The sequence below is a fragment of the Dufourea novaeangliae genome, unplaced genomic scaffold (genome assembly GCF_001272555.1).
Source record: "Dufourea novaeangliae isolate 0120121106 unplaced genomic scaffold, ASM127255v1 scaffold14, whole genome shotgun sequence".
Taxonomy (NCBI): domain Eukaryota; kingdom Metazoa; phylum Arthropoda; class Insecta; order Hymenoptera; family Halictidae; genus Dufourea; species Dufourea novaeangliae.
Genome location: NW_015373890.1, coordinates 2,171,888 through 2,316,066, shown reverse-complemented (window position 1 = coordinate 2,316,066; position 144,179 = coordinate 2,171,888). Strand labels below are relative to the sequence as shown.

Genomic DNA, 144,179 nt, shown 5'->3' with positions numbered 1-144,179 from the left:
TTACTATACAAGGTGGTGGAAAATTGAATTTAAAAATTCTTTGAGTGCGTATGTTTCTTAAGACGGCTGATTAATGCGTCTGTCTATCACTTACTGTTTCCACTTACATTGAATACAGAGATAGCAGAAAGTCATTATCTATTTACCACCGTCCTACTATGTCCCAATAATTAGTTCTTTTGCAAACTATTGTTAAAAATCAGTAATATTATTTAAATAATTTATTATTAACATAAACATTGACATAATTCAAATACACATTATAAAGAAGAATACTCATGTTCACGCGTATCAGTTTTTCAAACTCAATTTTCTTGGAGTTCTCATATTTCATGTATTGATAATTTCATCTTGATATTCTAATATTAGAAATTTTTGTTTCGTGAGGTTCATACATAAAAATATGTTGTGAAATTTCGAATTATTTTTGCGTATGGACCTGCCCCACATTATGTCGTGTCGATTGTTTTTTAAAAACAGCACTTGTATTCTAGGAATCAGGTATTCTTTGCAATATTTGATATCGTTTTGACTATTTTAAGTAGCAGAGCACAGTAACATTTCAAACGATTTATGTAGGTAGCAGTGAATCGTAAGATATCAAAATTTTACAAATCCCCTTTAGAAGTCTCTCTGAATTCGTTGAACGGTGGGAATACTTCAAATTACTGTAATTGTTCAAGTAACAAATCACAGAGTTATAATATAAGTAAACTGTAAGGTATCGAAATGTTGCGAATTTGTTTGTAGAATTCTCTTTACGTTCGTTAAACGTCGAGTAATAAGTGATACCATTTTAATTGTTTAAGTGACAAATTACAGTATTATTTCAAACGATTTATGGAGGTACAAGTAAATCGTAAGGTGCCGGAATTTCCTCTTTACGTTCGTTGAACGGCTCGAGTCGAATGTACAAAACGGTTTCCGGACGAATGTCGACCCCCGTCTTGTTGCTGCCGCTTTAACGGCTTGAGTAAATATTTCCTTGACGGTATTCCTTGTTCCTTTATGAACCCCCGCGTAGAAAAAGGAGACAGAGGGAGCCCGAGAAGCTATAACACTCCACTAAGTCCATACCCGTACTTTTACGATGGTGTAAAAAACAGTTTTGACACGAACTTTTTATACTTTACGATTATGAGGCGGTGGAATATTGTGCAGGGAAGTTCATTTTATTTAAGATCCCGGGGGAAACTTAAATTCGACCTTTCGACAGCCGGCCGTTCCGTGTTTAATACGGGGAGGGGCGTGGAAAGTTTGATTGATTCTTAAATCAATTAGTTCCAGAAGGGGAGAAACGAGATTTTAAATACTTCGAAAGAACGGTGATGGGAATATTCTTAATTGCATCTTTGACTCTCATTAGCCGAATGTGGAAGCGCTTCTAAAACGTATTTGAAGCACCCATTTGTGAATTTAAAATATCTCATTCAATATTTCAATACTTATACTGGGTAACAAATACAGTGATTCCTCGATAAATGTGACACTAACAACGACGATATTAACACCACTGGAGGGGAGGGGGGTGTTTTCTGTGGAACCAATCCGTACGTCGTACTTGCGACATGAAAAGTGCCAGTTAGTCCATACATGGTACAGGCACTCCGAGTTATTTGAAATGAACAATTTACTCTACGTAAGGTAGAGTCTCTTGTATAAGAGGTAGAGTTAGAATGGTACATTGTAACATAACGAATAAACACGTCAAAGATCTGGAGATGAATGCATTCTTATACAAGTTCCTTGTATTCAGCTCACGCCCTCAGTATGTTTTTGACCGTCAAGCAAGTCGAAACTGTAGTTTCATTGTTTTAGAATATTTTATTTGCTACATTTATCCAGAGAGTTGTACCTTTTATTGCCAAAGTGAATACTCCAGAGTCTAGTGTTGCAATGCGACAATTGATTTAAAATGTATCAACGAGCAATCATTAAGGATTAGTTAATTTACTGAAACAGTTGCTCGAACATTGCTCCATATCTTATCAAATCAGGTATTGCGTGCGATACACAGTATACCGTTAACGTTATGCTATATTACATGTAAATCTGCGACCATCGAAGGAAGAAGCATCGAATCTGGGGGATAATCAGATAATGGCAAAGTGGTCGGTGAACTTGAAGGGGTAGGCTCATTGCCGGTGCTTGGCCGATTCGATAAAACTCGGGGGTATAAACCACGCCCGTCGTTAGAGCTAACAAAGTGGATTAACGCGGCCGGTGGCGCTCTCGGCGCACCGTCGAGCCTCCTTCATCTCCAACGGGAGGCCGTGGTCCCATTCTAGGCCGGTAGAGTAACAGGACAAACTTCTCCTTAGCGCCATTTCCACTCCTGCTGCTGCTTTGTCTGACGAGTTTTGCTGTACGGTCGTAACTAGTGATGGGACTGATACGATGCATGTTATTGGTACTCAAACAATTCGGTACCTAAGTACTTACAAGGCAACACCGCGAACGCTGACTCACAGATTCGAATGAAACTTTATAAGTTTATAGAGTGATTCAAGTCAAGAATAACGGTATGTTTCATTCGTGCCCAATTGCCATTTAAAGAGTGTGAAAATTAACCTTGTCGTGTATAATTCTTACAACTTTAACTAGATGGAATATGCAAATATACTATTGCATGAGTAAAAGTTTTGCATTTTTCACGGAACGTCACTATCATATCCTTTTACATAAGTCTTTACCAGTTATCTTTCGGTTTTGGAAATTTTTTAAAAAACATTGATTTTTTAGCGTTTTAGTTGTCTGCTTAAAGTTTGTTGTCCTAAAAATATTCCATGTATATTTACAGCACCCCATTATATTTCATGTGAAAAAAGGCAGAAACATTCCGTGTGACCAATGAATCTTTCATCTTGCCCAACATTTTTATTATAAAATATCTGTCTACGCAAATGCTTATTTTATTTATTGCAATTCTATAAGTACAATGAGCTATATCATAGTGAAAGGTCGAAGAAATTTCATAAATTTCGTAAACATAAATTATTCTTAAAAATGCTTAAAAATCCTCCAAATTACACATTATTTGCATATGTGCAGATATATCCAGGACTTCTGAAAAAACATGTCATAATTTAACTTTTTCCTGTAACATTTATTTATAAATTCGTACAATCGAAATAATTATACAAAGTTAAGTAATGTTTAAACTCTTAAAACAATAACCTCTACGGTTTATGTGGAAGAATCAATTCTTAATGGTTATGCAAGATTTATTACATTTATATGTCGACGAAAGTAATAAAATGAAAGAACACACGGGGTTCAACCTATTTGTCCGTTTTATTCGCGAAACGACAGAAGTTCGATCGAGGCAGAACGACGCACCGGGTAGTTTTCGCGATTTATTTCAGGCAAAAATGAACATTCCTTTTTTCGGTTACATTCTTTCACGTGCCATCCAGCCGAATCCAACGACGGCCATTTAAATCGCTCGACGAACGTCGATCCTCTGTCCCGCCCATACGAGGAAATGAGTGATTACTGGGAATATATCAGCTGGAGCGCCTGTCCCCGGAACGGAACGCTTCATTCGTCAAACGGGGACAATATTCTTCTGGATCTGAGGGTCTCTAGTGCTCCCTTTTTTCGTTTCAGATTCCAATCAGGAATACGACTCGACAAAATACTGCTGTTCCCTTTTCCGCCCCCCAATTTTCTGACTTTCACAATTTACTGAATAGATTTGTTATTTTTAAAGAAATATTACCATCTGTTTTCAGAAAATTATGCGAGCCGTTTTTTGCTGAAGTAGCATAAGTTTACTTTTCTGTATTTCGAGATATTTAATGTTTTGCATTATATCATATTTAAAAATATCGTTGAAGGTTAATAAGATGGTTTTATGCTTTTAAGATATATTCAATAGACAAACTTTTGTTTACTAATTCATGACAATATTGTAGTGTATCCACTTTGTTATCGTAATATAAAAAGAAAACTAGTTTCCATTCATTTCTTTAAAAATTAGACTGTATCACTTAAAAAAAAAACGGTTCGCATGTTTATTTATGAGCGGTTCTGTATCCAGCGAATTAAATTCGATTTTCAGTAACTCACACATTCGTTCACATGCTTTCGAAATAACAATTAATGTACAATTTCTTTTTATCTGTTCTCTTTACGTTTAGTTTTTATCATACATCTGTGATAAATTTTTCATAATCTTGCATCTCTTTCCTCCTCAACCAACGAATATCCGAGTGGTGCATCTTCCCAAACTGACAACACCCACGGCTATCTCCATCGAGTCGTATCTTGCGGTATCGATGAAATTCCTCGAACATCCCCGCGAATCTTATCGGCTTCCCCTGTTGGTGGCGTAGAAACGCACCTGTTGAATTAGGACAGATCGATCGGCTCCTTACGAGCTGGCGTGGAGGCGGGGAGCAAACGCGTAGCCAAGAAAGGTGGGGAAAAGGCTTTCTCACGACGACCACTGAATAAAGCGATAAATCCAAAGGGGGGTGGGGGGGATACGAACTCCCGGACAGTTTTATCTGGGTTCCTTCGTTGTTCCCCCGGACAATGGACTTAATGGCGGCACGGTTGGTAAACGTGGGGGTGGGGAGCTTATTCGCGGGGGTTGACCGCGGATATTCCTCGCGCGTTGTTTTTCGGTACTAAAGGATAATCGAAACGCTTCGACCAGTGTGCTTCACGGTCTATTCTTGTCGGGCGAGAACTGATGGTTCTGGAAGCCTGGAGAGTTCAGATCCTTCGATGAGGTGTTTAGTGGATGGATTTTCAAACCTTCTTCGATCTGTTGTTTTATTACGGCATACGAAGTATACGGTGCCATTTCAGAGGTATTTACTATGTAGAGATCCCTATTTTACGTTTATTTATATACACGTGTAACGCAAGGGCTGTTCCTGAGTTGGCCGTTCGGGTGCAAAAACATTATCACCGCCCTTATTAATTTAATATTATTCAATCAAAAATTTGATATGCAGTGTTTACTTTCACATCTATACATATACATAATACATTTTTTACATACACATATACATTTTTTCATTTTTATTTTGATAGAATGAAACGAAGATCTTTAAAATATAAATGGTTTTACTTAAAATAAATATTTCATTCTACATATAAGTATAAAACTAACGTATAATGTTTGTAATAATGATGTTATGGTTGATGAATAGCGACCATTAATTACCTACACGAATTTAATCCAATAAATATGATTAAATATTATATGCTATTTTGGGCTGTCCATAAAGATAGTTCATTCTTGTATATGAGTAGTGTTACACAGGTTTCGTTTAAAATTAATTTGATTGAATTCTGTTTGCTAAAATTTTCATAATTATCAGAAAAGTTTTGATTATTATACTTTCTAACTAGAATATTACATATAATATACGATCTGCGGCCGCCTCTGGGTTTGGTCACCCAGGCGTGGGTGCACCTTTTGCATCCCCGCCAGGAACGGCCTTGTGTACGTTCCCGTACACGTGCGTCAGTACGTGTTATTTTAAATACACGGGTACACGTGTACGATTTCACGTGTATTTAAATGCACGTGTATACTACTTCACATATACATATTTAGATACACGTGTATTAACGTATTTGCATTTTGATTGGTCTTAATTTTTGGGATACAGTTATTAATTTGCGAAAACAAAATATGGTTATACAAAATAGATGCAAAAATAAATTTGAAAATGAAGTATTCGAGACTTGCAGAACTCGCAATGAAACATTTAAAAAATACTAGCAACATCAGTTGCCTTCGAAAGATGGTTTTTAACTGCTGGGAATATAGTTACCTCTAAAAGAAGTCAATTATTGCCAGAAAATGTAAATATATTACTTCTCTTGTCAATACAGATAATTGATTGAACAAATTTTGTTGATAAATATTACATTTTAATTTATTGTCGTAACAACAGCCTCGAAACTTTTAAAAACCATAGTCTCGATCCATAAATTAATATGAATTTTCTACAAATTACATGAATTACAATAAGAATGCATTAATGCATGGGTAACTAAATATACGTGTAAAAGTATTCAATCTGTTTTCATCAGTTCAATATGAATGATGGCAGCTGAAAGACTTGTTAAATATTTTCATAACAACTATTTCTACCGAAGTTGCATAAATATCAGTGATTGTTACTTCGGTACGCTTCCTTGTTAGTAGGGGGTGGTCTATTTACGATGGTAGAGGAAATAAAGTGAAGTTTCAAGGTCCTATTACTATAGTATGAAAGACGTCGATGGCTATAGTTTTCTATCCGACCGCCATTTGTTAGTGTGGTAATACGCATTATTATTAATGTAACTGACTATGAGAAGTACTCAGGTTATGTCATAACGTGCCAGCAATTTCTCGTATTGTTATGCAACGATTTGTTTCCACTAATGTCTTTATTTCGTCTTTATCAGCCTGAACTGATCTTCCATAACGTGGTGCATCTTTCACATCGAAATTACCAGAATGGAATTTCGAAAACCAATTTTGACACTGGCGTTCAGTCGATACATTTTCTTCATACACGACACACAATGTTGTTGTTGCTTGCACTTCATTTTTATCTTTACAATAATAAAAAAGAAAAATATGTCGAAAATTCTAACTTAATTTTCCATTTTTTATGGGACAACAAACAGAAACGACCTGACAGATTCAAAAACAATTTTTTTTAAACAGAAGCTTGATATGTCAGTTATCAAAATATATAATGATTTTATAAGTTAGAATTAAATTGTCTTTATATAATACAATTAACGACATCTAACAGAAAAAAAAAATGAAATTACTTTCCGAGCAACTCAATATAAATATAAACACACGATTATTCCACGATTTTATTATTCGAAATACACGCCACACCTCTGCAAATTACAATAACAAAAAATTGTCTCTGCAGCATGATGATAAACCACGTCGACCCTCCCCCCTGCCTACGTTCTTCGTGTGACCTTCCTTTCGGTTGTTTACATTTGTTTGCGCAGAAAATATTATGACAGGTAGAAGTTCACAGGTGCACAAGGCGAAGCGGTATCGATTGTTATTGCGGGTTCGTCTTACGCACCGGACAGACCGTTTTTAGCGACGACTACGACGACATATTTCATTGATCAACGGAATCGATACAGGCCACATGCTAGGGTCGTACAAGGTGCAAGTCGCGTCAGTGAGAATCGCGGCGACATGTTGATCGCAGATACGTCGATCCCGTCACGCGAATCAAGTGCTCGGTCCCGGTGTTACACATTGTCGAAATAATGCGTTACGGTTCCCATGTTCATATCACGGTGCTGAAGAAACGCGTCAAGAAAGTACGGAATCTCGGTGTAAGCGCGTGCGTCTCGACGAGGCGAGCTGACGGAGTGTTATGGTCTTCGTTTGGACAGTGGAAAAGTGAGTGCTTAACAGCTTTTATTGCTTCATAAACGCACAAAACAGTTGTTTGATGGAAGATATAGGAACAGTGCAAATTTGTTTATTGAGTGGTGAAATATAGTATTCAGTGTTGGAGTTTGTTAACCCACAAGGACACGGGCGGCGTATTTCGTACGTCACCGGCAGGGACAAGTCTTCTATTTTTGGTACAATGTTTTTTTCATACTAATTACCTACCATTCAAAATAGAAAATTATTAAATTAAAAGATTAACGTTCGTTAATTTAAGGTTCGTGTCCTTGAGGGTTAAGTTAAGGAAAATATGTGACGGTTAACATTTCAGTTTTTGGAATTTCTTTATCGCGTGATTGAAACGAACAATTATTTTTAGTCTGCTTTTTGTGCTGAGTTTTGATGAATAATCTCTATCTTCACAAAGAAACTCAAGTTACTTGGTCCAAATGTGAAAGAGTTGTTCTGTTTTAAAGGGTGTACGAATACTTTTTTTACCCACTGTACATATTTGAAAAACTCTGATGAAATTATTTACTAATATTAAAGTCTGAGATCTTCATTTTATATTCAAAAAAGGAAATTAAACGTAATTAGTAGAATAAAAATTATGCAGGTAGACATTTACCTTACATATGGATAGGAAGCTTTTCAACATCTTGAAAATTATTTAAACTATGACACTCCTATTTCGATGAAACAATAGTTTCTTATGTCACTGTCATAGTTTATCGGACAACGATATTTGTATATCTGGGCGATGACAGGTACACTTTGACTTTTTCATCATACTATTGATTCCGCCGTATCGAAAGCAGTTCTTCGTGAAACTTTTATTATCATTACCAACCAAACGTTCATTCCTTTCATCATTAGTTAATCGCATAACAAATGTTCATTCGTCAATACAGTTATAGCAAGATATTCCAATATTTTATTTTAATCGATAAAATTGAAACGTTCAGAGAAAAAAGAGCGCTATGTCGTGGCTCAGGTTTGTAAGTTATAGTAATTGAATCTTTCATCGCTCAGAATTGAAAGGTATACACATTGTCGATTGCAAGCAATTGACAGAAGGTGAAGAGCAAAGGTCATTGTGTAAAGAAAGGAAATTTTTGCTGCGTAATGTCTCGTAATGTCTTGTATATCAATCATCGCAAAGTAGCAAAGTACACGTTCATCGTTATGTTATTATCAGAAGCTAACATTCGCAACTTTTATTACCAAACTACGTCAGTCAGAGACATATACTATAATAGATTGCGCAGTCTTATGGTAGGGATGAAGCGGGACCGAAGGACAGAAGGAACGCTGTAGTAACTCTAAAATTAAATTTTTTAACAATAACTGTAATTGATAAGGTGTAAACAGTCAGGAGGATGTTTGATCAACACTTTTGAAATTCTGTTTATATAATAACTTTCTATCCTTCGTCATGTTGTTTACTTCGATTTTTTGCGGTTCATTTAGTTTCTTGCTTCTTTAAACATACAATAGTACTCTATAGCATGTTATGGCACAGTCTATGACCTTACTTCCATGATCTTCATATGACTATAAACATGGAGAGTCGCTAGAATAAAAATTACTAAGTAACAAAATGATTTAGCAGGGTTCAAGCATAGGAGAATATAAAATATTATTACTTAACTAACAGTAAGTATTAAAAAGCCAAGGTAGAAGATTCTACGTTTGAAGAATATAAGTTTAATGAACCCATAAAAATCCAAGGTACGAGCATCCAAGTTAGAAAAACTTATCTAAGGAGAAGCTAAATAAGAAGTACCAAATGTACGAGCAGCAAAATTAGGAGTACCAAAATTAGGATGACTAAAATTAGGAGTACGAATGTTAGGAGCACTCGATTTAGAAGAACACAAACTAGAAGAACGTAAATTAGATGACCCCAAGCTGGGAGGATCCAAGTTACAAGAACCCAAACTGTGAAAGACCTAAGTTAGAAGAACCAACATTCCAGTTGAGGTGACCCATGTTGAGGGACAAAGTTAAAATGATCTGATTTAATAATATCTCTGTTGATAGGATCTAAATTGAAATGGTATAAATTCAACAGATCGAAATTAAAAAGATTTGAATTAAAAGGCTCTAAGTTGCAAGAACCATTCAACGCTAAGTTCAAAGAATCTAAACACAAAAGTATTTTGAAAGTTCTGTTGAAGGCAAATGACTTTACAAAGACATGATCAGAGTTCTATTCTCATACAACTACATGGACTAGACAAAAGGTATCCAAACTCCTCTCAAAAGCATCTCAACGGCGCTTTCCTCTTTTCGAACGGTCCGGATGGTACACACCAGAGGCCTGGAAACACGTTCGAGCCCCTTTTGCCGAGAAGTTCTATCCTTTGCTGACCACCACTTGGCTCGCTATAATTCTGTTTGCCTCCGACCCCTATTTCCCTCCAGTATACCCGGAGCGAGTCCTCCACTCGACGGCGCAGAAAAGCGTGGAGAACGGAACGGAGGCCGAATAAAGGAGAGAAACGCGTGATTGAGAGTGGCACCGTGTCTACGCGGAATATTACGCTGGGAAATCCAACGTTCGATATCGGCAGCTTGACAAAATGGAAATACCGTAGACGACGGGACTCACTGGGGTAGGCTCCAACAATCTCAGTGCTGTATTTTGTAAGGCTCGCGTGTCTTCTGTGGCATTTATGGAATTCGAAAACTTTGTAGGTGTAGAATGTATTTGACGAATTTTTTTGAAAGCAAGGAGTAACTGACATGTTAAGTTTTGGTGGACATGTTTGACTTAAAGATGAACTTGTGAACTTTAACAACTTCAGGACTGGAGACATAAATGTATATTTTGATGGAATCAGTCTGGATATAAAAAACAAAAAAAAAATCAGTCTGGAAGAAAAGTGTTAAATAGGAAGAGAAGCTTCTTGTCTAAACACTTACATAGTATTCTTAGACTCCTAGACATCCTGACTCAGACTTCTAGTCTCTTAGACACCTGGGCTCTTAGACTTTTGGGTTTAGACATTCTCCACTTTTCGTCTAAATATGCATATTGAAATAGAAATGTTTTTACGTACTAGGTGAAAAAAGAAATATTCTATCGTTGTTGTTATAACAAGGTAGATTATTAATTGCTTACAGAAAATATTCATTTATGCACAGTAACGTTCCTCACCTGTACAAAATTTGTCTACCTTCACTCATTTGTATCGTACAAATTTCATGATAATTGATCAATTGAAAATTTGAAAAAGCCCTTTCTTAAATAGTTATATCATCTTTATTATATATAGTATTTTCTCGGGAAGCTCAGATGAATGATTTTGAAGTCGGTAATTCGATAAATCCAACAATGCTGTTCTAGGATGGTCTGAAGAAACATTTTGATAAGACTAGAAACGGCTGAGAGCTAATACTATTCTGTAAATAACTTGAGCGTCGAGTTGGTAAGCTCCTGTTTTCTCTAAAGTCAATATCAAGGTAGTCATAAGGGACGAAGCGAAACGTTTGCGTCTCGACGGGAATTACGTTCGAATTGTATAAAGCTGATTCAGACAGTTTCTTCGAAGGTAGCCAGTTTTAATCATTAATCTGTACACTTTAAACAAATTTGTTTTTTCCTTAATTAAATACATGGAAAAGGGATAAGTGTATATTTTTTGCCTGTTCTGACATTTGAACACATACGAACGTATTTTTTCTTCTTGTAGAATTCATTTTTGTATTTAGAAATGGGAATCTAAATATCAAGTTATTAACATCTCAAATATTATCAGTTCATTTCATTTATCAATCAAGTGTGAGTAGCTTCAACAGTTAGAAAAAGTTGAATAACATTTAGTTTTCAGTCTTCAATGTTTAAAGTTCCTTTCAATCAAAATACCATTTAGTGAACACTCATCCTTTTTTCCATATATTTTTCACATAATACATGTGATATATAATAGTATAATATAGTATCTGAATACGTAAATTAAAATATGAATAACGCACTATAATCAGGAGTTCTATTTTTTACATAGAACCACCCTCTAACCGGTTGTAAATTATTATTTCAATTAAACAATTTCAATTTATGTTCTTGAATAATTGCTATCAATGTATTTATATTCATCATTGTGATGTAAAGTAAGTCTTCGAGTACGATTTTATTCAACCTGGATTGTTTAAACAGTTATGTCCAATAATTTTTTACCGAATATACACAGTACTCAATATACCTATATTAAATTTTAAAACAATTTAAAAGTGTAAAGTGAATTTTTTTGTATGGAATTAGGTGTTTAATACACCCATGGAAAGTCGATAAAGTCTCAATAGACCTGAAAATCGAATTGTAAAACGTTGTAGTACACACGAACGCCGAATAGTTATCGATTCGAGCACTTGGGTGCGGTGCACCACCATCAAATTAACTGTAATTCCGTGAATTTCGGAAACTTTTACTGCTAATGCTGAACAGCATTCTGATTATTTCTTTCGTTCTGATTTAAAAAGGAAATTTCATTTATAAAGGTAACCATTTACCTTTCTAAATCAACTCTGAATGCTGTTTTATCATTTTATTTCTATTGGAATTTATTAAAAACAATATTTGTTCTTTCACCGATATTCCGGAATTTTCTCCAATTTTCACGAATTTATATTCATTTGCGTTCCCAGATAAACAAGGTCATAATAAAAATAACAGGAATACTTTCGATTTTTCGTTAAAGTATTTCTAGTGGGCGAAGAATTTTATTAAATGAAATCGTCAGGAAATACTGCTTTCTTTTAAAATACTGTTTGTTATTCAACAAAAGTAGCTTATTAAAAAATAAGATGCATTCTTTAGGTGGCTTTAGTAACACAATTTACTGGATTGTTTATAATGAAAGAATGAACAATAATACTGTATCTATGATCGAGTTATTGAAGACTCACGACAAACTTTATTTCCATAGAATCAGCGAAACTTTGATAATGAGTTAATAATAAGGAGTAATTTTAGATTTAATAAAGGTTTATTACGAATCTGTCAATTTTCATGATTTGAATTTACTTTCATTAATTTAATGAAAATTGTTCTGGCTTTTATTTCGTCAATTATCGCAAATAAAGTCCTCATTACGAGGTAGCCAATCAAATTGTCTCTCGAAATTTGTTTCGTGTCAAAGTGAAACGCGTGTATCGTTGTGCATCCGAAGTAATGAGGCTTTCGCGAAGCTTTTGGTCAACTAATGACGTTGAAGTACAATTGTGCCCACGAACTTTACGTTATTAATGGCGAAGCAGCGATTCATTGCGACGATACCATTTGATTTTGCGATTCAGATTTGCTGTCAATGGCGGAAACTATTTAGTCAAATGAACGAAACATTTTGAGTAGTATTATTCACATTTTGGACGGAAAAAGTACTATCAGGTGGAGCAAAAAATTATAATAAAAAAGCGGTTTTTGTTGAAACGAAATGTTAATATAAAAGTACATCTAAAGTATTTTGTCTACAAACTATAGAGAGTTTACAACTACGTATTGAAGTAATGGCCCACTACACACGCATAACATGTACATATTAATCAATATTAAAGGACAATTTGAAGGATACAAAAGAGAAATTACATTTCTGTCAATTTTCGTTTGTGTACGTCTTTTGTTCTTTGTGAGCGAATGTCACATAATACTGAAAAATTTGAGTAACTAATATTTTAGAAAATTGATGAATAGAATTTCCAAAATTCGATTGGAAGTTATTAAAAATTAACGTGGTCATATTGATGAGGCAAAGATTTGATAGGAATACATTTTGTTTATTACTTTTAAGTTGGTTTTGTTGTGCATAATAGATATACATATCCAGTAGCGGACAAAAAATCTAGCACTTTTTCGATTTGTTTTAGTTTTATTATTTTTGAACGTCAACTTAAAACTTCAATATGTATTATTTGATTGCAATAAAAATCAATAATTTGATTTTTTAAATTTTGTTCAATTGCTTCTAAATTTTTCAACGGTACTGCATAACAGTAAATCACAAGGGACACCATGAAATAATAATAATTTACCTCAAGATGGCGGACCAACCGCTAACGTTGGCATCCCTGTCAGCGTTCAGTTGCTCCAACTTCCAGCGACACGCGTTATCATACTCTATCGCGCGCACGTCTCGAGAATTATTCGCTGGAAGTGACTAACTGCGACCGGAACGTTCGCCAGTGTATTAGAAGTGTCGTGTAGGAGGGGACGTTTCGCGCGAACCTCGAGATTCCGTGTCGGAATACTCGAGAATTCGGACATAGCTGTGTGCACGTGGATCGAGTGTCGATATTGGCAGGGTTCAGATCCTGGACCCATGGAGGGTGGCAAAGCCGAAGAAGAGAGGCAGTTAGAAGGGGTGGCCCTGCCATTTGTCACCCTAATACCCGGGCAACGCCGCGCGAGCGTGGCACAGTGCCTGTAGCGAGGGCATTTCAATCGGATATATCCGTGTTTCCGATACACATACACTGCGGGTATTCGTTTCGCGTTAAGTTCTCACCCCGCGTACAGTTTAGGGTTTTGGCTGAGATTGCTGTACAAACCTTGGTACCTTATTTTTCTCATCTTATGGGCGTCGAGAGGTCATGTGAACATGTGCCCGGAAATGTTTCCCTTATGATGTGCAGGGTGTTCCGTAATGGCACCGAGAAACTTCTCTTATATGTTCGTCGGATTGTCCTGAGTCAGAAACGTTATATATACTGTAGGTCTATCTTGATATGAGTTTTTTTCTGGGTCAGTTAGTTTTTGCTTTTGTGGACATTAAATCGTGATAGAGTAAGATTAAGGTTTTGTGGATAGTAGGGTACAGAATGTTAGGACGAAGTCAGTAACCCAATTTCCATGGTCTTTGTATTACCATAGGCGCTGAAAGTGAGTAGAAGAAAAATTATTTGATGACAGAACCATTCAGTGGAGTTTATACGATTTAGTCAAACTGAATAGAATCTGCTTTGAAGTTTAGGAGAATTTCATTCTTCTTGATGTTAAATGATTCAAGCTAGAACACTCCAAGTTAGAAGATTCCAAGCTAAAAGACCCGATGCTAGAAGACTCTAAGCTAGAAAACCCCAAGCTAGAAGACCCCAAGTTAGAAGACCCCAAATTAAAAGACCCCGAACTCAGATGAAGAAGAACTCAGCTTTTTAAGTCTCGAACTGTTTTCAATGTTCAATTAGTAATGTAAGTTAATAATCAATTGTATAAACATACTAATTCTGAAGAATAAGATCCTTGTTGCACCGTCATCTTCGATAATATCAGAACATTTAGGAGAAGTGATTTTAATTGAAAGGGTTCATCTGTCATTTTCTTTTTTCTCTCATCTGTTTTTGGTACACCCAGTACATGTTCGCTACTACTCTGATAGAACAGTGGTTGTGGTTTTTCTCGATGAAGTCCATGAAATCTCATATCTAACGTAACTGACCGAGATGTCCCTTCTGTGAATAAAAATTGAATGTCGTGTTACGACCCTGGCGTTTTTGGGGGATAATATTACGTCGTTTCATATGCCTGTGTTTTTGTACGAATAAGTTTTATTGGAGAAAGACCTATACCCATTTTACCGTATATATTATTAGTCTTACTTCGAAGGACGTCCATAGCTTTTGTTATTATTTTTATGAAGCTACTAAATACTCAAGTTTAGGTAATATATTTTTCTTATTTCTACTAGTAGAACATAGGCACGAAATCTGACCGGAAAGTCATAGAATATTGTGTACAGACACTATTTTGCTTCAATAATGTTAAAATATTTTAATTAAAAATAGGAAAAGGATGTGGTTTTGAGAAAAACACGTTTAAAGTTTCAAATCAGGTTTACAACCAAATCAATGCAAATTTTTTATATATATTTATTCTTAGTATTACAGCTTTATATATCTTTGTCTATTTACTAACACAACCATAAATTGCATTGGGGCACAGTATTCATGACTCACGCACCCCTAGAAATTGATTCTACCACTTTATATCTGCTCCGAAACTTCCAAGGCCGTATACTTTAAACGGGCGTAACTCCGCCAATTATCGTCGGATCAACTTCAAACTTTCACACACAATATTTCTAAAATGATGTACTGTATGAAAATATTAAAACCCAAAAATCGATTTTTTGAAAATTTATAGGTAGGCATAACCCCTCAATTCGATTGAAGAATAGAGTAACAAAGATGATCTCTTGTTGTCATACTATGGCTTGATACGTTGGCACATGGAAAAAGTAAAATCACCTCTGCAGCCAACGTGTTAAATAAACTGAGTCTCGCTGTTCAAGTAGTGTTGTTCACTAACACGAAACATTCACCACGAATCTATTCAAAGCATCCCTCTAAAAATCGACCCCTATTCACGAGGGAATAGTCGAAATATGGAACAACTGCGTCTCGTAAACCGGACTCTCGTCAGCGATGATTAATACGTCCAATAAAAAAAAACGAAATGTATATTCCCAAATCCGTATTGGCGGAAGTTAGAGATGCGTATCGCCCGCATGAAATATCCCGATTTTGATTGCGTTAAATTCGCGATATCTGCAAACCGCCCGGAAGTATTTCACCTGCGCCGCCTCCCTCTCTCCCCCTCTCTTCGGATGATTGAAATGTTATTTCAAGCATCGGCTTGTATTTCTGCAATAACCGCATTTCGCTCACGACAGGGGAACGGGGAGGTTGGTCGAGGGTTGTGGAGGGGTGGTGCAACCGTAAACGGAAAATTGCTGTCTGGTTGAATAAACCGGAAAAAGATTTCGTAGCCGGCGTTCGGGGTATGTTTCCTGTCTCGGAAGGAATTGTGAGAAATATTTAGACGACCGTGTGTAGACGCTCGCGGTAAATCTTTCGGTGTTGTAAGAACGCGGATTCGTGGAAGATATTGTCTTCCGAATAATGATTTTCTTTTGCTCTCTTAACCGTGGGAGTACGCAGTGAGATCTCGAGAACTCGGTGCATCAGTTGAATGGTGGAATGTATGTTGTTTGAAGGATTTTGCTTTGTTTGTATCTTATGTGAATGAAATGAAAACGTTGGTTTTGTTTTTATATTGTCCTTCGTTCTATTACTGGGTACCATAGTGGAAATATGGAACGTTAATATTTACCGTTGCTAACGAAAATATAAATTTGGGATGAATGTACAGAGTGTTTGAAAATTATATGTCACGGCTACCATAGCGTTATTCTACACCTCTGTCACCGGAAAATTGACCTTGACCTTGAAATTCAAGGTCAAAGCTTTTTGTTATTGCATCGTATTCTAATCTACTATCTCTACTTCTACTATATTACTGTATGTATAAAGGTGGATGGAGCATTTAATGAAACTTATCAGAAGTCAATCAATATGAATTATGTATTAAAGTATCTGCTAAAATATTTTTTCATTCATAACATACACTAAAAACCATTGTTCAATTTAGTTTGATTTTTCGTGGAATCGTAAATTGCTCAGCAGTGTAGTGTGTGTGTAATTTTTAATTGTAATTACAAATTTGAATAAATCGTTGAAAATGTTGTAATTCTCATAAAGAAAACTGTATATTTCTGTACAATTCTTTCATGAAAAATTTAACAAAGCAGACCACATTTAATATTTCCTAAAAGTAATTTCTTCGTATTGAATTTTTCACGTACTGTTTTTCGAGCTTAAAAACTATAAAAATTAGATACAATCAAATACGTACGTTTAAGCTCTGAATACTTTACGTTGGTATTGCCAGCCAGTTTTTACTTAGCTTGTCGCATAAAAAGTGGGTTTCACGTGGCGTTAAGTTAGGCGGAAAGAGGGAAGTTAAGCCGCGCTTAAAAATTTACATTACAAATTTAACCAGCGGTGCGCATGAAATTTTACGTAAACTCAATTTGCCTAAGACCGTGTTGAAACTATGCATAGGTTTAAAAAAAAAAGAGGAGGTATATAAGAAAGCATGCTTCGACATCGAGGAATTATTATTAAATAGATTGGTATGAAAGGTTTGTCGTTTTCGTATGTAGCTGCACTTTAAACGAAAAGAGTTTGTATCGTGCACTATACAATAAAGTATCCCCTGGAATAAAACGTTAGTATTCTTTAGTATTTCATTCTTGTTTCGTTTAATCCGAATTTAACGTTAAAATTCGTATTTCAGTTTCCATTTAATTAAGAATGGAAATCCCTGTGCAATCAATTCACATTCGATAGTGAAATTCTTGTTCCAATACTTTTTTATGAAAAAGCGAATGCAAAAAAAGGCATCTGTAGCAAGTGTAACTGTACAGTTTATGAATTCTCCAAATGCAAGTTTTTTTTTTAATTCGTTATAATTCCGTTTTATGTATTTCCTGTAATTTAGAATCTTCGTTAACAAAAAGGGGTAAGATATCCGTCGATATTTAATTCTTCAATAACGAAACGGTGAGATACGCGTGAAACGCCCCGCGGTATTTTTATCAACTTCTAGAAGGGGACTGGTGTGTTTGCTTCGATGTAATGATTCGCTGAGTCACAGTCAATGACATTACGTCGTAACCTGATATTTTACGTGAGCGAGAAATTGATTAGTACGTTCTGAATAAATTTCGAAAATCAGGAGATCTGGCTCGACTTTTATAACTGTTTCGTTAAAAGCATTTTGATATAAATCTATCCACTATCGGAGTAACGAGGAACTTTAATTTCGGTGAATTTCATGGTGAAATGTCGGGTCTAGTTTTGAACGATACTGTACATAGAGAAATGGAAGTAAATTAATTAGAGTACTGTGTAACTTTTTGCTGTTTTCCGGTTAGCAGTATACATATTTATAGTCAAATTTATCATTTTTCCATAAAATATTATTGCTTCACGAAAAAATAATCCACTAAAATCGCACCTGACGACGATTGATCGCAGCTATGTACCGTGTAATACGCAATTTTCATACATCATCTAGTGGATAACAAGGCCCAGAAAAATATTCGAGGTCAATTATTTTCCACTTGCCAGCTGGACTGTTTTGCCTTGGTTTTTTCTTGGAGGGATCGAGGGGGATGATGAATAGGGAAATCATACAATACGAAACGGCAAGCTGACTATTATCGAACGAATTATTCGCAACAATTTGAGGGTGCTACCCCGATTGCGACTACGACAACCCTCGTCCACGAGTATAATTTGTTTTCGTTGAATATTAATAATTAAAGCCGAAGCTCAGTAATTATCGGCCGATAAATATTACCTTGTATTAAAGACGATTCACTGTGAATTGCAAACGATATTCTGTACTGGTGAAGATCAATTATAAATGAATACCATTGTAATTGCAGAACAGGGCGAATCACATTGTATTTTTATTCTCTTTTGTTATTTTTTCTTAATATCTACATTACTTACCAGGTCTCGCAATTACTAAAGGAAGATATTACAAAGGTTTAATGAAAGACTTCATAAAGTTAAAGTAACAAAATTAAGTACACATATTTCCTGTGCACTGGGTGGTTATGTAAGTATAAAAGAGGAAGTATTTAATGAAACCAAGTGTAAATTAACAAAGTACATTTTGCAATGATAGTCAATTTATAACCAGTAGCAGAAACCTTTCTGAAAGCGACGAAGTATAGTGGCAGAAAAGTTCTGTTTTCCTGTTTCCAGTATAACACTAAGTTGAAAATTCTTTCCACTATAATTTACATTAATAAAAAACTAAATTACTGCAACATAGTTTGCAGTAAATAATTTTTCACCTAGTATTATGTTCGAAATTGCATTTTCAAGTGATTATAAGATTTACTGATGTACGATTACTTTTTTCTCCCACTGTATGTACTTTACTTATAACAATAGAAATGAACATAGAAAGTTACTTTAAAAAAGATGGATTTAAATACAGTTCCTAATTACTGTACTCTGTGCATTTACTATTATAGCATGTAGTGTTTCAGACTTGCTATTGACATGTTGAATTTTTCCAGGAAGATTAGCTTATGAAAATAATTTTATAATTTAATATAATACACTTAATGCGTTTATGTAAAAATCTGAATTATCATTTTCTTTTGACCAGCACTGTTTTTATTAATAACACCCGTTTTATTACATCTTCACATAGTGTTATACTTCTCTATTAATTATGAATCCTGGTCTCATATTTTTAGCCGGTAGTATACGTCAACGATTAATGCACTCTTTTCTTAAGACGTCAATAAATTTTTCTGTATTTTTGCTTGATCAGAAGAACCTAGAATGTTAGAAAATTTTGTTTATCTTCTTGGGAACAAAAATTATATTTGGAAAATATAATATTATTATTATTATTTATATTAACAGCTAAACGGAGCTTTGTGTTCACATTACTATTTATTTTATACCAATTTCCAAAAGAGAAACTGTAATTATTAATAGACTGTAGTAATTGATTGAAATTAACTAATATTCCAGGTGTCACTCGAGTGTATTTAATTTACAGGTTTATATACGAATGAGGAACATGCAAAATTAAAAAGTGATAACAAAGTTTCTGTTACAGTTATATTGCATTTTTTATACGCTGATTCGATCACGAACGCCGAATAAATTTCCAATAATACAATAATTTAAAGTTATTAATTGAATGTGCGATTTATACACTGTTTTATTTCTTCTGTCATGCACGATTACTGCCGTGATATATCGAAATGAAACTTTTATCAACGACTTCATTATTGAATGTCCACTGATACTGTATTTGACTGTACTTCATGCGTAATTTACGCAGCATTAATTGAAAGCTATCGTTACCGTGTAACAATTGAATGATTTTTTTAGCATACCGATAGGTAGATTTATAATCGATAATAGTCTGTGAACGATGCAGCTCCGGAAACGTTTTATCAGATGTCGAAAAGAATTGATGATACAAAAGTTTAGGCTCATAAATGAAAAAAAAAACCGCAAATAATGCCGGAAAAAGCATTTATAATGTGAAAAATAATTTCTTAGGAGTAAAAATAAAACTCTAACTATCGTTTCGAGTTCCTTACGACTACATTTACTGTGCGTAAGGTGTAGATAATCAAGTATTTCAAATTTCATACATTTTTGTCTAACATTAAGATTGTACCTCGGACACAAAAATTTCCTCTATGATTCCTTTCTAACTTCATTCGAAACAGAGTTATAGCCCGACCTAGTTACTAAAAACACTCTGTACACTGAAAATACTCTTACGCAAAATTATTTTATTTATATTATCCCGTAAATTCTATTTTCCGAAGCACTGCCGCTCCCCCCGGTTTATGAATCACCCGCGGTGCAATAAACATCGCGTCCGGTAAGAATTCAATCGGGTCGCGCGCGGCCGTGTACGGAAACGCGCGGGAAATAAATTCAAAGGATAAACGGAATAACGGGGTCGGGGGCCATTATCGTTCGCAAATATAGGCATCGATGTATCGGAGAGCCTGAGCTGCTGCTCTCGGCATTGGCGCGGCGGATCAATGATTTATCACTGACCCTGCTTGAAGTTTATAATCGTGGCCGGCAGTTGCGAACGATGTGTTGCAGTTTAATTCAAACACGTTATCAGGTGCAACATCAGCGGCCGCGGATGACGGCAGTCGTGATTCGATGTTTTGAATATACTAGCTTCAGCTCGTCTGGTAATATCGGAATTACATTTTGAGGCTGTTCGTGGATCGTCGGGACAAAAAGTACACGCCTGTCCATAAGTCACCCAGACAGTTGATTATTTCGAGAAAAAAATGGGAATTGAAACGGAAAAAGGAATTTCAGTGATTTATTCTTCTTTTCTGGTATGGATAATGATAGCGAAATGAAATTAGTGGCTTAAGATGATGATCTTGAAGATACTATTAACAGTGTGAATTAACTTTGAGGGATTCTTCGGCTAGAAAACGTATTTATTTAAAGAAAATTGTTACAATTACATTAATCAAAATATCTACATCCGTTTTCTATAAATTTTTTTTTATTTCTTTAGCAAGAGATGAATACCCTGACGATAGAACGATTGGTCTTTGGAACCAATTCATTCGTTACTGAATTTTTGTACTTCGCCGAAATTGGAGAAGTATGTGCCTTCAAGTCCGAGTTGTATTTATTAATTTGTAAACATTTTGAACAAACCGTGCAACGTGTGACTATCACATCAAACAATGTACATACATATAGCTGCTTAACGTTATTGGGCGGTTTCCCGTAATTATTCCTTTATTAACAATTACGCTCGCCGACATTTTTGCGTTCACACCGATCAACAATTTTTACGTGAGCAAATTCAATTATTCCGAAGCGATCGTCGAGCACGCGTGGTATAAAAGGCGTAAAATAATTATACGCCTCCTGAGTATGTTTTTAATAATTTCGACGTAATTTTAATGAGAAGGATTTAAAACAGACGTACGGATGAATATGATAACGTGAAACGATATCGGTGGAAATATGATAACCAATGAGATTAAAATTCAGGTAAAAAGTGATATTTCGCGGATTATAGAATTGAGATCCAGCAGAAAATGTTCGGTTTATTATTGTACGGTGTATTTTTTTCTGTGCGGTGCACGCAAACGAGAGATTATAGAAAATCTTTACTGTCTCAGGCCAGTATAATATTCCTTTTCTTTTAAACTTTTTAATGTCGCATCAACTGTGTGGGATGAATATAGTGTGAGAAATTAGGTTTTGTTATGAAACATTGAGTCTTTTACGACTTTTGATCTTTGCTCATAATGACTGAGATTTTCCTTCAGAGTCTCTTCCATTTGGAATTTAGATTGTGTGATTGATCAGTGGTGACTTTTTGTATGAACACTAGAGCAGTCAGAAGAAAGTGATTTAAGGTATGTAGGATTTACAACTACCAGCCCTAATATATTGTAAAAACGAATAAAAGTGGGGTTCAACCCTTTCGAGGCTGACGGGACAATACGTCCTCAGGTAACTTTTCTAATGTCTGCTGGGATATATGCTCTCATATTCACTTATTTATAGGAATACAATTTATGAAGAGACTGATGTATTATATAATTTAATATCTAATACATTTGTCTCTTTATTAATGTACCTACTACATAGGAAAGTTGGAAATCTAAGGTTAATTTTACTGTCCTTTCTTATTACTATTAATATATTTTGTATACTAGTTATACATTAAAAACTGTTATTCTAGCACTTCCACTGCTTTTTTGACCAAGAATCATTCTTTTTTCGTTATACTATCATTAATAATGGAGTAACCTGTATAACCGCCTCCTTGTTGGTCGTACTATGATTTACTGGGTTCCATGTATTCGAGTGTATGTAATAAATCGAAAAAAAGAAGGGGTTTCTTCTTCGGGGAAACTTTGCCCGTCGAAACGCAAAACTGTTGCTGGCACGTTTCGTCGGGCAATTACTCATTTCGGACCTATCTTCCTCGGGACGTAAATCTCAATGAAGGTGCGTGGGAAGATTATCCGAAAATTAAAATTAATGGTGCCTATTTGCATTTTCGTAACGGTGGGAAAGTTTAACCGAGTCGGTAGCGCGAAGAAGCTTTCAAAGATTTATCAAGTTCTTTTTTTTTTTGGTGTGTCCAAGATCCAATTTATAACAGCTTCGTTCGTGGGCTTGGTTGCCCGCCTGGCGCATCATGACAGGGGTTCGGATTATCATAAATTTGTAATGACCGAATAAATTAAAAGTCAATATGAACTTCGATCCATAGACGTATTAAGGAAAATCTTAAATGAACTTATTCATGGGTCTAAAATTATTCATTGTAGTAGAATGTGATACGATGTTTTGGTTGTCTGGCTTTATTAACAATTGGTGATTGAAATGTAATAATTTTCTTACATGAAATGTTCGAGGCTGTAATTGTTTAAGAAAGGTTTGAGCATAATGTCGTTTGGAGATAAATGATTTAAAATAATTTTTCACGGACATTACAAACATCTCCTTTTAGTAATTACAATTTCACGAATTTATTGGGAAACTCGAAGCAGCACGATTCCGTTGGAATATCAAACGAACAAATTTTCCCGAGCGCCTACGAAACGGGGACGTAGTTCCTGCGCGAAGGGAATGATGATTTGTCCACGTCAGAGATTTCGTACGATCTCGGCTTCGCTCGCAAGTAGTCTCCGTCAGTGTCAATTAGCCGTCATTATCGTGGTTTCAGCGTAACTAGCAGGAAGGAGAGAACTCGAGACACGCATCGGCGAAGGAAGGAATGGGATAACGTCGAGGCGAGTCTAACAGAGATTCTCCTTGTCGCGAATACTTCTCTTCCCTGTAACCAGAAGGTTATCGTTTGAAACTGTCGTGATTGTTACTTTAAATAGAGAATAATTTACTATCAGTAACGAGACAGTTACTACGTTCGCCAGTGAACGGTTTGTCTAGTTCCTCGTTTAACACTGGAACCGCCAAACCCATAAAAATAACGGATTTCCAATTTCTTATTTTACAATTAGTGAAATTATGAATACATATTTGTAAATTGTAAATAACTGATCCTGAGAAAAGTTAGTTCCTTAGAAAAGTTTGACACATTTTTTAAGTAAAGTGAATCTGATTTCAGCAAATTTATAAAAAACACTTTTATTTCAAGTACTTTGCGTCATTCATATTTTCTGCTATTTCATTTTCCCACGCAATATGACCTTATTTCACGTTTTTAACCTCAAAATATTTCAATTAACGTTCCACGAAGTTAGAAAGGATGTATGATGCCTTCTACGGTGCAACTATCGCGGTACTGAAATCATGGAATAATCGACCTGCAGATAGTTTGCGCTTCGTACAATGTAATTGAAAGACACCCGTCGATAATGTGTGGTTTTATGCTATTCAATACACCGTATTTGAGAAACTGTTATGTGATGTCGAATCTATAGTTTTAAATTAATTGTTAGTTGCGGGCAACAGGAAGATAATAATACCTTGTCAGTTCTTACTCAAACTACTATAGACTTTTTTATGATGTATCTAATTCTTAAAATATACTGTTTTTGTCATGATAATAAAAAGGATTGAACAGTCGAATTCTTTTATGAATTTCGTAAATGTCATTATTCATATATTTATTGGGTTGTTCGATAAATTCGTAACGTTTTTAAGGGCTTTTTTTACAATGGTTTTATATTTTTCAATTAACTCCATTGTCCCAGTAATATACATCTTCGATTGTTTTAACTGAAAATAGATTCTTCAAAGTGCTTCTAAATAGATGGACTTTGTTTTCGAAGTTTTTTCCGATACAGAATATTTTAGCGATCTACTGGAATAATCATCCGATGGGATCAAGTCTAATGAATTGTGTAGATCCTATAAAAGTTTCCAGTCGAAGTACTGTAATTTTTTTACAAGTTTGATAGAACGTAATAAAAATAGCCTTTGTGCTTGTTCATACGTTTCGTCGGCATCGGAGAACAAACAAGAAATAGCAACTAACTTGTACACTAAACACACACCTGGACCATCGTATCCGTTCACGAGATCAAACAATTTTTCCTTCGTCCAGTAAAAAAACAACGAAGACACTGTGCTCGAAACCTCACGAACTTTACGATCAATACACACCATGTACTCTCACACGATTTTTCTAGATTTTTCGATCTATGAAAACGAAGTTTATATAAACCCACGATAGACGGATTCAAACTTTCATGGAATGCGAAGAACCGCAATATATGTATACAGCCGCGAAGCATGCTTCGCGATCCTTAAAGTGTTCAAAGTAACTACACACTTCTCCACTGGTGAAAAGAAAAAAAAAGTGAACCTGCGGTAGGAGAGAAGTATGCACGAGGTTCTCGCCTCGCATAATTTCCCGCTGAAGGGGTTTATAAACGCGATTCCCATTTAACGAAGAATTCGCTAATTGCGCCACGGGTCTCCTCAGTTTCTGTACGGGATTAAGTGGATGCATATTTAGAAGAATTTATAATTTTACGGAATTTACTGTCCAATCGTGAAATTATTTACTACTCACTTAAAAAAAGATTAGAAAATAACCTCTTTGAATACAGTCACTCGCTAAAGTGTTAAGAATCAAAATAATTCTGATGAACATCAAAGTATAACTTACAATTTATAAGCACGTATTATAGAAAGGGCTGTTCGGATAAAAGGGTTGATATCTCCCTTAAAGTGACAAACGGGCACGAACGAATTACAGCTATCTTCTTAGATAGGTCTAATAAATATTTATGCAAAGTTTCATCAAAATCTGAGTGTATCAATTCCAGATGTTCCCTTATTAGCTCGCGTGTCTGTTCATTGCAGTCCGTTTCTACTTATTACCATGACGAATACACGCGTTTTAGATTAATTTTCAAAGTCGATTTCCTCGAAAACCAACTCTGAAAGGAAACAATTTTATTCTATACTTTCGATTTATTTTTTCACATAGAATTTCCCTCTAGGCGGTTACACCTGAAACTACAATTTCTCCGGAATCTTTTGCCAGCCACTATACAGGAATATTGTTTTGTTTTTGTCACGTTAAACGTGTCCACGAATTTATTTCTCTTTTCACAAACTTTCCATTGATAGAATAAAATAAAATTCACGTGCGCTCGATCTAACGTTACAAAAGAGTCGGTTCCCGTATAAAAATCGGTGTTCACGCGCGCCGGTTTTTGTTGCCTGCCCGAAAACACACGCTCGAAATGTTTTTCGAAACGGCTACGATACTTTTTTCACGCGGGGGAATCGAGAGAGTGTCGGCACAATCGCGAGCGAAGTGGTTTCACGTGCGCAAATAGAATGAGAATGTTGAATAATATTTTTTCTGCGGGACCCGGGTTTCGTTTTCGGGGAAATTGATTTTCAAGATCATTCGCCGGATACATGCACGGCGCGCGATTTGAGTGACAAGGGATCGATTTTGCATCTCGCGAAATCGTCGAGTCCGTTGTACTTTTTCGAGCTTTATTTGCGAGTGTTGATAAAACGAGATTAAAGTGGGATTGTCAGCAAACGTTGGAACGCAATAAATAATTTCAGGATAAATTTGTGCGTCTCGTACCGAAGTAAAAGTCGATAGATCTTGTGGACAGATTCGGTGAGGATAATGATCCGATTTTAACTTATTTTTTTATGTTCTCACTGTCTAACAGCATTATATCTCTTGCTAAATTGATGGTTTTATGTGAAGTATTAAACGGATATAGTGCAAGTCCGAATATTATCGAATTATTTGAATGTAATACAGAATGTTAATAATAATACATAAATGGCATTCAATTTTATTAAAGTCATTATTTTACTATACTTAGGAGACGGATTAAATGCATAAATATCCACAATCTACTTGTAATAGACTATTGTGAAATAGTTTTACGTGCTTGAATTCTTATATCCAGGAAAAATAACAAGCAAGTGGAAGGTAAAGCACAATATTTTACTCTGAATTTGCAATCTATACGGAATCGGATTGCGTACGTCTAACGATTGCGACGGAAATGCAATGGAATCCAGATAGGAATGTAATTTCACTAGAAAGAAAAAAACTAAAATTAGATGTTCCACTAGAAAATTCTCCTTTTTCGCTGTCGTGTACGATTTTCTGTTGGAAAAACCACCATCGGATAGAAGAAACTTCTTCTTGAACGTGAACACTTCCCCAAATTGATCCGTTGATTAAATTCGTTGTTAAATTACATTTCTGTGCTAAATGTAATTATACATACGTATAGAATTATAGTCAAATTACAGCACCCCTTTATACGATATTAGTAACACTACTAAATAAATTGCCCATTTCCAAGTAATTTCAAAATTTACAATTAATCTTACTTTATTTGTAATTTAAACAACAAACTACACAGTTTCAAGTAATTTCGAAGATTACAATTAATATTACTTTATTTTATAATTGAAATAACAAACTACACAGTTTCAAGTAATTTCGAAGATTACAATTAATATTACTTTATTTTATAATTGAAATAACAACTAGACACTTTTATGTAATTTAAAAATTTACATTAATTAGTATCACTTTATTTATTGTATGATTTGTATTGTTTGGAACATAAAAGTGATGACACATCATATTCGCACTGATTAGAGCACGAGAAATTACTGTGAAACAACAAATGTCTGCGCGCGTGACCACTCGTGACTTGTCGTTAGTTTACTCTTCAGAATTACATGTCCAAACTTTAGAGGCTTCTAACGCAATCTAAGGCACGTTGCAGAGCCTGGCCATCAATCGCATATCCCGAATAGTTTTTGTAATTCTCATGACTTTTCGAATGCCTGTTAATTTCCTTCGCAAAGCTGTGAAAAGTTTTCATGCGCAAACGATGTGACGTCTTGACGAAGAACTAGTGGATGTAACATCATTTAGAATAAATGTGTCGGATAATAATGTTGGAAACCTATTACTGATTAGTGCGCACTAAATAAGGATTGCTTTTGAATAATAATTCTGGGTATATAATAATATCGATATTCATATTACTGTGTGTCATAACAATTATTATTAGTACAAATTAAAGTAATACAAAAGTATTATTGGTAACCCTTGAACTTAATACGTGTTTATTCTAAACAGTATGACAATCTCATTTAGAGCCAAATAAAATGTATTCTATGAAAGAGTTCGTGATCAGATCTATACAAGGTGTTCCTGTTAAAACAGGCCACCTAAATATCTTTTCTATCCTGTCATCGTACAAGAAATATTTTTGACATAATTTAAATGGTTTCGAGAGGCGAATCAGGTGGTGGAAGAAATTAATATAAGTGATTTAAAAATATTTAGAGTAAATTGTATGAGTAAATTTTTAACTTCTAGAGTTCCCACACACCCCCGCTCACAGGTACTAGAACACTTACTAAACGTTTAATAATTCCGAAATTGCTGAAAGTCTGAAGTTTGCTGTTTAAAGGATGTGAAACAATAAAAGTGGCCTAAAATATATTATTCTCACCAAATGTCATATTTTCTTTACACAGACCAAGTGTTCTAATTACACCTATGAGCGGTAGTGTTCAGATGTCCTATCGTTATTAAAATTATCGCTCAAAATTTTCACGCAAGTATTCTTCAGTTTTATCCGAGATTTTGCAAAGGTTATTAATCAACGGCCAATGAAAGAGATGTCTAGGAAGCAGAGATCGTCCCTGGAACGACGGAAACGAGACTCCCTAGCTCGATAATATTTCTTCATATGTATAACGGGGCCACTTGTTCCTTGCTTGTTTTTCTCTCTCTCTCTCTCTCTCTTTTCCCATTTGCCCGGCACTCGAGGCTCTCTCCACGGCAAACAGATCGCTCGCATATTTTTTCGTCGCATTATCACGCGGAAAAATATAGGTTATTACCAGGGCAAGCCTGCCGCGGTGGCGGTCGGTCTCTCTGTGTTGCTGCGTTCGGATACGCCCGAGTGAAAAACAGTTCTCGTCGGGGCAATTTTCGTAGCCGCGATAATGAGAGCTAATAACTGGTGGTAGTCGTTAGCGGATGTCTGCGACAGAACGATCGCGAGGAGGAATAATTCTCTGTCGTGATTATCGGTGGACCGCCGCGGAGGTACGGCGGTGTAACAATTTCGCTCGTTAAATCGCTGGTTTTCATTGCGGGGTACGTCGAACACGAGATTAACGGCGATGATAAACGACTGAACGTTTCGTTTTCTACGATTTTTCCGTTCGTTTCTCGCCAGGGGTTCCAAGTATGTATTTCGGTGACGAACTGGAGCTGGTGAGAATTCTACGAAGTGATCGCGAATTTTTCGTATGGCTTTCTGTTTTATCAAAATTGAAACGATATATTCATTCGGTTAAATACTTCGATGGAGTGACGGTAGAACGAAGTGTTCATTAATCTTTGCTTGAGGTTTGTCTTCCAGTGTGTCTTTCGTGTTCGTGTTTGATGTGAATGATATTATTAGAATTAATGTAATAGACACGGAGGCTACTTGAATTAACAAGTTTCCATTTAGTTGTTGTTAAACCTTTAACATTCACTTATACTATCAGGCGAAAGTCTGGTTCTTGGACAGACTACGATTATTCACCTCCTATGACAGTTTCTAATTTTTTTCGAGGGGTTGAAAGGGTAAAAATTTGGTAAAATTCACAACATTTGGAAAATTGTTGTAAAAATTGAAATCAGTCGAAAAACAGGTGTCACTTGTTAACTTTTAGTAAAATTGTATTTTACAGAAAATTCTTTTACAGAAATTAATTTTATTATTGTTTGCAGAGAAATTTTTGGTATAAGAAAACTGTAACACAGAGTAGAAAATCAGTCAGGACTGTACTGACACAGAAATGCTGAACTACATATTTTAAGATATGAACACCTTTTTTTTAGGTTATACTGTTTAACATATACTGTAATTAACTAGCAATAACTGTGATGTTAAAAAAACGGATGCCCAAACGGAGTACATAAAATCTCGAGATTCACTCAACTGAGATCAAAGAACTAAAGAAAAATTTTTCCTAAAACTTAGAGGGATGATTATCGTATCGAGCAGCTTTATTTAATTACATTACGTGTCAAATTTTTAATTACAATACGTGTCAAATTTTTTGTAAAAATTACAATCTCACAGAGTTGCATAAAAATCCTGTGTGTCCTGTGTACCATATAAACATTGAAAGTTCTTTTTAACACCCTGTATAGATAAATGCTCAGTAAGTTAATGATTCCGAATGATATCCTATGGTCGAAAAGGTCAAAAAAAAAAACCACCGGGAGATGTACAATATCTACAATCATTTCGTCGTGTTGACGCGTATGAAATCCTCAAGACGGTGGAAAAACCGATAAATCCTATCGCCCAAGCCATAAATCCCGAAACACAGTATGTATTTGTTGCGCTTATCCGCCGAACAACCCGAAGATTTATCGGTGCACGGGTCTCGGTCGCGGCCGCGTTTATGAATAACGCGGTGCAAATTGCGTTCACCGGTAGGTACGCGAGCGCGTAACACGAACGACGCAGCAGAGGGAGTGTGAATTTCCTCGGGGAGGGGTGGGTGGATCCGTAAGTTATCGCGGGACTGGAGGATATTAAAGATTACTTTATCGAGAACACTTCGAGTGAACCCCGTGATTCGAGCAGACGAAGCCCCGTCGAAAAGTTCCATCCCGATAAATAATAACTTCTCTAATAACGAAGAAATTTACGAGCGGAACGGCGGATCTGACGAACGTTCGCCACTGACCTCCCACCTACCAGTTTTCCAACCCATATTTACCCTTTTTCGACCCCCTTTCACCCCCTTGCATCGCTTCCGTTCCTTTTCCATCCCCTTCAACCTCTTTATACTCTCTCGCATCCCTTCCGTCCCTTTTCCATCCCCTTCAATCTCTTTTTACCCCCTTGCATCCCTTCCGTCCCTTTTTCACTCACTGTCGAAGTGGTAACAACGAAAAATGCCTGACTGTTGGAATTCGAAAATCGTAAAGTACGGTGTACCAGCAGCGGAGAAGTTGGTTCCCGTGGAGAGTTTCGTAAAAATTTCTCTCTCTTCCGCTCTCTTTAGAGCAGGCACGCGAACCTCCAGGTGGAAATACAATGCGAGAGATCGTAGCTTTTCCTTCCTCGAACAGCGAAACGACACGGTTACGTGGAGCTCGCGTAGAGGTAAAAATAAATTCACCTGCTTAAGGTAAGAAAGACGTTAAAGAAGTTCCCCTTGGGAGATTCTCGAGCGTATTCTGTTCCGTGGTCGAAAACGGGAGCGGATGTACATTTTCTGGTTTCTGTTCATGGTACTTGGAACCTTTAATAATAGCGGTGGTAATTGGTAAATGTACCGCTGAGAAATTTTCGATTACTTAATGCAGTGAAATTTGTAACAATTTCACTTCTGCGCCAGATAAATATGGTTTTCGTTAATATCTCGGTAACGAAGCCTCAGATTAGATTGTTGCTAAGGAAAAGCTTGTTCCAATTCACCCCCCGAGTGCTCCATTTCCGGGTCGGACAACATTTTTGTTACACCCTGTATAAACACTAAAAGTGACGAACCTTCAAGGTATGCAATGAATATAAGTCGAATTTCTACTGTACTAAAATATTGCAATGAAGGTCCTAATATTCTTTTTAACACTTCCGTTAAGTTCTATTTCAAACGGGTTCGCAAGGCGATGTAAATTCCAGTTTAATTCCGATCCCCGCGAATTCCTTCGGTAAAAATGTAAATTCGCAGTTCAACGGCCACTAATTACAACCGGAATGCACGTCTTGTTTTCCAATTTGCGATGGAATTAAACCGAATGGAACCAGGAAGCCCGTGTGTTCACTCTCTAATACTCTCATCTAATCCACCGAATAAACGTGAAACGCAACAGCTGCCGTGCGCGGAAATATCTAAACGGTAACCATGCGACCCTGTTGCAAACTTGTAAAATTACAATACGCGGAATCATCGTCTGGAGGCTATTTAAACGACCCAGCTTACGGGAATAATATAAAATAATTTGAACGTCTTAACGCGACCGGGTGTTCCCGGGCAACAACGATAAACAACCGAAAACGCAAACATACTGGCCCCACGAGGGCGGGTTATATTTTCAAAGAGTTAGCTGCAGTGGAGGGGAAGGAACGTATGAAATTTTAAGAGGAAATTTAATTATCGCGCGCCGCTGTGCGCGGAAGATGAGCCGCTTAACGTTGAACCTTTTATCTCTTAAATTTCTGGCAAACGACCGTGAAACGGTTCTCCGTGTCCACGGCGAATGTTCTGTAAAGAAAAAAATTTTTTTCCGTCTCAGCACCGTGGAGCAATTGAGAAATAAGTCCCCGTAAAATTGGTACCTACCGTTTTCGTTGGGGACAGTCTATACCCGTTACAGTTCTTTAACTTTTAGTGTTTCTGTAACTTTTATACAAGGTGGTCTGTTTGTCGTAGTTTAAGTATCTAGAGGTAAAATGTTTTGTGTGGAATTATTCAAATCAGTAGCGGGAGATATAAAAATACTGTTTTTTTTTTTTCAAATTTAGTAGTTTACGAATAGAATGAATTTCATGCATTTGTGGAGCATTTAAGTATGTAAAGTACAATGAAGGACGAAATTTTCATTAGGTTCGGTAAACTTTTTCTTTTCTTTTCAACCCATTAAAATCTTTACTTCATACTTTAGTATAATTCTGGCTCTCTACTTCTCCAAACTGTAGAATATCATGATTGTTCTGTCCTAGTTACACTCACTCCCACTTGAGATCTTAGAACTTGTTATTACTCCTTGCAGTTTTTCAAACTACTTTTTGGTTTTCCAACTGGATGATATTTGAGAATCGGATTATTTCCCCCTGGAGATCTTAACCAAAATTCCTAACATTAACTACATAAAGTATAGCAATATAATCACGTTTAAACATACCAACTGACAACAACATGCCGATAAATTAGAGGCAATCCGGACAACTTTTACAACCGCTGAACCAAACAACCTAAGTTAGGCAGCTCTGTTCTAAACGAAACGTCTATAGGCGCCAGAAGCAACGAAAAGGTTCATAACGAGAACACAAACTTCCTGGATTCCAATTTCCGTAAAGTGGTGCATGGAAATCCACATTTGCATAAATATCCTCAGTTTAGTTATAAACGTCAGGAATGTAGCATACAGTGGATACGTCAATCTTTAGCTCTCAGCTGAGAAGATCTTAACGTTCTTGGCTGTAAATCGCTGAATCTACGGATGATCCGACAATATTTCCCCCCAGGGCATAGTGTGTCCATCTCTCGCGATCCAACCGAATGATCACGGCGCGCAGCAGCTGTGCTGTATGACACATATCCGAAGGTTGTCGCCGAAACCACTATACTTTCCGGCAGCGGCGTCTAGCAGCCCTTTATCTTCGAGTGATGTACGAGGTCGGGCTGTGCTTTCCGGCTGCGCGCGTTACACCGCTCGTTGCCCCCGGGCTTTTAAGCTAATTCGAGGCGAGCCAGCTGCAACTGCACTAGAGGGAGGTGGCGCACAGCCTTCCTCGTCACCTTGCACCCGCACCTTTTTGTCCTTACCCTCGTGTCCCTTGGATCCAGGGTTGCTCCTGGCTGAGATCGACGTCGTTTCCAGGCAGCGCAGTCTGGGACAGTCAGGTCTCGATTGATCCAGCGGAAACGGATTCTCTATTGTTATGGGGTAAGATTGTTCTTCATGGAAACGTGGATATTGTTTCTGGAAATTTAGTTATTCAGGCGGGAGATAGGGTGAAAGGGTTTTATTAGGTCGCTGCACGTGAACTGAGCGAATTTACTGATAGATATATGTACATGTGACGTTGCTTTGGCGAATGGAAATTATTAACGTGGCTGTTCTGTTTAGTGGAAAATTACACAGTGTATTTTAATCGTTTCAGGGAACTGTCTAGCATAACAATAAAATGAATTGTGTTAGACAGTGATGTTAATTAAGGTAGGGAATCAGTTTTAGGTAAATTCGAACATTTTTTTGCGTGTGCATTAAAAGATCGACATTTGAGTCATATGGAATATCGCTAGGGGGAATTGCAGCGAAGGGTTATGTAACAAAACTAGAGTTACTACAATAAAAAATATTGAGACCAGCAGTCAACGCACCGTACTTGCTATACCTACTAACTATTTCTACACTGGCCGAAATTTCTATAAAGTCACCATGTTTTTTGATGAATTCTTATAATAATTCCATACCAATGAAAAATTTGTAGCATTTTCGGATTAATTAAAGAGAATTCTATTTATTTTTTATTCATATGTTTTAAGTTAAAATATTTAATATAGTTCTTATTCTAAGGATCTTCGTGTAGTTCTCAAGAAACTCAATTCATTTTTTCTAACGTTTGATCATAAATGTATACACCAGGCTTCGTATCACAAAGTCCTCATGTAAATCAACCGCGGTTTTACAATACCGCCGCGTTCTACAAAACACGACGATCTATCAGGATATATTTCTCCAAAGATGGTCCGCATACAGTCTACACGTAACTTTTGAATATATGATTCGAGGAAGTCCGATGAATTATTTCAATTTAACTGGCTTCTGCTCCTAAGTCTTCATACGTGACGAGACTTCGTTGATCTTGCACCGGGGAGGAACTCGTTCGATCTTCTTTGGGAAAGACGACAAGCGACTTGGACAAGTCGGAAGTTATTTTTATATGTAGGTGCGTTCTGGCGGAGCGAAATTCATAATGCTAGAACTACCAACGTTGAATGTATGCTAAACTAAGTTGTATAATATATAATACAATATAACGGAATATAGTACAATGGAAAATGAATAATATAATGAATTGAAATAAATGTATAAGAAGTAAAATTGAGAAACTTTAAATCCGTCACTTTGACGGCTTTGGTTGTCGAATGTCAAAGTGACAAAACATTTTTTAAATTTTCAGTTGAGTAGGTACTTCCTACTTTATAGGTACATGACATGTTTCACGGACTCGATTAACGTTAAAGTTGGAATTAATAACTATAATTCATATTGGAATTTATGTACCTTGATTAATATACTGTAAAAATTGTACACAGATTTATTTAAAAAAGTTTTTTTATTTGTGAAACTGATAGGAAGACGCTCACAATAAGTGCCACTGAAAAATTAGTTCAATCCATGTATAACAGACATTTAGTATTTCTTTTTTTCTACTTAAGATTTGGATTATTGAACTCAGAAAATTATAGTCAATTATTACTTTATTTGTTGAGATGGTAGAGATACACGCCCACTGAATCTTACAGAACACTAGATTAATCTATACGTAATAGACTATAACTTAAATTGCAAAGATATCTGACAAGTTTGTAATTTATTTTCAATAGGTTTGTGTAAAATAAATATTGATTTGAAATTATAATATGTGTATAATTTCTCCGTGGAACGTATCAAAGTGTAATGTATATTAGTCGAGGTTAATTAGGATAGTTAACGTTTCCAGTTTTAACGCTGATTAAATATGTAAAACATGTTGTATGTATAGAGTGGGTGGATACTTGTGTGAGTAACTGCGTTCAGAATGCTGCAAGATGTTTCTATGTGTAGAAACAAATTAAGAATGTAGAATAATATTTTTTTCCTACATTGCTTCGTTTTCGAGAGAATTGACTTTGTAAATTCCCTGAATGTGTTACAAATATATGTGTAAATTGAACAGGATTTGTCTAATTTGTCTGTTCATTACTTACTGATTCTACTTACTATTATTCTTGATCGTGTGTATCAGATGAATTCTCAAAGTTGATTTTTCCGAAAACGAAGGTCCATATGAAAGAATTTTATTCTACATTTTTTACTTATTTTTCACGTAGGAACAATATTGTTTCGAATAAATCGCAAATTTTTAGGTATTCTATATTCTCTTAGTGTTTAAATAAATGTCACCTGCTAGAACTACCAAACCCGTCAAACTGACGGATTACAGATTTACTATTTTACCATTACTGAAATTATAATGGTACTTTTGACGGAATATATGTTGGTTTTTAATTTGCTACAGATTTTATTTTATGGTATATTATGCTAGATTGTTTTATAGATTCTGTATATTATTGTATTATACAATTTAATTTAGTAAACATTCAATGCTGATAGGTTTACTGTAGAAAGATTTTATGGGCACAACTGAAAAAGTGGTTCTCTCAAATTTCACAATACAGTTTCATGATTATCGTATCTCTCGAACACATGATCAAGCTTATCCTGTTAAATCACTGACGCGTGAACACACACTGTGTTTTTCCACATGACTAAACACGTAGATAGCCAACGCAATTTAACCCTCGGCAGGTTGAAACACTTGTTACATAACAGGCAAGGTAGGGCCAGTTTGACCCCAATCAAAAAAGCAGATGGTCCGAACACGTCTTCTTTTATAATTGGAGTATACAGAGTATGGTAAAAATCAGGTCTCACGTTTACAAAAAGAAGATTCAATATTGTTTTCTAGCAGTTTAATTTACGAAGAAATAGATTACAAATTAAGTGAGTGATACACTGAGAGATTTGTGTATTTTGTAATTGATTTATTTATTTACGAGAAGAATTAGACCAAAAGTCCTATCGATTAGAGACATAAACTATTTCATGTGAAAAGATTCTGATTTTATTTGCATTCAATCTGCATTAAATCTAAGTTACTCTAATATTCCAGATTTAATAGTGTCACCCCATGTCGAAAAGCAGCAGTATCTAGGATCGTCATCCTGACTTTTAAACAGTTCATGAGATTAAATAATTGTTTGCCAAGTGTCTACTCATTCAAGAAAAAATATTATTTTACGAAAGAAATTGGAATTACCACGTTCAATCAAGTAAAAATGACGAAATATTTTTTTCATCTTTTATTCGTTATTCGAAACTTTTTCTCTACATAATGAATTTGCCTATCTCTGCTTATGGACAGTAGGGCATCTGATTCATTTGGATGCGTCTGCGTTCGTGTGTGCGCGCGCGCGCGCGCGCACGGGTCAGCACGAGCTCGCGACCGGACGATAGGCAGAAAGACAGAGCGGAGAGACCAAGAGAAACGTGGGAGAGGGATATTTGCAATTCCAATCCCATCTTCGACCTCGTCCGTCTCTCTCTTTCTCTCTCTCCGTCCACCTTCTCCCTCTGTCAGCCTCCATATTCATTCGCTTCACCGCGTGTACGACGAACGCGAACGAATCTCGCGTGACTGCGGCGGCGGTGGCGGCGGCTGCGGAATGCCCGATGAAGGACGGAAATTCGCGTGCCCGCGATCCGAACCGTAACGCGGAAGATCACGCGGGGGCTCGATCTCTTGCGAAGCCGCCATTCCACCGTGGACTCCCCGAATTTCGAACTTTCCTGCTCACGTCTCCAGGCGACCCGGGGGAGACGTTTGCGATGTGGACTAGGTTGGTTTCGTCGCTGAACATGGATCAGGTCGCAACGGTCTATTCGGGAGATCTAACTGGACGAAACAAAACGAACAGGAGAATCGAGTTTCTCAGACACTTGTGAATGGACGTTTATGCAAATATGGATGTCCATAGAGTAACGTTTAACAAGTGAAATAGTATGGGAAAGGTGTCTAAAACGGTACCTTTAAGGCGTAATTTATATAAAAAATACAAATGCTCATTATTTAAACAAAAGTTAAGTAGTTTTTGTAAGTTAGTCTATCTATCTTATATTTTTCAATTATATTGATCAATTATATTTTTTATTCGCATTTCTTTGAAGGCATAGTTAAGGATCATTTTGTAATGTATGTGATAAAACGAACCCCGGGGATCATTTTATACCTACTGATAGCAAATACGACGAACATTTAAAAGCATTTTATTTATTACATTTTATTTAAATAAAAACAGCTTTTATGCGTTGTTTTTCTTTCATACTGACGAGGCATTATTATAACTAAAACAGGAAACAATAATATAGCATATGGGTAAAATGATTCCTGGAATCATGTTATCCTACTAGAGAAGGTTCATATGACCCGAAACACCCAAATCATATTCAGTGGTTGAACATAACATCAACTTAATACATGCGGTAACGAAACATTAATTAACTTATTATTGAATTGTAGTTAAATCCGCGCAAGAAGCAGCTGTCACATTAAACCATTTATGACAAAAGTTACGCAACATTGAAAAAAACCTTATCTTAGATAAATTGCAGTAATTTGAAATTTTTCTTTTGGACAAGACACAGAGTGATTGTTTGATGATGTCTCCTTCATTTCATGGGATTCAGGTGATGAGCATTGTTACAGATCGAATAGAAACTCACAAAACCCTTATATTTATTGGTAATTCTTAAATAATGTGGGAATGAAAGGGTTAACACTAGAACTACCAAATCCGTCAAAATTACGGATTGCAGATTTCTTATTTTACGATTATATTATTGAAATTCTAATAGTGCTTTTGGCAGTATTTATGTTAACATTTAATTTACTATACATTTTATGTTATACTATATTATTCTAAATTGTACTATATATTATGTATATTATTGTATTATACAATTTAATTTAGTATATATTCAATGCTTGATAGTTATAGTGTTAAAGACACACAAAACGTTTAAAATAATGTCAATACACTGCTCCTCGTCTCGTGAAACGCTCTTTAAATGTCGAATTAATAAGCAACGAGCGTTTAACCAGTTCAGATTAATGAAAAATCGTTACGCCCGTGCGGTAGGAACGAGGGTGGCGGCAGCAAATTTGGCTCGATGGCGTTCGACAGCCACAGGTCGCCGTAAATATTTCATCGTCGGTTTCAGCTCGCGAGAAATTTCGTTGTACCGCCTCTGGTAAATAGTCGCGCACGAAATACCTGAAATACTCGATCGTCGTAAAATACGCCTCTGCGATCGCGATCTCGCGAGCGTAAGAATTCACGGCTAATGAGGGAATGAAAATTCGCGACTTCCGCGAGGCTCGAGTCGCGAGGCGGCATGCGAAATCACGATTAGAACTAACCGTGTCGCCCGATGAAAAACGTTCTCTCATAACTGGACTGCAAAATAACGTTTTGTAAAGTAATTCGCGAAGACGAGAACAGAAATAGGAATTTGTTTCTTCCCTTAAGGTGGCTCCTGAAAATTTTTAATAATTATAAATTTAGTTGAAAATTTAACAGAACATTTTTAGAAGCTTCAACTTTCGATTGCTACCAAAAAATCGCATGGTCGACGATAAAATTATTGGGAAAAAAAAAACAAAAATTTCTATTTAACACAATCCTTATAAAACTATAACTGATAGTGGGAAGTTAATCACTTCTTATTTAGCTACAAAAAATGACGTTATCATAAAATATTAGCGGTGTTATAGATTTTTTTACGGAGATTATGATGGCACGGAGAAAAGATATGTTAAGGATAAAATAAAACTGAAAATTAAGGTAAAAGTATACAAACTTAGATTTCAGTGCATTTGGTAGTACGTGCGATCGAGTAATGACCAAAAACGTTCGGTGCTGTTACAATGTTTGTAACTCGAATTTCCCATTTACTTTAGTCCTTTAACATGTTTGCATCAACGGTATAAATGGCAAAATGTTTTTTTATACAATTCACCCGTTTGTTCTGTTGGATTTGGAACACGACGGAACCGAGTTTTAAACAAAACTAAAGGTGTAGGTGATCAGAAATGATAGTCAGTTTTTGGGAATACGCTGTATACAGATTAATGTGTTTCAAATGATTTGAAAAAATTGCAAACCTACTTTAGATCTAGAATTTATTTTTATAGTTATCTCCAATGACGTTCTTATTGACATTAAAATTGTATTCATAAACATATTTTTTTCACGTTTCATACTGTTACATAGTCTGCAAATATTTATATAAAATGCAGTCACATAAGGGTTTCAATAATAAAGGGTACAGGAAATATATTTGTCTAATTTACTTTGTCATAAATAAATATTGAAAACTATGACTTTACATAAATATTCAAAGTTTAGTAATCATAATATATTAAATATATTCAAAAGTGAAATTGAGAAGAAAGGGAGAAAGAAAATTCTACTCTAGAATACAAGTTTCATTAAAAAGAAATTACTGAAAATATTGTATTGTAAATTCTAACTTTTATAAATAGCGAATGAATTTGTGACAGAATGTCTGGGAAATCACTTACTTGTCTGATTTCTTTTTATCGTAATAGGATTAATTCTCGTAAATAAACAATATTTATTTTATGATCGATGATTGACATAATCGATTTATATAAACCAAGATCTGCACGAAACAATGGAATTGTGAACTTTATGTGCAAGTTTCTTTTTAAGCAATTTCACAACTCGACGGTGAGTTTACATATTACGAAGCCGGTCACATGCTTTTCATTATCAGATCCAATCATCGTCGTTCGGTTACTTGATTCATTGAGACAGGAAACACTTGACTAAATTTGTACATCGACAACGATCTACATCTACAGGACGAAAACACCACTCAACAGATCACGGGACATACAATTATATATCTTCAGAAACGATAAATAAATGATTACTGCAGTCATATGACTCGATTTATCTTATTGTGATAGTATATCGTCGTAACATGTGACCGTCGCAACGTAATTCAGAAAGCCAAACGACACGTAAATATGTATAGCTGGAATAGTGGCTCTCGTTTCACGCGAATTAAACAGTTTCTGACGTTCGAATAATTTTTTCTATTACGTGGCAAGAACGTAAAACACTTTATTAGTTCTATAAAAAAAAAAACGGGTTGTATGATATCGTTGGGAAATTCGGTTCTCCGGCTGAATTTCCTGGAAAATTTCCTCCTCGGAGGCAACATTTGTTCCACTTTAATGTCGGACGGTAGCTCAGGAAAATGTAAACGTCTTTTACCGCGGCGGAGAATAAAATTGTCAAGAATAATACACTCGGGAGTTTCGAGACTTTCAAGAGCCTGCAAATTTCTGGAATGTCCATCCTGTTTCGTCCCTCCACGAAATGGAGTAAAACGTTTCGAAAATTCTAAACTATATATAACTTAGCTTTGGCGGTGTCACAGTGTGAGATTTAAATTGTATATAACTTAGTTTTTTCGATATCACAGTTGTGAACAAGTTGCTAAAAAAAGACGCTAAAGTGATTGTTAAACCAATTTACTTACGTAAGGTGCATAGTTTGTTTAATTTCGAACACTTTCGTATGATTTCATACGAGAAATCGATTTGTTAGTCATTGCAATGTTTACATAAATATTATATATCTTTTAAGTAACAATAAACAGACATGAAAATTCCACCTATCAGGTAACACATAACGTTACATTTCATGTTTAAAAGTTTAATTATATTATCCAATAATCAAGGTTCCACGTCGTATAAGAATTTCTTTTAATTCTTCTCTATTTCAAAGTTACAGACTCGAAAAGCAAAATTGTTACGTTCGTCCCTATTCTCCCCTATCCAAGACATCCCCCAGATATCCCCACTATAACACACGATCGAAGAATAATCGAAACGATCTTCCTCAACGAAACACCCGGTTGGAGCGTACGATAAACCTGCTCGTTTCGATTCAGTCGCGCCCTTGCACAGCACCAAAACCAGATGGAAGGGGTGGCTGGCTTGGCGGGCATAAAGTTTTAATTGCTAGCGTTCGCGGCCACTTTCGCGACCGGTTGTAGACACACGCGCGAGAGCGGCCAGGCAGACGAGTAATTAATTCTCAACGGTGACCGTAATACCATGCAATCGAGCCGCGAACATGCGTCGCGTTCCAGCGTGGCAGGAAGATGAATCGCGTCACCGGATTAGATCCGACGATCGCCCACGACCACTTTCAGCGGTTCCCTTCCCCTCCCACTACCCTCCAACTGCGTCAGTACTTCGTCTAGACCCGTGTCGTTTCGCGTCGAGGCGGCGGCGAGCGCGAAGCGGTATCGACTAGAAGCAATTAGACCCGGAATTTGGCTGGCGACGGTTACTACCTGGCGTTAATCGCGCACAGGGGGTTTCACTTTCGAGTGGACGCGTCTGACGGTCGCCCTCAAGAGCCACCGAATCGAAGATGGGTGTGGGTAAACGTTTCGACTGGGAATTCCCGTTAGAAAATTAACCGAACTGGCTAGGTAAATTGTATCAAACGCGATGAATTTGTTAAGCTGCGTACTCACCAAGCGAGCGAGTAAGAGCGAACAGGAGCGAACGAGACGTTTGACGGCTGCCTATGGTCACCTTTAAGGTACAAGAAGCGCTCAGTGGTGGGTGACTATAGTCACCTTGAGTACACAGTGAGCACTGGACGTTGGGTGACTATAGTCACCGTTAATAATGAAAGGGTTAGTGTACCTAAAACATGTTTGCCTTATGATACATAGTTAAAATAAGCTTCTTTAGTTCTTGACTCGTAGGTTCACACTGTTCCGGTTAGGGTGAAGTACGTAACATAATCATGTATTTTCAGCTACATCATACCGTATTTAAACCTTAACCTGTAATTGGATCACCTCCTCTACTAATGTTAGTTTGATGTATAAATAACACTGTCAATCCGTTTTTACACTTTGATGGCTATTTACAAGTACAGTAGAGCCTCCTGTGTCTGATCTACTACTGAAATACAATTAGGAAAGATGGTCTAAATATGGGCTAGCACTTTTACTTCAGAACTTATTGTCAAACTTGTTGAAGATTTTGAAGATGTAACACTTCAGTGTATCTAAAACAATGCTGCTTTATGATATGGAGTTAAAAGAAGCTTGTTTCCGTTAGGATGAAGTATCTAACATTACCCTATACTTTCAGCTAGCCTGTATTTGCACCATCTGCTCTAGTATTCCTTATCATTGGATTCGATTAGAATAGTTGAATTTAATTGTATTTCGAAATATCTCCTATTTTTAGCAGTATTTCATGTTTCACAACTAGATCAGCATTTAGTTTCTTAACTAAGTATGTACTTTTTAATTTGTAATTATTCATCAATCAATCTGAGTATCGTGCCTAATTCACAGACGGCGGCACGACGAAGATTTCACGGCTCAATAATTATCTCCTTGCAATCAGTGCAATTAATCTGCTCGACATAGATGATGTTGATCTATCGTTGACTTGTCACGATGGATGTCTGTAAATCGAAGCTTCTAATCACCGTTTCGATCGAAATTATGGTGAACGCCAGACAAAGTCTAGATTGTAAGTTTGATACACTTCGTTTATAAGTATTAGGATACTTATTGAATACGAACTCAATCTAATAACGTTAAAAATAAAAATGGTTGAAGGTCTGAAATAAATATTGTTTTGGGGATAGTAAAGCTTGATAAACAATACTAATGGTAATATGAAGTAATAAAAGTGCTCTAAAATATATAATAATTTTTTTGAAGCGTTAATTTTTTTTTATATTAAGTGTCCTAAAAATTATAAACGACAGTGTACGTACGTGAAGGAATCTCCAGTTTGTCATAGTTTCTGCTAGAAATCATACGATTGATTAAGTGATTGTAAACTGATAAATACCGATTTCAATCAATTGTTATCATAAATATTAGTGTTTAGACATATAAAAATGTTTCATAAGGCTAAAAGTTATTTTATTTCCATAAATTTGATTTATGTCAAATGTGTTCAGGTACTTATTGTTTGTATAACTGTTATATACCTTCCACGTGACTGGGTATTAAATACTAATTCCACAGAGATCTAAATAATTTAATTAATTTCTACTCTCGTTACGCACTGGTAATTAATAGAAACAATTGTTATGTAATTGTCGCGTAAGTGAATATCATTTGCGGACATAACGTAGCGATTTATTTTCAGTTATATTGTAGCAAATTGAGGATACAGTTTAATTATAATGGTGAGTTATAAAGATTACAGTATGCAAATGACATTACCGATCAATACATTTGAATTTACAAATTATTATAACATAGAGATCAGGTAATGGAGTACAATAATACATTTAATAGCAATAACTGTAATAAAAAAATGAAGTCTACAATATAATTTTAATTTAATTTCCTGGGAAAGTAAAATTCTGAATAAATGTAATGAAGGAACGTAATTATTTAGAAACTGTTTAGAGTACAGAAAGTTAACAACTTCTACGATGGTCGCTGATAACCGGCGCCATTAAATTCTATGAAATAACATTTAACTTTTACACAGTAACATTTATAATGTAAGTACTTTCCCTTTTTTATCATATATTTTTTGTATGTCTTATGTATATTACTTATTACACTTATTTTATTTATTATTATTACTATAATAATTAAATTTTATTTAACTCTCCGTGGGTAATGTGAGTCGTTGACGACTCAAGCGAAATTTCAGTTTTTCCGGACTTTCCTCCGACTTTATATTTTTATTGAAGAAAGTTTCGAACATTCGACTCAACGAACGATTTCAGAATGCAGTAAAGACTTCGATAATTATAGCAATAGTTTTTTTTTAAATTTATGAAACCCTGAAGCACTACAAATTAAACTTGAACATTAACGACGACCTCGTTTGCCTACGGAGTCTGAAAAAATATGTTTGCCTACGGGCATTGAATTATTATACTCTTGTAAATATAATTACTACATAGTATAGTAACAGTCAAAATAATACATATACAAGCCAGTATGTAAAAATTGATATTCTCAATAACGAAACCATAAACCATTTCATCGTGATATTGCTTCAAATAGTGAACAATTTTTTATCAACGCATTAGAGTACATATGTATACCGTAGATAGCGTCTATTATCGATGTCACAGATATTTTTGGTATTGAATGAATGTAAGAGATACGAGGTGTTCGCACTTATTCGTACAAATCACCCATTACAACAGGTACCTTAATCATGCTCATCAGATGAATCAGAGTCGAACACGACGTAAACATACATATCGTACGAACGACACCGCTGTTCACAATGAATTCGGGTTATGGCGTCGGACAATCGCGTATTGACACTGGGTTTGTAACTACGCGCGCGTGAACATGCCATAGAAAAGATCAAATTGCCATTACGCGACGCGTAACTACAATTAATTGCGTCGCGAGGATCTGCACAACGTTCGTGCCCCATTTTAGAGTCACGTCTGTTCGGTGTCGCCATTACATATTGAACCCCAACCACAAACAGAAACGTGTATTTTATTAATTTTAAAATTTTATTTTGTGACATGATAAACTTCTTTTTATTCAGATTGATTGATTCAGCTGTTCAGAGGTCAAAGTGACTAACTTCATTTATTGAATTTTTTTTTTCAAATTTTAACGCCAAACCACCTGATTGGTGCTTAACTTTTTATATTTAAAATGAAATTTGAATTACAAATAAATTTTCTTGTATATTTTCGACCTATCTTTAAAATCACCTCTTACCCAGTTGTAACATCAGTTATATAACATCCTGTATATTAAATCAATCAGTCAGTTTAATATGCAGTACTTAACGATTACTTTAACTATTGTGTCAATAAAAATGAGATAAAACAACATATTCAATTAAACATTTATTTTTGTTTCTGAAAGTCCAGGAAAGTCAAAGAAAGTCCAGGGTTACTGAATACTTAATATTTCCTTAAATATTGTTCGAAATAATTGAGAACACAGAACATGTAAAGATGGAAGTTAATTTTCGTATGTCTCTTTAGTTACAATATTTCAAATTTCTCCTTTTAGTAATTACATCTCTCGGAAAAGAAAATTAATCAAAACTGTAAACAATTGGCCAAACGTTATTAAAATTCACGTTCTGAAATCGATTTCGATCGCCAGAACACGTTTAGTTTAATGTGACATAAAGTGTTAACAAGTAATCTACTACTTGATGTAGAAGAATCCAATAATTTGATTAGAGAGGAAATGTGTGTAACCTGACAGGTTGGGGACGGAATGTTTGTATTTCAAGCAGCGAATGTGAACTACCTACTACGTCTCGATAATATTGATGCAAGGTTTGATTGGCGATAACAGTTATTTTGTCGAGTATCTTTTAGAAGTATGTACAAGAACAGAAAAAGCGATATGGTATCGTTGCTTGCTGCTACTTGGTCCAGTGATATCGAAACTCTTTGCAGTTTTTTTTAATGTTGCTATTATGTAACTTTATATTACATAATTGTTAATTGATATTAATAATATAAATCGATAGAAGTGTGTAGGATATATGATTGTTTATAATTCAGTATAGTCCAATACCAACATAGGAATATGTTGGAACCATTGTTTATTGAAATAATGGAACCATTAATTAGATAAACAAATTTGTGATTAATTCAGTCTCGATAAATTAATTCATAAACTGTATTTATGTAAATGTTTGTTTTTGTAATCACCAAGAATCACCATTGATTCATCGAGCAGTCCGAAACGTCAGAAAAATCCCCAACTTGTGGGAAATTGGACAATCCATCTTGTCTCGTATTCCGAGGACGCGCGCCGCCTTGGTGGTTCTCCGGCATTGCACGCGGATCTTGCTAAATCCCCACGGGTTGACCTACAGCATACCGAGACGATCCAGGGGCACGTCAGGTCGGTGGGTTAGACCCCGAATAGACTGTCAATGAGGTGTCCAGCTGTGCCCATCCTGTGCAACATAGAACGGCAACAATAATTACACACGATCGTAACAGTCCCTCCTGAACTCCCGGCACGTTTTTACCAGCCCCACCATTCGCATAAACAGCCCGCGTAGAGCGTATGGCCGCGGTTTGCAGCGTTTAGTCGCTAGTTAACCGTGCTCGTTTGATAGACAGCAGTCCGTTTCCCGGTCGGTACTGCTCGTACGCGTCGTCGTCGTCGTGACCGTTCGCGCGACACCGGAAGGAATATTCAATCTTCAACCACGCCGCTACTTCCGGTTCCGTAGGGTTCACCACGAATGTCGAAAGAACACACAGCCAGATGAAGCTGGTAGACCAGCCTTTCTTGATCATAGTCGAATCCCAGGCGGATAAGATGATCCGAACTCAGTGATCCGTGATGAAAATCCGCCATTGTCGTGCTTTCATCAGTTCTGGCGTTTACTGGTTTCACGAGTCGCCAGTGGCCAGCGACGCGTGATCGATCCACCGACCACGTGATCCAAAGTGACACCCAACATTGTTTCGCCTGGAGATCAAAGACAGAGTACCAAGAGGGCAGGATCTCCTCTTGGGGAAGGAAAGACGGTCGTTACTGCATACTAACAAAGGGAAGAGTGAGTTAGAACCGGCACGGACGACCTTGAATCCCGACGCTAACGAGGTGAACAAAGCTCTCTCGTGTGCGTCGGTGGAAGAGGATCTACGGCGCGGTAGAAGCGGGTCAAGGTGTCAAAGACGTCAGTTCGAGACAGAGAGAGAGAGAGAGAGAACCCGTCAAGATATCGGCACAAGGTGTTAGCGACACGGGGCACTACCCCGATTCCCCTGGGAAAACAAACCGTCACGCGACACACTGTTAACAACGGCCCCGGCTGTCCCCCCCTCCCCACCACCGTATCAACCGCGTGATCGTTCGATCAACCGATCGGGGGGATCATCGTGTTTGGACTTTCACGGAATCATTGTCACGCGACGACTCTCCGCTGTCAACGATCGACAGGGAGACCCGCTGGCGGATACGCAATCGTGACTCCGCGCGACCGGACGCACACCATCGGCAGTCAATCGCGAGTTGACCGTTACGACGATCGGTCCGTCAAAGATACGATCTACCGTGTCTACGTTTGTTCCTTTGTTTTCGACGTTCTTCGATCTCGAGCGTGAATCTGTATACTTTATCGGAATAGCAAATTGTCGAATTGAACTGGTGAATCGGTGAAGATTATTGACAGTATTATCATCGAGAGATTCTAGACTCTACTCCCGTTGGTGATCGAAGAAGGTTTTGAAATTTAAGAGATCATCCTCTTCCAGAGAGTCCAGTGAAAAGCTGAAAACGTTTCAGTGGTACTTGACTGTCCTTAGTTCGAATTTAAAGGATCTTACTATCGATCGATATATAAATCTCAAGTTAATCCCAACTTGAGCCCAGTGGAAGTAATTGAATCGCCCTAAAGCTTCTGTATATCTCCATTCACGGTAATAATTGTCAATTTTCACCTGTGTTCGCGCATGACATCTGGGCCCTATAAGGTGATTAACAAGTCCAGCCTCTCGTGCCACCGTGGACGAGCCATTGTACGCGATCTCGGGGCTGTGTTATCACAGCAAACGTCGTTCCCGTGACACGAGGCCGCTCGATATGGATATCGACATGAGGACAAACAAATCGACAGAGGAATTAGCGAAAAGACGGGTCTCCATTAGCGATCAGATCCTCGGCGGGGTGGATAATCCCACGTTTGATCATCATCGGCGCATAAGCGCCAGCTCCGAGCATAATTCCGATCAGGGTCGGGGGAAATCGATACTGGCTCACGGGACGGGTAACTACGGTAGCGCGGAGAATCTGCCACAGCACAAGTTCGATCTCGAGAACGGCAGGATCAATGGGAACAGGAAGAAATCCGCGTACAGCCTGACCAGCTCCATCAGGGATAAGATTGAATACTCGGAGGAGCTCGAACGGTGAGACGCTTTAGACCGATCATTAAGACTTTTAGATTTTGTGCATCCCGTGGTTGTGAGTGCAGTGATGGTGAAAGGAACGTTTGAAAGTCATATTTTTATATGTATTTATTAACCCTGACATTACTGGCGTTCTTTTGACACTAGAACTATCGACGATAAACGGATATTTGCTTCGATCGGTGGATAAACGTGAAAAACTTCTGAAAATTTAGAAATTTAGAAATTGACTAATTTCTTCACTTTCATTTCGTAATAAAAGGTGCAAAAAATCAGAGAAATTGTCATGACATTTTAATCGTCGTTGTAAGTGTGTATTGACAAGTCATTTTTACTTGCTTGGTAGTTCTAGTGTTAAAGAAGTTTCTTTCTGCCGATCGTAATGAAATGTTCCAAGTATTGTCACTAAAGTAATAACGTAGGCATCCACTGCAGTAGAGCAATGCAGTTAGCTGGTTAAAAGGACATAGCAGAATACATTACGCTGAGTGAATTACGAAGAAAGTGTTGTTGCAAGTTACTTTCAACACGAGAATTTTGATATAAATCTATTTTAACAGTTTAAGGACTGTTTAATTTTTTGTTATGTTAAATTTTTGTCCATAGTACACGGATGTCGCTTCGCGATGAGCGACTATAATCGTTCACATTATGGAAAGAGTTAATAACTCTGAAACGAAGCCACGAACGCAATTTCGTTATTCTTGATTTTCGTCATAGTTTGGCGTGTAAAATCCATCATGCGGATGTGTCCCACATGTTTATTAACACCCTGTTTTAAAGTCAATTGTATAAATTTTGTTATACTTTAATTAGTTTGGGGTGTCAAATACATCCTGTCAAAGTGTCCCTAATTTCTTCAACACCCTGTACTAAATTGTATTGTATAATATAATAATATACAATATAATGAACACAATTTCTGGCAGAAGTACCATCATGATTTCTATAATTATTGTGAAGCAAAAAATTTGTAATCCGTCATTTTCATGGGGTCGATAAGTCTACCGTCAAAGGGATCAACGAATAACATGGGGCAAACACCTGTGCATTTTTTCTCGAACTATTTCCACGAACATTATAATAAAATGGGAAGCAATGTCCTTGCTCATCGAGTCAAAGAGAAAATTCGTGAAAACTATTCGAGGTAGGCGACTCTAATGAAATTGATTGTAACGGATCTAGGAAGCGTCGCGGGGATTGTGATGTAACGGTCGCAGTTACAAAGCCTGTCATTTCCAATCGCCTTGATAAGATCATAAAGTCTAATGAGATTAAATCAACCGCGGTGCTGAGTTTCCTATAGATTTCACTGTCTCTCCGCGTTTCTGAAAGTATGCGCGTACGCGCCACACTTTTGGATTCTTCTCCGTCGTTTTTCTCCCATTCGTGGTTCGTTTCCAAGTGTCCTGTCCGCGTATGAAAAATTCATCTATTGAATATTACGTAGATCACGTATCCAGTAGAATCGAACGATATGGAGCACACACGACGAAGTCGTGGAAAACCCGAAGGACGTGTGTATTACCTGGTTTATTTCTAAGTTTATCTTTTTGTCTCCTCGATCAATTGATAATCTGTTTCTATAAAACCTTTGGTTTAACCTTCTGCAGGCTGACGTGTAGATAGTTTTCTATTGGTCCGTATCAATATCTGTTTACTTGTTTATTTTTCAAGTATGTATAGTCACCATGTGTATGAAGCAAAATTGTATGTAATTTTACTTCTTGTGTTAAGGGTTATTATTGACGTATTTAACTTGATTGCATTAAGAATAACAAACATAAAGTATGAAACTTTATCAAAATCTTTATTTTACTACGTTTTACAACTTAGAAGACGATATATGTAAATGCATAAACATCTGCAGTCTATTGATCACAATCGGAGAATATTTTAAATTCAACTGTTTCAGTTTTTTTTAATACGACTGCAGTGTCCCATAGTTCAATACAGTATATCCACATAGGGTTCATAGCATTATGGATTAAAAGTTTATTTTTAGGCTTTTCTTTGAAGTGTCTACCTGTGACCCAGTATATATTTTTTCTCTCTGTTGTATACAATATTAGGCGCATGCAGAAGTCACGACCGCTTTTTTATCGAAAATTTTTTATGTACATTGAACAATTTCCCGATTTCCATAAATGTCTTTTTGGCAAAAGTGGAATTCCGTATTCATAAAATAAAATAAAAATAAAGAATACTAAATTAAAGTATAGTAAATTGAAGTAAAATAAAATTTCAGAATAATTTTCCATATCAATTTGCAACACATGAAGGTGACTCAGCAACGATTTATATTTTACTTTTATATTTATTATAACATTATTTCCTTTGAATAAAATTTCTATAACTTAGAAATATTTCAATTCGTTCCATTGTTCTCTCAGGAGATAAGCAATCAATCATGTAACGAGTGCAGCCACTTACAAATACTGCAGTGTAAAAAACTTTCTTTGGTATCTACCGAATAATGCGGATAGATAAGCAAGCGCCGATGTTTGCAGTGACAGGCATAGAAAATAATATCACAAGAGAGTAGTAGTAACTATAATTACCAGGAAATCAAATCGAAAAATTTTTTAAAATAGACTCTAATAAGAGTACATAAAATTAAATGAAAATATGCAGCATCTTCTGTAGTAAAGTGGTACAATGTGTTCACTCATGTCAAACATTATATCAAATTATTGTTTCTGCGTAAGTGGTTTGCAGTATAGTCAACTAATTCATGTTGTTTCTTTAGTAAATTGAAATAAATTTCTTCAATATCTCAATTTTGCGTCAATATTACTTTACTTGTATTGTACAAAATTGTAGAGTTTATGAAACTACAGAATTTTTACGTGCAATATTGACAGTGATATTAAACAAAATTCGAATACAAGTACGATTCACCGAAAAGTTTCGTTCTCAAACTGTTCGCCTGACTCGTTTCACCGGGTATATTGACTTTGCTTCTTCTTTTTCCTTCCCGTCTGCTTCTGCTCCGTGACTTACGTCGAACTTTTAAATCAGCACTCTGCACTTCACACAATCTATTTGTATTTCGTATTTCCGACTTCCCCGCGCACACCTCCGATTTCGTGTTCTCTGATCTCGCGATACCTTGTGCCTGGAGTGTCTGAAATATCGAGCTTAAATATGCATCGAAGAACAGATCTGTGTCTCCCGATATTGTTATTCGAGTGGTTTCTAACACGTTTCCAATATATAGCCAGTGAATGTTTAAGAAAATTTACAGTTTTATTGATTTCTTTATGAAAACAGAATCAACACAATGTATAAATTTGTAATATTTATTTTCTTAAAAAAAACTTTTTCAAAATCATTTTTTTTGAGAATTTCTTCCCACTGATGTATAGACAAACAAAACCGATATAAAACCTATCTAAACTTTTTGTTCTGATATCCATTGTAGTTTATGACTTACAAGCAAACAAGTAAAATGGCCATTACGGATAACAATGATGGTTCCTCCTTTAAACTCTAAAACTAGCACCAACCAAGTACGACAAAATTCTTAGATTTATCCTATAAACAATTCACCAAAGTTACCGAGTAATCGATGTGTATCACTTCACGGAATTCAAAATTGTAATATTTATTTTCAAAATTGTTCTACGTCACGGGGTGTATACGAACAAGTGTGGACGTAAAGCCTCCAAGCTTTTATCTTCTTGATGCTCGTTTTCAGGTCGTGGCTGTACCTATTCTGCGCGCGATGCCACGGTCGCGACGACACACCGTCATGGGAGCCGCCCGGTTGGAGAAAAGCCTGTCCCCAGCCATTTTGTCCAAGCTACAGAAAATTCGCCCGGATACTGTGTCTCTTCCTGTTAGGGCTGCTACTATGGGGCATGGTCTACTGCATCCTGGGCGAAGACGCCGCCCCCGGTGGTCCGTTGTTTGGTCTCGCCGCTCTTTGTTTGGCCGCACATTTCGGCGGATGGTTGTTCTCCTTGACCACCCTTCCCGCCTTGATCGGCATGCTGATCACCGGTATCATACTTCAGAACGTCGGCCTGGTCCACATTGAGGGCAGCTACTCCGGGTGCATTTCCAATCTTCGGTGAGTTTACCATTTTTGTCTATTACAGTAATTCCTCGATGAATGCAACGCGAGCAACAATTTTATTCCCACCACTGGGGATTCCTTTTTGGAATCAGTCGAAACAGAGTAATCGGAAGCTAAGCAGAGGCTCGGCTTCGTGCAAAAAAAAAAACAAATTTATGAGGGGCTGAAAACCTTTCTGCCCTGCCACGAATGCTCTGAAACGGACCCGAGTCCGTCGCACTCATCGAGACATCGCTGTATTTCTGTTAATTTTGTTGTGTCCTGGTGTTAGTTTCAGATTCATTTTATTTACAGTTAGTACAGAACTATACAGAGTGATACAAAAAAGACATTAGCTCTGTTTAGGAGTAGGATTAGTAAATTATGTGCAGGGTGAAAGGAAAAAAAGGATTCACAACTTCTAGGGTAGATAGTACTCGTCGAATGATGAAAAAATAAGCTAGTAGACATGGGTCGGAAGATTAATACTTCCAAAGTTATAAACAATTTTTTGTTTCGGATAAAGGGAGTGACTTTCTCGTTTTGGGAGCTATTGTACCGTATGGAAATAATGAAGAAAATTGTAAAAGTATTAAAAAAAATGGTGAACGCCTGTAAGTTTACCATTTCTCTGTTATTTCCTGCTTATGTGATTTCTTCGGGAGAAGAAGAAAGTCGGTAATATTTGATATAACAATAATGAAAAGTTAGGTAGTGGAAGAAGTTTAAACGAATTGGATGTAGCTTTAATACCATTTATGTGTTATTATTAACTAGTACGAAATTTAAAATTCTGCTAGATTTTAATTTTCACATGTTACTATCTGAAATTGTAAATTTACATAAGCATCCGCAAACTGCTCATTAAAGACCGATGTAAATATCAGTTTAAACATCGACCATGAATTGATGGGAGGATCTAACATTGACAATAGGGGGCTGTAATTTACAAGTGTGATACATTCAGGCGCGGATCCTACTGTGTGCATGGTTGAACGACACTGTTGACTCACAGCGGCTAAGGGGTTAATTATTATGCTGTTGCGCGTGACTACAGTTAGACTTAACTGGACACGTGATTAAAATCATGTGCCGTTACTTAGACATTATTTCTTCGGATGAATTTGTAAATGGAACATCATCGTTTCGTAATTGAAATTTATTCCCCCGTCGTCTGCCGGCGATACGCACATATTTGTTTCGCATCGTCACGTGTGTTTTAATCGGAATCAATCATTTAACTTGATTTCTGCTTTGGAAACGTTCCGGTATCGTATTACGGTATTATCGTATTTGACCGTTGGCGGTTGTTTGTTAAATTACGACGAACATTCTTAATTGAATACATACAACATGAAATAAATAAACAAATAAAATAAAAATGTGGATGATATGCAAACGAAAGTTCATTAACAAAAATAGACAAGTAGACGATTACGAGAATTTTTTTTGAACAAGAAGAGTTTTATTTTGTAAAACTTTATTTCACATGGGACTTGGCTGTGTGACTACGAAATTATTTTCTCTTAATTATGAGCATAAATTGTATGGTAACTGAGAAAATATCGTTTTGTGACACTAATGAATTACGATTCAAAAAGTATGTACAAGGAGAGAAAAGCTGAGTAAACGAATAATATTGAAACTACAAGAAATTGAGTATACAAAATGTAAATGAATAAACACTTTCGATTTAGCTACTGCAAAGAATTATTTATATGAATAATAAAATGTTTAATTTTAATAAAACATAATATGTTAGACAAGAAAATTTAACTGAAAATACATTACGTTATTTTTAATGTAAAAAATTCTTTGATCGATGAGACACACTTTACGTTGATCCTTATTTCTATGAAAATAAGTATAATATCTTTGACAATAGAAAAATGATTAGTATAATTTAACATAATTTTACGAAACTAGTACTGTTTGTCATTCTACTCTATAATATTTCATTCTATTTATCTTAAAACAGAACAACATTTTGTTGTCTAGTACCATCTCGTACGAATCTAGAACGATAATGTGAAATTCCATTCCGAAATCGAAAATTAACATCACATCATCCAATGGATGAAAAACGACAAATAAACGGATAAAAATACGAACAAAACTGGATAAGGAAACAGTTGTTTCAAATCACCCCGAGAATCGTCCCATTTAAGGACTTACAACTATTTTTGGACATTTTGTCATAAACTCCAAATACTTTACACCAATAAATAAGTAAATAATTGACAAACTACATAATGAATTGAAATAGAATTTAGATAGATTGAAATAAGAAGACTACATTCCACGTGTACCAGTTTAATAGTGAACGTTTGGACGATCGATTCGATGAAATCTCGCCGATGAGAAAAACTGAACCACATTATGACATTTCCGTTGACGATTGCGTAGCGAACGATCGTCGTTTCCACTCACGCATCGGCTACATGGAAAGGCGCGGGTGACGCGCGCGGATAGACGTCTCCTAGAAAGTCCTCGACGTAACGATCGACTCATCGCGATCGCAAGACGACCGTTTTTTAAAGTCGAGGCCGGACAATAACGATTCGTCGTGGGCACATACGACAATACACGAGCGGCATAGTAATTGCGGTTTCAGAAACGAAGAATTCATAGTGCATCCTAACTGGCAATCGACTGTAATTAGCCATTTATCAAAAAGTTCCACTTCTGCGAAAGGTCGAGCTGTTGGCACGGTCGGTTCTTTAGCTTTTTATGGATGTGACCCGTAACTACTGAAGGTTAAAAACAGGCTGAAAAAAAATCTCTCGAATGTCCCTCGTGCATCTTGACACGCAGAAAGTTGGCATTTCGAATATTTAACGGATGATCCTAAGCTTGCGAAACAACCGTTGTAGACGGTATTGTAAAGTTAACTCGTATTGTAAAGTTAACGATTCTCAAAAATCGATAAATTCACTCTTTTTGTAGAGATACTAGAATGTAGATTTTTTTTGGCGAAATGACATATTCTAAAGTGGTTTATAAAGACAAAAGCAAAGTGGGATTTTTTGTCTCTTCTTGTGTATCTTATTGGGTTCGGAATAAAACAGAAATCTCTTATATCTGATGACAGTTTTATTTTTTTATTGGATTTGACTGAGCCCAATAGGCTGCAGATGCATAACATCCACAGTCTGATTATCACATTGTAATGAATCAACCCTCAAGGACATGGACCGTGAATACGTCATTCCTGTTTTCGTAATTTTAAAAAGTAGCAGCACACTTTTTGTTTATCTTTTAACTTAATAATTTTCTTTTTTAATAAGAGATAATGAGGCTGAAAAAAGAGATTTCTCGAGTAAAATAATTTAGAGAAATAGAAGACCTTTCCGTATCGGTGGCGTACTTTTGGAGCAAAGGACATGCTCGATTAAATATTATATTTACTTTATCACTGTCAATGATGACGATGTCGATCGTATATTAAACTATATTCTATTCAAAAACTACCATGGTCACGGCAGTTTCTTTATTTAGATTAGAATGACGCTATAATAAAAAATTGCAAGTTATAAGTTTGTAGTGAACCCGTTTGTTGAAGACATACATACAGTTGGTAAAATGGCGATATAAACGGAAAGAAGGGGGTTTCTTATTATAGCAAAAATAAATCAAGATTATACGATACATTTTTTCCCTTAAGACTTGATTTTGGGAAAAACCGATTTTGAGTATTTGTTGCATAGAGATAATTTGAAGAATGAGTTTCTCTAATTAGTTCTCTGGAAGTTTCATTATAAATAGGAAATTCCGTTTATATTCGACATGGTGTCGTTGTTTCGGCGGCATTTTCAAAAGAGACACATTCCTCATTAACAGTCGCCGAGCATCACGTCATTGACCAAACTGTCGCTTCGATTCGTCGAACTTGCACAGTTCTCTGAAACTCGTGTGTTAGCCTCGATTTAATAACCCTGTGTCATTACTGGTCGTCATTAAAACTGCTTTAATAATACGTGGATGTTTAGTGTAACGTGTTTATATTTAGACTGTCTTTCAAATACGTTGAAATATGTACAATGACATTAGATACATAGCATATAAACGAAAATGTATTTGAAAATCGTCAATTTCACCGAGAATCGTCAATGTAACCGAGAGGTGAGCACATGCTTGATTTTGGTATGGGTCGTAAAAATGGTTTTAATGTTTCCTCTGTATTTTGCTTATACGGTCGATAGTGCCTTGTATATGTATATGGCAGGAAGGTGGTGTTCTGTTTGTCGTTATTATTGGAGGTGGATATTAAAATTATTACAAAATTTGCGTTAGCCACCTTAACCATTTAATGTTTGACGAGTATACTCACGAGGGAATGATGACTTTTTAAATAATAACGAGTATACTTGTCACGTGAAGAAATAAAGTACCATTTGCTATAAAAATTAAAATTTTACTAAAAATTGAAAAATATGTTTCTTTTATTTAGAATAAAAGAAACAAATTGTTACACACTTTCGGAACAAAATTCCACAGTTACAGGGTTAATCCATTCAATCCTGTGTATTGTCTCCGCAAGTATAGTTTCAGTAACAATCGGGAACGCCACGTGAGTTTCTATTACGCGTGTTTATGCGCCGGTATCCGTTCCGAAAACTCGCACGCGAAGCGACTGGAATGCTCCTCTTATTATATTCCGTCGCTGTGGCGTCACTCGACGCTGTAATATCTTACTGCGGTCTGGGTTACTAAGAAAGCTTTTGTTTCGCGGCACGGGGAGGACGCGCATTGGACACCCGGCTTTATGTGCCGGAACGTAATCTCGCGTAAGGAGCGCTCCACCACGCGTGACATACAAGGCGAAACGCTCCCGTAGATTTTTCGAAGTTTCTTACGAAGCGAATTCTCTGTTCCTAATGTCCTCGGCTGCTCGTATTCCGAACCGTGGAAAGCTCAAGAGCTCGTTTCTTATTCAGAGCAGAGGATTTCACGAGCACGATATCTCGAAGCTATGCTGTTGCTTATTGTTTCGGGCATTGAAGCAATTTATTTATGTATTCCACATTCACAGCCTCCGACTATCACGTCACTGAGCAAATTGTCCTTTTGGTCAGTCACTTGGCTAATGCGTCTGTTTATAGCTCATGGTTTCTACTTATCGTAAATACGAATACATCCTTATAATCTTAATTTTCAAACTTCTTCAACTATGGAAATTTTTAGATTCAAAGATTTTATTTTATATTTTTTACATATTCTTGTATCAAGAATCACCTGTTTGCTGTATCATTTGATGAACCATAACTGTCAGTTATCGTTCTCAATTAAAACGAGCAGAGGGAAATTTAAGGTAGTATATATTATGGTTAACAAATGAAGAAATATGGAAAGATAGATAGAGACTCCTCTCGAGAGAGGAGCCTGTAATTTTTAGTACACTACATTAATTAACATTTCCTGTGATACCATACATACTTATCATTTCTAAAAGGTTTCGTAGATATTTAGGTACCAAAAGCTATCTGAAATACTAGAATACTATTAACAAATATACTGCAGTCCCCAGTTTAATGCCCAATGCTTAGATCAACACTAATACCAGGACTAATACTAGGGCTTGCTTAATGAAGACACGAAATAATTACTCGTTCATGCGAGTTAGTCGACCAATAATTTTTTATTTATCACACACGAGGCGAAATGCACGGGCCACCGGGTGAGACGGAATGGGACAGGAAATGTTGATACTTCGCACATTTTAATGCGCAAATATGAGGATGCTCTCGTTCCGCGATTCGTGATATATTAGCCGTCAAGAACGGAGAATTTATGTCTTTGACGCATGGTATTCGTATATCACCTCGCGTTGGTGTATCACTGGGCTGATCCTCGGCGGGGAAGTGTTGCATTACGCGTTCCCCGGTTATACAGGGTGTTAATAAAAATACGTGACATTCTCACAGGACGGATTCTAACCACGAAACAACGACAAATGTTTATATTCGCATACAGTCACAAAAGTATTCCATCACCTTAGGCATTAAGCGACTTTTACATGGAATTGTAAGTATATTTGCAAATAAAAAATTAGATCACAATTTATTTTTAATGAATGTTTATTAGTTTATTTGACAATAAATGTTTATTAAAAATTTGTTTTATAAATATTTTAATTGTATTTAGGTTTGTAAGTAAAAAGCTATATTAAAGTATAGTTTATATTTTTTTATATATTTTAATGTGGTTGTTTATTTGTAAACCTACTTACAATTCCAGGCAAAATTTATTTAAATCTCGCGTAAGGTGGCGTAATACTTTGTGACCAACTCTATGTGCGTTCGATCTCACTTAATTTTTTAATTGTACGCGATCTTTATACTTTCCAATATGCTTGGCTGAAACACCTGTAGGAAGGCAAGTTTTATTAGATATGCAGTCATAACTGTTACAATCATAATATTGTGTATACTTTTCAAATCGATTTATTGGCAGGAAATGAAAGAAATAGTCATTTTCGCGAAATTTCACGTATTTATACATATTTTCCATGCATTTTATACCACACATTCGCTGGGTGGTTGAGTATTAATTTGACGTTTGCAGTCCACCCTGTGGAAATGTACTCGATTATTTGTTAGCACCCTGTATACGGCTACGGTGGAGGTATATCGGACTCCCCAGCAATGATACTCCCATCGATATTCAACTATTCTCGAGCACCATCGAAAGTTACGAGTGGTTGGAAACGCAACAAGAATCCTGAACACCGATAATGGAAACGGGTGTGGCCTGAAAGGAAAATTCGAAGTGGTTCATATTGTCAGGCCAGATAGAATTACGGGGAACGATTTGAACAATTCGAATGGAATTCACCGAAATGTTTCTATTCCACCGTGGGCCAATAAAACGCGATTGGTTCAGACTAACTATTTGTGCATAAGGAAGTTGAAAATGTAAAATAATTATATTGTTTCTGCATTCTATTTAAAAAAAAAAGAAACAGATGTCGAGGATGTAAAATTATTTTATTAGTCGAGATTTAAACAAGTAAATTACGGTGATTTTTCCTTTACAAGTTAAAAGAACAACGTGTAGCTAATAAGGCCACCCAACAAACTAAAAAGTCGTATAGATTGTCAAATGAAGTTCACCTGCAGACCCCAAATGACTGTTCCTAGTTAATTAATGTGATGAATATTTAGATTATCAATTTCAATGATCAAGTATGGCCAAACTAAATCATGATACATTAAACTCTTTCCTTCAGAAGTTCGAAAAACACTTTCCAATTCTGACGAATGAAATTTTCATTCGTTTCTTTTAAAAGTCCCCTTATTTTACTGTTTGGAATTTAGTGGGTTAAGGAACGACTTGCCTGCCAAACTTTGACGTGCCTTTTGCCGGCATCGATGTCTCCCTATTGTCTGAACAGAAACGGCAGGTGTGATTAATGCTTTTATCGGCGCAAAGCCGCGCCGTTAGTTGATCGAAAGCAGTCATATACAAACAAGGAACGAAGATGAATGACGGGTGATCAAACAGCCTAATCAATTATTCGTGTCACGCGAGATAAGACGTTCCTCGTAATTCTATCAGCACTTGCAACTAGATTAACTACCGATACCTGTCCGTAAGTACAAGGTCTGGTCAAAAAGTTCAGGGTCATTGTGTGGAAATCAATTGTTATTAATTATAACAGTAATTGCATACTATACCTTCAACGAAATCTTTTTCTGCGGCTATACACCTTTGAAATCATCTTTTCCCAGTTTTCGGAAAAGTGAGCAGACGACAGATCCAAGGTTGCCTTTCAAACTCTACCCAGCTTTAAATTTGCTTCCATGCTTTCTTCTGTCTTTGCAAAACAATAGAACGATTAGGCTACATCATGTGGTTCCTTTGAGACTTTTTTTCCCTCTGATAAGTTGAATACGAAGGAACAACAAAAACATTTGACCTTGAATGTCGAGGTCAAAGTGAATTTTGTGAGTTTTAAAGTTTTAAAACTTTTTTTTTGTTTACCCGAAAGTGTAGAATTCATCTGTGATCGCCACGAAAGAAACCTTTTTTTACAGCCTGTACTCAGTACTCACACATTTGCCCTAATCACGCGCATAATTTCTAGACAGCACGTCGCCGTGCTACATTTTGTCTCGAACGTTGAACACAGGATGAACAATGGCCGATCAGGTTTTTTTCTGTATGCGATTCACGGCTCTTAATTTTTCCTGGCGGAATATGAGATAAGCTCGTTAAATCCCGAGTCAAAGCCCGGGGATGTAAGGAGAGATCGACCTAAAAACTTGGGATCCACCGGCGTTCGCTTTAACGGTCGCCGTACATAAAAATGTTCTTGCGACGTGCAACGGAGCTGGCAGTTTGGCACGCTGTTTTATATTCGCAATCCTACATCGCTTATGTCGTTCCGGGGCGACGTAAAGCAAAATTTCTTGCGAGATACGCCCCTTGGTAGTTTCATTAATCCGTAAAATAACGCCAATTTTCCTCCGAGGCGGCGCAAATGCGGCACGAAATTCCCTTCTTTCGCGAATTGAAGACTTACATATCTTCAAATTCACAGTGGGAAACTGGATGTTTAAAAACTTGAAACGAGACCTGCAATTTTTTCTCAGAAATTTTTCACGAAATTACTAAATATTAGGATGGCTATTTTGTAGATATTAGAATGTTTAAAAAGCAATTGCTACATATTGGAACATCTAATGAATTGCTGGATGTTGGAATGTTCAATATTTCCAGGGAAAAGATTCTTTGGCAAGTTACATTGAAAGTTATGTGTTTGTTGTTGTCACTTCTTTATTCACCATGAGAAACGTATAGAGAATAAAACATGTGTATGTTGAAATTTGGTATATAATCTATCTAGAATTGAAAATAGTGTACTGGTTGGTTATTTATTTATTACAGTCAAGTAAAATATACTACGTATATGCACACGTAACAAAATCCCTTCGTTAAAGGAATACAGATGACTATTAAACGCAAAAGGAAGCTGAAATAAATTTTTAATTTATAATTCCATTACGCATTTAGGTTACAGATAAGCGTGTCGAACGCAATGAAATAAAACTGCTTTACAAAAAGTAATCAAATCCCTTATACATATATTTTTCACTTAACCCTTTTCTTGGAGAAATTAATTTTCCAATGATTCTGCTTTGCATAAAATGACTTATTAAAATTTGCGCAAATGTTTGCATAACAAATACATTTACATGACAAACATATTTACATGAAAAGTATTTTTCAATAAAGTTTTACATAAACAATATTTGGCAATGAATATTTTCCTAACAAATATATCTACATAAACAATATTTGACAATGAATATTTTTCTAACGAATATATTTGCATAAACAGTATTCCTCAATAAATATTTGCATAACCAATATTTGGCAATGAATATTTGCCTAACAAATGTATGTGGCCATAAGTAGTCGCATAATGAATATATTTTTAATAAATGTTTGCATAACAAGTATATTTATGTAAACATCCCTAATGTAACGGTTACTACCGTGATCGTCGCTGTCTTCTAAAAAACATTTAGACGGGTTTCGTCTTGGGTCCATATGTTTTCGACGAACAGGTGTACAGAAAAATATATTACTTCAAGGAACACGTTCCGTCATCCCAAAGCAATCTGACGACGATATTTTAAATTCACGTCGTATTCGGTGTCCTTGCAGGGCATTCTATAAGAAAATTCCCTGTGGGTCTAGCGCTTCCTAACAATTTCTCGAAAGAGGCGCGACGCCCGCGCGCGGCTTCCTTTTTCGATGCAACCGTGTATTCCGGAAGTTCGTGGTATATACAGAAAAATACATTGAAATTGCTTGCTGAGAGTTCCCTTGTAAGATTAATATTGGCATACGTGCAACAGGCCAGGAAAAATTCTCTTTTTCCGTCAGACAAGTACACTGTTGGTTAAAGGAATGTTTAAAATTTATATTTGATATATACAGTGACTAAAGAATTTGTTGAAGGGAAAATTGTCACATATATTTGACCAAACAACAAATTTTATCACAAAATTAAGAGACATTTGTCCCGAAAATGTGATGAATAGATTGTAGATGTTTATGTAAACACAGGTTTTTATAATGTAATTTATAGACAATGAAATGAAATAGAATCATAGATCTTATTAAGGATTCTGTCAGGTTACAAGTAATGTGATTACTTAATTACAATTTATTGAACTTTTTAATGCACTGAGTATTAAACGATTGTTTATGCGAAAGATGCTAAAAATACGCAGTCTAATGGTGAAAGTAAAAATATTGAAAATACCTACATGAATAGGAATTGTATGAAAATTTGTACACTTATGTGTTAATTTTTATATGCATGCGGAAATAATGGACTTCCTTACGTGGAGAATCTTAACGAAGCAGCGTTAAACGGTGGTACGACTCGAAATTTACAAAGGGTTGAGTGTTGACCGTCCACGCTTACTGCTCAAATGTGATTATCTCGAGTTTCGCGCAGTTAACGCGACTTTACTGTATTTGCCAACAGTGGGTTAATATGCAAGATATAAACGAGCCATCCTGTACATTCTGTGGCTGGAGAAAATCAGTCAAATTCATTCCCTTGTTATCGTTATTTAATAATTTTGTCACGTTACCTAACGTCTGCTTTCCAGTCGGCCCCAAAGGAAGGGAATTCGGAATGCGGTTTCACGGGGTCACGACACACAAAAGTCGCCCCGAGGGTAGGTAACAGACCGAGTCGAATACGACATCCGGGAACAGTCTATAAAATTCCGTGAGGAACGCACCCGTGAGAGGCCCATCCCCGTCGTTCTATCGCGAACTTTACGCGACGACGAGGTCTACAGCGACGAAGACAGAACTGGCGAACTACGGTTTCCGTTCTGGCTTCTCGCGATTTTACTCCCACGGATACGAGCCACTCTTCGCTGCGCATTATTGGAACGTTCACGCGAAGTCACGAATAACCCCTTGACTCCATTATTTTCTTCTACTTTTTCGTGGCTGCTTGCCTTCTTGGCTGTTTGCTTGGAATTGGGTTGATATCATGGTTCTTGCGTTTAGCTGAATCTCGCGGATTACACACTTTTATCGTTATCGTTCTCACTTTTTTGTTTCTATTATTTATGGCCGCGTCAATCACTTGTTTGGGTTATTAGCGATAGTAATTAAATTTAATACAGGTTCAGGTGAATTCACAACTGACTGTATAATTTACAAACCTGGACAAGAAAAATTCAGTTGGAAGGAATTCTGAGACGGGATTCTAAAAACCTCAGAATTGACATTTTTTTAAACTGTACAGTAAATTGACAATACATTCTTCTTCTACGATGACTACACAAATACTGAATCATAATGGGCAGTTATTAGTTACTGATCACCAGAAGTCCTTGCATGAATGGTTATTTCATGGGGTTCCTCAGATCCCACCGCACAAGTTAACACGTTGTGTGTTAATGTAACATCCATAAAAAGTCCACGAAGTGAAAGTAATTCTTTTAACGGTACAGCTATTGGTAAATCAAAATTTGTCAAAATAATAATTTTTTAACCTTATTGAATTTCACACGCCTTCACAGAACTTGTTTTATTCAACATCTTGCCACAAAAATTAATTTTGAATTAGAATCGAAAAATGATCTCATCTAAGATGTGAGTGACGTGGCGGTGTAAGTATTAAGAGATAAGGTCTTCTGTGTCAAAATATTTCTTTTCAAAAAACAATTTGGAATTATTTCTGAAATCAAAATTTCAACTCGTCACAATAATCGAGACGTTCCGTGCATGGCGGAAGTTATCGTTAAGAGTTTGGAAGTAATTAACGCTCATGTTTCAACGATCGTTTCGCTGAAAACGAGCTTCAAAGGTGATAAATCATTGTACCGTACGCTGTTTTTCAGTTCAAAACGAACGAGTGTTTCTTGCTCGATCGGACGAGAGAGTGATCGTAAAATATTGAATGTCTTTAAAAACTGCTACAAATGAAATTCGTAACCGGAAACCATTTAGTTCGATTTAGTGACGTTCAGAGATATGTTTTCTTTTTTCTGAAAATTGTATTTCTAACTTATATGGAATCTTTCTTGTTTATCAGCAAAGTGATTTTTCGAGTACTTTTGCGTTCGTTACTCGGAACGCAATTTCGTGTGTCCTGAATTTACCACTGAAATGAAGCTTTTAATTCGTATTAGCTTCATTATAGAGGAAGTTTGTTTCCCATTCTTAAGTAAATAAATTATCCTTTGATAACAATCTTTCTTCAGTTCAAACGTTTGGACAGAGTATTCGTAATTGGTATAACTCGTCTCCGTGTTTGGCGTTTGACCAATATTAAATATCCGAGCAAACGAGTCCTCAAACCCGATTCAACAACGTCGTTAGACGTAATCTCGATGCACTGACTAAATTAGGTGTTTGCGTAGCTAGCGGACAGGAAAACAGTATTGGCTTCGTTTCACAGTGCTTCGAATTCTAGAATAATATTCCAGTGTCCATTGTGCGTGTAAGATTGAAAGCAATGGTCCTTTGTGGCTTTCAAAGGTAAATTTACACCTTTTAATCGATGAACATTTGTTTCAAAAATTTACTACAGAATCAGTTTTAAACAATTTAGAGCCAATTTTGATAAAATTCTAATAAAATTGCAATCAATTTGGAATATAAACAATACAAAGAACAGCAATAAAATCGCCATATGTACTACAAATTGAGATCGTCACAGTAATTATTGCCAAATTCGTTAACGTTTCACTTTTCCTTATAAATTCAGTCTTTCATAGGAATGTTCATAGGAAAATTCATAAAACTGCAAACAGCCACTCACATATTTGTTTGCATAATTCTGAAATAACAATTAAATATAAAAATTTATATACAATTTCAGTTTACATATGCCCACCATTTTTACTGTTATTATATTTTACTTATAACTTTCTCTGATTTTTTAAATGAAATCCATAGATTAGTACGTAATTATGTCATCTAAAGATAACAGCCTTTCGTGAACATATCTGTGAGTCATTAAATTTAAGTCCATTTATTTGACGAAAAAATGCCTGCATTTCTTCGAACAATATCAAAACTTCCATCGAGCACCGTAAACGAATCAATCATCTGAGTTCTCGTATAACTCTTCGAACTGACATCTATTTTATCGAACTTATCATCTTCCAACCGAACAATCGAGAATCCACCCACGAACAGCTGGTCGCTCGAACCGAAGCTCCTCGACACGCAGCCTGGCCTAGATCCCAAGACTCGATTCGGACCGCATCCGTTTCCTGTTCGACCAATGAAGAATCAAGCCCCGATACACAGTTCCATATCCGTTAATGCTCGCGGCTGAACGGTTCGGTCAATAAGTGTTCGGTCACGGTTCGAGTCACTTTGTTAGATTTGCTGGGCAGGTGTTTACGGAGCCATACACCACGGGGGGCTTGGTCTATCTAAGCAAGCGTGTTGGGCAGAACGCTTACGACGGGCGCAGTGTTCTCCGTGTTTGGTCATGTTCGGCTACGTATCTATCCTCTATCCGACGTAAACATCCGGTTAGAGCCACGTATAATGCTTAAAGAAGAGCCCCGAAAGCTCCCCGGTCTTCTGGCTACGGCCTATTTCCCTTCCGCCTATGTACCACCCTGATCCAATGAATCCGTCCGCATAGGTCCTAGAATCGATATACATAGTATGTATAGTGGTTGCAAATTGGAGCCTTAACGCTAGGTTTACGGGACGCGATTTCACACGGAAAATTACAGAAACCGTTTACATTTCTCTCCTACCACTTATGCTGACTTTTATCAATTTAACGAGACAAATATATATACAAGATCATTGTCTTCTAAGCCTTGTAATCTCGGAGTATACATATCTCTACGGGTACGCGACAATTTGGCGTGATCGTAAATTGGGTATTATCGTAAATCGTGAAAGCATTACTTCAGTAACAAATATAAATGTAATAAAAAAGTTCGTAGAAAATAACCGTCAAAAGTAAACACAAACACTGTAGTGGAGATACAGTGGATTTATTTACAGTATGTACAGAAAGAGCCTGATGCTCTTAAATAAACACAAGGAACATAACTGTTCACTTAGAGCTCCAACCTAATTGTTGGAGCGTTCTAAAATTTGTCTGTTGGTGCGACTGTACTGGATGACTGTTTGCTTGTGAATGTCTCTGACTGACTGTGTCAAAAAACTGTCTGGAAAAATGGTTGCTGGGCCCGTGCAACCCCTCCATGCGCTCTTGGCGGTATACTTTAAAGGAGGGGTTGTCGCAACCCTTTGACGATGGGGGTGAACGACAGTTCCGCAGCATCGTGGACTTTCCCGTCGGTTCCACTTTCCTCAAGCGGTTCCGAGAAACCGTTAAGTCCTCATGCATAGGTACCGTCCCGAAATCTGGAGTTTATGACACGTCGATGGTCATGCGGACTCTTCCAAGGTGGGTCTCCTGCACATTTGGTTGCCAAATGTCAGGAACACGTTTCCTCCCGATGTTTTTCAATCAATTTTAAAAATCCCTGACCATAAACCTGTGTTAGCGACGAGCGCTGACAAATGTAATTTGCTACTGTGATTGAACCGTTCAATAATAGTTCCTTGGCTGATGAACGTTGGATCTACTAAACCTATTAAATATCAACCAGTGGATAATGTGTTAACAATTGCCGCATTAGTAAAAGTTAACCAACAGTCTTTAAAGATTAGGACGCATCACATTTTTATTGTACGGCTCTGAACGAGATTCCAACTTCTTATCTCCCTCTAATTGCTGTTTCGGTGCTCGAAACACGTGAACTTTGACTCCGACCGGTTTTACGACCTCACTGTATCGGTGCCAGGACCTATACCAACACGAACACACACGGGAAGACGACCCTTCTTGGGTGTGTTCCAACCGTTCGACAGACTGATAACGTGCCGACATGATCGTAACTTTGCCGGAGGAATGGTAATTGACAAGGTGCTAAGGAACCTGTTAAGAGACTCAACTGTCGTGACTGGTCCAAAAATACCGCCGTTTTCGGAATCTAAATGGTCAACTACGCTAGTCTGTGATAGAAGTTCTTGTGGATTTGAATGCGATATATCTGAATCTAGTAGCTGATTTGCTGTAATACGGGATGTAAAAGTTCAAAGTTTAAACAAATGATTTTAGGGGAAATCATGCCATTGAATTTTTAAAATTAGAAAATCTTATTTCGATGGGAGGAGGGTAGATTTTTTTACGATTTTCAGGGGATAGGTAGGATAATTTTCGTGACTATTTGTGCTCTTGAGTGTATTAATGTTATTTAAATATAAGTAATTCAGTAGAAAAATTTTAAAAACAGAGAAAAGCCTTAAATGTTTACGCCAGTATTTATACAGGAGACGTTTTCCTACCCAAAATATAAATTTTCGCCGATACTTAATGCAGGTCAGGTAGTAACTCGAGGCCCCCTACTTGTCTACGAAATTACAAAAAACTCGTGTTGTGTCACCACTCTAACCCTCCCCCTTTGAGTCGAACATGTGATTATGTACCTTTCCTTTGATACAATCCTAACATCTGCAGGTCAGTTACGGACGTTGGTGATCCTGTCGAAGAGCCGGTACTGTATCCATCCGTTGTTTACAAAATTTTTTTACCTTTCTGTCCTTTGGGTGAGATTTGAGCAACTTTTCCTTAGTTCGATACCAATCGTCAACGCGAACACATCTAGTCGGCATGAAATAGCCATTCGATTTTCTTATAACATTAATTTATTTCATTTATTACAGTGAGTTTTAGATTAGTTTAGTGTATTTAACATTTAGACTGTGTATGTGTACTGTGGTTTCCTTTGTGGATTTGAACGAGTAACCAGTTTTAACGTTGTGCAACTATTCGTGTGTGCGTTTTTATAAAGTGTCGCAAGAAGATAGTCCAGGGTGCAGGTGTTACACGTCACTTTTTTGGCTGAAAACTTCTCTTTTTTGGCAGTTTTTTTGAGGTAAAGTGTATCTTTTTACGCGACGCTAGTGTACGTGCCAACGCTGTCGTGCCCCACGTCCACCATTTATACGCAGATTACCTAGTTTCTGGCGTGTCTGGTTTGAATTTTTATCTGTTAATAACTTGAACACGGATCCTCTAACACAATTTCGTCATTATTGATTTTCGTTTTATTTTGAAATGTAGAATTTCCTGTTAAAGTCTCTGGTACCAGTAGTCACTCTGTGTAGGTAATAAATTTTAGGGTCAAAACGGACCCAGCTACGTTGTTCATCCTACTTGATGTCACTGCCTCGTTAATATACATACAGAGATGGGCATTGTTTAAATAAAAAATTATTTAAATAACGAATCAAATTAAAGATACTTTATTTTTATTCGTTATTCGAGGCTCGAATAATTCTGGTTATCTTTATTTGACGCATGACAAATAATTTTTTTATCTTTTATTCGTTACTTGAAATTTTTATTTAAATAAAAATTTGCCCATCTCTGTATACACAAGTAACAGGGTCAAGCAGCTGCTACATCATTGTCGTATTTCACGTATCAAAGCTCCGTCTATCTACTCGACCGGATAGACACGTGTACGCGGTCCGGTCGATGTGTCGCGGAATACTTGTCCTCATTAACAGCCGCGTATTAATCCATTTTAAAGTTCAAGCACACAATCTAGCACGCCGTAAACATACCGGGCGCTATAATGTATACCCACTCCCGACGACGCACGAACGCTCGAGGGTCCTCTTTATCTCCTGGGGCGGGCCTCCGACGCGAGTTACTTTCGCGAAGTGCATTCCGAAAAGCATGGGAGGGGGGGGGGAGTGGCCATGTTTGTGGCAACAATGGGAGCCCGATAGAATGCACCGGCGTTTAAAATCAATTTTAAGGATGCAGTCGAGCGCGTCGTCGAGTGTCTGAAGATAAGGAATGTCTTGGGGACTCGAGGCACGGTGGATAATTTTACCTGTAGAAATTTATCGAACGTTGGTGTCGATCTTTTTGGTGTCGACTTTTTAGTGTGTAGTTTTGCTTTTTTTTTTTTACGAAATTTATATAAGAACAGGAAGGACAGATGCACTTTAACCCTTTGACTGTGCCTTTAGGCGTTCTTCATTCGTTGTAACGATTCAGAAATAACCATTTTTTAAATTGGCCTTCATAGGTACTCAGGTGAATCTTTAAGGTTGTGTTTCTTACACCCTAAAAAACCAAGAAGTAGCAAATCAAAAAAATGACTACGTTTCTATTAAAATCCTCCACAGCTATTTCATAAACGTATTTTCCATGGTACTTCAATATAGAACAATAGAAGAAACAAATCTTTTCTTTATTTTGCAATGATTGTATCACCCATATTTGAGTGACGTGGCAGTCCAAGGTGTTACAAATAAAAATTTCCGTGAACATAATTTTTCATTTTTATGTAATAAACAGTTTTACATAGAACAGTATTTAAAAAAAATCGTTCCTTCTATTAAGGATTCCATGAAATTAGAAGTAAAAAATAACAACATTATCAACACTTTTGTGTGAGTTAATCCGTGAATCTGTGAACATAATTCTTATTTTCTTGGAATTAACAGCTCGTAGATCACGTCAATTCTGCAATAGATGCTTAACACGTCCTTAGCACTCTCAAAATCTTGCCCCAAGCCTCGAGCTTGTTTCGGTCAGCTAACCGCTTTCAGTAACGCGGCTTGCCTCGTCGCAACACATTTAAACACCCTGAACTCGGGGTATCCTGTATCATAGAAGCTATAGAATCAATCAACCGTTTAAGCCTGGATCTAGGTTAGACGAGAATTTCGAGGCACTTGCTACGCAAGCAAGTAAATTGAGCTGCCATTTTCTCAGTATTCAAATCGAGGAAAGACGCTTAGCTAGCGAAGACCTCTACGATCTAGATTCAGCTTAGCTACTTAAATCATTCTCGAATCACTGGTATTTTTCAATTATTTCGAGAAATACAGAGTTACTCATCTATTGGTAGTAGATTTTAATATAAATATGTAAATATCATTATATTGTACTATAGTAGGAAGTTGGTTGTTTGAACTAATAAGGAAACGATTTTTCGGACGATCGGTTTGGGAGAATTAAAATTTAAAAATATTATGTTCATTCTCTAGTGGGTTGATAAAACCCTAATTTGAGCAAGGATTGTGATATAAAAGCGTGCACAAATTAATAAGTTCTTAACAATATTAATTAATTAACTCTTAATAATATTCTGAATTATGTCTCTACACATATGTATACATATGTCTATAGACTTTATTTCTCAAACTCTTCGACGACCTACCTGAAAAACAATTCCACGGCGCCATCCTTCTGTTGTTTCAAGCAATATTGCGTGCAAAATAAATGTTTGATCAAAGTGTTTCGCTGTTATTAATGTAAATTACTGCAACGCGCACATTTATAAGAAGATTTAACATGAGACCAAACAATCGCCATTGAACAATAATTCCCTGTCACCGATAACAATACACAATCGTCGTAAAATGATTTACCACAATTCCCTATTGTTATCGCGTGCATGTACTGTGTAGCTGCAACGCTTCTATCGGATGAAGCATAACACAATTGAAACATCAGTCTAATGGCTACATATTTATATTTGTCAATTATTATGAGTAGGTACTCTGAGAGTTTTACAAGTTTCGAATACACAAGACTTAAGTAAAAGTAAAGGTATTTTATTAACCTTCAAAAAGACACGTTTATTTACATTATACCTGAGAGTATTCCATCATTTTTTATATACGAGATGTTTCCGAAATGATGGTACAAACCACGAAAAATGTGATTCTACATGCAAAAATGACTCGAACATGTAGAATAACATTTTTTCGTACGATTCTTTGTTTTTGTCTGTTCATTACACACTGTTTCTACTTATGGCCAGCATGGCGACACGCGTTTTTAATGATTGTTCAAACCCAATTTTCACGAAAACAAAACGTCAAACGAAAAAAATGTATTCTTTTTTTTTCGACACATAAACGAGGGGCGAAAGGGCTCACCTAGGTGTCGAACGATTTCTATGCGAGCAATTAGAGAAATGTAGTTGAATGAAACGCTCTCAATATCACTATCAATCCCATTTAAATGGCCGTCGAGGTCAGCCAGTTTAGGACCCTCGAATCAATAAATGTATCGTACACTGGTGTTCGAAAGGAGCGGTGATTTTCGGTTTGTCATCGATAAATACGCGATAAACGCGCTTCCACACGGTGAATATAGCAGAGGGGACTGGTCTCTATCTCTCGGAGAATAGGGCTCGTGGAATGCACGACCGGTCGTGACGGTATTCGATATTGCGTTCGAAGTATCCGCGCCGCGTCCGGCTGGGGCCATTACGCCCACGCAAATGCTCCCACGGCGCAAATTTACCGGAGAATACGCGGCTACGAAATTGTACGCCCAGAGCCTCCCCGCGAGATATCACCGTTCATTAGTGGACCGCACGTATGAGACTCGAATTTTCAGAGAAACGATCGCTGATTTTCCCTCGTCTTGGTAAGAATGAGAATATTGCTTCAAAACAACTGATCATCGACGTATTGTCTGGGGATACTGATGAGCTGTTATGGCCAGTGTTGGGTCAGTGAACAAACAACTCCAAACATGTTTGGTCTTTGATCAAAATGGGAAGTTTGAACACCTCGAGTTGAGTTTGATCTTGAAGGAAGCGTTTAAACTAACGGTCACGTTCTAACTTTTTCAACAGTTTGATGAAACGTAGTCCTGGGTCCGCGAACAAAAGTTCCAAACATGTTTGGTCTTTCATGGACACGAAGAATTTGAACAGTCCGACAAGAGTTTGATCCTGAACATACGTTCAAATTAAAGGTCGCGTCGAAAGTCTTTAAAGAATTTGATGAAACGTAGTGGTGGATCCACGAACAAACAGTTTCAAACTTGTTTAGTCTTTGATGAACAGGGGAGGTTTGAACAGTCCAAGACAAGTTTGACCCTGACGAGACGTTCAAACTGAAGGTCACGTTCTAACTCTTTAAACAGTTTAATGAAACGTAGTAGTTCGCGAACAAACAGTTCCAAACATATTTGGTCTTTGATGGACACGAAGAGTTTGAACAGTCTAACAAGAGTTTGATCCTGAACATACGTTCAAATTGAAGGTCGCGTTAAAACTTTTTAAAGAATTTCATGAAACGTAGTGGTGAATCCACGAACATACAGTTCCAAACTTGTTTAGTCTTTGATGAACAGGGCAAGTTTGAACAGTCCAAGAGGAGTTTGATCTTGATAAAACATTCAAACCAAAGTTCGCGTTCAAACTTTGGAATTTAATGAGACGATTCAAACTTCAAACTCGAGCCGCTGTAAATCTTGTAAACAGTTTGATGAAACGTTTGAAACTTGAATCTCCAACCACTGTAAACTGTTCAAACACTTTAACGAAATGCGTTTAAAACAGTTTAATAAGTGATGCTTCAAGCCGGAATAGTGTCGATAAGTAACTGACTTTAAAGATTCGCGGGTCTCCGTTGATCCAGCTTCCAGCAGACACACGGCTTAATACGCGTTCCCTAAACCAAGCTGTATCTTGCTAAAGAAGCTTTCGAGAGTCTCGTTTATAATAACCGTTTCCGTACACACTCCAGCTCTGATTCTGTGGTATCGTTGCATTTGTCTACGAGAGCGTTCTTTGAAGTCGACGGAATTTACGTTTTCAGGCTGGTCCACGCGATGAAAAAATTCTCCCGAGATTTGCATACTTGTGTATGACGTCCACTATGGCGTGTCTTTTGAGTGGGCATCGCGCGGAATCCTTTTGATCCCGACGGTCGTTCCGGTTACGCCCATTTCTTTTTTCACGTCTATTCCCGCGAATAATTAGTTTTAATTGCTCCCGAGGTTTTCATGTCGTCACGAAACACGAGAAACGGTGGAATATTTGGTGGCCGTTTATGAACCTCTACGACGGCACTGTTAATTTTCCCGGTTCCCTTTGTGCCGTAATATTGTTTGCTTTCGCTAGACGCGGTTTATCCGCGCTCTCCTCTGAAAACGAGAACCGTTCATCGTCACCGTGTTCAATGCGATAGGTGTGTCTGGCGCGATCCATTCTTTCTCTTCGACGTTTATGGACCGTTGAGGAATTTTTCTGATCGACAATTGGTGATTGATGCTGGGAGATATGCTGTGAGGAGATGTTATCAAAGAGGTATAAAGAACTCATGAATGATCATCTCGTACTCAACTGTATAGTATTTAGGATGTTTGGATTTGATTTGGACACCATTATTAACCAATTTACTGTATCTTTTTAGAGTCGTGTACAAAAATTTTTTTTCAGCAAATTAAGAACCAATAGTTATTTTAAAACTATTTAGAACATTTTTTAAAATATATTTTGGTAAAACTCCCTTTACATTCAATACCTAAGTGACTTTTATCATAATTGCTCAATTTTCTCACGGAACTTTTCGTTAAGAATAATACAAGAAATACCAAACAAAGGAAAAACAGTTCTCTAAAAGTAACTCCTTCGCCTAACTTCCCAAGCTCTCACTTGAATTTAATATATTTAGCTTCATCAGAAGTATTTTTTACAATATATCAATGATATTTATCATAATTGCTCAATTTCTTTATATCGAACACTTTCTGTTAGAGATAATACAAAAGAATTAAAAAAACAAGAATTCTCTAAAAATAAGTCCTTTGCCCAGCGTTCCAAGCGTCCGCTTCAATTTTATATCTTCAGCGCCATCCAGAAGAGAATCTATCCTATGGAACAAAGCACCTAACTCCGAATGAACCTCTTTCTATGCGAGTACGCAGCACGTGATCGAAATACAGACCGTTTATGGGGACAATAAGTGAAAAATAGAAGCCCGCGCCGCCATCGTTCGAGGATAGTTCCATTTCGTGGAACTCCTTCGATCATTCAGGAGAACGTTCCGGTATGCATCCAGGCTCTCTTTAAGTCCACGCTGACGAGCTCGCCCCAGGGTCATGCATTTTTCTGTCCGTACCATTTAAATGCAAAACCCCCCGTGTGGAGCATCCCGGCCGTCTCAGTCTGAACGAGTTTTTCGCGGAATATCGTTGCTACGGTTACACCGTGAAAAATGACCGTCCGATGAATACATATTTCTCTTGGCGAGCTCCATGAGAGCTTGGCGCTTGTTACTTGTGTGTCGCGTCTGCTCGCGATCTTCCTACTTGATAGAAATATCAGAAACTCTTTCCTGTACACTGTCGCGGGTGGGAGAAGGGAGTGGAGGGGGTAACGAATGATTTATTTATTCGTATGAAAACAAGGTCTGCGTTACGCTTTTCGCGAAGGCATAATTCCGCCATTAACTGAGATAGCACATGATGCCCTGACGACGCCCATTTTACGGCTATTTTAGGTCTAAGGCGAATTTAAACCGTCTTTAAGGCGTCATTGGGTACATGTGCTATCTGGGAAGTAGACTGCGGATTTTTATGCAGAATAACATTTTATAAAGGAATTTATGAAGACAAGAGGAAATGTAGGAATTTTTCGCTTCTCTTAAATATATAATTGAGTTCGCAATGGAAAACGTTGTATCTGATGAAAGTTTTGCCTTTTTTTGTTTGGACTTTCCAAAGCACTGTAGACCATAAATGCATAAAATCCGCTGTCCAGTAATTAGTTTTATATGAGTCCTTGAAAGTTGCATTTGTGAAATATGGAAACTACACTAAATCCTGGATGAGTATTCAAAGGCTTGTCGGCACTGAACATTAAATGTTTCATGAACTAATGGCTATATGCGTCTGAAACAAATATAATTGGCTTCAGAATTTCGAGCTCTATCACTGCGTTGAACCTCATTAAAAAGTCAGCGTTACAGCTGTAGATTTCTCCTTCCGAGGAGCTTTCGAACATTCGAGGATTTACTATACGTCCCAGACACCTGTTTAATGTTTGTAGAAATGATTTCGGAAGTCCACAGAATTTTTCTGTCGGAACATTCAATATCATTTATTGAGAATATTGGAAATGTTTTAAAATATTTGATCTCTTGGACGCTTTAGTGGTGCAAGTCAATGTTTTTTGAACTTCAGTGAACATCGTAGGAAGCTTCCCCTAATTTTATTCTATCTTGTGCATAATTGGTGTATGTCTAGCTTCAATAAATTCACACAACGGAATGTGTTGAGTATATCATTTCAGTATGCGTTGACATTGATCTGTATCAATATACTCGAATATAAACAGCATACTCAGTAGAATACTGACAGTGAACATCCGAACAGGCAATTTAGAAATGAAAGTCTACATGAAGTCAGGCCTGGGTTAGGTAGTTAAAAGAACATAGTTGAAAAGTATTTAACAACGAAACATTTACATATATAGAAATATGTAATAATAATCATTACACTGCGGATTTTATACATTTATAGAATATCTAATTGTCCAAAATTCAATATACCTATCTGGTAAAAAGTTTCAAACAATCCATAATATTCTATATTTGCATATATATCCGCCGTTGAATAATTATGTACAGTTATCATTATAAGAATTTCTTCGTATATGAATGTCTAGAAAATACCATCCCTTCAAAATAATTTGAATAATTTTTCATCAATTCAACAAAAATTGAATCACGCAGTGTCTCGGCAATATTATTATTCGTATTATATGTCCAATATTTGCGCTAAGGTTAAGAAAGGTTGAATATTCTGCCTGTATGTAAGCAGAGAGGACTAAAATGGGAGCAGGTTTCAAGAACGTGAATTACGAAACCCTAGAAGGTGTCCTTCTAAGTTTCGCTACGACAGAATTCCTTTGATCCTCCGACACTGATCGGAGCATAGATGATGTCCGTTAAACGAACTCCTCGTTCCTTTCCTGATAAACGATTCCTCCAGTAGAGACATCGTAAATCAATCGCTATCGACGCTGAATCAAAAGATTATATTTTACCTTCGATGCAAATAGGAATCAAAATTCTGAACCTTCGCATCAAAGTAAGCTTTACGAATGTTTAAGAATCTTATCAGGTTGAAGAATATAATGTCCATTTGTCAATATACATATTCTGTCATTTGTCAAGTCATGAGCACTAAAGGTGTTTTGTCTCTATGGAAATTCACATTTCGTGTTGTCTAACTTGTAGCAAACTGTTTGTTATTATTAATAAGTTATTAATAACTTACAATATTTTGTTATTGATAACTTATTAATAACGAAAGCTGTTCGAATAAGCTAACGAATTGTGTTTTCTTTATAATTGCAACTTCTTGTATCACTCCATTTGGTATAATAAGCAAAATGGGGAAGTGTTCCTGTCGTCAAATACGATCTGTCATTCGTTGCTGTTTGTAGATAGGAGACGAAAGGTGTCATCGGTCGTTACACAAGCAATAATGCGCTTCCAATGTTACGTAATAAATTATGTCTGACTTTGCAGTGACATGCGTGCATAAATATACAACCGGTGGTCATAATTCATGATCACTGATTGGAATATTAATGTTATTGGATTTCCACTGATCACGTCTATACACTCCAATGTATCTGTACTGAATATCCTTCTTTAATGTGCTTTAACACTTTCCTATTTCGATCGTTCTGTCTTTACCTATTTCTTAAATAATTATAGCAGTGTATAATTATTGAATTATAATCATAATATTTTCAAATAAATTATTAAATTTAATAATATTGTAGGACACATTTAAAGATAGAAATTTAAATTTACTTATAAATTGGAACTTACTTGAATATAATATTGTACAAAATAGCAAATTGTGTCGACAATATATTGAGTATTCATTGTAAAAATTTTACCACATAGTTATAAATTACATGATAAAAACTACCAACCAAGAGATGCCAGAAATAATACAAATTTCATTTTTCACCATTTTATGATACAGTACTCTTGAATTGAACCCCTCAATTTCTGATATGTTTTTTATAAAATCAAAACCTATCATTAATATCTTCCAACAAAGAATGTCAATTTATCAAACCTATAGCACTTATTTCGCTCCTTCGCTTGATTGATGCAACAGGAAACAACCTTCGGTAAGGATACCCTAATTCTTATGAACAGTGTATTAAGCAACAGCATCAACGCATTCTCAAATAACCACCAAGAATACAGCAACACTCACAACGTGTCAAAACGACCCTGCACTTGCTCCAGGAGGGGCTGAAAATTATCCCCGATATCCGTATTTCTTCTCCAATCACCCATTAGGGAACCTTCATCAACAGCTTAGCCACCTAAACGCCGTAGAAGCGGAAGTCTCTTGCGCAAGCTTTAAAGAAGTCAGGAAGACTTGGGGCTAGGGGCGTAGCGTAAAAACCAGGCTCGAGCCTAGTACCATACAACTGTCGGATTAATTCTTATCGTGATTCACGGCCACCCTGTACATGCACGTCCGCGATTAAGTGCCCTGGCCGTAGGATAAGTCTCCCGGGGGCCGCGGATAAGCGAGCGCCTGGACGGGCAACGGGTACACGCGCGCGCAGGCTCGCGATGAGAGAAGTTGTGTGTGCCACGGCACAGACGCGCGCCTCTTGCGCGGATCGAGATTATCGAGGGACGCGGAGGCATGCCAGGAATCCCAGTATTTCTGGGTTAGAGGCGTTAAGGGCGAATCGTACGGATGCACGTATAAGGAGCGTCGTCCCGTTCCACCTCCGATCGATAAACGCCCCTCGTAGGTGTATGTCCTGCCATGGACTTTATTCAGGACGAATTTATAGTCTGTCTGGTAAGAGCATGACCAGTGAAATTTTTACCTGGATGCAGTTGTCATAATAATTCTGCTGAATTCAGGTAGCCTGATCGTTCCTCTAAGACGCTTTTATAGCAATATGTTGTCCAATCTCCATTGTTGTTTATAATTGTCTGGCATCTTTTGGAGATATTGATAAAGATAATGATACAGCCATATTGATCGAATTTAGCGAATTAGTTGCTTGAGATTATATGAATTTTTTCTGGAAACATTAACTTCAAAAATCCCCACACATTTTCAATGGGGTTCACGTCATGTGATTGTGGAAGCCAGTATAATATGTGGATACCATTTGCGGTTCTCCAGTCTGTCTAGCGACAGCTCCGATGTTTAGGATCGTTATCCTCTTGTAGTATCGAATTTTCCTTCCAAACCATTTTTCAGCTGACTTTTATAAACCTCTTTGAGCAAGTTTTCTCATTTTGGTTGCGTTCGAGTTATTCGTAAATAGCGATAGAATCCCAAATCCCTGTTTGGAAAAACACCGCCCAATAACAAACACCATTGCAGAATGTTACGTGGTCTATTGAAGTAGTCGGTTGGATGAAGGTGACTAAACAGGATTAATAGAACTGCACACCTAAAAGGTTCATCGGAAAAAATTATATCTTCCCAATTCCAATCAACATTTTCGTATACCCCAACGTTTTTTTTAACCCTCAGTGACCCGCCTGGGTTTTTTATGGCACAAGCAAAATTTCGTGCTCAACTTTTTACGAAACGGAGAGATTGTTATTACAAAAACCTTTAAACATTAAACTTTAAAAACTATTGGGTCATGTAATAGAGACCCTAGGAAGTATCCCTGAATTTCTTCAAATTTTTATAAAGCCTATAAGATAAAAGAAAATAGGTCTGGACATGAAAGACCCAGGGGATGGCGGAAACAGTAAAAATAATGAGGACCACGAAGGGTTAAAAATACTGCTTCGAAACGTGTGTGAAAACACAATTTTTTGAAATCTCAATACAATTTGATGATACAAAACCAATTGCAAAAACATGTTACTGTTAAAACAGTATCCTAAAAGCAGCTCACCACTGAAAAGAGGGTAACAAGTTCGAATAAGTCGATTACTGTGATGACTCATTTGAATGTCTAACAAGGTACAGTCACACAAGTCCACATATCAGACGTATAAATTGAGATACACAGGAATTCTCATAATGTGAATATGCCCGTCATTCCTACTGTGTATTGACTTTGGTCATGACGCATCTATAACCATTTAAGGGGTTAAGAAGTTTAATTGCTCGGTTACGGCCTTTGAAATATATCAAACCGTATCAAAATATTGGCTATCTAAATAATTTTTTATTTTCGGGAATAAAGAAATGTCGCAGGAATTGAGATCATGTGAGTAACGTGGTTGTGGTATAATTGTAAATTTTTTTGCAACTAAAAATTGATACAGCAACCAAATGTCCAAAGTGCCCAAATTCTCAGTTAAAATCTGATTATTGTTTGAACTTATATTTAATTCGTCTTCTATCATTATCATTGTTAATCAGCGATCAGACTGGTTTAAAAACTCTAGCTTTGCCACATTTTCATCTGTTCATACTGTGAAGATCATCCAAGACATGGTTCATCGTTAACAGTTTCTTGTTCTTTCAAAAAAAACTTTCGTGCCATCGAGAAACTTTTGCACGCGACAATATTTGCTCTCCATAATCCTTCTAGAACTTCACATAAGTTTTGGAAACATTTTCACCAAGTATCGTAGAAAAGTTAAATATCGTGTCGTTGCTCAATACTTTTCCATTTCATTTTCGTAATGCTAATAGTTAGTTTGGGCCAACTAAACTGACTTAAGTTACACGTAAGGAAAACGTTTTAATAAAGTTCACAAGAACTTTTGTTAATTTATTTGTTTTTTTTTTACAAGGTTTAGCAACGTACACTCCTGCTCATAAGTATTAGAACACTTGTCGAATATGCAGTAAATGACACACAGCATTACGAAATTGCAGAAAGTCTGAAAAAAATATTATTCAGGAGATATTAAAGTTCAGTGGACAACAATTACGCTACTATGACGGGATAAACGTGGCCTAAAAATCATTTTTGTTCATTTTATTTTCAGCCCGCTAATATCGTTAAAAGGAGAACGAATTTTCCATTTTTACTTCTGGCTGTACAAATTAATTAACAAAATTCCGTTTTGCATAAAAATCTGCAGTCTACTCATTACTTTTGGAACAGACGACGTATTCTGTACTGGCCTGTCGACCTGATTATCGGTACAGATCGACTGGTCAGCTGCATAATTTCGCTGATTGAGGCCGTAATTCGGTGAGATATAGAGCTCGACGGCGGCGGAGAGTGCAACTGTCATGGCGACTTCCGGTTTCTCTGGCTGGTGGACGCACCTAACAGAGATGTAGTTACTCTGATTGCTAGATTTTCAATATTTAATTGATATTAAGGTGAAAATTAACAATTATAATTTACATTGGTACGAACTGTGATTAATACATATAATAACTTTACCTCAGGATGCTTCCAATTGAGAAATTATACGCAGTTTACTATGAAAACTATTTTTATATCTGAAAGTTACAGAAAACGCATATACTGAATTGCAAAGAAAGTAGTTCAAACTAGGTGTAACAAATAAAAATTTTCATTAAGATCAAGGTACTGACTGTGAATTTACTATAAATTTATTTCTTGAAAATAAATATGGTTTTTATAATTATAATATAATTTTTTAAGTAAACTATTTGTAATTTCTCAATTGAGTGCATCTTAATCTAGAGAAAATTTACCATACATATTAAAATTAGTGTTTTGAATTTCATCATCGATTAAATATCTTGCGATTTCCTCCAAAAAATATCGTGAAATACACCCTTATACCATTTTAATTACCTTCACAAGACATTACGAATCCAGCATTTTGACTGTTTTGGTACATTTCGTGTTAATTAATCCTTCCTCTTAGCATTACATGCATGGACGGACGTTCTTAAAATATTCCGTTCACTCGCAATCAACGATTCATGCAGGCAGGCAATATTCTCGCATTAAAATCGACGGGAAATAGCTGTCGATGAAGCGACGAAAGGGAAAAAGACTGGTGCCGAAATGGAGAACAGATTTGTAATTCTCGGGGGTACCAGGAAACGGGGTCGGGGCTAACTGCGATCGAAGGTCGAACGATTAAATTCATTCGCGTGTAAACTTCACGCCGTGCTGGTGCTGTTGTTTTCCGCGCATTACGGCGAACCATTGATTCAAATTAAAGTGCATGTTGCCGGTTTGATCGCGGCCCGGGCCGGAGATGTGGGTCAAGTTTCTTTCCGATGACACGTTTTGGCCGAGAAACCGCGAGCTCGTCGGCCAAAAACTAATAATCACTCTGGAATCAGTTACTCCTTAACAGATTAAAGGGTGTAAACAGCTAAAAATGAACAAATTTTTGGGAATTTATCGCGAAGAAAATCTTAAACCAATCTTGTAACTTTGTGAGTATTTTATTGTACAGTTAAACTGAATACAAAAATTTTTATTTTCATGACAAATCTATAAACGTGTGCCGCGTTTGGATAGGTAAAATTGTAACAGGACTAAATAATTAATCGATAAATGGTGTTGTAAATTGACAATATTATCCTTGCATATGCGTCCAAGGCGCTGAGGCACGTACCTTTGGAAAATCGATCCCAAAGGGAATAGAATTTGAAATATTTAAATAATCGCGTGGCCGGAAGCCGGAATGGACATTTTCGAGCGGTGCGGCTTTTAAATAACTTATTTCCACGGTGCGGTGGAGGCTCGATACGCTTTTTACATTTACAACCGCGGACTGTCCTGGCCGGAGGGAAAACCGACTCGGAAAATAAATCAGCGAAACCGGTTTATTGCATCATTCCCACTCCCGTTGAATTGATTTCCCTTCGTCCATATTTAAGGGTAAATTCTCGTGGACCGATTTTAAAAAAAATTTGATCGAAGATGTTAACAATGTGTAATTATTTGTAACGCTAAGAATTTCTGGTATTTATTACACTAATACGACATAGATATTTTTATTTTATAGTCACATTTAGGCTTCTTGTTTTACGTTAACAAGTGGTGGCTGCCAAATTGGACGAAAAGCCTGGAATTTCCAAATTCTTGCATTTCGAATTTTGTAAATATAATTACTACTAAAGCAAATGAGCAAAGACTAATTTAGGCAGTTAGTGTGTTAACATTATAAAATCAGTATTAAACATGTTAAGATATTTCTCAATTTTATTGTATACATATTGTGACAAAGGAATAAGAAGCTATGTTTTCACAGGATCATCCATTTTTTTTGATAATTCTATAGTACGATTAATCAAATTAATATATTAATTTAACTTATTATGACCTTTATACGTATAATTACAGTATTTGTAACATGACGAAAAATGAAAAAAAAAAAAAAAAGTACAAGGTGTTTCTCAAAACGTGTTACAAAATTGAGCGGAATATTCTATAGCAGAGAACTAATGGAAAATTTCTCATTTATTAAATTGAGAAGAGATCGTATTGTGAAGACTATATTCCGCAAGTATCGTGTTAAAAGATTAGATCCTGTAATCCCAGAGATCGAACAAGTCAATATTAAGATTACAAATTCTTTCCACTTGTATTTAATTCCTATCTCTACAGAAACAAAACAGAAAAGTACAAGAACGATAAGTGTATCAATTGAAACAGTGGTTGTTCTATTGTTAATGGATTATTATATTAACTGTAAGGTGAATTCTTTAGGTGAATTATCCTGAATAAAATCTTTTAGTACTTTGACTTCTAGGTTTTAATAATATTTTTTGATTAGACATAGACGATCCCATATTTTTCAATCACATGATAAGGAATTGCAAAACGCGATTGCATAACTTCATATTACTCATAGTGAACGTAGATGATTCTATAGATTGCGTGTAAATATATTGATCTTTTTTGTATCTTTACTAATACGACAATTTAATACGATTCTTCATTTTTAAGGATTTTTGAAAGTTTAAAAACCAAGTGCTTTAGAAAATTGTTTAAAATTATTGCGGGATCGGGACCTCCATATCCAACTATTATCTGCACTTTTCATTGTATATAACGTTAGAATACTGTCACAAATTATTTCTAAATTTCGTATAAAGTCATATCATTGATAATAAAAAATGGTAATTAATTTTTTTCTTATTTTCGATGAAAGTTTTGCGTCAAATAAATTACTTGAACCACAATCCAAAATTATCATCTTAAAATATTTAGTATAAAATTGAACAAATTGTAAACGAATCAAGAAAGCATCCATTGAAATGATCAACTGTAAATATCTATAAAATATCATTTTTTTCAACGCTACTTCAAAATTGCAACGTATCGATCTTCACTTATAACTTCAATTATAAATCATAAACGAGATACTTTAACGGGACAACTCTCTTGGAGGAGTATCGGCGGAAGAAACTCGTTACTTTCCAGCGAAATTCATGGGATCGAAGTGCACACATAACATTTAATTTCAACTTCCGCCTGAAACGAGCAAGTTTAACGATCCTCCAGCGAGTATTTGCAAGCACTTCAACTTCGTGGAAAACGTTCTTCCGTCGCGGTGTGTGTTCGATGGACAAATTGGAAATCCCTGTCTTTGTTCATCGTTTCAATCGTTACGGTTCTATCACATAGACTGGCTGAAATTTCAACCGAAATTTGAGCTTCTTCGATGTCTGACCGCCCCCCGACGCTGATTGAAGAATAATATCGTTTCCGGGACGAAGTCACCGGAAATACAGTTAGCACGAAACTTCGATGCTTGCGTATAATTCGATAACTGGGAACTCTGTTATTACGAAAAACAGAAGTTGAATGGAAGAGTCCGTGTTCTTTCATTTCGAAGTCCGTATGAAACGGACCAGAACGGTTCTGAACAGTTCTTTTATACCACAGATTGTAGTAACTTAGACTCAGTCTAGCGTAACTTTGTCCCAAAGGCAGAAAATGGTCATTATCAGAGCACCGTTTCCCATAAAAATTATTAACAATTTGCAAACCTGCAATATCGGAAATGATCATTTTCTGCCTTAGGACAAAGTTACCCTAACCGAGGCAAAGTTACCGCAACTTACGATTATACAGAATACGATAATGGCTCTTATACACTCTTAAATCATTTGACCCTTTTCTAGATCACCCCGCGCGCACAACGACAAAAATCTTCCCCCTTGACGATCACGACCAGAAATTACGTTCCCATGAATCAGCGAACGGATTCAGTCGGAACAAGTACCAATCAGTGTTCCCCGTAGAAACGCGACGCTCCTCCCGCGGCAATGTAAATGAAAATCGGCGCCGGCAGTGATGGTCTCTCGAACACGAGTCCTCCGGTCCCGGAAAACGTGGAACGTGCTCGATGAAAACTCGGCTGGTGTGCCCGTGGATCGTTAAAGGCGGCCGAACTTTGCGAGGAGACCGACTCCGCGGAGGCTGTCCGAAACTTATCCTATTACGAGTTTCTCGGGAAGAGAGGGCACGGGTCCTCGGTCTGGGTAACCGAGCGCTCTCTCCAGCAAGACATCGACAATCTTGGAGAGACAGAGAGCGAAAAAGAGAGAGAGAGAGAGAGAGAGAGAGAGAGAGACAGAGAGAACACGTCGAATTTACATCGAGAGACGCAAACTCGAGCGATAACCCCCCGAGCTTCCACACCGAGACAGAACACGAAGGACGCGTCCTCAAAGCTAGACCCATGGCACAAGTGACCCCCTTCGCCTCTTCTCTTGCCGAAGACTGATCCGCTTGCCGAGAGATCGCTCGACAGGAATTTTCATCCGCGGTGAACTTGAGCATTTCGTACGAAGTTTCGACGCGGTGCTGATTACGAAGAACGTTAATGATCGTGAAAAATTGAAAAGGTTTGGTACGACCACGATTCTTTTGCATGCAAGATCGAAGAACATAGACTGTTCATGTTTTACAAGTTTCAAGAACATGGATTATTCATGTAGGAATCTGATGAGTTTTTTTTGTATATTCCGCACTTGAGCTGTTCATACGAAGTTTCGACGATGCACTGCTGATTAAGAGCATTAATGGTTGATGGAAGTTGAAAAGGGTCGAGGCGACCACGATTCTTTGTGACCTTGTTTTGATCTTGAACATTTCATACGTAGTTTTGTGTGAATGTGGCTCGTTCACGTCACATTCACATAGGCCACATAGGGGCATAGGACTTGAAAGATGTTGCGTACATTTTATTATAGGTACTTGTATTTATTTATTTACGTATATATTCCTTCCTTTCAAATACATATATCACACAAAATTAAATGTTTAGATTATGTTGTAATCGAATATTATGTACATACTTCTGCCTCTTGTTTTTCATTTTTTCCATAAAGTATTATTACTTCACCTTAGCATGCACTGCTAAACTAATTTACAACCAACAACTAGATATTTCATGTACAGTTATTTAAGATTTATTGTGTTAATTACCTTCGAAAATTGAAAAGCAATGGTACAACATAGATTCTTTGTTCTTGCTTTAAGTATTGATTGTATATTTTTTTTTTTTCATATTGTTTGTAGTATTTGTGACAACAATTTATATCACAATAAGCTATGTTTTGTGAAATTTGTTCTAACCGTATCTCTGCTCCCGAAAGATCGCTGATCCTCCTGTTTCTCGTTGCAGAAAAATCGCTCTAGTTATTATCCTCACCAGAGCCGGCTTGGATTTGGACCCGAACGCTCTGAAGAGGCTGAAAGTCACCGTACCGAAACTCGGTCTAATTCCATGGCTCGTCGAGGCGGTTGTGGTAGCTACGCTGACAAAATATCTGCTCGGTTTGCCCTGGATATGGGGTTTTCTGCTCGGAAGTGTAATAGCCGCCGTTTCGCCAGCTGTCGTGGTGCCGTGTCTCTTCAGGTTGCGCGGCAAGGGTTACGGGGTTGCCAAGGTAAGATTAAACGATTGTTTCAGACATTTCCGCGGCCTTTCCACTTTTTTACACGACCGACCCGTCGAGTTGACGCTTTAGCTTTCGCTCACGAAATTTCGAAAATGTGAACTACACTCTAATCACCTATGCAGTGTCGATGTTTCACATGATTTCGAAACTTTACCGAATTTTCTGTCGCGTCATCCAATATTACTATTGAAAATATTCGAAACGTTTTAAAATATTTGAGCTTTTTGAAGCATTAATCGTGTAAATCTTTTTCATGAATTCTCGATAAATTTTTGATGAATTTTAGTTAACATCATAGAGTCCGAATGATTAACTAGATAGTTGAATGACTAACGTCGTTCTATCGTGTACATAAATTGTGTATGTCTAGCTTCACTAAGTCCATTAATCATTGGATTGCGGGTTGTATGCACTTATCGCAAATATATACGAGCAAAGTACAAATTTTCGTAGAGATTAACATACACTTTACTCTATGTTGAGCGACTTTACTATATGCAAATTTACATTTTTTTGATTATTTAATGAATTGAACCATCAAAAAGAAAGTGAATAACTATTACTATAAAAGCACAACACAGCTCCAAATTTGAAAATTTGCAATTTTCTTAAAGATTAATTTTTTCGAAAATTGGACGTGCTAGACAGAAACGGTTTGCGGATTCGTATTCAGCTCATAAAGATCTCTCAGAAATGCCTATTGAAAATGGCCAAATTTTTTAGGCGTTGAACAGTATCTGTTCCAAGTGAATCGCAGAGCAACGCCCTATTCGAAATTTCACAATCGAGCCCACAAAGAAACGGTTCAGCTCGCTTAAACTCCATCGTGAATTTTTTCCCGGTGGGGTTGTTGTTCCTCTACCGGCAATTGAGCCTCGAAACGAACGCAAAATTACAGGGACAAGAGTAAACCGTCGACAGTTGCCAAAAGAAATTTAATTAGTGTCGCGCACGCGCGCCGCATTCCGAAACTTCGCCGTCCCCGCGTGTCACTCCCGCCACGAGCAGATGCAACTTCGGCTGCATTACTTACAAATGCGTTTCCCCGAAGGAGGGAAAGGATCGTGTTTTCGCGGGACCCTAATTCGACACGTGAAATTCAACGTCGGCCGAGTTCAGCCCTGTGTCAAACAGTCAACCCCCTCCCGTTCCACGAATACGGCCCGAATAGTTCGAAATAACTCGAACATCGTGTCGGGTGAATCTTTCAACGAGGACAAATCAATGGAAGCTCCTCCGAGGACAAGGTGAATACTCGGAATAGATGTTTCTGCGATTTTATGAGCTGATAGATCATCCACTATATTCAGTGAAAGTAGAATTTGAGTAAAATTTTGTAAATATTAATTTTTTAAGAAATTAACAGAATAGATTTTCTTGGGATTTTATTAGGTGTGCTAAGAAATAATTTATTTTAGTTCACAGACATTGGGATTCAGTTATCAGAAAATCTAATGAATAGATCTTTTTGGGATTTATAAATAATTTACTTTAGTTTGTGAAAGTTGATATTCATTTCTCAGGAAGTCGAAAGAATAGATGTTTCTGGCACTTTGTTAAGCGATCCAATAATTAATCCACTATATCTTGCGAATTCTGATATTCATTTTTTAAGAAATCGAAAGAATAGATTTTTCTAATTACACAAGGCGGTCATCCTTAATTCAAACCATTAAAAATTTCAATCACCAATGGATTACAATTTTCACCTTCAAAAAACCAAAGGATCTTCGATCGAGAAACGGCACTCGACAAAATTATTTCCAATACGTCTCAAGGCGATCGTGATCTGTATTCCTTGGACATGGTCTGCCGCGTCTCGATAACCAACGCGGAAAACGAACGCATTCGAAGAACGGTGGAAGGTTCGGCATTATTCCACCTCGACGGACGAAATAAGAGCTAGTTCAAACGCAAAAAAACCGCGAATCAGGGGGTGGGCTCTGGCCCCTCCGTTGAAACCGAACGGAACGGAACGGAATGGAACCGATGACGATAAATTCAGACGAAAGAGGCAGGTTACCGAATTAGATAGGATCATGGTTTAAACATTGCGTTGTAATTGCGGCGAGTTACAGCAGTCGCTGAATCCGGGGAAATCTCTGTGGACCTGGGGTAGGGGTGTGTTCAATTTCCCTCAAATTGGGAAAGGGAAGAACTGATTGTAAGAATAAGATTGCCGTGTTGCAGCAACCTTCGGTGGTTTCATTCACGGGTTTCTTTAGAAGCGTTGCTTGGATTCCTGTCTCAACGACTGGATACAAGAATACTATTTACTATCAGCTTTACCTATGTGAGATAACCTTACCTTAAGACCGACGTCTTAAAGGAACAGGGTCAAAAATTCTGGTAATTATAATTTAATATCAATACAGGGTGTCCCAAAATAGTTATCAGTCGTTGAAGAAGGTAATTTGAAACAACTTTTTCCTTGGCGAAAAAGTTCTCCGAGGCTTTGTTAACGAAATATTAACGAAAAATCCCGACCAATCAGCGCGTGAGTCTGTCGGCTGTGCTCCCGCGCCAACGCATAGCCAAAATTAAAATACTTTGTACTTTCAAATTAAAACTATTCTCGGCGTAGAAGAAATTCGAAGTCAATAATTTTACGAACGAACGTGTAAATAAACAGTTTTCAGGGGTATTGGTGAAATTACAGAAAATAGTGTAAAATATATATTTTTTTATAATAGTGTGAGTATATTTCTTAAGTTTTGAAAATATTGTCCATTAATATTAAAATTATCCAAATAACGAATTGAACAAGTACTTTGTTTATTAGTATTTAGACGACAAAGAACCTCTTTATGATTGAATAAAGAATTATAACGTATAAGACGTTTTCCATCGTACTTTCTACTTTATAATATCTTACGTTGGAACATTTTCGTATAAGTGAAAATATAAATAATGTATCTCCTACGCAGTAAAGTACTGTTAACGGAGGAACGCAGCACCGGTTTATCTTAGATAATTTAATAGGAACAGCGTTATAAACTCTGAAGATAAGATAACTTCCTTCCAAACTTTACTTCACGTCTGTAAGCAAAACCCAACATTTTTCAATTTCAGCGTGTACTATAATATTTTCCAATATTTTGATTAATAAGTAAGATTAATATGAGAATATTATGTTTGAATCGATTTACGAGCTTTAAAAGTGGATTCTAAATAGAGAAGTATTAACTAAATTTAATATGAAATTTAAACTGACTCATATTTTAAAATCGATGACTTTTCAGAAAATTGTAGATTCTTATCAGTTCGTTTAATTGGATAGGGTCGACGATGTGATTGCATTTCCACGCAGTTTTAAGTCCGGCGGGCTGAAATTCAAAGGATCCGTGTCCATTCTCCTCGAATTAGATAGGATTAAAGTCCGAACAACGTTTCGTAATTGCGGAAGATTACACCAGTGGCTGGATTTAACTAGATCCTTATCGATGAAGTTTACCCACCAACGTTGTATTCGGTAATTAGAACCCGGCAGTTAAGTGTATGCTCTCGCAACAACTGCTTTCTTAGCGAAACATGAGATTATGAGATGGAATCTGTACGATTTCAGGAAGGATTTTCTAGAACAAATGAAAATTATTTTTTTTTTTTGTTATTCATGGACGCATCAACCACTTGTGTACATTATTAACAACATTAATAATAATAATTGACTCTATAATTTGATATGCTTTAGGTAGTTTACTAGTCTTCGAATTATTTTAGTGTCCTTTAACACGTTGACTGTCACAGTGAAAAAGGCACTACGTAGCCAGACACGCTTTATTTCACTGTTTCAGTTATAAATCGTCGAAAACATATGCACTTAGTTAATACAGCCTGTTGGTCTTGTTTTAAATTATACTGTGATTTTTTTGTTAACTTACATTATTAGGTTGCGAGTCGATTAAAAATTATATTAATTTTGGCATACATTTGATCCAATATCCATTACAAACTATTACACGGTACGGTTCGCATTTGGATTTAATTAACAATATTATCAATAGGTATATAATCGAAACAAAATACTGACTCTGAAACGGAACAATTTGTTAATAGTAATGAAACATCATATTATAACTAGACTGCGAATGTTTATGAAATTATAGTATCATCTAACTTGTGAAACCTGGAAAAATAAACGCGTTATTGATGTTCGATAGTATTTACGTGTGATTCTTAACATATATAGTAAATAAATCCTATTTTTAATTAAATATTATTCAAATATATTAGAAGTATTTCTATAAATACTACGTGATATTTGTTTTTGATCCATACATATAAAATATATCCTTCATGGTACATAAAATTCGTTCTCATGGTACATTAAGTTTTATTTAAATAGATTTATATTATTTAGAAAATGAATTCTTGTTTTATGTAACATTGGTAGAGTTTCTTGTTGATCGTGACTTCTTCAAAATGAAACCGTAATTATCGATTAGACGGGTTGGAAGGAAGTTGTGCTCTCCTCTGTTCTCTGTTTGGAAACGAGCTCCTTGATCCTGGTACGGAGTAATTCTTATTCTTTGAAGTTTGAACATCTTTAGCTTGAGCTTTTTACAGTTGAGGGACGAGAAGATGCAAGAAATAATGAAACGAAATTATCAAAGGAGTCTGTAACTTTTCTCTTAAAGTAGCAATTTCTAAGCATGGGCCCGGAAAAATTGTGGCAAATTCCGATACTCCTGCGAAATTTTCACAAAATAATTTTAAAATTCAGGTAGTATTTAAACTGTTATTTTAATAAGTACAGTTCAAAAAAACATAGCTTTTAAACACACCGTGCAAGAGTAGTGGACAAGTTTTTAATAAAAAATTGGAATTATTGGTCCAAAGAGCAGAAAATTTCGCAAAATGTAATTGCAACAATTAAGAAGTACAGTCTTATTAATAAAAACTTTATGATGAAAACTTTTACATTGAGGTTATTCGACGAGGAAATTCGACTCATTGTCATCGAATTTTTCAAGCAGCCGGAGGAGCCTCGATTCGTTTCGACTTCGGCATGGTATGAAAAAGCACTTTGATCCCGGTAGTAATACGAATTACCCGACACACTTTCGGCGGGAGCGTTCAATTTCTTCGCGAGGTGAGAGTCTGCTTCGCGACTGGCCGAGAAATAAACAAAAAGCCTCGTCTCGATCTTTCATCTCATGAATATCACATTCCTAGGAATGGCCTTTGCACTCTTCAAACAGCTTCCACTCCATTTTCTAAACTGAATTATTTAACTTCTCCGCTTTCTCCGCCACCCTTCTCGCCTACTCTCGCTACTATTTCTGTCATTATCATTTTAAGCGGGACTGCATCGCTCTGCACCGACAAATATTCAAAATACCCGCGCGCTCATTACGGAAAGTCTAACGAAAGTATTTCTAGCACCCACGTGGATTATTAATTTTTAAACTATTGGTCGATAAAAATTGTTAATTTGTTTGTTCTATATTTATATTAGGTTCGTACGAATGAACTGGAAGTTGAAACTTCATATCTTCTATTTTGTATTAATTACTAAATAGTTATTTATTAACACCGATTAATACAGTTTAATTAGAAATTATCCATTCTGCTCAAATTTATTTGAGGATTAACGAAACCTTCTAGCTAAGTAACATTTTCCTTTTTTTTAGCCGTTTTTATCGCTAATTTAAAGCTGTCAGTATTAAAGGGTGACTGAGGTAGAACTAAATAAGTGATACGTTTCAGTCGATAAATCGTTTCACTATTGTTTTACGCACACACGTAAGGATACACCGTTCCAAACGACACATTCAACCCTGCTTCAGTCATCCACAAACGCTGTTAAAGTACAAATGTCATTATTACGATACTTCAAAATTGTACAAAATCTTTGATTATGAATGAAACAATAGTGAAGATCTAGTGTTACCTTAATATAGTAAATGAAGATTGTATAAATAATTGGATATGTCTTTGTCGACAAGCTGTGGTAACATAATCTCCAAATCACTTTGACTACAAAGGATTTTTGTTCACACTGACGAAAACGCTACCCTTCAAATCGTAGAAATCAACGGAACTCTGTGTTTTAACGCGATTGTTCCAGGCGTTTAAGAGATTCTAAAAGCACGAATTGTTAGTTAAGCCCGATAGAGAGATTCTAACCTGGACAGTTTCTCTTCGTAGAAACCATCTAGTTCGGAAATTCGTTGCAGGTTGTACAGAGGAGTGCGCTTTGATTTTTCGAAGATTGACTGGTCTATTCTACGCCGGTGCACCAGATGGTGTGACCCCATCGGAAAATGGGTTTTCCGTGAGGTAAAGAGTCTATTTGCTGTGTCACGTGAACTTGAGGATGCAGTCAGTGCATTTACCCCTTCAGCCAATAGCCTTCGAAAGAAGTTTACGGGAAGTGATAAATTGCGAAGTCGAAAGATTGCGCCATGAGAGAACGGGTATTACGTAAACTCTGTGTAACCAAAGTAGCGAGGAAATCATATTATAATGTACAGGGTGTTCCAAAATTATAATACGGTCGAAAACGTGGTGATTTTGTAAACAATACTGAGCCGTGAATGTATTAAGTCTGTTTGATTATACACATTCAAGTACTCCGTCTTGCACAAATTGCAAAATAACTTTCAATATAATAGCTTTTCTAGTAGTGCAAAAATTAAAATTCCAATTTCTCGGTCTTTCATATTTGGTACATAGTGTCTACATAAAAATGTACAAGGAAATAGAATATCATTTAACCCGAGAAATTAACAAAGGGTACTATTTTTTAAATGTATTACTTAAACAAATACATTCTACGGAAATCCAATAATATGGCTGGATTCCTTATCAAAAAACAAATAATACTGTCATTTAGACTGTTTTTCTACCTCTAACAGTTTCCGAGATATTCGATGAAATACATATATTACACACCCCTAATTTCGAGGGCTATTTTCACCCCTTCAACATGGATCATGGTAATTAAAGAGTCAACCTGTCAAACTTTTTTATGAGAACTGTTTCCAACATAGTTGTATAAAATCTAATCCTAAAAAGTTTTAGCAAGTTTATTCAGATTTTCTTTTTATTGCAAATCTACTAGAATCTTTACCAGGCGAAATAAATTGTTCCTTGTGTTCAATTACAAGAAATAAATCCATAAAATTCTATATTTGTATAAACATCCGTATTTTATTCATTGGCAAAATCGAGGACGTTTCCGAGGAATTCGTTACTCCTTATTATAGAATACTAATGAATGAGAAGTGTAATGTAGTTGAACTAATTGTTAAAGTATTCTTATTCGGACAGATTGCATGCTTGCATACAGAAATTGTTGGTTCTTCAGGACTTGTTTAAGCATGAGTATGTAACTGATGAGGTACAGTAATTAAGCTTTCGAGCTTGATGTAGATTTCTTGCAATTAGTTTGTGACATAATACGTCTTCATTACTTTATAGCCATGATGTATTTAGTAGTTGCAATGCAATTGGATGGAAGCTTACTCGGTACGGTAATTTCACTAGTTTATTTCCCACCAGAGATTCCACGCCATTCTTGCATTCAAGATGAAATCTTCTGTGTGTCTTTACTGATAAATTTACTAACAGTTCTAGGATGAAATGTCGAATTTCATGACTTGGAAAAGTCATTGAATTCTTATTCTTATTGACATATTAGAACTCCTGGTATAGGAAAAAAATGTTTTCAATGTTTTTATTCATATGTCACTTTCCAAAACTGTAAATATGCATAAACATCCGTAGTCTAGTCAATAGTAAAATTTGTATACCTTGAAAAATCATTCTGCAATGAACACTTGTATGTACTAATAATATTAGTGATTTAACTTTATACTAGAAAATTGTAAAACCTGTATGTTGCAACAGAATTTTACAAGTTGCAGGATATAATTTCTAAATTCACTAATATTATTCGCTGATAAACCGTGAAGGAAGTTCTACATTACACACAGAGCCTAAAATACCAGACAAAATTATAACAACTTGAGCGTAATAAGTAGAGAGATTAATTTCTTTAGCATTTTCTGTATTAATTAATGGATATTCTTAACACTTTGACTGCCACGTCATCCAAATATGAGAGACACATACAATGCAAAGAGGCTGGATTATTTAACAATTTTACAAAATTTTTGCGTAAAATTAATATCGCAGTATAATTTAAAACAAAAGAGACTTATAATATAAGTCTTTTAAAACGAAATAAAGTGTGTCTAACTATGCACGGCCTTTTGTACTGTGGCAGGCAACGTGTTTAGCGTTAGTTCCTTTAGTATTAATAATGTTAATAAAATCCGTAATCTACGTTACTTAACACAGAAAATGCTAAAGCAATTGATTTTCGAAGAATTTTTATGGTTCAGTGGTTCTACTTTTGTCCACTACTGTATGGCTGTATCTGCGGTAAGTAGTCGCAGACTGTTATGGTCAGACGCCGTTATTGAATCAGCCATTCACGGAAATTTCTTTGGCCGACGCGAACAATTTTGTGAATACGTCGATTTGTCAATAAGAACTGTTACTGGCAGGCCATCCAGAGGCTGAGGGTACGCCTTGCGAATAAAGGGGTGCCATCTGAATATCTATTAAGTCCGTGCCGACAGCAGATATCTTCGACAGGCTTTATATAAGAGCGTTTAAAGATTGCAGGACCGGCGTCAGGAATTGACGTTCGTGACTATTCGAGCGTGTCACTTTGACTTCTTTCTTCCTTTATACAGGATCGATCATAATACATAGTGCAACCGGGAACAGAGCAATTTTTACTATGAAATTTGAAACGAAGAAACACGAAAGAAAATGTTTTCGTAGGAAGATTTATATTCAAAAAAATTAATTTCGATAATTCATCAGACATAGATGTGACTAAACTTAATTTATTGATATTATTGGGTATAACTTATGTTGTAGAATGTATCTGAAATTCCACATAATAAAATGTTTAGTAAAATTTAACGAGGGTATCATCGAATTTGACTTAAGTACAAAAAACTCTAGTCTAAATGCACAGTTTGACAATGACATAATCTTGAAACGACGAAAACTTTCCTGATTACCTGATATAACAGTTTATTATCTAAAATCTATGTGTTAATTTTTATCGCAGCAGTCCAAGAACTTTATTGTCAGACAATCTATTGTTATGAAAAATTCCGGGTACTATACTTGAGATTTCGATTTAATAAATATTTCCAGTATTATATTTCTGCCTATCATGACACTTTTCGAGAAACGCAAACGCATTCGAGAAAAGGTTTCCGCGATCCGCCCGATAGAATGGACGATCGTCGATACAGGGCGCTAAACAGCGTCCCAGGAATCGCTGACCAGCTCGAAACGTTTGCCGAAGGGAGCTCTATCTCGAGCGTGTACCTGCCGTTTGATTCGACTGGTCGAGAATCACGATAGTCCGCAGACTTAAATCCCGCACGAGCTATCGTGGCTTGATAGCTTTTCGGTGTGCACACCAAGGAATCGGTGTTCCCGTCCCTGTCGTCGGTCAGTCTCGTTTTAGATCTAGCCCCACCCCCTTATCCCCCTCCACTCCCTCGATAATTCTCCTTTCCTCCGATTCCACCGGATGGCCTCCATCCGACAGATTATTTTCACTGGCCTCGAAACGTTCCGGGTGAAGGTTCCCTTGATGATTCCGAAGTAGCCCCCGAGAAAACTGATTGCGCTCGATAATGAGGTTTCCGCGAATCGTTGACGTTACCGTGGACCGCTCGAAAATAAGGAAAGTTGCGAGTGGAAGTGTGGTGGAGGAAGGAATCGTCGATTCGCGGGCGGAAAAAATTTCAGGAACAATCGAATCTAAGAAGAGGGATCCCTTTAGTTTAGTAGTTAATTCTTTACTTCTGTGGTAATTTTTTACTGGCTGGCAGACTGCAGAAACTAGGGTACATTTAGGCGGTTATATTTAGGGGATGTGAAATTCCGGCAGAATTTTGTTTTCGATGTTAGTGAAATGTTCAAAGTAATTGGAGGATCGTATGAGCCTACGAATGCATTTTAATGCAAGTTAATAAATATGCTTTTGAGATATAATATTTGTAAGTTTAGAACAAAGATTTCTTTTTTATTTTTTTTTTAAGATCTATGTAAGCTGTAAAATCATAAAGATCCAGAATCTCTATAATTATTTATACATTTTGATATTTATGGAAAGTCTGTATTTCCTTTATACATTCTGATAGCTTTCTTTAACGAGGCTCTGTAATAATTTGTGGCATTATTTCTAAACACCGTTATGTTGTTTTATGAACACAGAATCAACATGTTTTATTGATTTTCGTCTTAAAACATTAATTACAGTTTTCAATAATAGTTTTTTAAAAGTACTTCTAATTACCAGTCGGAAGGAGAGAAATCTGTATTCGCGAAATTTAAATATGACGCCTTATTCACAGAATTGCATAAAACTATAGCTAGTTATGTATCTTAACGAGATATGAGAACTACAACATGCGTTAAAATCGACCTACTTTCATTCGCAAACGATTAACGAAATAAATTAGGGAATTCAATTAAGAGAATAATTATTCGATTTGCAAATTTCTCATCTTTAATATTTGATTCTAAAATGGTTTTGCTGGGAGTATGAAATCATATTTCGAACTATCCAGTGTTGCGAACATGATGTTGCGTTAATATATTTTTTCTATTGCATTATAAATTACAATTATTATTTGATGGAATATTGAAGGAACTATTCAAACAGTAACATTATACCCGCCTATCATATCGGTTCATTGTATCAACAACATAACGTTATATGACAATGATATTACGTAGCATATGATATCACCCTCCAACTTATTTAACATTTATTTGTTCTTAAACATTTAATTCTGATACGATATAGTCACTCGACATTTAATGTTTGTCGTTTAGAAATGTCCATTCAATACTCGATTATCATTATACTGGTTATCAGTTAAATATTGTCATTCAAAATATGTACATGTAGTTGCCATGTTAAAATTTAATCGAGTTATTTATTTAATCGTGTCTGATGTGTTTACAGGGAATTCCGACCTTGATCATTGCTGTTTCTGGAATCGATGATGCGGCGTCGGTCGCGATCCATGGAATCGTGAAGAGTATCATGTTCTCCCATGACGCCCTATGGTATCAAATCCTGCAGGGTCCAATTGCTATCATCGGAGGTCTTGGATTCGGTGTCCTATGGGGCTGGCTGGCTAAATACGTTCCTGAAAAAGGAGACGTAAGTACCTTTGTTTTTAACAAATTTTTCATTCAACAGGAATAAACGTAAACTAGTACGAACAAACATGACTAAAGATAAACAAGCACGAATTAAGATGAACCAATACGAACAAACTCAAATGACCATAAACGAGCACGAATAGGCACAGATGGATATAAATGGTGGGCACGAGTAAGCGCGATGAAACATAAAAGGGCACAACAAACCGCGAGTAAACATACAAACACTCAAACTATCCGTCAATTGGGCAATGTGATACTGTTATTTTGTTATAGTTATTGTAGACGAGTGTGTCTTTGAATTGTACATCGTGATTCTATAAAGTTTTGACGAAAATCAACATTTTAGTTTCTGAAAAGGGTACTACATTTCTATATAGACGTAAGGCTTACTATCACTCTGTTGTTTGAGATGTTTACACCGTTTATAAATGTTTAGTAATTACATTTTTTTTGTTTACCACAAATGCGGTAAAACTACCACGTCACTCAAATATAAGTGACACGTACAATGGAAAGAAGCTGGATTATTTAAATACCGTTAGAAATTTTTGCATAAAATTAATATCGCAGTATAATTTACAACAAGACCAACAGCCACTATTAACCGAACGTATATATTTTCGACTATTTATGACTTAAAAACGAAATAAAGTGTGTCTGGCTACGTACGTCCTGTTTCACTGTGGCAGTCAATGTGTTAATAAAACAATTTTTGCAATACAAATGATTGCTACAAATCAATTTAATGAAAGAATATAACTTTTATTGAAGTGGTTCATGTTGTCCATAATATCTATTAAGGGAGAGATGGACCCCAACCCAAAATTTAATTTACTTACTTCCGTAGCTATTTATAAAGAAATTGTGTTTTCCGCAACTACATATTCTAGAAAATATAATTCACTATACAAAGTGGCAAGTATAGTATTCAGTACTTTTAAAATAATTTACGTTTCACACGTTTTTAAAAACGTGATCCATCTCAACCAGCATTATACTATAGGAAACACTTTATTCACTCCTACGAGACACTGCTAACTCGTTAACTGGGTCATATCGACCAGACATCGACACCGAAGTCCGATTATGGTTAAAGGAGGCTCGCTGCCAAATACTGCAAAAATCTCTCGTCGCTCCAGCTTGATCTAATAGTTCTTTTAATGTCGCTGGCGTCGTTCGTTGCGGTGTTAAACGTGCTTGACGGGCCGTGTAATTCTTCTCGCGTCAGATTTATCGACATCAAAGAAACTTCCCCTTTTATTCATTTTATTTCTAAAAATTGATTTCTTCGTAAAATTTATTTGCGATATTAGTAGTACTCTTCTATACACGTGTTTCTTTCATAAAATTTCTACGGGAAACTGATGTGAGAGAGTTTACTTTGGGAACTTGTTTAATTCAAAGTTATAATAGTTCGGGAGTGCCACTTTAATAATTCGAATAGTTCAAAGTTCGGAGTCCTGGAGTTTAGAAGCTTAAAGTTGACCTGGTACAACGTTTCTGCTCTGATTTCTCTGTACAACAAGTATATATTTGCACGCGTCGAAAATGAAACTTCTTTCCTGATCTTCTCCGAAATAAACAAAGGGAAACTGAATTCATAAATTTAATTCGAAGTAGAAATATTTAGTAAATCAATTATAATTAAGTGACGAATGGAAATTCTACGGAACAAAAAAAGGTTTAAACTCGGAAACGAAACTTTTTATATTAAAGGACAAATTGTGGAATATTTCATTAAAATGAATACCATACTGGATACGTAAACTTTCATATTTTGTGATACCACTTGCACAATTTGCAATTTTTACATTTCAGTGAATTTTGCGTTATTCTCCATTTAGCTAAAATGCAAGAACGCTTATTACCCGCTAATAGTTTCTTTAAATATCGTCAACCCCTCTCTTTTAAATATTAAATTTGATAGAATATAGTGAGTTACCTATTGATACACCTATTGAGGTTCTCTTTAATCTGTAGTTCCATGAATTAACTCATACAACGCTAAATTTGCATAAGCATTTTCAATCTACTCATCTAAAAGTCCTTGTACTGTTTATCAAACTGGATACAAGTTACTGGTACTATTACTTGTGGCATTCCTAATTCATAATTACTAGTGATATAACACAATTACAGTTATACAATCGCAATTTGTGTCACATTACTCCCACGACTTCCTCAAACTTCACCACCTCTTAACCCCTTCGCATCGGAGGACGAGATATCTCGCCACGTGATTTCGTTCATAATATGCTTTGGACGAGATATCTTGCAACGCAATGTCTTTCATGCGATGCTATGTACGAAATATCTCACGACACAAAATCGTTCATGCGACGCTGTGTACTATGACAACAAAATTCTAGTCGAAAACTTTATTTTAAAAAAGACATAGAAACAATCTAATGCCACCACCTACATAGAAGGACCTTCAAAACAGTACTCACCTGTGTTAAAAGAATTCTGATCGACACATGAACAACGAAACCAACACACGTGGTCAGGTAAAATTTATGTTACCTGTTAATAAAAGTTACTGAGTTCATATAAACTTATGTCCAAAAATGCTTTATTGAAAGTTTCTACGTGTCCAAAGATTTATATCTATTACTATGGCGATGATACAAGTTTATAAAAACTCTTTGAATATAAATAAAACCAAATCTCCAGGAGCATGACACCCGTGGTCTACCATAAACCTCAGACATCGTACCAATAACGATCAAACTTTGTCCAATTGGATCGTCCATTCCGCGGTGGTGGCGAATCCCTGGCGAACGATCGGCGGGACGCTCGATCGGGAGAGTTCCGATCGCATTTTCGAGTTTGAAAATTCACTGGTAACTCAGATAACGAGCCCCCATTATTGTGCCCTTTCCATTCGTCATTTACCGAATGCACCCCACGCCCCTGTTCCTGTGATTCACGGCGCCATAACGCTCGACCCGATCCCCGAGCGCAATAAAAGACAACGCTCTTGGCACGCGGCAACCCCCCTCGCGATTCCGCTGTTTAACGCCCCCCTGGCCACCGCCCTCAAACGGTTCCGATACAATACGAGCGGGCAATTGCCCGTTACAAGCCGGTTACAGCCGAAACGCGGCCACCCTTGTTTCTTCTTTTCTACGCGGGCCGCTGCAGGAACAGTCTTTGGGATGGCACCCGCGCGAAAATTGCCCGACGCCCGTTGCTTTATCGTGCCACTTCCGAGGTAGCTACCCTCAGTTTCCGTTGGGAATCGGAGAACCGGCTGGCGCGACCAGCGAGAAATGGTAATTGGAACCATCGGAGTTGTCTTATGGTTTGTAGTGGACAAGGTTTTTGTTTGCTCTAAACAGGGAATATTAAACCCTTCATTAGAAAATTATTAAAAAACTAGTGGAAGAAGTATTTATTTTTGTATTTTTGTTCATGACAATTTCAATGAAATTACCCGTGAGAAATGGTAACTGGAACCATTGAAATTGTCTTATGGTTTGTAGTGAACTAGATTTTTACTTGTACTAAACAGAGAATATTAATTCTTTTATTGGAAAATTATTTAAGAACTAGTGAAAGAAATATTTCTTTTTGTAATTTTGTCTATGTTATATGACATGTAACAAATGGCCCGTGAAAAACGGTAATTGGAACCATCAAAACTACGATAAGCACGTTTGTGTTAAATAAAAGATAGAAACCCTTTCATTGCGAAATTCTTTAACAATTATGAATAGAATATTTTTTGTATTTCTGTCAATATTGGGTGGTATAAATAATTCACGAGATCATTGTATCATTTTAAAAGCGTTTACTGACATCTTTCATTCGTTGCCGTTTGGCTACCTTTTTACTTTTACCATAATTATGTACACTAATTTACATTATAAAGTTCTTGTACATGATATAACTCATTTTTTTATTGCCTTTCACTATTGCCTGTCACTTTGACTTTTATCACCCATCCGTGATTAATTGTTCTTAATTTTGTTTTATTTGCACCTTATAGTTTTCAGTTAAGTGTATTGTCTCTAAATCTAAGAGATTGACGAAAAGTTTATTTTTTTTTTTATTGAACGTAGACTATCATTGTGTAAACTCGGTTGTATTTTTCTTCCTTTCTCTCGGGAGTATGATTTAGCGCCAGAGGTCAGAATCCTTGTTTTAGTCCAGAAAGTTTTTATTATCCCTGAAGAGGAGATGTCTGGGGGGACGTTTAACGTTGATGAAAATTTTAGTAAAAAGCGCGGGGCTTGTTTTGAGCAGGACAGATTTAAGATTTTTCAAAGTTCTGTGTCTTAGAGTTTGTTATTTCCGACAGTGGATATATCCTCTACAATCTCGATGGAACTTAAGAGCTATTATGAGGGTACATCCTCCATGACAGCACAGAACTCTAAAGTAGACAAATAATCTTTCTTTAAACGAATAATGGAACAATTTCACAAAAGATATTATTTAGAACATAATTATCGCTGTACAGGCATATTCCAAAAAATATTGCAATTGATTACATTTTCAACATAATGTTACTGTATTTTTCAATATAATATTATTTGTGTTTAATGTTTCAAACAGCAGATTGTCGATTATTATTTTTCTGATCTTCTAATATTAAAGATCACTATTTTCAGTTTCGTGTCTAGTACAAAAAAGAAAGCATTTATCAACAGAAGAAATTATATCGTTCCCCTGCATTGATAGTCGATACATGTATACAGAGTTATGAAATAATTTCAGAACATAAGGTCCTTATACATATGTATATTATCTATACACCTGTTCCTCCCAGGGAACCATTAACTGCACCCCTAGTTTCCCGAAACTTCCCACGTTATACTCTCAAACTTTCCCATCAACGCACTCACTCACTCTTTCGAATGTTCGAATTCACACGCGCAAACTCGGCGGTCGCCCGAAACGCATCCCTGAAGTTTAATCAATCTCGAGCACACCGATACGTCGCCGCGGAGCTCGCGCCATTTAAAAACGATCACTCGAGTCTTTCACACTTTCCGCGAACACGTTCGTGATTGTATGTACAGTAGTGGACAAAAGTTTAAGATGACTACGATTTTGAGTTTTTGGCCCTGAGGAAGAATTTAGAATGGGGGTGGCATCTGTTTTTTTTTGTTCGTTAACTATAAATTACTAGCTATCAATCAACGCAAAAATTGAATGAATCAGTGTTTAAACAAAATCACAATCTGACTTTAAGAAGTGAGAATTTGGTAATTTTGTTTATTTTTCTGTTATAAAAATACGCCGGAGTAGGTGTGTCCTGAGTGATTAATTTTTTATTAGATAGAATTGTTTCAGCTTTTCGGATCTAATGGAATTGACAGGCGACCTGAGATAAAATACGATAAGTGTAAAGTCATTTTATGAACAATTGACTAGTTCTGATTTTTGTCCAAATTTTTGGTCTTCGAATGTAAGAATTGGTAATTTTTGTATTAGAAGGCAAGAATAAAGTTGAGGAATTCATTATTCGAGAATTCAATCTGAAAAAACCAGTTTATGTTGTACAATTTATAACTTATTTATCTTTCAAATTACACGGTTTTCGATTTCATGTTCATAATACTCAGAGTCTAAAATATGAAAAAAGAAGTGAATCCAAATTCTCGGCAATTCCTGACCCAACTCGAAGCGAAAGAGTTAAGGGGCTACGTATGATTAGGGTGGGTCAAAAATCGACTTTTAAGAAATATGTTATTCGATAGTACTATCTTTAGACTATTTTTCTTGAAAATGTGTTATAAAAACGGAATACTTTTTTTAGTGTGATGTAGAATTTTACTTAAGTATTAAAAGGTGTAATAGAGAAATGTTATAAATCTTCTAAGTGTTGATTTTATTGGTCAATGCCAGGGAATACATAGCCAAGAATTAAGTTCGTAAATTAAACTCCATAATCGTCAATTCGATGCTGTGATTGGGAGTGATCACGCAATCTCGTGGGTAGTCGTAGTTCTGGTAATACCACAGTCCATTATATGTATACAATAATTCCTTGATGAAAGGTTGACAAAAAAATAAGAAGTATAAAACACACTTGAGTTTTAAATTATCATGTGTACCAACCACTAACGCATTATTATCATAATAACATCGTAATACAATTTCAGTTTAGTATATATTCTCGATCATGTTCCTGATAAAAATATGGCGTAGGATCCTGATAATAGTAACGAAAATGTAACAAATATTAATTTTTTTTTTATTCATCGTGAATTTCTTCTGACAGAAAGAAATACAGTAAACCAGAAATGAAAATGAGTTGTAGATCATCTCATTACTACAAAACTTTGAATGGAATGTACGAGCTCAAACATTCTTAAAAAAAAAGCTAGCAGCTTCTGTAGTTCAATATATTCATATTTTCTATTACTGCTTTGAAATAATTTAATTGTGAATCGTGTCTTTCAAATTAAAAAGCCGTTTTTCGAAGTTTACAAAATTATCAAAAAAATTCTTTTTCAAAACCGACAAACCCTATACAACACGGAACGAAATCTCCGTGTTATAGGAGGGTTGAGTGTACCAACCGCCTCTAGACACATTTTCATCGATTACTTCAGAAGTGCAAAACAGACAAAGGCACTTGAGCGAAAAAAAAAAAAAGAAAAGAATAACCTGCCCTTAATCGAATCTCGTCACGATAAAAACGTATCACAACGCGGCCCGCCCAAGGGGCTGCAACCGAGAAACTTACCTGGATCGCGGTCGCTGAGAGGGTTGAAATCGCTGACGTGCATTATCGCGGCGGCAGATCGATCGGTGGCGGATCTAGAGAGATCCTCCGTTTACCCCCGTCACCACGAAAAACCGGTTGCAACCGGTTCCTAGCGCGAGGCTCGATAGGACCGTTTTTCATCGGAACGCGGAGCATCCCCCATCTTGGCAGTTCCCTGCAGGTCGGGCCAAGGCAAAATACTGGCCGAGCCCACCAGCCCATCGCTGACAGAATTTATTATTCGCGTCGTGTTTCACCGTAATTTACACCCGCGTCTGTTCTCACCCCCCATGGGTCGACGCAAATTGTACGGTATCCGTCTTAGCCCCTGTTCGCCGCTGGTGAATTATCAATTTCGAAACGCTTCGGAGGCTGGAGAGACTTTGCACTTCGTCTGTTGGGTTTCGTCACCTGGAATTTGTAGTAATGAGATGAAAAGAATAATATCGTTCATTTGCTGTAACAATGACACAGACCTGGGCACTTCACAAATGGTATTGTTTGAAATATTATTTGAAATAACATGTTATTTTATTTCATACTTATTTTTATGCTTGTGATCACGTCTGAAATAACATTATTTTAAATATTATTTCGAATAACATGTTATGTTATCTTCTGAACATTTGAAATAATTGTTAGAAATAATTGGAAAATTGTTCTTCGAAATTGTATCAGGTGACTAGGTCTGAATTTGATTTATAAACATATTTCTGGAGAATAACACCTCTCTTTCGTCTTCCACATTAGTGGAACGATCTTTTTTTTCGCGACAATATTAGATGAACCCAAGCTAATATCTGATTAATAAGTATATGCAAAAAATGAAAATAACAGCAATTACATAAATTTCCACCATTTTTCTAATATAAGGGGGTGAAACTTGCTGCTCAGTGGTACTCAAGGCAAAAAAAGGTTGGGAACCGCTGTAATAGAGGTTTAGTTGAGTCCCAGATTAAATTTAGATACCTAATTACTTAAATATTGCTCGCGAAAAAATCTTCCATACCAGCAACAAATAAGATCAGTCTCCTCCAAAACCATTCTACAATGGTGAAAGCTTGTTATTCCGAGTTCACACTAGCACCCCAAACCCTCTAAAAATAATGAATTATTCATCATTGCATCAAATAAAAAAAAGAAACGAATTCCCCCGAAACTTAATAAATCAACGTCAAGAAAAGGAGGCTTCATCCACTCCTCTCCGTGTCACTTTCCGCCACATTTATCAAACCCAGAAAGAGATGCTCGGATAGTTCTCGAGATGATGGGCGATTCGAAAAACGTTCGAGACATTAATGGTCGAACAGATTGAGAGGACTCCACTCTCCAGGCGGTCGGACAAACCGCGACAAACTTCGCCGCGTGGCGACAAGCCGAATGGGTTAAAATTGTCGGGGAAGGGGCAGGGAAATCGATTCCCCCAACAATCGTTGAAATTCCCTTCCGGTTCCGGCGAAGTGTCTCGTCCGTCGCGGCTACCGCGGAGAGGAGCGAGGAGGCTGGAAAAACGGAGGAAGCCCGGGGAAAAAGGAAACGTAAAAAGCGGGCTAGTGGGTCGTTCGGGAAGACCGAGTCGAGAATTCCAGCCGAGGTGATCGTGCCTCCCCTCAGACAGGGATGTAACTGTGACGTGCGTCGATCTATTCGTCTCTGTTGAAACGTGGAACCTCCGAAACGAACCCTTTCAGACGGTTCACGGGAATAATTTGATAGCTGAGTTGCATTAAAGTTTTTCTGACAAGGGAACATACGCGCATGTGAAATTGATTTTGAAAAAATAGTAATTGGAAATTACCCAAATAGGACAAAAACGTCATATGTTCGGTACATTCGGAGGATGTCTCGAAAAGGTCTCCACGTGTCACCCCTGTGTCCTCGTTAAGGTCTTTAAACGTTGTAGGAAGAGGTCCTATTTACAAAGTGGATTGGGAGGAACTCTGGGAATGCCTTCTCATTTTGAAAGTTGAAAAATAAGTCAATGGAATATGGTCTACTGAATGAAATTGAACATACGTGGACTAACACAACCATTTTTTCTTTATTTGAATCGACAGCTGTACGAATAATATTACGAAAGTCGGTCGTTAATTGTAAGTGTACTTCCAGAAATAAAAGTTTCATAGCTGCTGAAAGTAAACACTGTACTGCCTACTTTTAAGGTATAAGTATATTAAAATTTTGTAATGAAAATTTTCGATTAAAAAAGTTTCTCGTTAACTGATAATTAATTACCTATAAACACGCTTAGAACGACATAACAATTTTCTTCTTGCTAACGAAGCTTACGATTATAAATCTTTCTATCCTACTTACTCACGCCTAAAATATTCTATAGAGGTTTCAACAGTATTCCAAGATTTTTTAATTATCGGCGGAACGATGTAATGCAGTTCAGAGTCATACCTAAATATCTAGTCAATGATATTTCGATAATATAAATTGATCTCCTCCGTTAATTAAATAGTTTGCTACGACCGTTTAATATGAAATTAAAACCAGATATATTCATATTCGATATTAATTGAATTCTGCCAATTAATACTCGCATGAATTAAATGTAATATTAACTCCAGAAAGTTTACGTTGAAAATTTCCAAATATTTTTGCAGATCAATGTCCACCACACATTCAGAATATTGCCGCGTTTTTTTCTTGTTGTTCCGGTTTCGACGACGTTGACTTTTCACAGAATCGAATTGGAAAAAGTTTCCCGGTACCCGCAACTTTTACAGAATCGATGGCCGGGTCGAGAAGTGGTTTCAATCAGTTGTAAATCAACGGAGAACACAACGGTTTCTGCGTCGTAGACGGAAAAAAAAAAATATATCCAGGATATACGTAAACCTTACTCGAACCATGGGAATTGTTCAGTATATTTCAAATTGTGACAAAAACTGTGCAATCTGTGCAGATTCCATTCAATACACTCTCGGTCGTTTTAAAAACGATTTCAATGCTTGTTTATGTAATTAGCTGTGTAGAAAGCGAATAATAAACTCGTTTCATTGGAGAAATATGGAGTGAAACGAAAGTCACATTGTTACGAATGATATAATACAGCAGGATTCGATTAACCGGCTTGAATCGAGAGACAAGTAGCCTGGATAAATCGAGGCCCAGCGGATAATCGAGATCTGGGCAGGAATTACTGAATACGTTTTTCATAGACAAAATGAGCTCTTTATATAGCAGAAGGTGAATTCCATTTTATGGAGGGGTTAATGATCGTTATAAAAATATACTGACAAGTCATTCTGACTTCTTTGGAGTCACACCAAAAGTCACTATAGCTCAGACAGGCACTTATACGCGTGTACATCGACCACCCTGGAGGGGTTAATCATCGTTATAAGTATATACTGACAAACCATTTCGACATATTTGATAGTTCTAATATTAAAGTTCCATCGATCCCAAATCAAATACTCCCTAGCCACGAATATCATCAATACGCACGAATCTCGGATAATCACACGTTCCTCGAGCTCCCAAATAATCGACCGTTCTCCCCGCAATCGTCCTGCGTCGGTTAACTGGTGGGGTTCGTTCGTTGTGGGCAAACAGTTTTACAGCGTTCGTGAAAATCGCGAGACAGGGTCGGTAGGTGGGCAGGAGAAGGGAAGGAGGGGGTACCTCGTGGAAAAAGCCAGCATGCGGGGTAGCGGGTCAACCGCGGAGGGGTCGTTCATCCCTGCGCGCGACGGATTGCGCGTCCGTTGCATTTACGAATGCACCCCTAGCCGGAAGAGGTGGATGGGCTAGGGTGGGAGGACCAAATAAATCCACTTTCCCGAGATAAATCTACCTTTATAGCGGAACGGTTCCACACGGTATAGAAGTGAGAGAGTGGACAGATATAGAGGGAATGATGGTACAGATAGAGAGAGGGGACAGTTAGAGAGGGATAGGAAGATGATCACGCGAGTCGACCGTAAATTGCACGTAGCGGAGGGCTCGCAACCCTCGGACGTGCGAATATCAAAATGTATTTCCGGTCTAGATGGTTAGGTGTCTGGAAGTTCGGCGGGACTGCAATGGAGGCGGACGATCCTCGCGTCTTAGCGATTCATCGAAAGGGCTACGTGACGAACATACCCGGATAATGATACCCGGGACGGACGTGGAATTTAGCGGACGGTAAATTGCACGTGTCGCGAATCCTGGATGACGACAATCCACGGCCGACGGGGGAAAGTTCGAACGGGAATACCCGGCGACGGGGGAGGATTTTTCAGGCTGCTCGTTTGGCTGCTCCGTTCCTCAGACGAGAGAGATCCCTTTGAGGCTTCCTGATTGGAACTTCGGGACTCGTTTATGGAAGGGGGGAGAGTTTTGATCGGAGTTTCCACGGTTCGTTCAAACGATAGCGCTGGGTGGTGCTTGACGAGAGTTGAGTTGTCTCAGGTTACGAATTGTTTCCTTTTTGGATGTTCTGATAACGAGTTTCTTTGTGTTACACGATGAGCCGTTTTTGACGGTTTTTGTGGATATCTTTTGTTTTTAGGGATTTCAGTGACATGGTTATTGTTAGTTAGACGATGGGTCTCTTTGTGATTTTTGTCTGTCTGTTTCCGTTACCAACAAGGGAACTTGGGAAACTCGAAAATTCTGATTTTTTTGATACTTTGTAGATTTTTAGGGGGCCCTGGTAGAAGTTTTAGGCAATTTTATTCTTTTGCAAGTTTTTAGTTCTGCAAGGTGAAACTACCTCTAAAACATTAATGTGGATTTTCTTACTTGTCTGTAGGTATATCTTAAAAATTATAGTAGACATAAAAAAATTGTTGGAATAAAAATATAATAACTTATTAAAATTATTGAACCTACTTATTTATCTAAACAACACATTTTTAACCATTTCAATGATCAGTTTTATAGAGCATAAAATCAATTAAATTTCATTGTTACAATATTAAATTCGTATTTACTATAGTTTTCAAGATATACCGGAAAATATGAAAACATATTAATTTTAAAGAATGTTTTCACCTTGAATAATCAAAACACAGCAGTAGGAAAAATTACTTGATATTTCTATTACGATTCCCTTAAAATTAGCAAAGTGTACAAATAAAATCGAAATTTTCAGGGTGTAAGTGTATCGTCAGAAAAACGGAAGACATGTAAGACAAATAGCAACCGATTCGCGCTTAAAACAGAATACACGGGCGACACCATAAATCATTATAAGTCCAAGACAGATTACATGATTCGTAGCTACGCAAACCGTACGAAATGCACCGTTCCCAAAGCCTTGAAACTTGCGAATCCGCGGGCAAAACGATGAACCCGGACGGTGAGTCGCGGATCGGGTCGTCGCGCGCCGATAAATTTCCTCGAACGGACTGCGTGGATTGTCTGGCAAGAAACGCGATTTCCATCTGTGGTTCGAGCCAACGCGAGAAAAACGCAACGCGTAAGAGCGACGGAAACGGGTCAGTAGGTCGATCAACGAGGGTTTGTTCGTGCGTGATTATACGGGATTGTTAGTGAAAACCTGGTTATATACAGTGCCAGACAAAATTACAGTGTGTCCAAAAAATATGCGTACACCCTTTAAAACAGAACAACTCTTTCAAAATTTGAATTTGAATTTGAATTTTTTATGAAGTTAGAAGGATTAGTGTACTAAATGATGTGTTAACAAAATGTTGAAAAAGTTGCAATTTTGCAGATTTCATGCATTTATAGAATATTCGTCTGTCTAAAATTCAGTATAGTAAAACCTTTTAGAAAGTTTATTCACGTTCGCTTTTTATTTCGAACGCACTAGAACCCTTAACAGTGTAAATAAATTTTTCCTTGCATTCAGTTTCGAATAAATTAATCCATAAAATTTTATATTTGCATAAACATCCACAAAGATAAGTCTTACCACTTCATCATTTTTATGTAGACTGATATTACTATCGTAACTTCATATAATATGTATCTTTGCGATAAATTCACTACCTCTGCAAAATCTACTTATTTTCCTTTAAATTATAGCTGGTTTTATTAGAACGTTCATCTTTTAAACTTTCTTACAGCCGCCACTTTATGTGCATGTGAACTTTTCTCATTATTTTGACGTCTAAAATCCACTCTGTGCAAAACGTCCCCCGTTTTCCTTAACACCATACACAGAGTATTAATAAAAATGTGGGACACTATCATAGCAGTTCACATTAAAAGTTAAAAGCCACAAAATTCCGTTCAAAGTTGCGTTTTTGAGTTATTATTTGTTGAAAATATAATCATAGCATTATGTGGGTGCATAAAGAATTCGTTATCTGCGGTTCTTAAAAAAAACCTCCCCCTTGAAGAATTTTTTTTTCTCACATTCTTGGAACATCATTATAACTATAATACGACATTACAGCTGCTATCATTCCATCGCAATATAATCACAATGACATTCAAAATTTGTCAAATTTTTCAAATTCCTGAAGGGGGGTGGTTTCTTTAAAAACCCGAAGATAACACATTTTTATTATGCCCCCTTATAATTCTACGTTAAAAACTGAGTGAATGTCATCTCAAACATTCTCCGATACAACGTTCAGTTTACACGTAATCGTCCTTATAATACTTCCCGAAAACTTGAGAGACTGTTTCACCCCATCAAATCGTTCTTTAGCAAGAACAAAAAAATACGTGTTCATTACTTTCACAAGAACAAAAAAATACGTGTTCATTACTTTCACATTCTCTACAAATTCATGCCAGTTTGAACGAAAACAAAAAACTGTCCGCTCTGTGGATGTTCCTTTGTTAGTTTGCCATGTCGAATCCACCCTGGAAAAGTGTCCTGCATATTTATTAATACCCTGTATATCCAAGTGCGTTTTCACAGCACGGCGTCACGGCGCTATGCTGAATTCATCGAGCCGCGACGAGGGAAAGGGTACCACTGCCACGGAACGAGGCAAGATTCGTCCTGGGTACGTGTTCAGTGTACGTCTGTGCACACGTGTGCCGGCGTCGCGTCGAATTTAAAGCAGCCCGCGTAAATCTTCCGCGGCAGGGGGAGGGAGGGGCGACGCGATCTCGCGGAAATGACGAGCGAGTGGATCGGACGGTATCGGGATATACTGTGCGGGAAACAGCGAAATATGGTGGCATTGTTAGTCGACGTTAACGTGGCGACGGTCGGGCGAGTCGAAAGTGCGGTTGAGGGGTTTCTGTTCTTGTACGCTGACATGAAGCATCGTGTATTTGATAATGTACAATTTCGTTTAAATTTGAGCGGCAGTGACAATGGTAAAATATCGAATGGTATTAGACATGTAGTTTTTTTTCTTAGTTGATAGTTACAATGATAATTGAAAGAATGTTTAAAAGAGAAATGTGGTAAGATTTATAAGTAGGGTAAAATACCCACTTACTGCCACCGAATTACTGTCATCCTAGACTGTTTTTGGTCCTTCAAACATAAAGGAACTTGAAATTTCTCGATGAAGATAATCAGGGAAAATCGGAATTATTCTAAAATATACGTATTATTTAGCAAGCGTTAAATGGTGTTAAACGTTATTAAGGTATTAACCTTAAGCGTTAGCTTACGATTTAATAACTCTGATTTTATAGAGAAGCCAGCTTCCATAGAATCCACGTAGCTGGACTTGGACCATTATAGCTGTAAGCCCTGAATTTTCATTCTTGTCCACGATCGTGAAAAGTCATTATGCTGTTTCGCTTGGAACAAAGCTCACGAATTTCTGACTTCTAACCTGTGCCCTGCATAACTAAAAATTGCATAACTTTCATGGATGTATAAATGAAAAATGTTGCGAAATTAATTTTCAAGTCTGTCGATTCTTCTAACACAAACAGCAAATAATTATTATATCAAATTTACCATTTCAAACGTATTCATCTTATTTCTTGTAAATTCTCCAAAGTATAAACGTAGTTATAAAAACGTCATAAATAAATAATTCCATGCCAGTTTTATACAAAAACTATGAGGAGTTACAGTTATAAATCTTGTTCATTGTCATTCTTTTACTCAAAGTTGATGAATAATACATGTAACAGTTTTTCCTTCGACATTTTAGAAATGTTACATATATATAAATTTAGTACTTTAGAATTAGAAATTGTCCTACCAAGCACTGTTGTGTACTTATAAATTTTTTTAGATCTCGTTATTACAAAGTGAAAACATATGGTACTTAAATTTTCTTTTATTTATTTCACTTTTACTTATTTGTATCACTATATTTATTTTTACTTACAGTTGGGCATAGTATGATAAATACATTTAAACATTGTCCTTTGTTAAAAAATCAAACCCAGAAATTCAGGTGATTAAATTTAATTAATCGATAGTTCATTATAATTTAATCATGGTATTCATTATTTTCGTAATTACGATATTGGGTTTCACTGATTCGACAAAGGTGAAACTAACGACTGGAATTACAGTACAGCAAACACATAAACGATTAATTTTAGAATAATTTGCTATTTTTGCACTTATTAAGAGAAGATTAAACAGGAACAGTACAGTGTTCGAAATCCGTTGTCCAATAGAACAGCACTTCAGGAAAAGTTTTGCAACGTTAATGGAAATTGACACAGCGAGGAACGTCCATATTATGCGAGAGACCGTGGCCGTATTAAACTAACATTTGTCGTTAAATCTGGCGTCAATAATCCCGGTGACAAAGTTTCCGAAAACCTGCGTCAGCAGCACCTGTCACCGACAGGTTACGAGATTGGAATCTGTCGAAGTAAATTCTCAGGCCCTGTACCTTGAAGAGGAATTAAAGACTGATACGCCGCGAAGATGAATGCAATTTTAATACGATCAGAGTTGAAATTATCGTGATAAAATTCAGCGTTAATCTTCGCAGAAAAAGGAAGCATAATATGCACATAATCAAAAATTATCGGTAGACTGCAGTTCTTTATGCAAATTCAGATTTTTCGTAGGCTACATCAGATTTCCCATCTTTTGTAGAATATAGACCATCTTTTTCATTAGTCACTGAAAAATGAAATAAATTTGAAGTTGTACATTCTGAAGACACATTCATTTTGAAGCGACGCAAAATTATCTAAATTAAGGAAAACGACGCAAAATACCTGTTTGCATTTTTCAAATCCCAAACCATTCGTGTATCGTAACTGTTCGTATGAATGTCGAACAGTTTACGTAAGCGGTCAGTTATGCAATTCATGCTTCATATACGCGGAGGATGTAGCTTAGATCCTTAAGAGGCTACCCCTCGCAAAGCTATCCAGGACGATCCAGTGGAACGTGCTTAAACCTGAGCAAACTTTGATCCTTGATTAAATTTGTACGTATACCCTCGTCCGCGTGGCTCTGAGGCTTAACCAAACATTTGCCAGGATATGTAATTATATTTGCTTCTGCACGGCGCTGCGATTAACATTTCACTGGTAAAAAGCCCATTACACACTTGTCTCCAACTGGTTCAGGAATGGTAATCAATCTGTGACGTTGTATGAAACGATCATGAAAGTCAAACTTTTGAAAAAATACACAACAACACACAAGATATATTTAATACAAAATTTTGGATTTGTAAAATTTTAAAAAAAGGTCTTCTCACTTTATATAAAGCAGGCTTGGGTACTTTTAATTTGAAATGAAAACTACAAATAAAATGAGCCAATATTTCTTCCAAATAAAATAACAGATAAGTTTATTTGAAAATAAGGATGTATGCAAATAAATTTCAAAATCTTATTTCAGAAATAAATTATTTTTAAATGATTTATTTGTGAAATATTTGGTTAGTTTTAATAATAATGCAAAATAACAAATAATAGATTTTCCTATATAATGAATATATTTGTCATTGTAAACTAAAAAATATATTGTTTGTTTAAATTTATGGAACAATACATAGTTTTTTGTACGCGAACACAAATTCCGATAAATTCGACCCCGAACCTGCACAAGCTCGGTGAAATTGGTATGGAACATTTCGGAGTTTTATTTTTATTTTATTACTAATAATTCTATGATATATGTATACTCCACATATTTGTAGCATCCTGAAAACGGGTATTAACGACCATTCCATGTTGAAACGCACAGAACTGCGATCTTAATGACCAATTTTTTTCGTTCGTATTCCAATCAAAAAATTTACAGAATAAGAAAAAGGAATCTAAAGTAATTTTCAGTAGTTCCATACATCTTTATCTCGAATAATATTCTAAAACATTCAAAGTACTAGACATTTTTACACTTTGAATCTCATATCGATTTCTAAAATAATCCTAGTTCGATGTAATATAGAACGTGGTTTTATGAGATAGATTCGAAGTTCGCAGCCATTAGCTCGATATTGTCATCAGTTTACAGTGCTTTACCGATGATAATACAGATTGCCCAGGCCTCACCACGAGGAGGTTGCTGCGAGTGGAGGCCCAAGGCAAGTAGATGGAATCACAAGTTCCACATCCACCCACCTTTCACAATAAACCTTATAAATAACTTAAATCTTAACTATCTAATACTATCGCTACTAAAATCCCTCGGCGGATGACTTCTTTCTTGAGCCTAAACCTATAAAAAACCAAGTTCCCTCGTCGGTTGTCTTCGTTCTTCACCTTAGAACTAATATTATCGTAATATTCTAATTAATACGAATTAACGCTATTAATACAAAATAACTTAAACTAAACGCAACGTAGTCGCTAATACTCAAACGAAAGAGATAGACGGAATGGAAAAAGTTCCATCGATCATTTCGTTTACGCACCTAATATTCTATATACCAAGCAGTTATTAAGTCTACGATGAACTACGCGTTAAACTACAGTATGAACAAGTATCGCGATGAAAGTGTTGTCGCCAGAACCTGGTTTAAGAAAATAGGAAAGACGGGCGACACCTCGCTAACCCGGATCCATCTTTTACTGTCATGGAGCTTTGGGCTGGTCACCTGCGTACCAGACCCGAACCAAAAGAGTACACAAGCATGGTAGTGCAAGCGAGATTCTCTGTTAAACAGAGTCCGTTTACGGAGCAGCCTCCCGACTACTCCGTACCCTGGCACGCACGAGCCTTTCTCCAAATCCTACTTACCAGGCAAAGACTAAACACGTCCGATATCTGGCTTCTCAATAGAAACCAGAGGGATCGGCAAACAGTCTTAGTGTACAGACCCACTGCCCGTACCCCAAGTCTGTGTAGAGAATCAACGAGCAAAATGAATTAATAATAACTTGGTATGCACAATGGATGGTCACAATTTAAGTCTATTAATAGATAGACTAAAATTAATAATAAACGATGTGATGATGAATATGAATATAACAATGAATATCGAATTATGATTTAAGTTTAACTTACAGTAACTTAACGCAGTGGTAGACGCACGCTTTGAAGATGTAGACGTTGATCGATGTCTTCTTTCGATGGAATAACTGTTTGGAAAAATATTTTTCATTATACAATACACATAGAATACATAATATGCACATAAGAAAATAAATATCAAAGTCAATGGTTCTCGAACATCCGTAACATACAAAGGATTAGTAACAAGAGAGGGGACAAAACAATATGCACAATAAATAAATTAATAATATGCACAGTAAATAAATCACAGTATAGAAATCACAGTAAATAAATCACAGTAAATGAATCACAGTACATAAGAAGATAAATATCGAAGCCAATGGTTCTCGAACATCTGTAACATACAAGGGATTAGTAACAAGAGAGGGGACACAACAATTATGTACAGTAAATAAATTGATGGTTGTCGAATGCCTGCAACAAACAATGGGTTAGTAACAAGAGAAAGGACGAGTATGAGACGCGCGCCCACCCTCCGCGACGGCTCACGAAAAAGTGAGGAATCTAACGCTGTTATGTATTGGGCGTACGCAGGTTTGTTCCTGTTGAATTGTTTTTGCCGGCTTGAACGACCCAAACACCAGATGGTACGGCCAGGTACGGCTATGGTACACGGCGTACACGGCTAGGTCAATAAACTGTGTGACGCAATGTCACTAGCGCGTTGGACCGACGAAGAGCACCGATACCGCGGCACGCTCTACCGTACTCTCTCGCTCGCACACCGCCCCCCATAGACCCCCGAAATTCCTCGGCACGCGTCAACACCGACGGAGAGCACCGATACCGCGGCTCGCTCTCTCCCGTCGCCCGCTCCGACCATTTTCGGCATCGTTCGGTACGCGTCGACACCGACGAAGAGCACCGATACCGCGGCTCGCTCTACCACTCTCATTTATTTATGATGTTCGTATTCCCTAAATAAATATCATTTTTAACTAATTTGTTTAAGCGACATGTTCCTTTTAAAGATTTAGCTCTCCAGTATAAATTCCTAAGTGTTATTTATTATTCATTTTATATCGTTAAATACGATTTTTCTCACAGGATACCGATTTCTATTACAGTATCACAAAATAATTGCAAATATGAAACTTCTTTACCTCTTCTTGAACATTCTAATTTCATAGCCCTAAACTGGGTACCTGAAAGTATTTCATTGAATTTGTGTAAAAGATTTTACTACTTCCTAAAAGACTTCGTGTGATATTTGATAGCCTAAAAAACAATTTGCCGATACAGTGTTTCTGTCTACTGTCCAAGGCATATTGTTAAAGTAAGGTCCGTTCGATAGTAAGAAAAAACCGTATAAGATATAAATAATTTATTTTAGCCAGAAAATATCTACATACTTGTGTTATTTTTCCACGTAGTCGCCATGGACTTCGATACATTTTTGATATCGTATCACTAGCTTTTCTATTCCATTGTCAAAGAAGTCCGCCGCCAGAGTCTTACACCACGCATTAACGCCATTCTAGTTCAGGAAATAGAAAAAGATATTATGTAATTGCTAAACTGCAGATCTTTATGCAAAATAATATTTTCTAAAGTAATTTATGAAGACAAGAGTAAATGCAGATATTTATTCTTCTTCTCAAGTATCTTATTGCGTTAAGAAAATAAAATGAAAAACTCGTTGGATCCGATGAAAGTTTTGTCTTTTATTGTATTTCACAGAGTCCTCCAGGCTATAAATGCATAACATCCGCAGTCTAGTAATTGCGATTCCGCCTCCTCACTTCCAGTGGCGGTAATTTTAAATCCGACCTTACATACAAAATACGTCTTGTAAAAAAATCCATGTATTACCGTATCCATTTTAGACGCACATGGGCGTCTTCGATTATTGAAAGTGTTTAAGCCTTCACTGAATCGTGATTTAGTGGAACAAAGGGGCAAAGGGCGATGGGGCTACTCCGAAAAGGCCGTGGCGGATGGGACTGGAAAGAGCACCGAGAGAGGCAATGCAGGTGCCGATGCGGCAACCAAGTATACTGGCCGGCTTTCCACCCGGATCCGTACACAAACATTTAATTCGCGCAAATCGATAGGTGCAGCTCGCAGCGGGCCGATGGCTGGCCCTCCGGGCCGGACCCACTTCAATTGAATTTCAAATCTTTCGCAATCAATATATATCCCGTCAGGATCGTTCCTGGGCGTCCAAACTCAGGGGCGGCGGCAGATCGTTTATTATATGTTAAACTTAGACAAAGTATATTTTAAAATAATACAGCAATTTTAAAACCGTCGGGGTAAATTTACCCCACATGATTCACGGAAGGTTAAGACACAGTAATCAAGTAAAATTAAAACAGTCCAATTTGGGAGCTCAGAACATCGAAAATAAAAAGAAACTAAGATCGCAGAATATAATAACAGTTTAAAATATGAAATTAAACAAACTTGAAATTTGAAGGTTATGTAGGTATAAGGTAACACAAGTATAAAGAAAAAAGGAAGAAACAAATAGGAAAAAATCTATTTAAGAATCAATAATAATCTAGAAAACTTGTGCTATAGAAAATGAAATTCATATTGATCTTTACTTTCGAAATATTGTTTTGTCGTAAAATGACAGACGAAAATATTCCTCAGTTTCGTCTGGATACAGAGTCGCGTACCGATTGTATTCGCGAAAAATGCGCTTCCAGGGCGCGCAGTATCGACGAAAGAATTCGATTTCGCCTAGCTGAATGATCGCAAACGAAATTTTACTCTATTTTCGAAGACGTTTATTACATTTGTTCGAAGATACTCGTCTTGCAAACGATTTCTCCCTCCGTGCCTCCCTCCGTCCCTTCGGTTTCCTATCTGCAGGATATCGAAAGCTTTCGATAGATTTCGGGCGAGGAGAAATAAAACGCGAGCGCGTCGGCGGCATCAGCTCGCTTTCTGTCTTTTCTCGAGGATCTCGAACGGCAAAGGTACAGGCAGGAAACGAAATATCGTTTCATCGGCAATCCCGATGCGTTTCTGCCGCCCTTTCAATGGAGGCGACGTAGTCTCTAGCGTTCCCGTTTGATGTACAGGAAACTGTAAATGAAATGCATGAAATTGATTCTATGTCGATACCTTCTGACGAACAGATTAATTCGTATAGACTCATTTTGATTTATTTATTTAATTATTTATTTATTTATTTACCGATGTCTCGTCCACCTTTCAGTTATTGGTAGACTGCGGATTTTATGTATTTATAGCCCACGGAGCCCTGTGAAATACAATAAAAGACAAAACTTTCATCGAATCCAATGATTTTTCTATTTTAGTCTGAACCCAGTAAGATACTTAAGGGGAAGAATAAATTTCTACATTTGCTCCTATATTTATAAATTACTTTAGAAAATGTTATTTTGCATAAAAATCCACAGTCTAGTTATTGGTGATCACGACGGTGTACATTACAATAAACTTGCATAATTACGAAGTTTTGATACATACTTGTGTTTAGTACGTTTGAATAGACATAGCGTTAGATTGTCATAACATTAGATTAACGTATACACGGGAAAAGGGAAATAACTGTTGAATGAACTGCTTCACCATTTCCCCCAAACAATTGCCAAAATATAGCTTTTAGTTTTGGGCTCCAAAGTTGTCTAACCCCTCAAGATTAATCATAGTATGAATGTACATACATATAGTCCACGGTGTTTCTAAATAGTGCAGCCTGTACGAACAATGAATTTAATTGTCTACTTCCATTATTCATACTTGATTTTAATTGTGAATTGTGCAGTCGACAATTATTTTAGGAAATTAGGGTTAGCCTCATTGCAAAGAACATACTTCTGTTTATAAAGAACACCTGGAAGAGTCCAAATCGATATTTTCGCACCTTAACCCCTATTTACCAGATCACGTTACATAGTAGTTGATCTCAATTTATTCCCGATTGAACAGACATTCCAGTGGTTGCATCGATTCCGGGCACGCGTCTCCGCTTCTTCCGTTCTACGTATCTTCCTTTCAAGAAGCCGAACCCAAAGGTCCCACGACGACAATAAAAAAAAAAATAGAAAAACTCAGCACCGGTCCATTCGTTGATCCGCAGCCGGGAAACGTTGAAGCGAGTTACCGGTGCGAAATATAGTTTTCTTCGTAGCTACCGCGGAGTTCCGTGGCACCGAGTTTCCACGTAATTCCCGCCATCTGTAGACCAACCGACAACGGCGGAGGATTAACGAGAAACGGACGTCCGGCGCTGGCATGAGGAAATACCGTGTGGGGTATTTTTACTCGCGTTTCCGTCGCGTGTACGTACCTCAAGTGTGTTTTGATTTCTTTGCGATTCAGGAATGGATTAGTTAAGTTCCGTGTCGAATCAGGTGTTCTTCGGTGACTTTCATTCAAGATCGACTTGTTGAGCATATACTAACAAGAGAACTTCGGATACATGAAAATTACAATTTTGTTGATACTTTGCATGTTTCTAGGGGATCTCAGTAGTATCAGACAATTTCCTTATATTGCTAGTTTTTGGTTCTTCAGAACACCCCGAAGAATAGTGACCACCTGTCTTCACAGATACTCCTTCACCCTTCCATTCCCAAATTATTATAAAGTTACCAAAGAAAGATTTTGTTATATTTTCGTGTATATTACATGACATATATATGATTCGCAAAAACATTTTAGCATTCTGACGCCATATAATGCTATTTCTTTTTTTTCTACTTTACAACTTCTTTACTTTTAACAAAATGATTCCCATAATAATGTTGTTATACATAATAAAACCCAATTTTTCTTACTTTTGATCGATAAAGCCCATTAAAATATTTAAAAGAATTTTCAGTTTTGCAAGCTTCTATTGTGTTCGTTAAAATACAAAATAATATGTGTCTGGTTAAGTACGGCCTTCTTCACTGTGGTAGTCATGTGTTAAGGGTGTAATATTGAAGAACCAAAAAATAGCACAAAAAGGATATTGCCTGATAGTGCTATTAGAGTCCCTTAGAAACCTGCAAAAATTAAAAAAAAAAGCCGAACAATCAGGTTACCCAAATTCCCTTGTGAATTTATAACATAAACGGAATTTGTCCCTACTTGAATATGCACCTTCCAGGTTAATTTGTTATCTAGGTGACGAGCAAGATACTTGACAGAGTTAGTTTGAGGGTTTTCTGTGTTATGAAATGGATTTTCGAAAATGATTTTTTATTAAGTGTAAAAGTGATGTGTGAGCATATGATTGAGTTAATTGTAATTTTGGTATCTTCTATCCAGACTTCGATTCGTTTTAAATGGTTTTGTGAAATTTAATAGAAAATCAACTTCTCGAAATTGTAATAATGACTATATAAGCAATCTAAAATTACGGTACGAACATTATTTGTTGTATCTGTTTCTCGTCCATTTTCTCATATTCCGTAGAATATCGACAATTTATCGTGACCTGGGAATATTTTTAAATGAAATGGCAGTAGCGATGGCGTTAATGTAAGCTTCCAGCAAGCAGAGCGAGCAAATCCGGGGACTTTTTACGCTCATGAAACGCTGATAGCGCAGTAAAAACAAAGAAGAATCGTATGCATAGAGGATCGCTGCACTGAGGGGAAAAACCTAAGCGATAGATATTGGAATCGAATCCTCCTGACTGCCTTTCTTACCCGGGGATCGATTACGAATCAGGAAAGAGAGGAAAAACGAAGGTAACCCCGTATCGTAAAACTCATCCACGTGGTAGTGATAGAGATAAGACCATTCGAGTTCCAACCGAACAACGAGATACCGGCTGAATGGTATTTTCTTGCGGAAGTTTCGAACTCGCGAAAATTTTTGATAGCCTTTAAAAGTTCCGAACGCTTTTACATAAATATTGTATTTTAAACTTTGAATGCTTCACTTATTGTTAGATGTCCGTAGATCTCTCTCGATGGTTTCTCAATAGTTTCTCAAACTGGAGAGAAGAAAAGAATTGTTGAATTATACATCAGAAGTTCATAAATGAAAATACTACTCCTTCTTTTCTGTGCTTCGCAATTTCTGTTGCTTAATTTTTCACCCGGTTAAAATTAACGTATACCAGGGGGACATTGAGAGGATTTGAGAAACTATTTCGAAAAATATTATGCACAAACACTACATAGTTCAAATACAGGAGGCTCTACTGTGTTTTCATTAATACAAGTTCCATTTCACTTGTATCAAAATGTATCCTACTGTTTTTATTTATTACTATTTGCAGTTGTATTAGTGTCGAAGTCTAAGAAGTTACCCAGTTAGAAGTTAATGTTACAAAAATAAAGTTAGAAGTTAAATATAACTCGTTCATTATAGTGTCGAAGGAATTGAAACAGCTGTTTCATTTTTCTTTTTCTGTACGACCCCATACTTTTTCTTATTGAACTCGAACCTTAAAAATTTAACCTCGAGTGCATCCTAGGAGGGCACTTTATTCTACACAACCCAATAACATTATATACGAGCTAATATTTTTTTTTAGTGAACTCTAATCTTAAAATTCAACCTCGAGTGTATCCCAGGGGACACTTTATTTTACACAACCCAATAACATTCTATACAAGCTAATACATTTTTTTATTGAACTCTAGTCACAAAATTCAACCTCGAGCACGTCTCAGGAGGCACGTCTTGCGGATGTCATACGGCCATTGAAAGCCTCCCCAGGACTCGTTCGCTTATTCGCGCGAGTACACACATACACGCGACGGTCCGTCACGGGGACGCAATATTCAACGACTTATAGCAATATCGCGACGCATTTTGGAGTGGCCGCAGGATCACGTGTAACCACGTCGACTGATCACCGAGGAACACGTGCGGGTTACGTGCGCGCGTCCCCGTGATTTGTGCGCCCACGAAAATTTCATAACAGCGTCCGCGTCGGGACAGGGGTTGTAACCAGGGGTGAAAGATAGTGAATTCGTGGCCCCCACTAACAAGATACATTCAATTTAGTCAGTGGTCTCGACATCACGAACCCCTGTTTTGATCGGAATATATCTTCATGGTTCGGTTAGGACGAAATGAACCCATTAGCATTTGCCACGCATTTTCGGTGCTCTTCTTTATCTTGCTTATTACATTTGAAGGGTAGGGAAGAAACGGGAAATGACCATTTTTAGTGATTTTACGGTGTATAACACCATTTTGTCGGTGACAACTGGAACTATAGAACTGTTAAATCAGATAAGGGGTTGTAGAAATGTCCAAAGAATCAAGAAGATATATATCGAGTATGCCAATAAGTAATCCACTATTTCGAAAGTCAAGGATCTACACAACATCATTTATATCTGTAACGATTTTCCAGCAACGATATATTTTCTGTCTAAAATATATCGTTTTGTGGTTCAAAAACATTGTACACAACTTGTTGGTACACCGAATATTAAAACGCAGTGAAACATACCCCCAACACTGTACACAAACTCGAGTGTCCTAAACCAACCATTTAAGACAGTGTCATCCCCCACGGGCAAGTATGAGCACAGACCTCCAGATGCTTCCGGAGGATCAACAAACCCCAAAGTTTCCTACGATCCGAATAGCAAATGGACCAGGAGAGACAAGTCTACACCGTTATTGAATTAAACCCGAAGACGGACTAAGGAACCGTTCTCGCGAGGGGGTTTCTTCGATCCCGTCTCGGAGGAAACGAAAATAAAAGAAAAGAGGAGGGAGGGATGAAGGGCAACGTCTGCATTCCGTGCAGTTTCACAAAGTGTGGCTTACCCTTAACGACTCGCTCGTTAGACGCGAGTGGATTTAGCGTGGTTACCGACGGAATTGCCCCGGAGATGGAGCAAGGAACAAGACCAGGACGAAAAGAATTCAAAGGGTGAAAGGATTGGAGACTTCGTACCCCGACGTCAAGACGGAAGCACTTTGAAGGAGGTCAAGGTGAATAATCTAATTGTCGGCGCAGACGGAATCGCGGCTGAAACTTCTCTGTCTCTCCCTCTCTCTTCACCTCCTTTAAACAAGATTAATCGAGCCTCGACTCGGCTAGAACCGATCCGATATCCTGTTGAGGTTACTGGCGCGATTAAGTAAACGGGATTCGTCGCTTTGAACACTTAAAACGGTAGAAATTCTGAGCAATTCACCCTCTACGTGGCACACGATTTCAATGAACTATCGATTTTCGGGATGGTTGATGAGTCTAAATTACCGATTATAGTTACGCGGATTCAGGGACGAATGTTTTATGACAGATTTAGTGGAAAACATACCATCCATTACTTGTAAAAAATTACTAAAGAAATGTTTAAAAATCAGTAAATACAGTAATGTATCTATGAATGCGACGTACTTGGGGCCGCTTCGGAGCATTCATGACAAGGCGAAAAGGTTTTCAGCCCCTCATTTTGTTCTTGGCCCCCAACCAATGCTTAGCTTCTGTTTACTCTGTTTTAATTGGTTCCAAAGTGGGACTCTACCCACGGGTGGGAATAACGCCGTTTCTCGTGTCGCATTCATCGAGGAATCACTGTAGCATCAACTAAAAAATTACGAAACAATACTTGAATAGTAGGAATAATAAAAATGGGTAAACTGAGTGTCAATTATTATATTTAATATACTACATGGCGTAATTATAAAACCACCCTAAACATTTAATTCTTTATGTATTCTGGTGAAAATCAGATCTGAATATTCGCCGAGTGCGTTTGCTATTAAATACAATATGGCGGACATGTTTTGTCCATTTCTTACTGTTTCTGCTCACCATAAACACTAATGACTGCACTGCGGATTTTATGCACTCATCGTACGCTTTATCCATTAAAGACAGTAAACTAATAACCTCGATGAAGCTCAATAAGTCAATTTAATGCAAATCAATGTTCAATCAGCTGCTACTTAAAAACTATTTGTTAAATTAAGTCGCAAAAAATTCTGAGATGACGTATTGAATATTGCAGATCACATTTTCATGTTTAAATATTACCACTTCAAATTTCATCATTTTTAAACAAAATTCCGAAAAAAAAATTTCTGAGCTTCCCTGAAATTACTACAACATGACGCCAATAGTACCATTTTTAATGATGCCTCAAAGATATTCTCCCTCAAAATCAAATTCTGAGTCAATTTGACCCAGTGTGATAACGGAGGGTTAAACTTTCTTTCGACCAACACCATATCTCCACACCCCAATTTTTAATTTAAAAAAAGACACTTTTCAATTCTCATAAAACCCCGTCTAAGACAGAAAGTTCATTCAGAAGTTTACAATTCACTTTTTTTTATAAAAAGATGTCTGTTTTCTTACAACGTTGCGTACGCATACATTCGGGGAAGTCATACGTAGAAAAGCATGAGTGTAGTATTTTCGATCTTGTTCGAAAAATCAATAGCGCACAAGGAATTTCAATATTGATAACGTAAGATAGGGGGAAAGGAAACCTGCGAGAAAATCCAGCACGCTTCTCTCTATATTCATGTTTCATCGTGGACGAGGGACAGAATGGCATTGCGCTCGTTCCTCCTGTGTACATACGTGCCCTCGAACTTTTCTCTGTTCATCATCGATTCGAAACGATCCGAACGTGTGCAGTTACCCGCGAGTCTGTGTACAACGCGAAGTACACTTCGGATGGAGTTTGCGATTCGTTTCCTTTTACACGGGCCCAGGCTACTGAACGATCGCCATCTTGCAAGAACTTATTACTACATCCGATCGTCCCGTGTACCACGGAGATTTATTTTCGATTTCGTAGCAATCGTCTCGCTACCGATTGCATTCGATTCCTCAAACACTTTTAGTTTTCTCGTTTCTTGATTTCTACAAGCGAGGTGAGAAAAGCTTTGACAAACTCGATCCTCTTCGCGATGACTTACTCTTCTTGGAACCCGAGAACGCAACGGAGCAGCGAGAAGAGGGGCTGTCGAAAAGAATTAAACTGCTCAATGTATCTTTTTGGTGTCTTGTATGAAAATGTTTGTTTTCATAAATCAAGAATATTAACAACGAACTAGTCATTTTAAGACTATATTCAACATTTTCTAAAATCTTTTGTTTATGAACAATATGTTTGCTTGTGATAAATAACGAACTTAGTAGTCAGAGTAGCACAGTTTCTATAATATTTGGATGTCATTTAAAGAAGTTTTGTACTGACAATGGTTGGAAAAAGTATTTCGCATATCCTTTAAAACAGAACAACTTTTTCAAACTAATCCTAACTTCACAAAAAAAACTCAAGTCATTTGTTCTAATTTTAAAAAAGTAGGTTTGTTTTAAAGAGTGTGCGGATATTTCTTTACCCACTGCATATGTATGTCTAACTTATGTCACTAGTATAACACGAAACGTATCCCAGTTAGCACATGACGCCTTGAAGACGGCTTAAAGACGCCTCAGACTTAAAATAGCCGTAAAATGGACGTCTTCAAGGCGTCATGCGCTATCTCGGTATACTCCATATAACAGGGGGATCTATTTCATTTATTTAACAATTTACACCGATTTCGGATTCAAGAAGCGGAACGACATTTTACGTCCGACGATTCATAGCGACACCGTGCGGGTAAACAACGTAATTAACAGGTCCTATCTAACACACCACTTAAGGGGCTACCGTTATTCAATCCGAAAATTCAATAATGGTTCAACCACGGTGAAGGAGCGATCCCCGATGACTGGTCTAATCGTTCTTTCGATCTGTTACGTTTCAGCCGTTCATGGTGCCCATGAGAGTGCTGATGCTGTTAGGCGGCGGATTGCTGGCGGTGTTTGGAAGCGAGGCGATCGAGCTGGGCGGCGCCGGCCCGTTGGCGGTGGTTGCGGCCGCCTTCGTCAGCTGTTACTTCTGGCAGAAACAGGGCTGGGACGTCGACGACGTGAGTAGTACACTTTGCCCATTTCACAGTGATGCATTTGACCAGTGAACTCTTTAACCTTCGTATATACAGGGTTTCCCAAAATAGCTTCGACTCCCAGATATAAGGAGTTCTTGAGATAATTTGAAACAACTTTTTCCTTAGTGAAAATGTTATTCGAGGCTTTGGTAATGAGATATTAACGAAAAATCTCGACCAATCAAAGCGCGAGTCTGCCACCCGAGTGTCCGTGATAACGTTGGCTACGCGCTGCGATTGGTAGTCAAAATATGACCTTGAGAAAAATGTTTGCAAACAATATTTGCTCCTTCTAACCCAATAATACTTTTCCCTCGCAGTTTCTTGTATCTTCAAAAACAAGTGGAATATTGGAGGTGCTCTCGTTAGGTGGAACACCCTGTACCCGTTCGTGTGACAGTCTGCATTGCAAACGCTTGTACGCTTTAACGCTTGAACAAGCGACGTATCTTATGATCTCGCTCGTTGCTCGAATTTCAGCACCATAAAACTATCAAAGGAACCAGAACTGGCGTTACGTTCTCGAACGCGAGTATGAGCAATATTTGGGATCGTTGTAACGATTAGAACGGAAGCCAAAAGCCTCTTGTTGCCTGTTTTACTTATGCTGCGAAGCTTTAGTCTTCCGGGCTGCAATACCCACTCGTAAACACGCAGAGGAGCGAGACGTCTAACTTGGCCCCAGTGTACCGTTAAATTGCGTCTAAGTCAGCGTTTTGCGACTTGCAACTTGTTTCGGAAGTTACAAGCCAACGCGAAAATGTAGTATACGCCGTTGGATAATCTCGTACACCGGGACTATCTTACGGTATTCACAATTCTGTGAATAGACGTTGTTCTTTTGAGGAATGTACGGGAAGGCTTCTGAATTATACGTGAAAACTTGACTAATAAATCGTCTTTTACTATCTTCAATTTTTGAATCTGTAACTTAGTAGATGAGAAATTATTTCTTTGTTAGATCTTTTGTACTCATTTCGAAAGGAAACGGAACCTTTCCACGAGTAAAATAAATCGATTTAAAAAGAAAATATAAAGAAAAATGATAGAAGATGAATCATCTCATACATAATTAAGAATAATTAATAAAATAGTTTGCTTCCTCACGTATTTACATTGTCAGTAATATTCAAATACTAGATAGGACTACAAAGTTATAATTAACCATTTATAAACGATTTGAAGAAAGTAGAATAAATTAATTATCTGACGAAAACGGACTATATTAGTTACGTTAAACTAAAATTAGGAATAGAGGTGCAAGTGGAGTCCATTATTATTTTGCGTTCGGTTGTTCCAGTTGTCGCAAATCAACTCACCGGTTGCTTGTTAATGGCGTAAAATGCAATAATATCGCGGATGCGCCGGGAATCGCGGAAGTGGGTAAAGGGGGATAGTATAATATACCTTTTCTAGCGAATTAACGTTCCTATGAATGTACATTCCCGTTACTAATTAACAACGGTTTTAGTCGCGCCGAACGTTACCGCACAGGCTGTCATAACTCGCATTTTGAATTTCAATGATTCCATTAATTGCATTTCTGTCCCCTATGTCTACAGAGTAATCAACTTTTTACACTCGTATGAACTGATATTTAGTCAATTAAGCGAGTTTAGTCTTTTTTTTTATGGTTTTTTAAAGATTATTACGTACGAAATGGAAACAAAATGTTAATCTACTATCCAAGGTTTTAGACTGGATTGAAGAAATACTTTTGGAGTTTATAGAGATAAAGTATTTTTCATTTTTTTTCATTACTTGTTTATTAAAGGTTCAAACAATGTATAGTTTTGAGAATTGTTATAACAGATCTCTAGTATACCAAAACTACGATTCAATATTGTTACAATAAAGTATATGAACTAATTTGAAAAGATAAAAATTAATTGACGTAGTAAGGAAAAATCTGGTGATTTTTTTGCGATGTTAGATGTTTATCTTAAAGAATTATCATGTATAGATATTCTATATATCTGTTAGATATCTATACATAGAATCATATACAGATTGTTTTTTAAGGTGTACTTTAAAAATAAGTTAGATATTTTCAGAGGGTCAATGGATTTTGCAGGATAACAATTATTTTTTAAATTAAAATCTGGTTTTAAACGTTTCTTAGGATACAAATTTTCACGTAAATATTTTGAAGAACTGAAATTCTCATTGAAATATATTTACGGATTTTATTATGTAGGTACCTTCAGTTGTTTTTGATTTATACTATCAACTTTATTCCTGGAAATACATCAATTATTAATTGACACTGTAATATACTTACACAGGTCGGCTAGTTTTATCACCGAGGACCATTTCCTTATCAACGGCTATAAATTTATTTAAATGGCACCTTATTCCCCCCTCGGTAAACTCGATAACTTATTGCAGCGTAAACTACGCAGTCAGAATGATATATTACTTTGTGTTCTGATTCAAAATATTTCATCAGTTTCTACAGGAATTTAAATAAGTCATTCTTGCATAACAAAAGTATTTCGTTGCTCTCACACTTAAAAAACGGTAAAGAGGTACTTATAAATATACAATAGATTGAAAATTGCTTTCAACGCTCTGATAGACCACTTCATTACTATTGTAATAATGTCACGGTATTAGACTGCGGATATTTTATTACAAATTCAAATTGTTACATGTCAATTTACTGCAATGAAATTGTGATAGAGACTTCTTTCCTTTAGTAATAATTTCGTTAGATCCCATGTAAAGTAACAAATACATACTATTGTCAAAACAGTTGATTAAGAAACAATCAAAGTGTGCTTTATTTTGGTTTCATTTTTAAAGATCGCGTACCGGTTCGGCGATAAAGTGCAAGCATTGTGCGACTTAACAACTCCCTTTAGTAGCGTTCTTCCGCCACTTCCGTATTGCTTCTTCGAACACCACCTCACAGACCTTCGGCCATTACCTGCGATCGTTTTATTTTCAATAAACCGGCTGCACACGCCCGCTCGACAGAATGAAAAGCGCCGTCACTTATCGTTGGCCTCGAGCCCCACTGCCCATAAGTCGAACGAAAAGTCTGACGCCGGTCACCGACAGCCCCATAACACCGAGCGCGTTAATATTTTCCACAGTTTACTCGTAAATCCTCCGGCACCAAGGCTCAGCACGTTCCTCCGTGTCGTGGCTGGGTAACCAGTACCTATCGGAATACGATTCAAATTTTACACACCGTGTTACGTCTTCGATGTGTCAGTGTTGCTCTTTTGGCTTGCAGAATTGATTTTCGCCGGCGAAATTGCTCGATTGATCGGCGTGATATAAGGCTGTCCTACGTAAGTGTCCCTACGAAATTTCAGAAACAGCCTCGAACTTTACAAAAAATTGTGTTATACAAGATTTTAACTATATTTAAGTGTGTATAATTTTTGTAAAACAGAGTTTCTTTATCTGTATGTTGTAAGTGTTCAATTGTGTGGGAACGGTCAATTACGACTTTAATGATTACCAGACGAACGAATTCCAAATTTACTCACATTTATTAATGAATATTAAATATCATAAAATATAAATATATAAAAACTTAAGCACCAATTCAGAGTGCTTTGGTACTAAAATTCGAATGTAAAGTTAGTCACTTACCACTATACTTCGGCGCTACCGATCCGCCATCTTGGTGTCGGAATATGGAAACACTTCGATGAAACGGCTCAAATTCGCGTATCGCTTCGCCCGCCACGCTTCGATATTTACCGGCGTTGTTTGCCTTTAATTCAGATTACGTAACGTATTCTGCTGCGTGTTGATTTATTTTATTTAATTCCGCCTGACCCTCGTATTATGAGCTACGTGATCATTTACACATCGGCTAGGCAACGCTTATTGATGTTGCGTGCTGATGACAAATCGGGAAAAGCGCTCGAGTAAATGATACTAATACACAATTGAGAATGTATAAATAATTGATTGGTATATTTTCGGCAATTGGAGTTGATTATGTGTGTAGCAATGAACAGAAATTCTGCTGTTAACACGTTGACTGTCAGTCAAATCTAGTATACCGTCGTTGACAAATATTTGTTCATTCATATTAGATTCACTTCACTAAAAAATGTACCAAATTTTTCAACACAACTAGTTTCCTTCACAACAAGGACTAGAAAGTAGGAAGAGACCATGATTATTGTAAATTTACAAAGTAAAATGTAAAATGGAAATGAGTAAACGGTTCTTTACTTAGAGGGCAAATAAATACTTAGTAGACTGTGAAGGTTTATGGTAAATTCATATTTCTACGAATGAAACAGAAACTTCGTTTCTCTATTTTAATTAGATTGAAAATAAGACAAAAGTTTCTTTCAATTTTGGTAAAGGTTTTACTTGCCTGAGTTTTGCACTTAGGTAGTGCTATATGTCCTGTTCGCGTGTGAAATGTTCACTGTGTCAAACAAATAATAATAAAATCCAAAAAAAGACTGAATCGACCGGTGTCAATTATGTTGTATATTTATCTTGCTGGCATTCATTAATTATTCTTTCTGTAATTATTAGTTAATTCACCTTCACCCTCGATAGAACCTTTAGAAAACGGGTAGTTTTTCTCGTCACTTTCTATAAATATTTTCAACTTTTTGATATTATAATATAGATATCAAAATAAAATTTTCTAAAGTAATTTATAAAGACAGAAACAAATGTAAAAATTTATTTTTCCTCCTAAGTATCTTATGGGGTTCAGATTAAAATAAAGAAATCATTGGATTCGATGAATGTTTTGCTGTTTATTGTATTTCACAGAGCTCTATGAGCTATAAATGCATAAAATCCGCAGTCTAGCTATCACCGGTTCAATCTCATCACGGAATTAGTCACAAAAGCCTCTTCTTCGCCACGGCTTCTAACCCTGTCTCTCTGCATACCGTCTAGGAACTGCTCTGTAGCTCATCAAAACTCGGCTGGTACGAAACGTGAATGTTTAATAAGCGTATAGAATAAGCAAATCTCCTGCTCTATGAGGATTCCATTTTCCGGTCGATATCACGGTCGAAGTTTCACGCGTGTCGGGAACGTTGTCGAAATTACGTCTAGTAGAGAAGGCCACCGTTCCCCCGTAACTTCTGATAGAAAATTGATTGAAAAACTTGAGCCCATCGAGGATACGAGGCATTTTCAAAATGTACTTGTTATCTCTCTCTTTCTCGTTCGTGCGTTATTTCCGTTTCAATGTTTCCGCGACGGTATTTAATTACCGATTATAAACGGGGGAAGCGGGACCAGAAGATACAGACTTTTGCGGATTTAATTAGAGTCTACTGCGCGGATCAAAGGCCTCTCTTTGGCGTTTCCATGCTTTTCCCGTTTCGGTGTCGACACTGGGTTGTAAACACTGAGAACAAATGGTCTTGGGGCGGTTTCGAGCTGTTCTGGGAACCGACGACCCAGGCAAAATTCGGTGAAACAGGGTGAATCGTGTGGCTCGTTTTTGTAGCGCACTAGGTAGGTTCATAGAGAATATATTACATAAATATAAATGGTTTTCACCGTTTTGATACCGCAGACTTAAATCCGTATGGATTATTTTACAGAATCTAGATGAAAACGGAAAATTCATTTCATCTATTAACCCTCTGGGATTGTAGGGTTCCATTGGATTCCATTTGGAATCATTGACTTACTTAGCATTTGCAACTCATATTATGAGCCTAAAGAATAAATAAGGCAACAAAAAATGATATTTTCATAAATATCTTCTGTTATAGATTTTCTTACAGTGATTATGATGGCATAGAAAGAAACATATGTTAACGATCAAATAAAACTAAAAATTAAGATCGCAGGTTTCAATGTGTTTGATATGTAGTATCTTCAACGCGTATCTGCTATGAGCGGTAGCGTCGTTTAATTTCCTTTGGTTTTAAAATGAATTTTTTTACAATAAGGGAAAACATTTTTTGTTTCTTCCACTTATTTGTAAATTGTTTTCGATTAAATTTTTTTAAGTAGTTTAAAATATTATTAAATAAAATTAATAAAAAGTATAAAGCGCCACATGGAGACCCAGCTAGATACGACACCAAACGCGGAAGCTACATTAACCACGCACCCAAGACAGGAAAGTAGTGGTACCCACACTTTTCGGCGAATATCACGGGAATTAAAGCCGGGCGGCACTAACACAGAAAGGAAAAAGTTGTTAAAAATGTGTATTCCTACACCATATTAAAAAATTATCGAAATCCAAAATGGCAGCCGCTATCTAAACAATTACCAAAAATCATCCCTCCCTTTCAACATACTTCCTCCAATAAAACCACCACCTCAAAACTCAATTCTCAATTTTTACACCCGGTGAAACAGCCTCATTCAAGAATCCTCCCAGTATCACATAATCAGCAATAACTCCGTAGAGCAAACACCAGAAACGATCCGAACACCGTGAAACTTCAAAGGTGAAGTTGTCTCGCATCGGAAAGGAAACAAAATAATGCAAATATCAGTGGAAAATATTTGTCCGCTCGGGTGTACCCGGGGCTCCTCCCCAAAGGCGTGTTCGGATGTCTCCTCTCTTCAAACAAGCCGCCCGCGCGCGTTAAACGCTCGACTCCTCGAGAGCAAACTCCGAAGAAAATCCGAAGGGAAAACAGAACTCGACGTCGCGTCGCGACGGGAGAATGTCTGACTCGGGATAAATCATCTGTTTGCGTGAGGAAAAATCGCGCTCGTGGACATGGCACGCTTTCTGGTTGGCGGAAGAGAAGGGAGGGGGATGGGCCGTTAGCCGTTCCAATTGTCGTACTGCTACAAGTTGCAGTCCCCCCTCCACTGTTACTTCCCTTCGCTTGAAACTCTGCGACCAAGTGTATCGGCAACTAAGTTGGGGGGGGGGGGGGGGGGGGGGGGGTCATCGGTCGTCGGCGGATCCCTCGTCGACACGCGGAATATGAATAGACGGGGCTGTATTCAAATGCGGCCCCCTTTATTCGGCGGAGATCCGCTTTTCGAGTTTGACGATTTCCCTCGAATTCGCCAGCGTGAGTACATCCCCCAACCAGCAAGATCGTGCTGCGTCACGATGGGTACGTTAATCATGAGATTGTGAGAAATTGGAAATGTTAAGGTTTGAGGAATGTGGTTCTTCGAGTTGTTGAAGGTTGGTACACAGTTGATGATTTAAATATGAATTTTTTCTTGTTCTTCCAGTTGTGCTCTCTTATGTAGGTGTCATAAGATACTTAAGCCCTGATGTACACATGTGTATACATTTAATATTTACAAAAGTATGGGACATGTAAAGATTTTTTTAAACAATGTATCATCCGAACAGTCTATTGAGGTAAAATGTAGAATCAAATATTCTTTTTGCTCTTAAAGAAAATTTATAATATATTAATTACACACTTGTATATATTATACTGTGTTTTTCAAAAAGAGACAGGTTACAGTCGAAGCAGTCAGTCTTTTGGTTTCGTAGTACATATCTGCTTTACTATTATATTTAACCTTTATATTTATATTACACCTGTATTTTATATAATACATATACATATAGAATTAATCCCATTTTATTTTTCAATTCATTCATTTTTAAGACAATGTATAACTAACATTTGTTTGTTGTATATTCTCCACTATTATCAATGGATAATCTGATTGTTAGTTCTGCTACGATGAGTCATATAATTTTCTTAGGAATAATAAGATCATTTTGCACCGCAAGTAAAAGTTTATTTATGATTGAAACCAATATTATTAAAATTGTTATTAAGTGAACGTAGAAATTTCGTGAGTGGAAAATTTCATCGAGTGGTTCCTTCTTCCTACATGAGATTATCCGACTTCGCTACAAAGAAGGGAACCAAATTTTTGAGTACCCATGGAAGCGGTTACTGCTCCAAACGTTAGTGGAATGAATATATTAGTTTTACGTTGGTATTTGAAATTTTAATTCCGACCGTTTTTAGCTGGCTTCATTTTAGTGGAACCATCGGAATACATTTTGGTAAAATTATAGACGAGCTGAATTTTTATATTGCCTAAGTGGAAGCAATTAGCATTCCAAATATTAGTTCACTTCGTCGTTAACTGTGTCCATTCATAATTCCCCTCTGTAAATTGTTACCCTACAATATCGGAACTTGAATATTTAAATCTTCCTACATTTTCTTTGTTATGAAATTATGAATCTTTACAAATTTCCAATCGTAATAATTAGAAACTAATATTCACAATATCGTTTGGCATTTGTTCAATATTGTTCTTCCACTAAATTGTATTGAATTCTAAATTCAAAGTACAGGGAAAAATGAAGGTTGAGTACTTAATACATTTGACAAAAAAAACTGAAGTTCTGATTAATGTCTCAGAACTCCATCGTAACGAATTCCTTTTACAGTAAAGGTTCCATGAGAGTTGGATATAAAGTTCCTCGTGAGAGTTTCTACTTCAACCCCACCACTGGAGAGAGGGAAGGCGTGGAATCCGTCAAACGCATACTCTGTTGCCCCCCCCCCCCTGCTTTTGTTGCCGAGACTCGGACTTCGGGCAAAAAAACTTTGCGAAGTATTGAAACGATTCTCGGTGCGAATTTTATACTGTACTATAAACTTCAACGTAATAAGAGCGCAAGACAAAGACAAGATCGAGAAAAAGAAGAATCACGGAAAAGCATTTTCCTCGTCGGCGACCCGCCTGGACACGCGTATATCCACGGAATGAATTAATATCGCACGGATTGAGACACGGAGTCCCTTTCCTCTACGTGGATCGGCAAATAAGCGTTTTACACGATAATTCCGGCGCATATAAGTGGGTGGGGCGAGCAGGAGGGCGGAGTAGGAGGGGAGGAGAAAGGCGCGCGGGAACGACGATAGCGAGAGGCGACGCGATCGACAGAGAATGGGAGCGGCTCCGTAATTAAGTAGTGGAGGTTATATAATGAAGTTCGCCTTCCTCGAACGACGATCGATTTCATTAATTATGCGAAATACCGCGGGTTGCTCTGGTTACAGGTCGCACTGAAAGCTCTCGCGGAAGTGCTCCCGGTAAGACGGAGGGGAAAAAACGAGGAAAAAGGAGAGAGTTCCGAATGGCGGGGCAATATGGCGCCCCTCCTCCTCTCACCAAAGTGGGAGGGGGATGGGAAAAGAACCAAGGGGGGCGGGGATAAAGGAACTCGCGATTCGGCGGAAATGAAAAGAACTGGCTACCCCTAATTAACTTATTCGATCGGACCGCGTTAATTAATGCATGCCGAACGTAGAAGCAATGCAATTCAATTAACGTGAAACCAACTGCCGATACGAATTGTGCCGCGATATTCAGCGGGAACACACGAGATACGTATGAGTGAACGGATCCCCGATAACGGGGAAATTATATTTCGTTTTTTTTTTTTTTTTTTTTTCAGACGCGACGATTCTGTCGCGGCGAGATATTTCATGCTTGATTTCACTCGTTTACTCGAGATTAATTGTTTAGCGGGAAATGAGAGGATTTTACACGGTGCTTGAGAGAATGGGAGATTGCTACTATTAACGGTTCTGCTATGTCAACCATACACAAAAAGGAACAAATGTTGCATCTTTTTGTATCTTGTACAAACATTCTGTTTTCATAAAATCAAGAATCGGTAGTCATTGTAAGACTACTTACAACATTTGTTTAAATATTTTTTTGGAAACAATATTTTCGCACGCAATAGTTTAACACAATAATTAACGAACATAGCACATTAACACAGTTTTTCCAATATAATGTCGATTTTCGGAATCTTTGATCATTCTAAATACCGATGATCGGAACACTGATTTAGTGACGAATGTTTTATGAACGAATTACGGGAAAATCTATTATTTTAAAAAATTATCAAAAAAAAAAATGTTTAACCCGCTCATTGAATATTTTTGGTACCCTGTACAAAAAATTTTTATAAATCCGTGATTGAACAAAATACATCTATATTTAACGCAACTTCCTGAAAATTATTCGAGAACACTTAAACATCACTCAAAAATTCTCCATCTAGTGAAAATCTTTTTATTTTCATGAAGCAAACAATCAATGAGAGAAGTAATTGTTTATTTCAGCGAATATTAAAGTTAAACCCATTTAAGTATTCCTTTTAACGCATCCCCATAAGTAATCGATATTCACGAGAAAAAGTGTACTCGAAAGCTACGAGAACACGGTCGTAAATTCAAGCGCCTACTTTATCGGGCGATATTCACCGTAGAGGAATTATTTACCTGTTTTAATGATTTGAGGCGCGACGAGGAAGGCGACGTTGCGTCGGTGGTGGTATTAAGGGTGTTGATTTACTACGGGCAAGAGTGAGGTCGTTAAGTCTGGGTTATTAAGTACAGCAATATCCGACGGTGAAATATTAATGATATTGACGGTCCTTCATGATCGGTCGAGGGGCGTCAGAAGACGGGGGTTGAAGAATAACGACGCCATACTGTGAAAGGTAACTGTATCACGTGGTGGTCTGTGCCTCAGATTTAAAGTACACATTTTACGCGGAGATTTTCTGTAGAAATCGTCCGCAATAAACTATGAAAATCGTAAAACTTTAGTCACGATAGTACTCTGGTAATAATACAGTTAAAGTTTCACAAATAAAAATTGTTATGTAGACATATTGCGATAAATATACAAAAATTATAAAGTGATTGGTGGTATAACCTGGTAGGCGATCATGCTACGTGAAAAAGTAAATCAAAAGTACAGAATGCAATTTTTTCATTTCAGACTTTGTTTTCGTGATAATCGAATTTAAAACTCTGCTGGATAGGACTTGGCTGACTTGTCTGCTCATAACATTCCGTTTCTACTTAGTGCTAGCAGATAGAGGATTCGGCCGAATAATATACAAAAGCGGGCACCACGTGACTCCTTACGAAAAAAATAAGGAATATACATGGAATAAAATTTTGTCATTCTCGGCTTAGTTTTTGATAAAATCGAAATTAAAAATTAATCTGAAACACGTGTATTCTTTATGGTAGTAAGTAGAAACGGAATGCAACGATCAGACGCGCTAGCCAGGTCCTATTCCATTGCACTCTTAAAGTCGATTTTTTCGAACACAATATACAAACGTATCTCAAAGGACTTTAAAAAATTTTTTTAACTGTTTATTCTAAAACTTTTTGGAATATAGTGTACACATCTTTTCAATACATCATAACTGTTGAACTAACAAACCGATCAAAATGATCTTTGTGGATGCTTATAGAGGAGACATAAAACCTAATAAAAATTATTTCAGTAAAAAGAATATTTTTTAACCATTTATTTTGCAATTGTTTTAATGAAATGCAATTTTATAATACCGGAGCACTACTTAAAAATTTGAAATTTTCAAAAATCCTTCGAGATACAATAATATATCACTAAAGACTACAACATATCCAAATGTCAAGAAAATCCGAAATGTTACTCCAAAAAGTATCCGATCTCTCGTGCAATACCCCAATAGTAAATATTGTAACTTGTTAAAGATATTCTATTTACTTAATTTGTATAGTGTTGAAGGCTGGTGTGATCGCAGCCGCCATATGATATTCATCAGATAAATAAACAATGTGCTAATGACCATCAGAACGGACAATATTCATATCGGATTTACGGGGATACACGGCTCCGATGAAAGCGGTTTGCGGCAAAAGTTGTGTGATCGCTCGATACAGTTCTATAAAAGGATCATTCGTATAAGCTTTCGCGGGCGTTCGATGTGAACCTTTGTTTCTCCCATTTTTCACGATACGATCGTCGAACGCTTAGACCGCGTCACCTCTACAACGGCAACACCATCCCGTAAGAGGATTAGTCCCCTGTGTGTACTGTTCGTATAGTAGTGCATTCGTCTAAAAGCAGAACGGGTGCAGTATCGTCGATCAAAGAGCAAGAACTGGAATTTCTGGATGCAAATCACTCTGTCAATCTCCTTTTTACTTTTCACCCGAAACACAACGTATATATTTCCAAACAGAAACTATAAAATAAAGTTTAGGACCAAGACTATCGAAACGATAGAAGTAAGTTTCGGTATAAACAAATAGTGACAAATAAATGTTCATCATAGTGGACAAAAGGGGGTTTTTCGTTAATAAAAAGAACAAACAGTTCTTCGTTAATATCTCGTTGACAAAGCCTCGAAGAACTTTTTTTGCCGAGGAGAAAGTTTTTTCATATCAGCTCAGGAATCACCCCTTTCAAGGACTTACACCTATTTTGGGATACCCTACATAGTGGACTGATTTTGTTACTTTAATAATGCATAACAATACATACAAGCAGTCACGTGACTACAATTATAATTCCCACATTGTATTTTTGCAATCTTCTTCACTCTCTACAACATTCTCCTTACAATCTTCATTTTGTCTCCCAATATTCACCAAAGCCATCTAATAGCCCCACACTCGACCAAGCCAAACGATTCTCCAAAACGTCTAATCTAATCGAACAAACCTTTCATTCCAGAACCCAGTCGCGACAGCCTTCGAGATCTTCTGGATGATCTTCGAGCCGATTCTATTCGCGGTGACCGGCGCCCAGATCAGGATCGACGAGCTCGATGGAAAGACGGTTTATCTAGGTCTGGCTTGTCTGTTGTCTGGTATCGTGATCCGTATTATCGCGACGATTCTTGTCGGTGTCGGTTCGAAGCTGAACTTAAAGGAAAAGATCTTTATCGCCTTTTCCTGGATGGCAAAGGCGACCGTCCAGGCGGCCCTGGCCCCAACCACATTGGACAAAGTAGACCCTAACGACCCAGAACAGGTGTTCTACGCTGAAACAGTGGTGACCATGTGCGTACTGTCGATTTTGCTAACCGCTCCAGCCGGGGCCATCATCATCACCCTGTCGGGGCCGAAGCTACTGACAAAGACCACGACACCAGTCACGCCTCCAGAAGGCTGGAAGACGCGAAGACCCTCTATCCGCGACATTTCCATCATCAACGAGGACCCAGACCTCGAGGATACCGCGAACGAAAGGAAGCCTTGAAGCTGTTCTTGTCCAAGTGATCCCTAATTTCTTCTAATATCCTCTAACATACATTGGCGAGACAAGACTCCGAGAATCTCCATCGCATGCTTCTGAGGTTTCCTTTTTTATTCTCTTATTCGGAATGCTGGTTTCTAACCGTGGAACTTTGGTAACCTGACAGTTCGAAATTGTTTGAAACTATGCAGATTTTTAGGAGACCTCAACAGACGTATCAGGCAATGTTTTTGTTGCGATACTTTTGGGTTTTTCATCGTGAAAACATCCCTTAAATGTTAATCTGTGTTTTCCTGTTTTCCTGTATATCTTGAAAACTATCGTAGATACAAAAAACTTATTGCGCTGAAAATTTAATACCTTGTTATGTTATATGAGCCTGCGCAATGGTATTGTTAAAAATTTGTTATTTAAGTAAATAAATAAGTCACCGAACAAATTTTTAGCAATTTCAAGGCACAGTTTCAAGGAACATAAAAATCTATTCATTTTTTGTTCTGACAAGTTTTTCATATCTACTTTAATTTTCAAGATATACAGGGCAATAGGAAAATACATTATAACGTTTGAAGGCTGTTTTCAGCCTGAAGAAAAGGTACCAAATAAAAATTGTCTGATACTTCTTTTGAGGTCCCCTACAAACCTGCAACATTTCAAACAATCTTCGGGTTATCGAAGTTTCCGTATAACATTCGGGCCTGGTTGATACGGTACCGAGGAAGATCGCGATGGGGACTCGATCGCGAGCGTGTTGTCGGAGTATCGCGTTATTCTAGAATATAATTCGCGGATAGTTTCAATGACCAATGTTAATGTTCCTATTCCTGGTCGAGAAAGTGTTTTCGGAGTATATCACGCGAATCAATTTTCGTTGGCAAAGATTTTCAAATATTAAAGACTTGTATCAAGTTATAATCATTTATGATCAGTTACTTCGGGTATTTAGATTGTTGCGCCTGTTAAGTGATTCAAATTGATGATACATATTAGTAATACCAGTTAAAAACAATTAAGGGCCTAAAATAAGGTTTACTTTATCTTAACAAAAAAACATTTCATCGATAACGACTTTCAATGACATTATGAAACTTTTCTTGGCTAGTTAATGTGGATCCTGAGGAACATAAAAGAGGCAGTGGTGTCTACGGTCCGGAGCTTATGCTCAGTCGCTTACTTTTTCCTGGTAGTATAGTACAAGTCGACTGCCGCCCAACACGAACGTTTCTCCTAAGGTAACAGTGTGTGACAATTTTAATCTATTCGTTATTACTAGACTGCCGATTTTTATCCAGAATACAATTTTAGAAAGTAATTCATAAAGACAAGAACAGAGGTAGGACGTTCTTTGTTCCCTTAAGTATCTTATTGGATTAAGAAGAAAATGGAAAAGTGGTTGAATCTGATGAAAGTTTTACCGTTCATTCCATTTCACAGAGCTCTATAGGCCATAATTCCATAAAATCCGCAGTCTAGTTATTACTAATGAAGTATCTTAACGCTATGACGACTGATGACGACACAGTGACGTCATGTAACTGCTAACTGTTAGTGGCCGATGACGCGATACTGAAGTCATCTGAGTGTCAACTGGTAGTTTTTAGTTATTCAAAGTTATTGAATCCTTTTTACATACATGGCAAAATCCATATTTTGTTAACTCTTGACGGAACCAACCACTCAGTGGTGGAAGTTACTCTCGAAACTAGCCGGTCGTCATAGTGTCCAGAACGTTTCGCTAAAGAGATGTCTTATGAGAAGACCTATTGATTATGAGAAGTCCTATTGTCTGGATGGAAGATCTTGCCTAAGTAAAAGAGGTTGGAATTCATTCATTCATAATTCGCTGCGTTTTTTGCCAAAAGTGTTGAACAATGAAGTAACTGTAAACTGTTACGTCGTTTGGAGTAGAAAATACGGTCACTGGAATTGGTTTTTAAAATTTTAGAACTGATTTGGGTCTGATTATGCCTGGGTCTAGATTTAGAACTCGATCTAGGTGTAGAAATCTACGTTCGAATTATAGCCAGTGTCTGAACTTATAAATAGATCTAGGTCTAAACTTCAAACTAGATCTAAATCCAGATCCAGATTCAGCTATTTTTGTACATCTGAGTCTACACATAGAACTAACTGTACGTCTGAAGTGTAAGTCTATGTTTAGATCCATATCAATATCTACATAGAATGGTGTACAAATTGCGAATCGGTTCGTTCAAAATGAACTATCTTTCTGACGAGATAAATCGTTCAAAATGACAGATGATAATCTGTTTCATAGCCATGATACACATTACGTGGTAACTGTGAAGAGCCATCGGGTTAATATAATTTTCTTTAGACAATTAGTGAATCTTCGCTACACGTTGTTATAAATGAAAAAGAGAAAACTGTAAAAGACTGCAGCTGTTTGATATGAAGATGTGACTGGTGTGTAATGAAAATTATAATGACAATTTTCGAATATTGTATTTTATGTAAATCCTAATGCTCTAATATCGTATTTGCAAATTTACCAGATTTACAAACAAGAAGTTACAAAACGTTATTCGAGTAATAATGATGTTAAACTAGCCATGTCATTACAAACAGTGCCTTTTGCAAAAGACTTAAAAAATGATTTAAAAAAGTACGAATGTATACATTTGTATATAACATGCAGTGCACTTATTTTTTAGAAGATCTGTACAAAAAAGCAACCAAATTTTTAAGCATATTTAATAATCCTTTCGCTACGATGAATCCTATTAAATTCATCGAGCAAAGGAAAGGATAATAATTATACGATGAATTATAATATTTATGAGACATTGGATTATATATACATGTGAATGTCCTTTCACGATTTTGCAAGAATGCATTAAGATATCTTGTAAGAAAATATGTGTGTAAGTTCCTTATTTTAACGTAAATGTATCGAGCTCACTTAAATTCAAACTTTTCTTGTGTTCGATGGTAAAACTATTGTTGCGTATTAAAAGTATGAAATAATTTCCGAACGACTAGGACAAATATAATATTGTTCAAATATTAATTGATATTGCCTTTGGTCGTTTATCGATCGTGAACATCTCGGCGGGAACTTGCATTAATTTTATGCATCATGCAAACGTTGCATACTTTTATTTTTATTGTAAAATTGTTCTGGAACTGCTTGTTGTAATTGAGAAACGTGACGTACGAGTGAATGTGAATATTTGTACATAATCTGTGCCTGTATAATTAGCCATGAATAAGAGAGTGCGAGAATAATATACATAGTAGAGCCTGGCGAATTAATTAATCGATCGGTCGAAACTTTAACTAAAGAGCACTTGCGCGTAAATTAATCGATTAATTAATTAGCTTGATAGTACTATTGGTTCAATTTGCCCGCGAGAAGAGGATGACTGTATAAGTACAGAGTTCTACTGTTATAGACTAAATTCTACTGTATAAGTATTAAATGATAATTAGTTACTAAAATTTCGATCTTTTTCCTTTCTTCAGTTATTTATGTTCCGTTTATAAAATATTCCAATGTACAAAATGGTGATAATTAGTTCGTCATACTAAAATTGCACTGTTCTAATTCTTCTCTCTTTTAAAGAATATTCCACTGTAGAACATATCGAAAATTAGCTTTGAATATTATTGTTCTTTTCGTTTTTTTTTGCAATTACTTATTCTTCCTGTTAAATAATATTCCAAGGTACAAGACTTTTTTTCGATTCCTTATAGAATATGTAGTTTCTATTAAATAATTTGATAAAAATTTGAGATAGAAATTTATTACTTCGAAGTGCAAAATAATTTTTTTAAATAAAGGAAAATACAAATTTATATATTTATTCATAGAATATCTTTGGAATTTATGGATATTTCGTATTTATGATTACACTGCAAGGCGTAGATGCCAGGAAAATAAGATGGTCGTCCACCGAAGTTGACGAAAGACGAAACCGCAAAGAAACAGGAAAATTAGTGAGGCAGAAACGACTTTTGAAAACCGCGAATCTTCGAACCGGTAACGGGCGCTGATATCTTTGAATACAGGATAAAATGAAGGTAATAAAACAACAGCTAGAATAATATTGGTTCCTCGTGTTGAATGGAAGAAAATGTCTGTATACTTTAAAAATTGGAAGAAATTCATACGAAAAAATTTAGTAAAATATAACAGACGTAATAAAATTCTCTAAGAAAAAAAAAAAATTTCTTCCATTCATATAACCTTCAATTCTATAGTCATGCAAATATAATCACTACTAGACAATGGATGCCAATTCACATTTTTACAATTGAATTTATATAACATGTTTATTACTTTTGATCATCACCCTCAATATTTCCTTCCCATTTATAGTACCACCAAAACAAAAAATTGTTTATAATTTTCAGAATATAACTTTCTTGACCCATGTTTACTAGGACTTTTTTGATCATTTGGTGAGTACTGTCTATCCTAGAAGTTATAAACCCTTTTATGTATCACCCTCTATATTTACTTCCTATAGGTATACATATAGTATCTACCACTAAAACAAAAAATTGTTTATAACTTTCAAAATATTCATTTTTCGACCCATGTTTACTAGGACTTTTTTTATCATTTGGCGAGTACTATCCACCCTAAAGGTCACGAACCCGTTTATTTATCACCCTGTATATTTCCTTATTATTTATAGTAAATTCGAGCAACGGGGGTCATGAAAGAAATACATATACATAATTTTTCTACCACACTAATTTATTTCAGTGAAAGCTCAAAGTGTCGACGTGACTATATTACGTTACATACTCGATCTAATAGTATTATTGTGAAAGGTAATTTAAGTACCGTAACTAATATAATGTAACTTCGCGCCCCGTCGTTCAGCCGGTCGAGCTCTGCCTCTTCAGCTTCACTTTGTCGCGAAACGAGAAACGTTCTCGACGCACACGCAAAGTCGAGCAAACTTTTCTGACGCGGAACGTCTCGCCCGCGCCGATTACAAAGGCTCCCCGTTCGGCACGGCGACGATGAGCGATGTAATAAGCTTACGGCTCTTACCCGACGGCATCATCGGC

The 144,179-nt window shown here is 36.8% G+C and overlaps 1 protein-coding gene across 1 annotated transcript; it reads left to right on the top strand.

Annotated features, from left to right (window-relative positions):
- The first annotated feature begins 47,978 nt into the window (after nt 1-47,978).
- Nucleotides 47,979-140,253, top strand: LOC107186995 (mitochondrial sodium/hydrogen exchanger 9B2). Its single transcript, XM_015574987.1, has 7 exons — nt 47,979-48,304; nt 52,005-52,379; nt 85,776-86,040; nt 97,067-97,267; nt 125,976-126,140; nt 138,609-139,152; nt 140,236-140,253. Exons 1-6 carry the CDS (start codon nt 47,979-47,981, stop codon nt 139,134-139,136), a joined length of 1,860 nt encoding a protein of 619 aa, XP_015430473.1. The 3' UTR covers nt 139,137-139,152; nt 140,236-140,253.
- The last annotated feature ends 3,926 nt before the right edge of the window (nt 140,254-144,179 follow it).

Excerpts from the sequence above, each read along its gene's own strand:
- LOC107186995 (XM_015574987.1), top strand. The coding sequence starts at position 47,979 with ATGGATATCGACATGAGGACAAACAAATCGACAGAGGAATTAGCGAAA. Across the intron at positions 48,305-52,004 it reads TACTCGGAGGAGCTCGAACG|GTCGTGGCTGTACCTATTCT; the intron begins GTGAGACGCTTT and ends GCTCGTTTTCAG. Across the intron at positions 86,041-97,066 it reads AGGGTTACGGGGTTGCCAAG|GGAATTCCGACCTTGATCAT; the intron begins GTAAGATTAAAC and ends ATGTGTTTACAG.